The sequence below is a fragment of the Martes martes genome, assembly GCF_963455335.1.
Source record: "Martes martes genome assembly, chromosome: X".
Taxonomy (NCBI): domain Eukaryota; kingdom Metazoa; phylum Chordata; class Mammalia; order Carnivora; family Mustelidae; genus Martes; species Martes martes.
The window spans coordinates 112,209,778-112,353,956 of NC_137897.1; positions in this window are offsets into that span (position 1 = coordinate 112,209,778).

Below are 144,179 nucleotides of genomic sequence, written 5' to 3' on the forward strand. Positions count from 1 at the left end.
AATAATTACAACATGAAGGATGCCCCAAATTTGAATACTCTGAACCCCCCCTCAATTATTTCTTTCCCAGAGAGAAATTAAAGAACAAAAATGAAATCTCCCCAAATTAAAAGTTCAAAGAAATTAAAGTTAAAAATGTTTGCACTTCCAAATTTCTTATTCCTGTAGATCTCAGTCAGAGGGCATCTCTACACATGCATTTCCTTCTTCAGCATCTGTAACTAATCTCCTCTGGAAATGTGTAAGGGCTTGAGTACTACCCCAAAAGCTGAAATAATCCAACTTCCTATCTCTCCTGTGTTTCCCTTTTCCAAAGCATTTCAGTGCCTGGCCACCATCAAGAAAATTTAGGTTATCAGGAATACAAAGCGAGCAGCACATAAGTTCCCTTGAGCAACATTATATTCATAGAACCTGGTATTTTGTATAAGTGCCCATTTTTGTTAGCAGCCAGACAAAAGCAGGCACAATTGCTGTAAAAGAAGACAGAAAAAGCATAAGTGATGAAAAGGTTAATGCAATTATTATTTTAATTTTTGTGCTTTGTTATTTGATTCCTGTTGAAGTTGAATATTTTCTCATTAAGTTAATTCTCTTAAACACTTCTTATGTGACAGTCTGTCCAAGATTTGAAGTACATCATTTACACATACAGTATACTTAGGTTCCTTAGGACAAAGAGAAAACCATAATAACCTTATGAATTGGTTGGCTATTGATTTATAAAATTGTACTAGTTTTCAACATGAAATTATGGGGATACTGAACAATTAGTATACCATAGCCCAGAAACCTTGTTAACCGTATACTGTAAAGGAAGTTGAACACAAACATGCGAAAGCGAAAATGCATACAATGTTCTCCCAAAATTAAAAACGCCCAAATACAAATATGCTTTAAATGTAAAAAAAATCAAGGCCTACTGCTGGAAGCTGTTCACTAGTACTGAAGAAGCAGGTTATCAATTCACTCTACTTCTTTATATCTAGTTAATTTTCTCCTCCGCCTTGCTTGACTTCAACCTACCCTCATATTATTTTATCAGATTGTCTTAGGTGCCTTCTCTAGACATTCTCAGTTGAGGCTCTCCTAAAATCAATCTGTCCATATGGGAAACATCAGAAACCCACACCCAAGTAACAGGTAGAATTTGAAATTTGTTTCATCATTATATGCCATCATCTAATATGCCCAGAGGGGACCCTCAACAATTCTGGGTACACCTAGCGGTAACTTGTACTTATCTGTACCTAGCTAATCTGGTCTCTATTCCTACCTTATTTTCTGACAGTCCAATTCCCCAAGGGTTATAGAAACCCTGAAGACCTTTTCCTTGAGAACCAGATTCTTGATTCCTGTGTGATAGCTGCTAACATTATCTGATGGGATTCTCACAGTTATGCCTAATAATTTGAAACTTCTTGGGTAAAACCACTTCCAAGGAACCACACTTGAGCAGACAATATCCACTTGGGCTCCACAGGTGAGATTTCACAGCCTTAGTCCAGATTTGAGTTTAGTTGCTGCTACTATAGAACATCTCTGCCAATTTATCTCCATTTATGTACTTTTGCTTTGTAAATGGTAGAAGACAGAGAAAGTCTGATGAGAGATTTATGTGACGAGGTATAACCAGAACAGCTTTATTTCAGTGTTTTTACTGACTATAAACTATCCCATCATATGGATGTTTTACACTTTATTTGATCATTCTTCTATTAATGGGCATTTACTTTGTTTTCAGGTGCTTTTTGTGACCAATACTAAAAAGGAACACCCTATTACACCCTATGCCCTTATACAATAGTGGGATTGAGTAAAAGGAGACATATAAATAATATAAATGTAAGTATATATAAAAGCAAGTATAAATGCATTTATAAATATAAATCAACAGAACAGGGCACCTGGGTGGCTCAGTCAGTTGAGTGTCTGCCTTTGGCTCAGGTCATAGTCCCAGAGTCATGGGACTGAACCCCACATCAAGCTCTCTACTCAGTGGGGAATCTGCTTCTCCCTCTGCCCCTCACTCCACTTGTGCACTCTCTTTCTCTCTCTACTAAATAAAATCTTTAAAAAAAATTGAAAATTTGTAATGTTTCATATCTCTACTATCAATGGGTAATCTTTCTAATATTATCCACCTAATGGATACAAAATGACATTTAATTGTTACTTTATTTTTTTAATTGTTACTTTAATTTAGATTTTCTAACTACAAGCAAAATTGATCATCTTTTCATGTACGTGTTGGCCATAGGATTTGTTCTTTTGTGAAGTGTCTGTTAATCATTTTTTAACCCATTTTCCTTTTGTATTCTCTTTTCCATATTACTTTGTATGCTCTCTGTATAGGTTCCTCTCTGTATATTTTAGCTCTTTATATTAAAAGCTCTCTGTATATTTTAGTGCTTTATTTATTTTTCTAAAGATTTATTTATTTGAGAGAGAAAGAAAAAGAACGAGTTGGGGGAGAGGGGGAGAGAGAATCCTCAAGTAGACTCCCTGCTCAGTGTGGAGCCTGACATGGGGCTCAATCTTAGGACCCCGAAATCATGACCTGAGCTGAAATCAAGAGTTGGACATTTAACCGAATGAGCCACACATGGAACCCCTATTATAGTGTTTTATTTATCTATCACTTGTCTATGAATTTTGTTTGTGGCATTTCTGCAACCAGAATTTCTAATTGTATTGTCAAATATGTTTATCTTTCGTTTCATAGCCTTTGGGTTTCCAGTCTTAGTTAAGAAGTTTTCATGTATCCCAAATTATACATGTATCCCAATTATACATGTATCCCAATTTATACATTTATACAATTATTCATTTATACATTTATTTCATAGCCTTTGGGTTTCCAGTCTTAGTTAAGAAGTTTTCATGTATCCCAAATTATACATGTATCCCAATTTATACATTTATATAATTATTCATGTATCCCAAATTATACATTTATTTTCTTACAAGATTTTATGGATTAATTACATATATAACTGGAATTATTTTGGGGTATAAGATGAAAAGCCACTACCATTATCTTCCAGATGGCTTGCCAATTGTACCAGGACTGTTAAACAATTCTTTTCTGACAGAATTGAACTACCTACAACTGTCATATATTAAAATCTCATAGATACTAATATATATCTCTGTACTCTTAGTATATCCTAGTGACATGTTTTTCTATTTCTTTACCAAAACCTATTTCATTATACTCTATATCATGTTCTTCTATGTATTAAGGAAATTATTTTCACCTTTTTATTTTTATTGGCAATTTTAGAGCATACGTAATCATATAAGCTTAAGATCATTCCATAAATTACCCAAAATAAATCTGTTGGGATCCTAATAATAATTGCATTAAATTTACATATTAATTTCAGAAATTAACACCTGATGGTTTTAAATCTTCTACAAGGAGACAGTGACATAAATATTATCCACAGTTGATTACAGTTAAAAAGAATGAAGTAGGTCTATATCTATTTCTCTATCTATATATCATCTACCTATACTTTAACCAGGATAAATACCTTTAAAAATGCACAAAGTAATGTGTATTGTAGGACATTGTTGTACATTTTAAAAATATGAAACAATGATTTGTATTATTTATAAACACTTTACATATGTGGTAAAAATATAAATGTTTCTAATATTTCATTTATTTTAGAGAGAGAGAGAGTGTGAGTGAGTGTGGGGAGGAGCTGAGGTGGAGGGAGATATCTGAAGCAGACTCTGCACTCGGGATGGAGCTCAGCTCAGGGCTTGATCTCACAAGGGCAAGAAAGATGATGACCTGAGCCGCAGCCAAGGGTCAGATGCTTAACCGAATGAGCCACCCAGGTGCCTCAAAACAGTTGTAAAAAATAAATGAAAAGATGGATATCAACTCAGGGGCATCTGGGTGGCTCGGTCAGTCAAACATCTCCCTTTGGCTCAGAGGTCATGATCCCAGGATCCTGGGATCGAGCCTCTCATTGGGCTCCCTGCTTAGCGGGGAGTCTGCTTCTCACTCTCTCTTTGCCTCTCTCCCAGCTTGTGCTGTCTCTCTCTCACTGTCAAATAAATAAAATCTTAAAAAAAAAAAAAAAGAACTACGCTACAATCCAGTAATTGCATTACTAAGTACTTACCCAAAGGATACAAAAATATTGATTCAAAGGGATATATGCACCCTGATGTTTATAGCAGCATTATCTAAAATAGCCAAATTATGGAAACAGCCCATGTATCCATCGACTGATGAATGCATAAAGAAGAGGTGGTGTATATACTCAAAGGAATATTACTTAGCTAACAAAAAGAATGAACACTTGCCATTGCAACAACATGGCAAGAGCTAGAGAGTATAATGCTAAGTGAAATAAGTCAGTTAGAAAAAGACAAATACCGTATGATTTCATTTCATTTCATATGATTTCATTCCATATGCGGAATTTAAGAAACAAAGCAAATGAGCAAAGGGGGGTAGACAGAGAGAGGAAAACCAAGAAACAGGCTCTTAACTCTAGAGAACAAACTGATGATTATCAGAAGACAGGTGGGTGGGGGGTTATATAGGGGATGGGGATGAAGGAGGGCACTTGTCATGATGAGCACCAGGTGGTGTATGGAAGTGTTGAATCACTATATTGTACACCTGAAACTAATATTACAGTATACATTAACTAATTGGAATTGAAACAAAAACTTAACAAAATGAAACAAATGAGCAAAGGGAAAAAAAAGAGAAATAGGTAAACCAACAAAGAGACTCTTAACTATAGAGAACAAACTTCTGGTTACCAGAGGGGAGGTGGGTGAGGGGATGTCTGAAATAGGTGATGGGGACTAAAGAGTACACTTATCATAATGAGCATTGAGTAATGTAAAGAAGTGTTGAATCACTGTATCATACACCTAGAACTAATATAACACTGTATATTAACTATACTGGAACTAAAATTTAAAAAATGTATGTCAGAATGAATCTCCCTCCACGAGGTACCCAGCATAGAACCCAACAATTCATGGACATCTTGTAGATTTCATTCTATGGGAGTCTCCTGAGATGACAATGCTCGACAGGGACATGGAAGGTAGTGTCATCAGTGAATTTCTCTAGGTGGCTTTTCTAGCAGTGGATTAAAAAACAGAAAACAGGGACATCTGAAAAATAGAAAACAGTGGCTTAGTCAGTTAAGCAGTTACCTTCAGCTCAGGTCATGATTCCAGGGTCTCAGGATTGAGCCTCGTGTTGGGCTCCCTGCTCAGTGGGGAGTCCACTTCTCTCTCTCACTCTCCCCTTGTGCTCTCTCACTCTCTCTCTCAAATAAATAAATAAAAACTTTAAAAATATATAAATAAGAAAAATAGGAAGAACAGAAAGAAAGATCAAGGTGGATACTGTGTAGTGAATACAGCGGCCAGACAATCAGGCTTGGTTGTGATGACTTGTGAGAAATCGTTACGTGAAAACCTGTAGAAATAACTGAGGTACATTTTGGATGAGAGGACAAAGATCGCAGTTTGTATATAGGCAATAAATATTTGGGTACCTTAGTAATAATAATAATAACTAACACTTATCAAGTGATTTCTATGTGCCAAGAAATGTGTCAAGTGATTTTCTCTACTTTATTAAATTATTTTTAGCCTCGCACTGTATGAGTTTGTTACTGTTGTACACCCTACTTTACAGGTGAGGCAACTGAGACTAAAAAGGTCAAATGACTAGTCTAATGTCACCAATCTTCAAAACCTGGGTACTTCTAGTCTCTACATTCTATAGTATATACATTAGAACTGTGAACTTCACACAGGGTAAATACTGAGGTCTATCACACTACCTGGTTGTAAATTAATAGGAACTGGCAAGAGTTTTAAAAACACAGAAACATCTCCTAAAAGACACAAGCCAGTTTAGTAGGGGTTAAGTTGTGAACAAGTTGATCAAAGGCTGTCACAATCAAGCTAATTACAGGCCACCTACAGGATCAGATTTGAGTGACGCCTATTAAACGCTGCAAACACTGAAGACACACCCATGTGAAGATTTACTACAGGCTTTTTTGGCTGAAGATGGTGAACTGACCCATGACTTAAATCCAAATTTCATCAGGCAAGCCCTGAATCAGATTTCACTGAAAATAAACTGATGAATTCTCACAGAAAGTGCAGAATGAGGCGGTTGAAACAAAGGTAAATTGAACAAAATACGTGAAACAATATGTTTCCAAAAATGTTTTCATTGTGGAGATTAAAAACAACAACAACTTCACAGGAGATAAAGCTATTCTCTTGATAACTAACTTCATAGGAAAGCTCCTTAGGAAAATTCAGAAGTGCTACTTTGAATGAACTAAGCTACCCAAGTTCTAGGATTCAGATCCTTAAATTCGTCTTAATCCTTTGAACTGTCAGAGGCAAATAACCAATGGCTCTTTGTATTTATATGAAATTATATGTATATATACAAATCTCACGGATCTCAAAACAACCACCAACCTTATTAACTGTAATGTCTATCAAGGAGAAAGAGCGGGAATCAATTCATAAACTCTCCTTTAGAATACACAAAATGGGTTACGAAAAATAGATTTTTTCTTCATGATTAGAGATGCAAGTAATGTTTCAGAAAAGCAACTTTTCACCAGAAACATAAACAAGTAAAATGGATACGTAACCTCAACTCTTCTTCATTATAAGCAAGTTAGTATTTAATAAGTGATATCAGAAAGAGTTATGTACAAAATATTAGTATGTGTTAGGCTGCTTAGTTTGTGTTCAATTTTGTAGTCTTCTATAATAGTCATACAATCACTAAACTATAGAAATAGGAATCTAATATAGATTTCTTGTATTTGCTTAACTACTGAAGACATTAAACTATAATCCACCCATATATTCACCCACTCAACCAATATTTATTGATCTACTACTATGAAATGGGAATAAACAAAACAGACAAAAAGTATCCTTTCTTCCTAACCAACACTGCAAGGATTGTATTTGAAGAAAATAATTTCTCTTTTCCTTATTTAGTGATATTTCCATAGCAGCTTCCTGAGAAAAGTGTTGTTATGAACACATACAGAGCAAATTTCACTAGTCTTGAGCAGGGGTTAGAAACTTTCTCTGTCCAGATAGTAGATATTCTCAGAATTGCAGGCCATATATACTCTGTCACAAATGCTTGACTTTGCCCTTGTAGCATCAAAGCAGCCATAAATAATATGTAAAGGGATGAATACAACTGTATTCCAACATAACTTTTTTTTTTTCTTGGTAACAAAGTCAGCTAGTAGCTGGCTGGTTTGGCCCATGGGTTTCAGTTTTTTGATCCCTGGTCTTGACCATTTTCAGGTTAAGACAAAAAAATTGATTAGAAATGGGTTTTCAGATGAAGCAAGTTAATTTTATAGTGAAATCATATATACGTAGATGGCTTAAATAAATGAAGGTATGTGAACTTGCAATCTATGCATTTATGAATCACAAATGGATTAAATTAATGACAGATAATTGATGGCAGAAAGCTGCAGCAAACCCATGGAAAACCTTCTTTACATCAGGCTCATAGTAGAAGACATTTTTCTCACCAAAAAGATACAAAAATTGCCTCCAGTTGCAAAAATGCAAACAAATTCTGGTCACATAGAAAGCAGTGGAGCCACCAAAAAAGTACAAATATTGTTTACTTAATATTCGGACTTGAAATACAAAGCTGCAGCAGTATACCTCCAGAGATGGAACTAAGTGTTTTATACAATTGATAAAAACACAAATTATAAGATTCTATTCCTAGCCAGTACATAAGTAAAAACATACACTTAGCAATAATATCCTTGGAAACCCTCATTACTAAATATGAGTAGAACAGGAGCAACAGGATACACAGACTAGGTAGGGCCCTTATGAAATCATAACCCTTGGGGTGCCTGGGTGGCTCAGTGTGTTGGGCCTCTGCCTTTGGCTCAGGTCGTGATCTCAGGTTCCTGGGATCGAGCCCTGCATCAGGCTCTCTGCTCAGTGGGGAGCCTGCTTTTCTCTCTCTCTCTCTCTCTCTCTCTCTCTGCCTACTTGTGATCTCTGTCAAATAAATAAATAAAATCTTAAAAAAAAAAAAGAAATCATAACCCTTCCCTTAGTCATACTGATTAAGGTTATCAGCAATTCCTTACTGAGGAAGAATCAGGGAATGAGAATTAGAACCCACTTTATATCCTGTTGTCTCATTCCAGAACAGGGCATTAGCCATTCTCAACTGATACTTTTGGAATCTTCATGGAACTCCTGGGTCAAAAAGTCTCCGTGAGTATAATTCCTCCTTGAGTGCAATTAAATATTGATATCTAAATTTTTCAGACCTTACCTGATTATTAGAGTTAAGACTCTGTTGCCCACAGAAGCCAACTCTAATGGGGTTCTACTGATTTACAGCAGGACAACTTGATTATCGAGAAAGATAAAAAGTGTATTATATTGATAAACATCAAATACATAAATATCTTTGAGTTCATAATACTAAATAATAACTCAATGGACACCATTGGAGACTACAGACAACTCATTACTATACAAATAGATAGATGGAAGGAAGTAAACATTTACCTTACCTGTCTTGTGCAACCTCAGGATATCCAAATAGTTGAAAAAACACATTCATCTTGTACAACAGGATTCTAGCCAATAAAGGCAGAATGAAGGATGGTATTAGGAAAAACACTTCTGCAAGCCTGAATAACATAATGGAGCAGAGCTATTATCATCATTGTTGTTAAGACCATCAGATGATATATTGATGGAAACTTTATTTTGGAGAGATCAGACTGATACACCTGAAGGCATTGATGAATCTTGATACCACTAAAATTGGGATATCCAGATCTTAATTGTCTCATGAGTTCTTGCAAGAGAAAATACACAAAACCACATATGAAGTACTCATATAAGTACAATTTAACCTGAATCTAATCATGCCTCCAGATCTAACTCATAGTTTGCAGAAAACACAAGATAAACACACCACGAAGTAACAGCAAAAACCAGGATATGAGCCATTCTACAGGAAAAAGGACCTAGTCTCTCTAATAAATTAATTGCATGATGAAGAGGTATTTGGGGACTATTTCAGAATAAATGAGATAAGACAAATCAATCAAGTGTAAACCAACTGTAAAGAGACATTTTGAGATAATCATGGCTATCTAAACATGAACTGAATATTACATGATTTCAAGTATTATTTTGTTAGATGTGATAATGACATAATAGGTATGCCAAAAAAAGTCCTTAAAGTTAGCAACCCATATAGAAGTATTTATAAGTTAAATGATATGATGCCTGGAATTTAATCTAAAATACTCTCCCCCCCAAAAGTGGGGAGACTAGATGATACAAGGTAAAATGTTGGTAATGGATTCATGAGAGTTCATTATAGTAATATTATTTACTTTAATTTTCTGTCAGTTTGACAATTTGGGAGATAAAAAGATGCTGGTACCCAGATGGACAAAACCAAATAAGTTATACTCAATATAGAGAGTTAACAAAACGGGACTTGTTTTGAATTGGATAAGCTTATAGGCTATACTCACATACAATCACACATGCTATTTTTTATTTGAAATTACCCAGTATTTTAGCTCAATTTACTAGTCATTAATTACTAAATAGTCAATAAGCTAGACTTGTATTTCATAAAGTCATTTCCTGCTTTCCCATTATAAAGAAAAAGATCTGTGTTTCATTCTCTGTGTGTTAATCAAATTATCAGTATCTGTTCAGATCTCAAATACTAAACATAACATAAATACAAAGAGCTGTTGATTATCAAGAAGTCAGAGACAGGTCAATGCACTGAGAATGTGTTTGTGCAGGCATAGAGTCAATCATTACCAAAACCTAAATATGTAAGAAATGTTAATGGCATTTTAAAACACAGGCATAGCAGAGACAAAACAGTGGTAATATGAGGCCAATATGAATGCAGCTCAAAAGATGAGGAAAAAATACACCAAACATCAGGAGTAGCATCTCAATAGAGTAGCAGGTCTTCATGGTGAAACAATAGATAAATTTTTGTTTTCTTTTTTGACTTCCTTTGCATTTTAAAATTTCTTCAACAAAGATATACAATTTATGAGCTCAAAGTTAATTTTAAGGAAATAAATGCAGAAATAAGTGGGAAGATGGAGGACACCTAGATGATATCCTATGAATGTGAGTTTACTCTATACACATGAAATACAAAGAAAAGGTGATCAAGAACAGAAAAAAGACAAGACTCTCAGGTTTTTAAAGGCTCTATTCTTCAAAAGTATTAAGGAATAAGATAATGTAGCTACAGACAACCTTTCTAGGGGGGAATAAGAAAGCTTTGCTTGTTGAGATTGCATTATGGACAAAGTTACATGCAAGGAACATTTAGTCAGGAACTTTTATGTGTTTTTATTTATTGCCTAATCCCTGGGACTTTAGAGAGTGCCCAGTGCACAGTTGGCACTTATGTATTTGTTAAAGGAAGGAATACATGAAGGTATTTTCTCAGTCTCTGCAAATAATCTTTTGAAATAGGTAATGATAGAGAGATAAGTAACTTGCACAAGATTGCACAGGCAAGAGAGTGGAACCAAAAGTATCTGACTCCAGAAATAGTTGTGCTGTCCACACAAATTCACTGAAACTATGTGTTTTATAATATTATGCACACATTACTAGTAAAGTTAAGGTACAGCAGTGGGTATCATTTGGAATCAACCTACAATGCAACCAATGAATACTATAAAAGTCAGTCTTACTCTTGCAGATTGTAGCATGTCCTAAGACTATACAGAAGTGGAGAAGGTTCAATCTGTGATACTAAATGTAACCAAAGAGAATGGCCAACAAAAGATCTGGAAAAGAAATCTATGTAACATGACTTGAAGGGCTCAAAATTGTACAATGCAAAATTTAAGGCTTGCAAAACTTCAGAGAAGGTAAAGGAGATCCTAAAATGGTGAAGGGACAGACCTCTAAAGTAATAGTGAAGATTATAAAAGGAATTTCAGGATAGGAACAAAATGAGGAAGACTGAAAAGAGAAGACTCAGCTCTACTCTGTCATCTTAGTGAATTCCTGTCCCTCTCTAGACCACATCTAAAGAAGTGGCCATGTTAGTATAGGAGATGCATATGTACCTGCTAAACCATTTCTCAATTCTCGTTTTCCAAAGACTTCCCCATCTTCCTGCCCCTCGCTGCCCTCTCCAGTATGCAAGGTTACAGAGAGAGAAACTGTTTCCACATTATCAGCCCATCTGCTTTTACCACAATTTTTGGTCCCAGGTTTGGGTACCTGAACCAAAAATGAGAACCACCTCTGCCCTCATGAATTTGATAAAGGAGCTATAAACCCTAAGAGCTGTGCACAAGGAATCAAGCAGACAAGCAATATAGCAAAGACAAGCGAAAGAGAAAGACCATTCTTGGTTCTAGAAGATGCCCAATTTTTCTTATAATTAATCCTTCTCCCTTTTCATAAGCCAGTTATAGCAGAACTTAGTTATCGACAACAAAATTCCTGTCTAATAGGACCAGAATCCTTTAAGGTCATTTTTGGGACCTTCACATTCTCAAATTGCATAGGTAATTGTAGCATTTTTATTGAACAGTATGCACATCAAACTGACTCAAGTGTGGTTACAATGCAAGTCCCATGAGAGCAGAGATCTTTTTTTCTTTTGAGAGCAGAGACCTTTATTTTGCTCACTGATTTATCTTAAGTGCCTAGAACAGTGCCTGCCACATAGTGGGTTCTCAATAGGTACTGAATGAAGATAAAGGCTTATGGGAGACCAGTGAACCATCTATTTCCATATGTCCATAAAGCCAGATTATAGATAATTGGAAAGTGTAACTATAGATGTTACCTAGTAAGATTGAGGGAGCCTATGCTGAACCACAAATAGAATAAAAGTTGGGTTTAAGAAAAATATTTCAAAGGATTTCTACTGATTTTGAGATAAATGGAAAAATCCTTAGAATTGACTATAAAAGCCTACATGGACTGGCCCCTCATGACATCAACCACAGAACTTTCAGGATGCTCCTTGTCAAGTCAATGCTTAAGCCACAAAGCTTGTTTGCTTTTTTTTGTTGTTTTTTCAATATGCCAACAGTACTTATACCACAGAGCATCGTATACGCTATTCCCTCTACTTGGAAAAATATTCTTTCCTCAAATTTCCTGAGTAAACCCTACTCATCCTCCAGATTTTGCTTGATTATCACTCCCTGTCGAATGTTTCCCTTGTCATCATCAAGGTTAAAATTGTACCTTTGTTGCTGTGATTTGAAAAAATGAGCATCTACCTTTCCAACTGGACTGTATGAGGCAGAGAATGTCTCTCTTTACTTCACCAGAGGAGCCTCTGTTTCTGCAATAAAACCCAGCATAGACTAGCTGCTCAATAATAACATTCTAATTAATGAGTGAATGAGGAAACACAATTCTGGCAGTCATACTCAAGATTAAATAAATTATATGTATTTATGCAAAGAAAATGAAAACATAAATTCGAGAAGATACATGAACTCCTATGTTTACTGAAGCATTATTTACAATAGCCAAGATATCGAAGCAACCCAAAAGTCCATCAATAGATAAATGGATAAAGATTTGTGTACACACACACACACACAATGGAATATTACTCCGCCACAAAAAAGATGAGCTCTTGCTATTTGCAACAACATGGATGGACCTAGATGGTATTATTAAGCTAAGTGAGGTAAGTCGAACAGAGAAAGAGAAATATGATAAGATTTCACTTACGCATGGAATCTAAAAAACAAAAGGAACAAACAAAAGGGAGAATCAGACCTATAAATACAGAGAACTGATGGATGCCAGAAGGGAGGAGGGTGAGAGGGCGGGCAAAATGGGTGCAGGTAAAGGGGAGATAGAAGCTTCCAGCTACAGAATAAATAATCATAGGAATTAAAGGCACAGCACAGGAATACAGTCAATGATATTGTCATAATGTTGTGTGGTGACAGTTGGGGACTACACTTGTGAGCCCAGCATAATGTATAGAGAAGCTGATCACTATGTTGTACACCTGAAACGAAGATAACATTGTGTGCCAACCATACTCAAAAAAAGAAAAGAAAGAGAAAACTGTAATGGAGACAATACTTATAACTGGTATACGGGTATTAACTTCTAGACTAGGATTATGGCAATAGAAATGGAGAGAAAGATTTAACTACAGGGCTTCTTTTCATTAGTTTTTTTTTTTTTTAATTATAAAACAATAAAGGGCCGCCTGGGTGGCTCAGTCAGTTAGGTGTCTGCCTCTGGCTCAGGTCATGATCTCAGGGTCCTGGGATGGAGCCCTGCATCAGGCTCCCTGTTCAGCAGGGAGTCAGCTTCTCTCTCTCCCTTTGCCCCCCTCCATGCTCTCTCTCTCTCAAAAAATAAAATCTTAAAAAAAATAAGTATTTATTATAAAAATCTCACACAGCCCAGAAACATCTATATGAAGAATAAAAGTCTCCAGTCCTTGTCCCCCAAATTCCATGTTCCCATACCATACAGTCCATTGTTAGCAGTTTTGTTTTCCTCCAGAGCAAAAATGTAAGTATGTTTGTATATAAACACATATGTTTTCTTTTCACTATACACATGGGATTTTTAAAAAATTTATTTTAATAAACATATAATGCATTTTTATCCCCAGGGGTACAGGTCTGTGAATCGCCAGGTTTACACATTTCACAGCACTCATCATAGCACATACCCTCCCCAATGAACACATGGGATTTTATAAGGTATCTCCTTTTGCATCTACATATCTATTTTTTATCCTCCTCCACCCTGATCTTTTCCAAGGCAGACTTAAATGCATGGATGACATCACCCAAGTTCTCTTGCCCTCTCGTCTGGCTTTCTAAAGGCTTCAGCCAACAGGGGGCTCTAGCAGAAGATTAGAGGGAGGCAAGTTACATAGGAACTGTTACCTCCGGGCTCCCTCCTTGCAAGGGCAATTTACCTCTTCTGCGTCTGTCCACAGAAGAAACTTCTCTTAGTACAACCTAACCCACATGACTCACTCTCCTTCCCAATCCTCCTAACTCCTTGCTTCTCTCATCAATATGGCCCCAGGAGTGGAAGTAGCGGTGCCGTTGCTGTGACCCACCCACATCTTCATAATTAACTGCTTCATAAATAAACCCTCTTCACATTATCCTAATTCGGTGGATCATCAGTTTCCTGCTGGGATCTGACTGATATAGGTATCATGCTCTATACGGTGTAGTGTAGTGCCCTTGATCTCTCTATTTGCATCATTTTACTGATTCCAGGAAGCAAATTTCTCATATTTCAACATCTTTGTAATTGGGATGCATTTTATAATTAATATTGCATTATAGCTTAATTCTCAGTGTTTTTTACTTCCTTAGTGATATATGAAATGGTGGTGCCCCCTTAGAATTGATGAAATACAATAATACACCTCGACTTCCATGCCTATCAGTACAAAAAGACTACAGAACATTTGATGGAAGAAAATTCATCGTGGGGGCTTCTGAGAGATAAGACAAACATAACCACATATTCAAGCTCTGATACCCGAGCGAATAGTAGTGTCACTGACAGAATGAGGGTCAGGAGCAGAGGGAGCTGGCTTGCATAGAAGACACTACTGAATTTTCAAAAGTCCATTGGGTACTTGGAGGTAAAAACATTAATGCTTAGATTAGAAAGCATCACTAGGGATCATAACAAACTTTTGAGAAGAAACCAGTGTCCCTGGTGTGGACCTGTCTTAGTCAGCTCTGGTTGTCATTACGAAATACCAGACTTAAAAAACAGACATATTTTCTCTCAGTTCTGGAGGCTGGAAGTCCAAAATCAAGTGCCAAGCATGGTTTGGTTCAGGTGAGAGATGTCATCCTGACTTACAGATGGCTGCCTTCTAACTGTGTGCTCGCGTGGCCTTTCCTTGGTACACAGACAGGGAGAGAGGGAGATGGAGACAGGAAGAGAGAAGCATTCTTTTCTTTCTTTTTTTTTTTTTTTAAAGATTTTATTTATTTATTTGACAGACAGAGATCACAAATAGGCAGAGAGGCAGCAGAGAGAGGAGGAAGCAGGCTCCCCGCTGAGCAGAGAGCCTGATGCGGGGCTCGATCCCAGGACCCTGGGATCATGACCTGAGCCGAAGGCAGAGGCTTTAACCCACTGAGCCACCCAGGCGCCCCAGAGAAGCATTCTTTTCTTACAGAGCCACCAGTCCTATTGTATCCCACTCTCATGATCTCAACTAAAACGAATCACTTCTCCAAATACCATCACATTGGGGGCTAGGGCTTCAACATATGAATTTGGGGGCACACATTCCTGCCCCCCCAAATTCATATCCTTCCCATAGGCAAAATACGTTCATTCCATCCCAGCAGCCCAAAGACCTGTAACTTGTTCAAGCATCAACTGTGAAGTCTAAAGTCTAAAGTCTCATCTAAATATCACCTAAATAAAATATGGGGGAGATTCAAGATACAATTCATCCTGAAACAAACTTCCTCTCCTGCTGTGAATCTGTGAAACAAGACAGGTTTTGTGTTTCAAAAATACAATGGTAGGACAGGCATTGGATAGACATTTCCTTACAAAAGGGAGTATTCAGAAAGAAGAATGACAGGTCCCAATCAAGTCCAAAACCTATCTAAGCAAATGTCTTGAGAATAATACTTTTTGGCTTGATGTCTTGCCTTTTAGACCTGCTGGGATAGCAGCATTAACTCCATGGCTCTAGGTGGGGAGTTTTTTTCTCCATAGCTCTGCTGGGCTGGGTTATTGTTGGAAGGTCCAGTTCCCACAGTGTTACCAAGCTTGTCTCAGTTCTTTTATGTGAAAGTATTTGGAGATAGTCACAAAAAAAAAAAATATATATATATATATATATATTTTTTTTTTTTCTAAATCACCAAATAGTCTGTAAACTAGACAACATCAGCCAGTTTCTAATTTGTATACTATTTCCTGCCTTTACACTAGTGAGAAATAAGGATACACGGAAGTTGGAAATTGATCAAGGAAAAAGACGTAGCAATAGTTAGCAACGTACCAGGGAGAGTCGGGAATATCTGCTGAGCACTTTTTATAGTACTTGAGAGGTGATTTTTATGTGTTGACATTTGGTGTCTGATCAAAATGGTCATAACAAATTAGTAGAATTGTTGTCATTCAATCCTGGCTGACCACGTTAGTCCCTTTTGGCCTAGCTAAAAAAACCTCTCATTCATTCAGTTCATTCAATCATCAATTCAGCAAGTATATTTTGATCAGCGTTTTTGGTGCCAAATAGGTCTGAACTTTTTTTTTTAAGATTTTATTTATTTGGGAGAGAGAGAGCAGGAGTGCAAGCAGAGGGAAGGTGAGGGGTGGGGGGAAGGGACCGAGGGGGATTAATTAATGGTAACCTTGGTCTGGAACAGAGATTGTCAACTGGGAATGATTTTTACCCTCTCCCACCCCCCAGGGGTATCTGGCAACATCTGGAGACATGTTTGGCTATCATAACTGAGTGGGAGGTGCTACAGGCATCTAGTGAGTAGTGGCCAGGAGCTGTTAACAATTCTGCAAGGCACAGGAATGGCCCCCACAAAAAAGAATTATTTGACCCCAAATAGTGCCAAGGCTGAGAAACCCTGGACTAGATCTCACCATGCTCCAAAAGTCACTTGTTACAAGTAATTACGTTATTAATACTAAAATAAATAATTTAATGGCTATCTCCTCTGCTATACTGAAGCTCCATGAAGTCCAAAACTATGTTCTGATCATTGCCCTGTACTCAATGTCTAGCATACGTTTTAGCACATACCGGACATTCACTGATTGACTTAAAGGGAGATTAATAATTGACCAGAGACAGGGGTGGGCAAAAGTTAAACAAATTGTAAGGAGGTGCCAGATCCTGTAGGGTCGGGGACAGATACAAAGAGTGGTTTAGAAGAAGGGGAACCTTTTCCTCAATATATTATTAGCTATCTTCTCAGTCTTTGATATGTAAAGTTGACATTTTCTCAAAATGTTGCAAAGTGCTATGCAAAAGCAATTCTAAGATGAGTTCACTAACTTCTGATTCTGGGCACGTTATCACTGTAACCCCCTCCTAGAACTGCAAAAGCATTTCTTATCTGTAGAGAATTTCTGGAGGTACTACTGCTGTTTCATGAAGTGGCTTAGACTTTTTCATGGGAAGAATGGGCCGTGACCAGACTTTCATTTTAGAACATTAACTCTTGCTGTCACGTTAAAATGGTTTAAGAGGAAAGACTGGGGATGCCTGGGTGGCTCAGTCGATTAAGCGATTAAGCAGCTGTCTTCAGTTCAGGTCATGATCCCAGGCTCCTGGGATAGATGCCTGAGTCAGGCTCCTTGCTCAGCAGGGAGACTGCCTCTCCCTCTGCCTGCTCTGCCTGCCTCCCCCGACCCTCTTGTGTGCTTTCTCTCTGAGAAAAACAAACAAACAAACAAAAAAACAGTAAACAAAAAAAGAGGAAAGGCTGAATGCACAGAGAACAGTTAACAGAGTGCCTTAATGCAGCAGGAGATGGTAGAGGCTGAGATAAAATCAGAGGCAGTGGAGTTGGAAAGAAGCGCATATAATTTTAGATTTAAAGGGGTTAGGAGTAGGTAAAAGAAGTAAAAAATGATCCAAGATTTCCACCCTGGAAAATTAGGTGGATGTGACAGGAGAGAAAATGGAAGAGGAACAGATTTGAAGGTGAAAATGACTTCTGTTCTAAATATGTTGAGATTGGGGCACCAGGGTGGCTCAGTCGTTAAGCAGCTGCCTTCAGGTGAGGTCATGATCCCAGGATAGAGCCCTGCATTGGGCTCCATGCTCAGCGGGAAGCCTGCTTCTCCCTCTGCCACTCCCCCTGCTTGTGTACCCTCTCTCGCTGTGTCTCTCTCTGTCAAATAAATCAATAAAATCTTTAAAAAACAAACAAACAAATAAGTAAATATGTTGAGATGAGGGTATATGAAAAATATTTGAGTAGAGATAGCTGGTGTCCTGTTGCATATGCTACCCTGAAGTTCAGAGGCTGGAAATGTAGCTTTGTAATTTGACAAAACATTGCTGATTTGATCATTGCCAGTGTCTATAAGCACCCAGGCAATAAAAACAAGGAAGAGAGCATACAAGAGAGAGACCACCAAACCAGAAGAGAAGGTACTCACGGAATCCAAGGAAGGAGAGGTTTTGTTTGTTTGTTTGTTTTTCTTAAGATTTACTTATTTAGAGAGACACAGAGCACAGATGCGGGGAGGAGCAGATGAAGAGGGAGAGAGAGTCTTAAGCAGACTCTGCACTGAGTCTCCGGCCTCAATCTCGTGACTCCACCATCATAACCTGAGCCGAAATCAAAAGTTGGATGCTCAAATGACTGTGCCCCCCCAGGTACCCTGAGAGATATTTAGAAATAAGAAAGTAGTTAACTGTGGAAGGTAAGGGCTGATGAATGGGTTTTGAATCTGGTGGTCACGAAAGAAACTATCAAGAACATTTTCAGACAAATAAAGAAGTGGGTTGAGTGGGTTGAGATGTGGGAAAAGGAGTAGGTTGAGACGTGAACGGGAAGAGAGGAAGTTCAAAAAGATGCTCAAACTTTAAGAGGTTTCACTCCAAAGGTGAGGAGGAAGACAGGGCTAAGGTTGGAAGGAAAGTTGGAGTGGAAAGAAACCTTGGAAGGAACCTTGGCATGGAAAGGGGTATTTTTGTAAACGATGAGAGATAACTGAGTATCTAAATAAATGCTAATAAAAGAAGCCAGGAGAGATTCCGTGGAGCTGGAGCATTCACAAGTGGCAAATGAAAATGGACCTCATGAGGCCAGGCCTGGCAGGGACCAGCAACTGGGAGGAACAGCCTCACCAAGAGGCCATCCGCAGCGGCCATTTCCAACATCCTCCACCAGCCTCCAAGCTCCCTCTTCATCACCTTCCCTTTAACTCCCAACAGATGCTGTTCTCTTCTGTTTCTCGGAAAAGAAAGGCATTCGTAAGCATGGCATCTGAGCCAAAAGCCAGAGAGGAAGAGAGCTGGCTACAAAATTATGCCGCAAGTTTGTGTAGAAGGGGTTGGTGGAGCAGATAAGAGCAGAGCCTCCGAGGCAGACAGACCTGGTTTAGCACCATCTCCCCGCCACTTACCAACCAACGGAGCTTGAATGAATTGCATAACCTTGTTTGTCATCTATGAATCTGTGTGTAATAACAGCGCCTACTTACCCCCGGTGTTCCGGTAAGTTTTCGATTAGATAGTAAACGATTTTGCCCAGTGCCTGGTACATAGTAAGCATGCAATCACTGGCAGATGAGAGAGAAGATAAATGTGATATAGAAAATGGGGCAAAGGCCAAAAGAGAAGATGCAATGGCCAGTGCATTCAGGAAAGATTGTTTCAAAGAAACGCTTATGAGGATGTCCATGAGAACTTTTTCTTAGGAGATGGAGAGTGTTTCCAAAAACAATGCTTAGAGTTGGCCAGGGTATGGGGAAACCAGTAATAGTCATACATTTGCTTTTCCTTGGAGCAACAATTAATATCATGTATCTGAACTGATACCAAATATCTGATGGGAAAACTAATGTGATTCCGAAGCCTTTAACTGAGGCCCTTTGACCCACAAATTCCGCTTCTAGGAATTTACCCTAAGGAAAATGTCACCTCCTAATGAGATAATTACACACTATGTATGAAAAATGCCTTTTATCATAATGTTGTTTATTATAGAGGGAAAAAACACAATCAATCAAATACCCTTTAATGGAGGACTATTGAACCAGAGTATATCCCTTCTATAGAATACTCTAGAGCCCTTATAAGTGACGATGCAATACATCATCACTATGGGGAAATGTGTTTATGAGACACTGAAATGTTAAAAAAAAAAAAAGGCAGGTTACTAAAGAGTATGTGTATATCATCATGAGATGATTTTCTCTAAAATTAAAAGTACACTTGTGAGTGTATTCATAGACTTTATAAAGTCTGCAAAGACCAAAACATTAATAGAGGATGGCTCTAGGTGACGGGATTATAAATTTTCTTTATTGTATTTGTTTTTATGACTTTACTGAATCTTCACTGAGAGTATATTAATTTTCTAATTGAAAAATAAGATATTTCTAAAAGCAAGGTATAATCTTATTTATCTGGTGATTTCACCTAGACAATGACCAAGAAATGGACTGACTTTGTCTTTAAGGGAGGTAATGTGTCTTCTTTTTTTTTTTTTTGTTCTACCTATGGATTCAAATGATTGGAACAGTTTAGAATGCCAGGAACATATCATTTTTAGAATTTAACTGTGTCTAGGAGCCGCCTGGGTGGCTCAGTTTTTAAGCACCTGCCTTCGGCTCAGGTCATGATCTCAGGGTCCTGGGATCGAGCCCCCGGATTGGGCTCCCCACTCAGCAGGAAGCCTGCTTCTCCCTCTCCCACTCCCCTGCTTGTGTTCCCTCTCTCGCTCTCTCTGTTATATAAATAAATAAAATCTTTTAAAAAAAAGAATTTAACTGTGTCTAGATTTTAATACCAACTGAAGTTAGTTTTATAATACTCTCTCTCCACACACACACACAGACTAAAGGCACGCCTGTGGTAAAATCACACACAGCCTATGGTAGAGATCTGGGGATGCCTCTAAAGTATGAACAACCGATTCCCAAGAATGGTGCTTCAGGTACTTCCTCGTTGTTACCAGGTTTCTCTTCTTAAAATGCCTCTGCTGTATTGGAGTCTACCTGCCCCCACCACCCTGAAGTTGGCTGAATTTATTTTCAAGGGGCTAAATGCAATCAATGAACTTCTTTATTTGCTTTTAACCAAGAAGTTCACCAGCCATTTTCCACAAGTGAGCGGGACAGCTTAAGAACACCTTGAGTCAGCTTGGGCGGCACTAGGCCAGTTCTTTGTAGAGACCGCTTCTGTGGACCCTTATTTACTCTGGAGACTTGATTCTAGCTCACCGTGAGACCCGGGTAAATTTCATCCTTTCTGGGGCTTCAGTTTCCTTATGTGTTAAATGAAAGTGGCGAGTTAGATGATCTCAGAGGTTTCTTACATCCCTAATACGCTCATTTGATGAACTAATTTGCACTAAAAAACAGATGCATTAAAAGTCTCTCATGTCAAACTTGGGGTAACAGGGATTTTCAAAGAGCTACAATTTCTCTAGTAATTCTGAGTGAAGGGTTTGGAGAAGCCAGGGACCTCTTTTAATTTAACAAGTATCTATGGTCTTTAGTGTGACAAGGGCTTTGTTATGGTTTATCTACTTGACTTGCATTGTCTCCTTTTCAAAATTAATGATAATTAATGTAAAGGCCTACTTAGCCAGAGCAGCCACACCTCAGTAGAACAGCCATTTTGTTTTTTATGCAGTGAACTTAGATTGACCCTGCCCCCCCAGAGGAACTTACTAAGAAACAAGTCTGGGAAACCGGTAAAATATGGCCGACCAGCCCCTTTTGGCCTTTTGGGCGCCTTTTGGGCGCCAATTCTGACCAGAGTGCTAGGCTAGTTCAAATAGCTATTATAGGGCGAATTGTAATTCAACTGGCCACCTGTGTGTGGCCAGGCTCATCCACATGGCCTTTGCTCTATAAAAGTTAGTCTGTAAGGCAGGGAGGGGTCGCCTCTTTGCAAGAGACGGCCCTGGCCGGTCAGTTTGATTCTCGATGCTTGGCGCAAAATAAAGCTTTGCTTGACCTTCGCTTTGTATCAGTCTCGCTCCTTTGACCATGGATCCAACAATTAGTTGTTTCCTGAAGTGTAAACATTAAAGTTTTGGGACAGAGGTATTTCCATATTTGCACTAGCTATCAATGGTTAAATCCACGTGTATGTGTGTGTGTGTGTGTGTGTGTGTGTGTGTGTGTGATGGAAATGTAGCGTATGCTACCTAAAGCAAATGCTTGCGAATTCAGATGCAAACAGACTTGGCTCAGTAATATGTCTGTTTATATGGGTCTTTTTCTTTTTGATGGAGTGTAAAAAGTGCTTTGCTTTACAAAAACCTATGATATGAAAATCCAAACATACAGAGCATGCAAAATAGCAAGTGATTATAGCCATGATAGATTTATTTCCAACTTCTGCAAACATATAACCAAGGTGCTTGATCATACCAAGTCTACTCCATTCTTAGAATACTACACTCAGAGATGAGGGCTTTCTCTCACACATATGATGCATGCCTTCCTTTCTCCCACATATTTAGGGAAGCATGTGTGACGAGGCGGGGGGTGTTTTTGCTGTTATTATTTACTTATTTTCTGAGGTGATTCTGCCTGTCCAGAAACCAGAGAAAAACTTGAAAGACTTTATCACCTATAACTTAGTTATAATGGATGTTCAACAAAACAAAACAAAAAACAAACCCCATCCTGGCCCCCTCTTGTCAAGACAAAGCTCAGCCTTCTAACTCTCTGACTTACCTACAGTTAACACTCCAGGCAGTGTCAGCCAGAAACAGAAAAGCAAGAGGAAATGCGGGGCACTCATTGGTCTTCCTCACCTGGAGATGAGACTTGTCACCAGTGCAAATCACTTTGCCCCAAGTCAGGTTCCTAATTCAATCCATTCACAAAGGAACTAGGATAGTAAAGGCAAACCATAATTCTTCTATCTCGAATCCAGAAAAGTAAATGTATTAGGTTTGTCCTTCCTCTAGAGACTAAATTCTCCCGATGTCTCAGAGATATGGAGAGAAATTAATCAATTAGCTATTACCCTGTCACAAAATCTAAAAGGATCCCCAGATATCCTTTCTGACTAATCAGACCCAATAACTGCCTCAAGCTCAACTGTACATTTTTAGGGAAAGTGTTAGTTGAAACATAGTAATTATTCAACAGATAAATCTCATTCCAATCTAATTAAGTCAAATATAAAAAAGTCATATATGATTATACTACTTTAATCCATTATCATTTTAAGAAATGTTTAATTATTTCATTGGTGTTATCAAGACATTAAGTTGAATTTCAATTAAACTAAAATATCATTTGGTAAGCAATTAAAATATATTTAATTAACCAAGTAAAAATATTTTGTGTAATTTTAAAAATTCAAATATCTTTCTAAAGTTTACATAGTAAAAAAAATCGTTCCTGAAATATTTAGTTACAAGGGAAAAAAACAACAGACAAGACATATGCTGAGCTAAATAGTAAGAAACGATATACAACAGCTACATAATAAATTTAAGATGCATGCCCATAAACCACAATATGCATTTTATTAACCCTCAGGCAAGGGAAAGGATATACATAAAATTCATTAGAATGACTAAGAAAAGGGGAATGAGACCAGGGAGCCGAAATAAAGGAAAAGAGAAGAGTAAATACACAGCAGAGAACTAGGGTCAGTCAGGGCAAGCCACGATTTTTCTACTTCAAATCCAGAAAAACAAATGTGCTAGCTTTGTCCTTCATCTAGCAACTAAAATTCTCCTGATGTCCCAGAGATATGGAGAGAAATTAATCACTTAGCTGTTACTCCATAAAAAAAAAAATCTAAAAGAATCACCAGAAATCCTTTCTGGGAAAGGATATGCATAAAATTCCTTAGAATGACTGAGGAAAGGGGAAGGGGGCCTGGGGAGTGGAAATAAAGTACACAGCACAGAGACCCGAACAATGAACTCAAGGAATGTGATTAACTCAATCCTCTACACTTGATGTTAAAATCCGAGAAAGATCTAGGGAGGTAGTATTTAACATTAGCAAGCCTGGAATGGGGGCGCCTGGGTGGCTCAGTGGGTTAAGCCTCTGCCTTTGGCTCAGGTTATGATCTCAGGGTCCTGGGATCGAGCCCCACATTGGGATCTCTGTTCAGGGGGGAGCCTGCTTCCCCTCTCGCTCTGCCTGCCTCTCTGCCTACTTGTGATCTCTGTCAAATAAATAAATAAAATCTTTAAAAAAAAAAAAGAAAGAATTCCTGGAATGTGGAGGTGATAATAAAAGCAGGACTGGCTGGTACTTGGTTTTACTCTCATCATATAATTTTTGGTAGACGATGCTCCTCCTTGCTGGGACCCTTCCACTGCCCCACCCTTAGGAGGCTACTGTTCTACCCCAAGTTTCTTACTAAGAAAGACCCTAATTAGTGTTGGTAATTATGGCCTGCAAATACCATTATTTTACTGCTTAGGGGATGAGGGAGCAGAAGGCCAGCTGAGGGCAAAGCACAAACTAACAGCCACCACCGCCTCCACCCCCGCCCCCAGGGGGGTTATGTGTGACATTCCTCGGGCCCTCCTGGCTGCCCTAGAACTGACCAAGATCATAGTTCTGTAGGACAGGAGTCTCCCATCAGTTTTCAACTGGTCTAATGATGTACAAGGAAAAAAGCAGTCTTCAGAAACCTATAGACTCAATTTCCTGGTGCCCTAACTTCACCCTCCCCTCCATAGGATAGAAATCTTGTATGATCAGCCACTCCTCACAACCCCGGTGTAGCTCCTTCTGCCCACAGGTCCTGTCCCTGTGCTTTAATAAAACCACATTTTGCACCAAAAATTCTTTTTTTTTTTTTTAAGGATTCCATTTATTTATTTGACAGAGAGACAGCATACGCCGAGGGAGGCAGAGGGAGAAGCAGGCTTCTTGCCGAGCAGAGAGCCCATGGAGAGCTCCATCCCAGGACCCTGGGATCATGACCTGAGCAGAGGCAGATGCTTAACTGAGCAGCCCCCCCTTACCCAGCACCCCTATAGCAAAAACTCTTTCTCGTCCACGAGCTCTAGACCCCAACACTCCAAACCACATCATACCACATCCAAACCCCATCAAACAACATCCCCTGTTGGTGATTTTCTGTAGGATGAGTTTTCAATGTTTTCTTACAGCACAGGATGTCACGCAACAAACACCATGAGCTGTGTGGCCTGGAGGTGATTTGTCTGCCTTTCAGGAGGTATGCCATTGCCACCGCCATCACATCTCAGCCCATCTGGACCAACACCCCTCTCCCCCACATATCTCTCTCACGCGTGCTCTCTCTCTCTCTCTCACACACACACACACACACACACACACACAGCCCACTCCAGGTCATTTTCTCCCCAGAAAATTTCCAGTCTTCAGTACTCAGTTCTCACTTTAACCTCACGCCCTGGTTGGTCTCTGACTGACTGTGGACCTGCAGGTCTGGCCCCTGGCCCTGTGGGATCCCACACGCCTCCCTCCTGACATACTGGCTTCCTCCCCCCTCTGTCTCCTCACCATCCGAGAACTCACAGAAACCCATCTTTTCATATCTTGTTGATTTTATTTTAATCATTGCGATCTGTGTACCCTGTTGGTGTGACATTTGGTCTCTGTGTGGACTCTCTGGAGACTCTGCAGACACTTAGAGGTCCCTGGGCCTCTCTGTACACGGTGCATGACATGGCTCGGCAGAATTCCCCTGGGTCTCTCGGTTCTGCTTCGGCTGAAGCTGTGGCCTCTTGTTTTGATTCACTGTCTTCATCAGCTGCTGGGAACACACAAATGTTGTTGCTCTTGTTTTTCTCTTGTGCTTTAGTGAACAGGTGACAGAGGTTTCAGAGGATCTGTTGGCCGCACGTGCTTACAGGGGCATCTCTACCCTCCTGGCAGTCTTGTGCACTTGGAAGGGGACGGGACAGGCAGAGAGGACACCGGAGTGGGGCAAGAGGATGGAGACTGGCTGGCAAGGGGGCTTCGGAAGTGGGAGGGCAGGCTGAGGAGGGGTTTGTGTGAGGCAAGGCCAGGGTAGAGGTCGGGGGGGGGCGTTGATGAGGAAGAAGAGGAGTACAGGTTGGGTTATGTAACCTTGGCATTGTCCCCGCACTTGCTTTCAGAGAGTGTCATCCTCTCCTGCGTTTCTTCTCTTGGGGTTGCTTGTTCCCCCCTTTTCCTTAGTTGTTCCTAGCTTGTAGTTGGATGTTTCCTGCTTGTGTTCTGCTATTCGGTATCTGCTGTGTATCTGCTATTCGGAGCGTAACAGTGGTCTACTCCAGGGCTCCTACCCTCGTTGTATTTTACCCCTCCCAAGTCAAACATGACCCACACCCTAACCCTTTGGTCATCAAGTTACTGCTCTGGTTAATGGTAGCCCTGGAGTGGCTCCCCGATGAAAGGATTTGAGGCATGGGAGAGACCAAGATGTTCCAGCTGGATGGAGGTATTTCTTTTGCACCCCAAAGCAACTTGCCACCACTTCGTATCTCCCCTGGTTCAATTCTGGTGGCACACGTGGCAGGGAGAGGATATTTCCTCCATGTCTTTCCCCATGGTCACCCCCATTCAGTGGCTCATTTTGTTGTCTACCACTCTTCACCACGACCTAGTGTTTTGGACGTCTTTACTTAAAATCCTTCCAAGGCAGAGTGGCCGTGTTTAAATCTCCATGGAGATGTTAGTCACCCCACTTCCCTTCTACAAATTCCTCTTATGCACCGTGAAGACCTTTCACTTACTGGCCACCACCAGGGAATTTTTCCATCCCACCCCCTTTTCCTACTGTCTACATAGTTCCTCTCAGTTTTTTTTTTCTTTTCTTTTTTAAAGATTTATTTGTCTTCGAGACAGAGCAGGAGCAGGAGGGTCAGAGGTTGAGAGAATCCCAAACAGACCCTGCGCTGAGCACAGAGCCCAAGACGGGGCTCAATCTCACCACCTGAGATCATGACCTGAGCTGAACCCAAAAGTCAGATGCTTAACCGACTGAGCCACCCAGGAGCCCCTCTCCTCAGTTTTCTATTTCCAGACTGAAATCACTGTCTTTAGGTTGCCAAGGTTTCAGTGAATAAATTGCTCTACTGGGTATCCTCCTCTTGTTTCCAATTTAAGGGACTGAGTTTATCGCAGTAGGTATAATATTCAGACTGAGATTTTACCACTGTAGGCAAGGAGGGGCAAATGTGCACATGCTGGAAGTTGGGCTGGGTGTTTTCTTGCAGAAAACTGTAATTTAAGACTTAGGAGTAAACTCAGGGAGGGGACTGTCTTAGGCAGAGGCACGTGTGCCTTGAGTGAAAAGCACTTCTCAATAGGAGTCCTCAGCCACCGGAGATTTTCTCACCTTATTTTTTTTTTTAAGATTTTTATTTATTTATTTGACAGACAGAGATCACAAGTAGGCAGAGAGGCAGGCAGAGAGAGAGGGAAGTAGGGTCCCTGCTGAGCAGAGAGACCGATGTGGGGCTCGATCCCAGGACCCTGAGATCATGAGCCGAGCTGAAGGCAGAGGCTTTAACCCACTGAGCCACCCAGGCGCCCCCTTAAAATACTTTTTAAAGGCACAAATAAACATACCATAAGCTCAGAGAAAACTGACAAAATTGCAAAAATATTTAACACATATCACAGATAAAGGGCTAATATCGTTAAATATATATGAAGACTTTGAGGCACCTGGGTGGCTCTGTCTGTTAAGCATCTGACTCTCATTTTGGCTCAGGTCATGATCTCAGGGTTGTGCGATCAAGCCCTCCGTCAGGCTCTGCACTGGGCATAGAGCCTACTTTCTCCCTCTTCCTCTGCCCCTCCCTGCTCGTGCTCTCTCTCTCTCAATAAATAAATTAATTAAATAATACATGAGAACCTTAAAAGTAATGGGACAATGAACACCAAATCTGATAGAAAAAATGCGGAAAAGGCCCGGAATGAAAATTTATAAGATACAGACTGACTCTTAACAATCTAAAATAATGTTTAACCTAACTAAAGAGGAATTCAAACAACCTTGTGGTATGGAGACTGACTCAGAACTTACACAAATATTTGAGTTACTAAAGACGTTTAAAGTTACTGGGGGCACCTGAGTGGCTCAGTGGGTTAAAGCCTCTGCCTTCAGCGCAGGTCATGATCCCAGGGTCCTGGGATCAAGCCCCGCATCGGGCTCTCTGATCGGGGGCGGAGGAGGGGTGAAGAGCCTGCTTCCCCCCACTCTCTCTGCCTGCCTCTCTGCCTACTTGTGATCTGTCAAATAAATAAATAAAATCTTTAAAAAAAATAATAAATTACTTAAAAAAATAAAGTTACTGTAACTATATTCTGTATGTTCAAAATGTTAAGTATGAACATAAAAGACAAAAAAGGGTGACGTAGAAGTTTTAAGAGAAGAACCCAAAATATTTGAGATGACAAATTCACCAGATGGGATTAATGATTGGACATGAAAGCTAGAAAGGCTTGTGTGTTTGAAGACATAACAAGTGAAGTCATCCAGAATAAGACAGAGAGTGAATTAATATATACAATGGATAATACACCATGACCAACCAGGGTTTCCTCAAGGAATGCAGAGTTGGTTAAATATTCAAATATCACCAATGTAATAAATAAATAAATAAATAAATAAATATGTGTGTATATATATATTTAATGTAATATATATTAACAAATTTTTAAACATAGTAATTGTATGTTCAAACATATAATCAATAAAGGCAGAAGATATATTTGACTAAATCCAAAACTCATGATAAGAACATTCAGCAAGGGGCACCTGGGTGGCTCAGTGGGTCAAAGCCTCTGCCTTTGGCTCAGGTCGTGATCCCAGGGTCCTGGGGTCAAGCCCCGCATCCGGCTCTCTGCTCAGCGGGGAGCCTGCTTCCCTTTCTCTCTCTGCCTGCCTCTCTGCCTACTTGTGATGTCTGTCTGTCAAATAAATTAAAAAAAAAAAAAGAACACTCAGCAAACTAAGAATAGAAAGTAACTTTTCCAACCTGATAAAGGCATCTATGAAAAACCTGTAGCTAAAGTTAGAGTGAAAAGTAAAAGACTGAATTCTTTTCCTCTAATATTAGTATAACAGGAAAAGTATTTCTACTCTCCCCAGTTCTATTCAACATTGTACTGGCAAGTCTAGCCAGTGCAGAAAGACAGGAAAAAGAAATAAGTGACATTTATTTTGGAAAAGATAAACTATCTGCATTCACAGACAACATGATCATCTATATAGAAAATCCAATGGAGGGGTGCCTGGGTGGCTCAGTTGGTTAAGCATCTGCCTTCGGCTCAGGTCATGATCCTAAGGTCCTGGGATTGAGCCCCATATGGGGTTCCCTGCTCAGCAGGGAGTCTGCTTCTCCTTCTCCCCCTACCCTCCACTTGTGCTCTCTCTCTCTAATACATAAATTTAAAAAATCTTAAAAAAAAAAAGAAAAAATCCAATGGAATCACCAAAAAGCTACCAAAACAAGTGAGCTTAGCAAATTTGCAGAATAAAATGTTAATACATAAAAATCAGTTGTATTTCTATATATCAATGAATAGTTGGAAACTGAGTTTTAAAATACAGTACTATTTACCAGAGCATCGAAATGATGAAAATGCCTAATGATAAATCTGACTGACAAAGATGTGAAAGCCTGTACACCAGACTACAGTGCTGGGATTTATTAAAGAAGACCTAAACAAGTGGAGAAAGACGTAAAGAAATGCATGAATGGGATGATTCAATACTGTTAACAATGTCACTTCCTCCCAAATTGATTATAGATCCAATGTGATCACATTCCAGTTCCAACAGGCTTCACCATAGAAATTAAGTTGATTCTATAATTTATATAGAAGTGTAAAGGACCCAGAATAGACGAGACAACTTTGAAAAAGAGGAATAAAGTGGAAAGACTGCCATTATCTGGTTTCAAATGGTATAAAGGCACGTGTTTCAAGATAGTACTGGTGTAAATATAGAAAAATGGATTAATGGAACAGAAGACAGATTCCAGAAACAGACCCATATATATATAGCCTGATGATTTCTGCCTAAGGGGCAAAAGAGATTCATCAGAGATACAAAAGACAGGAGGGGCAAGAAAGAAGAATCACAAAAAGAAAAGGAAACTTTTGTAGGTGATAACTGTGTTTACTCTCTTGATAGTGGTGATCATTTTTATAGGTTTATGCATAAGTTATAACTTACCAAATTATATGATTATAATATATGTGGTTACTTGTACGTCAATTATTCCTCAATGAAAGTTTTTAAGACCACAGGATTTGGGTTTTTTTTATTTTTTACTTTATTTTTAATTTATTATAGGATGAGAGCATGCATGCATGCACGCATGCACACGTGAATGGGGGGAGGGGCAGAGGGAGAAAAAGAATTCTCGAGGAGACTCCCCGCTGAGCACAGAGCCTGATACAGGGCTGGATCCCAGGACCCTGAGATCATGACCTGAGCTGAAATCAAGAGCTGGCTGCTTAACCGACTGAGCCGCCCAGGTGCTCCAAGATCACAGGATTTAAATCTTTACTCACATCTTCTTTTTGTCACTTAACTATGTGCAGGACTCTGGGCAAGTGAAGATCTCTAATCCTCTGTATCTTCATTTCTAAGATGGGGGTGGTAACATTACCTCCTCACAAAGCTCATGGAATTATTAATTAAAATATGCAAATCACATAATGCTCAATAAATGGCAAATAACTTGAGCGTCTACCTCATCTTGTTTAACATTGTATAAAATCACATTGTAGATGTGCATGTCTTTAACCCACCCTGATTATTAGCTTCATATTCTTTAGTATTAAATAAAATACTATAATGACCCATCCTTGCACATTTTTTTGCACACATGCTCAATTATCCCCTTAAGATACATGTCTGCAAATGAAATGTTTAATTCAAAGAGTATGCATGTTTTAAAAGTTTTTTGATACATGTTGCCAGATATACTTCTGGAAAGTTTTGTTTTAATGTGTATTCCCAGCAGCTCTGCATGAGTATATTGCTTTTTTCCCCCTTTCCATATCCTAGCTGTCACTGAGTATTCCTTTTCTTCTTGAATCTTTCTTATCTGATGGGTGAAAAAAGAATGTATCTTTCGACAAATCTTTCACAAAGAGAAAACTGAAGACATGATTAGGAAAATGCAGATGCTATTGGGAAGCCATAAAGATCACTTACTATAAGGATAAGGGCCTGTTAGCTTTAGGTCCTGGTAGGCACTATTTATCATCTACCCAATCTGTTCATCACCTTTTCTTCCTTACTGGTGCAAAGTTACTCTGATTCAGATGGCCCTTTCTACAATGTGGCCATGTGACTAAGGAGTCATCGAACAAAGGAAGGGTATGAGGACAAGTCAACAGAAAACACAAATGTTTTCTTGTTTGTCTTTTAAGATTGTATCTACTTATTTGAAGGAGGGAGAGCACATGCGAGAGAGAGAGAGAGAGCAGCACATGCACAAAGTGGGGAGGAAGGGGCAGAGGGAAAGGAAGAAGCAGACTTCCCACTAAGCAGGGAGCCGAATACCAGGCTCAATCCCAGAATCGTGGGATCATGACGTGAGCCCAAAGCAGATGCTTAACCGACTCAGCCACCCAGGCACCTCCACAATTTTTTTAAAAAAATTTTAATGATCTGTTCTACTCAACTTAGTGAAGGTCCACACAAGGTCAATTTCCCCTCCACAGAAACATTCCAGAGGGAGAGGAGAATAAACATAATCCTGAGAAATTTCACAACCTACCCTCAATTCAGAGTGCGGCTGATGGGGAGAATTCGTAAGCCAACGTGGACAAAGATGCAGAGAGTTCGATTATTTAAAAGGCCCTCTCGTGAACCCCTCCTCCTCTAACTACAGTCCAGAAAAACTGCTAGAATTTGCGATGATTCTCAATTCCCTGCTGAGAGAAGAGTTGAAGCGGAAAAGCAGAAGGTGGGAATATTCCTTAAAAGGAAAAGGGAAAAAAAGGGGAAAATAAATCTGGCGGGGTCTGACACAAGCTAAGGCCTAATACTCCATAATGAACAGAGTAAGCTACCTGACATGGTAAGTTCTCACTCACTGGAAATGTACAGGAAAGGTTACAGGACATTCAACAGGAACTTAGAAGATGAGACAAAGCCCAAGCCGGGCAACCATTTCTACTTAGAGCCCCCACTGATGCCTTCCTTTTCCTGCACTCACTCCAGAGTCTACAGGAAACTCAGCCCTCAAAGAATATCCCCCCCAAAATGGAATGGGAGTCAAGAAAAATGCATTCGAAATACACCAACAGAAATAAATGGACTGGTGAAATCTGTTCATTTCTAGTATAATTAAGATTAAAATAAAGTGGTACAGCATCTACATAAAGATTCTACAGAGGAATAAAAAAATAGCAAGCAAAACAGATAAATATGTTGCGCAAAAGGAAATAATCTACTCAGAAAACGTTTGCTACCATACTGATTAAATAGGATGTCACAATAAATTAAGGGCTCCAAATGAGATAAAACATCAGAATGAAACTTAAAATGAAAAGGAATGGTACGAAGCCAGGGAAACAATCAAGGACTAAAACACCATTATTGAACTAATACACAGTGTAAAAATAACAAGTAGCTGAGCAGTCACAGATGAAAACCAAACATAGCTGTTATCTTTGAAGCAGAATTCCCAACAAACAGAAATAGAAATGTAATAAAAAGCATTTAAAAATTAGAATTTGTGGATGAAAATATCATGCCATACTTAAAAAATGGACACAAAAGGATCAACATTTAGTCATTCTGACTATGTTATTTAATCCCAAGGACTAAGGGATAATTGTTTAGTTATCCAGGCAGAAAAAGTAAGGGAGTGGGAGACCAGACAGATCTCAAAGTTCCCCATAGCAATATTCATCTGACAAGAGAGCAAGGTCTAAAAAATGTTTGATCAAAAAAGTATAACCTCAAAGAATTCAATTAACAACAGCAAACACTGCAAGATTTTCATGTGTATCTATTCTCCCCTTCTTACATAGTAATAGAAGTTTTACTTGTGCATATAAGCATAAAACTAAATTGTACCTTACTGATCTTTCTTCTTAGAGACCGCAACTCTAAACTAAGATTAAGTACTGGTCAATGGGATAACAAGCAAAAGTGTTATGTTTCATTCTAGATTACACATTTCAAGGTATGGAACATGCCCTCTCTTTATACCTTTTCCCCTTCTTATTGGCTCAAATGTGGTCATGACATTTGGATTCACTGTGGGTTGAAACATGTTTCTCTTAAAACATGGGTTCTTGGGGTACCTGGGGGACTCAGTCGGTGAAGGATCCAACTTGATTTTGGCTCAGGTCACAATCTCAGGTTCGTGAGACTGAGCCCCTGTGGGTCTACTTGAGATTCTCTCTCTCCCTCTCCCTCTGCTTCTCCCCACCAGTAAATAAACAAATCCTAAAGAAAAAAAAAAAGAAAGAAAGAAAAAAAGGATGTTCGTAGGAGAAAACCTAGGGGTAAATCTTCACAATTTTGGATTTGGCAATGGAGTCCTAAAAATGACACAAAAATCATGAGCAATATAAGAAAAAACAAACTGTATGTCATCAATATGAAAAACTTGCTCATCAAAGGACATTATCAACAAATGAAAATATAGCCTATGGAACAAGAAAATATTTGCAAATCATAGATCTGATAAAGCTCCTAGTATCCATAACCTACAAAGAACTTACAGCACAACAACAGAAAGACCAAAAAAAAAAAAAAAACCATCTAATTTTTTAAACGGGCGAAGGATCTAAATAGACATTTATCCATAGAAGACATACACGCTGCCAGGAGATATGTGAAAAGGTGCTCAGCATCACTACTCATCAGAGAATCAGAAATCATAACAACAATGAGGTTCCACTTCACATCCATTAGCGTGCTTGTAATTTAAAAGCAAACAATACCAAAATGTAAGTGTTGACAAGGATGTGGAAAAACTGGAGCCCTAGTTTATTGCTGGTGGGAAGGTAAAATGGTTCAGGGGCTGTGGAAAACAGTTTGACAATTCCTCAAAAAGTCAAACATAGAATATACCATATGACCTTGCAACCCACTCAAATGAATTGAAAACAGGAACTCAAGTATATGTACACACATGGGCACGGCAGCACTATTCATAACAGCTAAGAGGTGCAAACAGCTTAAATGTCCATCAACAGATGAATGGAGAAACAGAAAGAAGCACAGTATACAATGGATATTATTCAGCCAGAAAAATGATGTATTGATACGTGCCGTAATGTGAACTTTAAAAATACCGTGCTAAGTGAAAGAAGCCAAATGCAAGAAATCACATGCTGTATGATTCCATCTATGTAAAATATCCAGAACAGATCCTTTACCTCTTTGGTTAGGTTTATTCCCAGGTATCTTATGGTTCTTGGTGCTATAGTAAATGGAATCGATTCTCTAATTTCCCTTTCTGTATTTTCATTGTTAGTGTATAAGAAAGCCACTGATGTCTGTACATTGACTTTGTATCCTGCCACGTTCTGAATTGCTGTATGAGTTCTAGTAGTTTGGGGGTAGAGTCTTTTGGGTTTTCCATATAAAGGATCTGTACTCGAGGAACTACAGAACACTCATGAGAGAAATTGAAGAAGACACAAAAAGATGGAAGACCATTCCATGCTCTTGGATTGGAAGAATAAATATTGTCAAAATGTCTATACTGCCTAGAGCAATCTATACTTTTAATGCCATTCCGATCAAAATTCCACAGGTATTTTTCAAAGAGCTGGAGCAAATAATCCTAAAATTTGTATGGAATCAGAAGAGACCCTGAATCGCAAAGGAATTGTTGAAAAACAAAAATAAAACTGGCGGCATCACGTTACCTGATTTCAAGCTTTACTACAAAGCTGTGATCACCAAGACAGCATGGTACTGGCATAAAAACAGACACATAGACCAGTGGAACAGAGTAGAGAGCCCAGATATGGACCCTCAACTCTATGGTCAAATAATCTTTGACAAAACAGGAAAAAATATCCAGTGGAAAAAAGAGTCTCTTCAATAAATGGTGCTGGGAAAACTGGACAGCTATATGTAGAAGAATGAAACTCGACCATTCTCTTACACCGTACACAAAGATAAACACGAAATGGATAAAAGACCTCAACGTGACAGGAATCCATCAGAATCCTAGAGGAGAACATGGGCAGTAACCTCTTCGATGTCAGCCATAGTAACTTCTTTCAAGATATGTCTCCAAAGGCAAAGGACACAAAAGCGAAAATGAACTTTTGGGACTTCATCAAGATCAAAAGCTTCTGCACAACAAAGGAAACAGTCAACAAAACAAAGAGGCAACCCACGGAATGGGAGAAGATATTTGCAAATGAGAGTACAGACAAAAGGTTGATACCCAGGATCTATAAAGAACTCCTCAAACTCAACACACACAAAACAGACAATCATATCAAAAAATGGGCAGAAGATATGAACAGATACTTCTCCAATGAAGACATACAAATGGCTATCAGACACATGAAAAAATGTTCATCATCACTAGCCATCAGGGAGATTCAAATTAAAACGACATTGAGATACCACCTTACACCAGTTAGAATGGCCAAAATTAGCAAGACAGGAAAAAATGTGTGTTGGAGAGGATGTGGAGAAAGGGGAACCCTCTTACACTGTTGGTGGGAATGCAAGTTGGTGCAGCCACTTTGGAGAACAGTGTGGAGGAGATTCCTCAAGAAATTAAAAATAGAGATTCCCTATGACCCTGCAATTGCACTACTGGGTATTTACCCCAAAGATACAGATGTAGTGAAAAGAAGGGCCATTTGTACCCCAATGTTTACAGCAGCAATGGCCACAGTCGCCAAACTGTGGAAAGAACCAAGATGCCCTTCAACGGACGAATAGATAAGGAAGATGTGGTCCATATACACTATGGAGTATTATGCCTCCATCATAAAGGATGAATACCCAACTTTTGTATCGACATGGACGGGACTGGAAGAGATTATGCTGAGTGAAATAAGTCAAGCAGAGAGAGTCAATTATCATATGGTTTCACTTATTTGTGGAGCATAACAAATAACATGGAGGACATAGGGAGATGGAGAGGAGAAGGGAGTCGAGGGAAATTGGAAGGGGAGGTGAACCATGAGAGACTGTGGACTCTGAAAAACAACCTGAGGGTTTTGAAGGGGCGGGGGGTGGGAGGTTGGGGGAACCAGGTGGTGGGTATTAGGGAGGGCACGTATTGCATGGAGCACAGGGTGTGGTGCAAAAACAATGAATACTGTTACGCTGAAAAAAAAAATATCCGGAACAGATATATCCCTAGCCACAGAAAGCAGATTGGTTGTTGCCAGGGGTTGGGTAAGGGGGACTTGGGAGAAACCGCTTAATAGGTAAGGGGCTTTACTTTGGAGTAATGGAAACGTCTTTGAACAAGATAGAAGTGGTGGTTACACATCATTAATGTACCAAATGCTGCTAAATTATACACTTCAAACTGGTTAGTTTTATATTGTGTGAAACTTGCCCCAGGAAAATATAGTTTTTTAATTGAACAAAAGAACTATTTAAGTTCGAACCCTTGGAAGTGTGACTTTCTTTAGAAATAAGACCTTTCCAGATGCAATGAAGTTAAAATGAGGTCACGCTGGGTTGGGTGAGCCTGTTCCAGCGCCTGGTGTCCTTATAAGGAAGAAGGCCGAGTTACTACAGAGGCAGAGACTGGAGTGGATACACCCGCAAGCCAAGGAACGACAAGGAAGCTAGAAAAAGGCGAGAAGGATTCTTCCCTAGAGCCTTCAGAAGGAACACAGCATTGCAGACACCTTGATTCCACACTTCTAGCCTCTGGGACTGTGAGAAGGTAAATTTTCGTTGTTTAAGCCGCCTAGTTTGTGCTAATTTATCATGGCATCCCTAGGAGGTGAATGTCGCCTAGAGCAGTGGCCATGATAGACCACAGGTACAAGCCTCACGTTGAGAATGGAAAAATAATAAACTGTAAGAGGCCTGGGCATAAGCATTTACTATACAAATAAAGTCTATCCACGTTGAAAGAAGATGCCTTAAGACATCATGAGAAACAAACCACTGCAAGATATATGTCTGGCATACAGAGAAGATACATGTTGGAAAATTTGGTGAACTGGAAAAAGGGACTGCAATTTAAACTTTTTGGTTGTTTTTTTTTTAAGATTTTATTTTGAAGTAATCTCTACACCCAATAGGGGGCTCGAACCCATAACCCCAAGATCAAGAGTCACACGCTCTGCCAACTGAGACAGTCAGGCTCCCCTAAACTTTCATAACACAACTAAAATAAATAATGCCACTGTGAAATGTTAAGTGAAAAACATTAAATCACAGATGTCAAAATGTACAGATGGCAAGTTTACAATGAGCGCCTATCAAGCATAACGGAAATTGTGTCTTGAACAAAAATAAGCTGTTACAAATTTCAGTTTCACCAGTAACTCTGCTGCTGAGCGTGTTAAATGCACAACTGAGAACTTACAGGAAAGGTATGAGAAATGTTAAATTATTTGTTGTGTCTTCTATTTCCAGATATAAGTGTGGACATAAGGTTAAATTTTTAAAAATTGTCTAATTTCAAACTTCATGAAAAGGAATTTCTATTGTTTGTTGTAATATTTCTAATTTATATTGATAGTATGAATCAATAGATACATATATAAGTTTTCAAAGTGCATTATAATACTCTCCTGGAAATCAGAGAGATGAAGGCAAGAATTCTGCAAATATCTTTGGAATAGTAACCCAAAATAAAAAAAAATTAAAAAGCTTTAAAAAGCGAAGATTTTATTCCCAGGTGGAAAAACTTACACTTGTAAAAGGATGAGCTCGATGTCATTAAGCTGCCATGTGTCTGCCTTCCCCTGAGAAAGTTAACCTAGGCCTTTAGGCTACCCTCGATGGGCTCCAAGGTTGACTCCTTTCCCACCTCTTCCTTCATGTAACCTCGATGCAATGCCTTCTGTTAGAGCAGGTGTTCTTATAGCACGTGTTTATAAACTTAGGAACATTTCCATGTTGGTTTCCACTAAACTTCAACTGAGATTCCACCTTTCTTTCCATTATGAATGGAGGCCAGCTAGATCAGGAGTGGCTGTGACTTTGTCACCAAGAGTAATAAACATGTAAGATCACATTACAGTTGTTAAAGATGGTTTTAAATGTTGTTCAGATTTAGACCAACTGCTAGATCTTGTTATGTAGTTCGATGAAAAAACCCAGAATATTCTATCAAGCATTTGTTTTCTTTTAGATCGTTCATGGCTGGTACCCCATAAATTCCTCAGTAGCTATTACACACGCCATGAAAATGAAAAAGAAAAAAAAACAAAAACAAAAACAAAAAATATCTGTTTGTATCCAAATATCATTTTTCCACCTATTTCATAAAATTTCCCATTACCTTGGATATAGCAGATTAGTATCAATAATACGGTCATCATTATGTAAGAGACAGTGCAGAATAAAACAACTTTTCCTGTGAAAAATGACACTGCTTGAACAAATTTCCTTCACAGCTATTCAATCTGTAAAACTGGGATGTCTTGCAGGCTTGCTGTGATAATTAAAGAGGATAACAGACACCCAGGATGGTATCTGGTATACAGTACAAGCATGGTTTATTATTAAAAGTATTGTTATATCATGCATGTGTTGCAAATTAAATTAACAGTGATTCATGACTTCTCCTTAGATTTATAGAATCATGTTTCTTTAAATTCACCATTCCAGACTGAATCTCTAACACATGAAAGGCTGTGTCTCTAATATTTCAATTGAGTTCATAATTAAACTGCCAACATTTTGGAAGCAAAAGTACCAAAAGGTTTTATAAGGACAATATTGGGAGAGAAAGACATTTTAGTTTGTAATAATTAAAATTCTGGGCCTTCAAAATTTGGATTTTGAATTACTCTCTAGTTGAAGAAATGCCCATGGTCTTGTTTTAGAAAGAAAAATTGTTTTGAGACCTTCAAGTACATTTTCAGAATTCCCATATATACAGTTTGGAGGGGGGGGTGTAAGAAATTATAAGTGAAGCTAGAAAACTAAGAGTTTGGTCATGGCAGTTGTGAAAAATAAATTCTGGCTTTCATAAGCAATATTGGGGAGGAATTTATTTAATCTTTCATAAGACCCAGGTCCCCGTTGGCAAGGATCCAATTTATTAGTCTTTGTATTCTCAGCATCTAGAATGATGTATGGCGCAGAGCAGTTACTTAATAAATGTGCACTGAAGAAACAGTGTTGATTGCTGGAAAAGGGGGGAAATTGTGAACTCCCTCAAGAAAATAATCGGTAAAGTACACAGATACAGGAAGATGGTAGAGAAAAATTTAGACGCCCGGAGGGCTCACCAAAGGAAATTGTATTTCAGTTCAGATAATCATACTTTGTTGCAATCGCTCTCCACAACAGCCTAAGACTGAAGAGGCAGAAAACTTAACGGTAAGCTCTGCTAGGTAGGAAGTGAACTGAGAGGCAGAGGAGTAAGAGAAAGCTAGCTCAGAATTTGGAGGTCCTTTTTTTCAGGAGGCGCTACAGCGTGGATGTCTTAAGGACTCTTTCAACAATTCCCCTTCTTCAAGCTGTCACGAGAAAGGAAAGGGATGGAGGGAGGAAATCTGGAAATGCCAAAATGGCACAATGTATATACTCTTTATTCCTCCCTGCACTAGAACCAAGAAAAAAATGGTGAGGTGGCCCAAGTGGGCAACAGAAGCTCTGTGGTCCATTGTTTCCCGTTTTCTGCCATCTCATAGTGCTTGATCCCCCCACAATTCCAACAGTGAAAAAGTAAAAGTCTAGTAAATGGAAGCAAATATTTACCTTTAAATCTACCACCCCCATTATTCTGACAGTCACAGGACTGTCTGAATAATTTTTAAAATTTTTTCATAGGCATGGGGCACCTGGGTGGCTCAGTGGGTTAAAGCCTCTGCCTTTGGCTCAGGTCATGATCTCAGGATCCTGGGATCGAGCCCCACATCGGGCTCTCCGCTCAGCAGGGAGCCTGCTTCCCCCTCTCTCTCTGCCTGTCTCTCTGCCTACTTGTGATCTCTGTCTGTCAAATAAATAAATAAAATCTTTAAAAAATTTTTCATAGGCGTTAGTTTTAGGGTAGTTTTAGGATTACAGCAGTATTGATAAGGTACAGAAATTTTCCATATACTATCCATTCCCACACATCATAGCCTTCCCCACTATCAGCGTCTCACACCAGAGTGGTACATTTGTTACAACTGATCAACCGACATTCACACATCATGACCACCTAAAGTCTGTAGTTTACATTAGCATTCACTCTTGGTGTTACATATTCTATGGGTTTGGACATAGACAGAAGGCTGCGTATCCACCATTATAGTAGCATACAGAGTTGTCCCACTGCCCTAAAGATCTTCTGTGTTCTACTTTTTCATTCATTATTCATTCTCCTCTCACCCCAGGAAACCACTAAACACTTTACTGTCTACAGAGTTGTCTTTTCCAGAAATTCATATTGTTGGAATCACACAGTATGGACCCTTTTTAAACTGGCTTCTTTCACTTGGTAATATGCATTTAAAGTTTGTCCATGTCCTTTCTTGGCTTGATTGCTCACTTCTTTTTCAGCATTGAATAGTATTCCATCGTCTGAATGTACCAGAGTTTATTTACCCATCCACCAACCAAGATGAGGGACATCTTGGCTGTCTCCATGTTTGGACAATTATGAATAAAGCTGCTATAAACATTCCTATACAGGGTTTTCTGTGGAGGTAAGCTCTCAACTCCTTTGGGTAGATACCATGGAGCATTACTGCTGGATTCTCTGGCAAGAGAATGTTTCGTTCTGTGAAAAACCACTAAAATGTCTTTCAAACTAGCTGGACCATTTTGCATTTCCATCAGCAACGAATGAGCGTTCCTACTGCTCCACATTCTTGCCAGTGTTTAGTGTTGTCAGTGTTCCGGATTTTGGCCACTCTCAGGCATGTAGTGGTAGTTCATTGTTATAACTTGTATTTCCCTGATGACGGAGGATGTCGAACACCTTTTCATATGTTTATATGCCATCTGCATATTTTCTTTGGTGAGGTATCAGTTAGGTCTTTTGTCCACTTTTAAAGGAATGGTTATTTCCTCATGGTTGAGTTTTAAAAGTGTTTCTATATCTTATTTTATTTTTTTAAAAAAGATTTTATTTATTTATTTGATAGACAGAGATCACAAGTAGGCAGAGACGCAGGCAGAGAGAGAGAGAGAAAGGGAAGCAGGCTCCCCGTGGAGCAGAGAGCCTGATGCGGGGCTCGATCCCAGGACCCTGGGATCATGACCCGAGCCAAAGGCAGAGGCTTTAACCCACTGAGCCACCCAGGCGCCCAAAAAGTGTTTCTCTATTTTAGATAATAGTCCCTTATCGGATATGCAAATATTTTCTTCCAGTCTGTGGTTTGTCTTTTCATTTTCTTGACAGTGTCTTTCATAGAGAAGAAGATTTTAATTTTAATAAAGTCCAGTTTATCAATTCTATCTCTCATGGATTGAGACTTTGCCATTGGGTCTAAAGAATCATTGCCAAGCCCAAAGTCATCTATACTTTCTCTTATGCAATTTATCAGGAGTTTTGTAGGTTTTGAGTTTTACATTTAGGTCTGTGATCCATTTTGTGTTAATTTTTATGAAGGGTATGAGGTCTGTGTATAGATTATTTTTCTTTCTGCATCTGGATGTCCACTTGGTCCAGCATCATTTGTTGAAAGGACTATCTTTGCTCTATTGTATTTTTTTTGCTCCTTTGTCAACTATTTAAACCAGTCTGTTTCTGGGCTCTCGATCCTGTTGCATGATCTATTTGTCTATTCTTCTGCCAACACCATACTGTCTTAGTATAAAGCTACAGTAATCAAGTCTTGAAGTTGGGTAGTATTCGTCTTCTAACTGGGTATTTGTCTTTCCATATAAACCTTACAGTAAGGGGGCACCTGGGTGGCTCAGTGGGTTAAGGCCGCTGCCTTCGGCTTAGGTCGTGATCCTAGCGTCCTGGGATCGAGCCCCGCATCGGGCTCTCTGCTCAACAGGGAGCCTGCTTCCTCCCTTCTCTCTCTGCCTGCCTCTCTGCCTACTTGTGATCTGTCTGTCAAATAAATAAATTTAAAAAAAAAACAAAAACAAAAAACCTTACAGTAAGTTTGCCAACATCGGCAAAATAACTTGCTGGGATTTTGACTGAGATTGCACTAAATCTATAGATCAAATTGGAAAGAACTGACATCTTGATAATATTGAGTCTTCCTATCCATGGGCATGGAATATCTTTCCACTAACTTAGGTTTTTTATTTTCTTTCATCAAAATGTTGTAGTTTCTCTCATATAGATACACACATATAGATTTAGTTAGTTAGATTTATACCTATGTATTTCATTTTTTGTATGTGTACTAATATAAGTGGTATTATGATTTTAACTTCAAATTCTACTTGTTCACTGCCAGTATACAGGGAAGTGACTGCCTTTTGTATATTAACCTTATATACTGCAACCTCTCAATCCCTTTCTGCCTCAAATAGCAACCCTCTATACTGTACCAAAAACCAATAAAATATTTTGACTCCCTTGCCCACAATTTTCTACCCAACTCTTAGTTTTTCATGAAAGGGTAGAACCTGCTTGCTTTAGAAATATCTCCTTGTTCTACTCAAGGTACTTTTTGTAGGACCCAGAACTTGAACCATGACATTTTCCACCATCTCCCACTCGGGTAGCAGGGTGAGAAGGCCCTTGCCTTGGCAAAGCTGGTCTGTTTCTCAGCTCATCTCCTGTTGTGTAATGACATGTGATTTTTTTCAACACTTCTCCCTAGAAAAAATGGTTATATCCTTTTTTATAGCATTTTCCAGCCCCAGCCATCTCTGGAAAACCAAGGGGAGTTTCTCCTTCCTGATACATTCAGCTAGGAAATGACTGTCTTACAACAATCTCTAAATAGTGAACCACAGAGTATACTCTGAGTCCCTAAGCTGTGATAAGGAGCAGTAATAAAGTGATAAAGGCTGATAAAGAGCTGTGACTGGTATCATCTATACAACTCAATCTTTGTGGCTTAATTATTTGGATTCTGCTTTAGCTGCTGGATTCTTGGTTAAAGTGACAGCTACATTTCTGTTTCCTTTTCATGTTTCACCCCCCATATACTGCCATTCCCCCAGAAACCAGAAGGTGTTCCCTCAGAAGTTACTGCTATCCTGAAACACACCCACATATACAGAGAACAAACTGATGGTTGCCAAAGAGGATGGGGTGGGGGAATGAGCAAAATGGGTGAAAGGGATTAAAAGGCACAAACTTTCTACTTATAAAATAAATAAGTCACAGAGATAAAAAGGACAGCATAGGGTATATATAGTCAATGGTATTGTAATGGCCTTGCATGGTGACAAATGGTAGCTACACTGTGAGCATAGCATAACAGACAGACTTGTCCAATCACTATGTGTACACCTGAAATTAAAGTAACATTGTGTGTTAACTAATGTAACATTGTATGTCAACTATAACTCAATTAAAAAAATAAACTTTTTAAACTGTAAAATTAAAAACAATACCTTAAGTACCATTTTCCTCCCCATTATTCTAAATCTTCATGAATAAATCACAGTAACTCTTTGGGTAAAAAAACAAACAAAAAAAAGTTACTACTATCCTGCTTATTCCTGCCCTGATAATTTTTATGTGTCAACATGGGGGGGGGTCACAGGATGCCCAAGTGGTTTAACATTATTTCTGGGTTTGTCTATAAGGGTAGTTTTTTGGATGAGGTTAACATTTAAATTGGTAAACTAAGTAGACTTCCCTCTCTAATGCGGGTGGGCCTCATCCAGTTAGCTGAAGGCCTGAATAGAATAAAAAGGCTCACCCTCCACTGAGTAAAAAATTCCTCCTGTTCCTCTGAACCGGGATATCTACTTTCTCCTGCTTTGGGCATAGAACTGAAACATTGGCTCCTCGTAGTTTTCAAGTGTGCCAGCCTTCTGACAGGTCCTACGCTATCGGCTCTCCTGGTTCTTAGGTGTTTGGACTTGGACTGGATCTACATTATCGGCTCTCTTGGGTCTCCAGCTTGCTGACCTGCTCTGCAGATCTCAGAATTTGTTAGCCTCCATAATTCAGGTGAGCCATGATAAATCACTCTCTCTTGCCCTTGGTTAGTTTCTCTGGAAAACTGTAACACACCTGTCTTCCCCATACTTTGAGGTAAGAGTAGGTGCGGTGCCTACAAATACCCTGGCCCTTCCTTCTGGTATCTTCAGATTATTAAGATCTCTACTTCCCCCATTCCTGAAGGCCTTCAATGCCAGGAACGTGACATGGAGTGTCTGAGTATAAATAGTAGCATCTCAGTGTAAATAAATCTTGCATGCCCTTACTTATTTCAATAAAACTAGGTTTTTCAATTTCTTTGTCGCCACCATTTTTCTGCACGAGACCTGAAACAGTAGGAGTCACATTATTATACGAAAAATTAGAATTTAATGTCAATGCATCACATAAGCAAAAATAATATTGAAAAGGTTAAGTCACAAATCTTTATGTATTTGGACATGATTGTACCAAGACACGTAAGGTTAAATTATGTCAAAAATACAAGAAGAGAGATGCCTAGGTGGCTCAGTCGGTTAAGCAACTGTCTTCAGCTCAGGTCATGATCCCAAGGTCCTGGGATCAAGTCCCACACAGGGCTCCTTGCTCAGTGGGGAGCCTGCTTCTCCCTCTGCCTGCTGCTTGCCCTGCCTGTGCTCACTCTCTCTCTGACAAATAAGTAAAATATTTTTAAAAATATAAGAAGAAATCGACAAAACATAATTCATGTAAGATTTTAACATATCTATTTCAGGCATTTCAGACCAATTAGGCAAAAAATTAAAATTATGGAAAATATAAGTAATAACATTAATAAGGTTAATTTAATAGCTGCATAGCATACTATATGACAAATAAATAGAAAATACAGCTTTTTGCCCAAATCCATATGGAACATTTTATAAAAACAGATCAATACTGAGCTAGGAAAATACCTCACTTCTAATTTCGGAAATTGTACAGCCATATTATCTGACCACGGTGTAACAGAAGTAAAAATTAACAGATTCACCAACAAACAACAAAATAAAACTGCTTGGATTTGAAAAATACTGTTCTGAAAATAAATTATGTCAAAAAGTTAATAAAAGTCATAATTATGTAATATTTAAAAATAATATATAAAATATTCTATATTAAAATTGATGGGATTTAATACTTTTCTTATTAGCTAAGAGAAACTAAGTGAAAACAACCATTTAACTGAGGTTAGAAAAAGAGAAACTTTTTCCAAGATGAGAATGAATAAATAATAAGATAAAAAGCCAAAATTAGTAGATATGAAAATAGAAAATTGATGAATAAATAAGGGAAAACACAACAAATAAATGTGGGAAACCACAACAGTGGAACAGAATAATTTCTAGCTAGTCTAAATGTAAAGGCGGAAAAAGTACAGATAGCTGCTCTTAAATCTTATCTTTGTGAGGCATTTATGTTGCTTTGCTTGGGTTTAATGAGATGTGTTTTTTAAATGCACATAAACACATACTTATGGTATCTTATAAAAAAGGTTGCATTCTTGACAAAATGCATGTGAACTAGAAACATGTGTGTCAAAGCAATTTTCCCTTATGAAATAACTGTAAAGAGGGTCATCACCTCCTTTCCAGAAAGCTCGCTGCTGCAGGCTAGGGTGAACTTCATACTCTGGCATTCACATAGGCAACTGCTGGGGCCTGTCCTGTTCTGCCTCACCGGTGAGAAGGAGTAACTGTGGAGAAGAAACCAAATGCCCCTGCTTGTCACCTTTCACCGAACTGAAGAAAAGGCAATGAAAAACCACCCACATTACCACCCCCAAGTGAAGTGGCCAAAGGAGGTTTAAAATCAGGGATGTTTAAGTATACCATTTTAGGTTGTCTGCTTTGTTCCAATAAACACATCCTATGACTTCCCCAGGCAACCTGGAAAACCTGCTAAACACACAAAAGCTTTACGTGGAAATTACACGGCTGAATTCCACATCTGGAATGTTCCAGTGTACATCACAGACAGCACAAGGTGTGAGGAGATGATCTTGAAGCAGAACCAAGTCAACAAGAAAGGATACAAAGTCAGAGGGAGCCATGTAAAAGGAAACCACGTAAATCTTGAGGAAACCATGGGTCTTTTCACTAGGTATAGACTGTGGTTCAAGCCTGTTCTGAGATGATGGGAAGGAGCAGAGGGAGCCCGCTAATTCTTGGGATGGCTATCTATGTATGCATGCATGCATGTATGTATGTATGTATGTATGTATCTATGTATCATTCATTTATTTCCATCCTATATTCCAAGTTGTGTATCACAGATAGGCGTGTACCCAAAGTGCTTCAGGAAGATTAATCTTAGCATTCCATGTACTCAAAGAACTTATACTGGGTAGACAATATCCCAGATATATTTCTCAAAAACTATTGGTATTAGATGAAAAGAGTGCCTTAGTTCTACTACAAATTAAGTCAGGTGTTTCCAAGCTGTTTTTAGTATCAATTCAAATCCAAGCCTGCAACTTCCCTGAACTATAAATGAGAGTATGCATTTCCCTCTGAGCTGTGTGGCTCATACTGACGATATTTTACCACTATTTTGAATAATGTCAAGACTGATCGTACTTCTGTATTTCCCACCAGTTTCTCCAACAGTTTTCTGTTAGCACACTTTCATGACATTCAAATGCCTGAGATTATTTATTCATTCATCCATCCATCCACGGATCCATTCTTTATTTTAGAATTTTATTTGAAGATCCCAATCACAACTACCTTAATGTCTTTCAGTGGAATACCGACCTACCTTCTTATGCAGCACTTTCAGGTTACATTAATCTTTCCCATTAAATTTTTTTTAAAGATTTTATTTATTTATTTGATAGACAGAGATCACAAGTAGGCAGAGAAGCAGGTCGAGAGAGAGAGAGGAGGAAGCAGGCTCCCTGCTGAGCAGAGAGCCTGATGCGGGACTCGATCCCAGGACCCTGGGATCATGACCTGAGCCGAAAGCAGAAGCTTTAATCCACTGAGCCACCCAGGTTCCCTCCCATTAAATTTATCCACTCAGAAATTGACAATGCAAGTCTTCTATAAGCTTTATCTTGCCTAAATTGTCACCACTGTCTTACAGCCTAGAGTATGTGCATCACTACTACGATATTGCTAGTGGCTTCGATTCTAAGTCATATTTAAGTGTTTGACCTAACTTTCAGTATCTAAGAGCTATGGGCTTAAAATTATATTCCAAATCATTTTCAGTTTCTTAAAAAGAAAATTAGGTAGTTCTATACTTTTTAAACTTATACACGGTTCGCTCTGACAATAAAACATCACCTGGAGACAAGCTGTAAGAGATGAAAAAGAATAAATACTTGTTCTTTGGTCAGAGCTAGTTCAAAATTCATATTAGCAATAGCATACAAAATATATTTCAGTGATTTTTAAAATAGATTTTATTTATTTATTTGATAGAGAGAGAGCAGAAGTAGGCAGAGCAGCAGGCAGAGGAAAAGGGAGAAGCAGGCTTTCCGCTGAGCAGGGAGCCCGATGCAGGGCTCGATCCCAGGACCCTGAGATTATGACCCAAGCCCAAGGCAGCCGGTTAACCAGCTGAGCCACTCAGGCGCCCCTTCAGTGAATTATTTAATAGCTTAAACATATTCAGCATTCAGTATTTCCATGACACACAGGTGGCGGTGATTTATCAGAATCTTTTGGATGATCAATTTGTAACAACCAAATAGGTTGTCTTTGTTTGCCTATTGCAGTAGCACTACATTACTTTCCACATGGAGCTGAGAGGCCATGTGAAATAAAGTTCAAAGAACTATTTCCTTCCATACAAGTGTGAATTACCTATATTTACCAGCATTACCAGGGTAATGCGTTTGCAAGGAAAGTGGTTCACTATTTGAATAGGATTCTCAAAATAATCCAATCATCCTACCAAGCACTCTTAGATGTTTCAAAGTCTTTTGATATGGGGTACTACCCAAAAGAAGAACAAACAAATATTTGAACTGGGTGAAAAATGAGGGGCAATCATAGCTAATGCATTATGTCAAGTTTTCATCACTACATGTGTGCCATTTACATCCCAAACAGATTATGAAAAGAGTGCCAGGTCCCCACTTCTTGGTGTTTAGTATTTATCGAAAATTCAGAAAGTGAATGGATAAGAGTAGAAGAGACAAACTGCTAGAGATGATTACAAAATGTTAAATAAATAACTTTGCTTCAGAGATCCGATGTTATTGGAATTCTTAATGTCATAAAGCAGAAACTGAAGTGAGACAAGATACAAAGCCCTATTTTCCATGAATATGATTAAGACAACACATTTATGGCAAGGGGGATTTTAGAGTTCTAGTCTTAGCCTTGTGCCAACAGCCCACACATGAGAGCACACACACACACACACACACACACACACACACACACACACTTTTCTGTGTTGTTTGGTTATTATTGAGGATAGAAAAAAAAATGGGGTCTCAAAGGGCTAAAGTAAGTTAGATGAAGAGCACATATATCTTTATTCCCTGTCAAGTGCCCTTTCCTTTTGCTGCCTTTAGACAACCAAAGTTACATGTGGACTTGATTCCAAGCACTACCATTTTATCATTGTTTATTACAGATACAGTAAATACTGACGGGTTTAAATAGCACAGAGTAGCCTCCAAAACAGAAAATTTTATGCATTCACCATTTTCTGAGGAAATAAGTGTATTAATAGGAAGAAATAAAATAATATGTTTTCCAGAGTGATAAGGGTAAAAGTGAAATTTCACTTAAACCAACATCAACCTAGTAGTTAGCCTTGATTCCCTAGTTTTCGTTTCCTCCACATCTAAGTCATCAGCAAGTCTTGCCCATTCTATCTTTATTTATTTTGAGGGAGAGAGTGCACACACATGCACGTGGGTGAGCAGAGTGGGAGGGGCAGAGGAAGAAAGAGCATCTTAAGAAGCTTCCACACCAGAGCAGTGCCTGATGTGGGATTGGTCTCATGAACCTGACCGAGATCATGACCCTGAGCTGAAACCAAGAGGTGGACATTTAACTGACCAAGCCACCCAAATGCCCTGCACATTCTATCTTTAAAAAATCTCTCTCCTTCCATCAACTTTTTCCAGCCTCTATCACCACTATTCTAGTCTTAAGCACCACCATCTCCCAGTTGAGCTCCTTTAACATCTCCTCTTGTTTTGTCATTAACCCATTCCCGTGCCATATCCTCTGTACTGGAGAGAGATTCTAAAATGAAAATCTTTACAATCAAGTCACTTCCCTGCTTAAAACCTATTCGCAATCTTCCATTTCCCCTAAGGATGAAAGCAAAACTCCTTAACATGGTTTCAAAAGACCTTTTTGACCTAATCCTTAGGGACCTCCCCAACCTCATCTCCTACTTCTCCCTCTATATGCATTCTGCACTTCAATTAAACCAATCCACTTGCTGTTTTAGAGACAGGCCTTGTCTGTCTCTTGTCTCTAATTTTTTTTTTTTTTTTTAACCTCTGCACCTTTTTTGGTTTCCTCTGCTTGGTTTCCCTGCCTAGCATGGGTCGCCGGGAGAACACTGCAAGACGAAACTGAAGCCTCTGCCCCTATTACTGTGTCCTCCATCTGTGAATGACACCACTATCCACTCATCTCAAAAACCAGAAGTTAATGACTCATCCTAAAGTTCCCCCACTTTCAAAAGGTTTCCATATCCTGTGGATTTTAACCATTTAGAATAGATCATATCTGCCCCCTTGTTTTCATGTCCATTTTCGCTGCCCGACTTGAAGTGCTCATCAAATGTCACACCTGGATCCAGCAACAGCCACTTAACTGGCCCCATGAACTCCCCACTCCTTCTAGCACTGCCCATATCCTACCCACAGGGAACTGTGGATTGCTTCACTTCAGAGCAGCCTGGCAGGATCAGCTACAGAGGAGCTGGGATCAAAGCAGTTGTGCTTCAAAGTCTTATACTTCATCAGCTGCAATGGCAACCAAGGAACAAAACAGAAACCTTTCTCACACCTTCATTACGATGGAGTGTGCCCTACCCACCACGGGTAGGCTGCAAATACACATGTCTTGGTAGCATTGTGATTTGATTGCATCCTTTAGCAGTTGGAATTGTCACAAAAGGACGAGAGATCAACAAAGTATAATACATCATCACGAAAACACAGAACGGCTTCCTGATGTGTGATGGACTACAGAAGACGAAGGCCAGGTGTGAGGGGCACCCAGGTAGCTCAGGCAGGTGAGTGCCCAGTTCTTGATTTTGGCTCAGGTCATGATCTCAGGGTCATGAGATCAAGCCCCATGTTGGGTTCTGTGTTCAATGTGGAGTCTGCCTGGGACTCTTTCTCTGTCCGTCCCCCTGCTCACATGCACTCTCTCTCTCTCTCAATAAAATCTTTTAAAAAACTAAATTAAAAAAAAAAAGGCCAAAGGTGGTAAGAGGACACGGGAAAAGTCACTGGGCCAGCAGAAATTCAACCTGCTAAGTGTGCGTGCGTGCCGGGGGGTGGTCGAACATAACTATTACTATTGCTTAATTTTCCCTGCCTGCTCCGCCACGAACTGGCCATATGTCCTTGGGAAAGTAACTCAACCCCTCTGAGCCTATTTCCTTTTTCATAAAATCAGGGAAATACTAAAATCTATCTTAAAGGATATCTGGGTCTTAAATGAAGTGACAGGAGTAACTCCCTTAACTTGGCCTATAGTCTGTGTTCAATAAAGCCTTCCTCAGTATTCGTTAAGTCCCTTGCCACAACTCTTTCTAGGTTTAGTTCTTATTTTGATTCTCCTTCTCTAGCAAATTACAGTCAACAGTGAGAGATGACCAGGCCATCAGACACAATATGCTTCTAATCTGTGCTTTGCTGAAACCGTGGTAATGCATCAATCTATCAGCTGGAAAACTAGTTTAATTAATTGACTTCCCTGAGCTGTACCTTCTGGACTAGATATGAGCACTTCTTAGGACACCAATATCTATGGGTAAGTAATCAAGCACTTTGTCCACATTGGGCACGGAGCTGCTTCTGCTGTCATGAGGGGACAGGCATATGCTTTAGTCACATCTTAGAGACTTCCAGGAGCCCTTCATGTCATTCTTTGAACCTCCCCGCATGCCTGCAGATTGTTACCAAATCTCTGGTTTCCTCAAAATCATCTAGGGGATGGAAGGTCTGTGGTGAACAACATGTGGGGTGAAGAGCTTGGTGTCACTCTCACTGTGCTATATCCAGTGGCCACGAGGTTCCTCCCAGCTCGATTTGTAAAATGATTTCCATGATTAATGAGTGGTTACGACAAGATAGCCGCAAGGAGAAGTGGGGAAGAAAAAAAGAGAGGTACTGGAGTGGAAACTCCCAAGAGGTGTGTGGAGAGAAGTGGTAAATTTAAAGTGAAAGGCTGTAGGGAATAGTAAATCGACTGTGAAAGGAGAATGAAGGGCTGCCTTTCAAAACAGAAACACAAAAACATCAGCCAGTTTTCCTACGGAGCTGCTCCTCTCCCATTAGTCAGAAGAAATGTCAGAAGTTACGATGAGGTTCTCCATGGAATTTCTAAAATAAGCAGAGATCTCTTTTTTCCAAGACCCCATTTTGTACAGGGGGCAAGGTTTATCAGGGTTCTCCAGAGAAACGGAACCAATAACCAGTAAGATTTTATCCTAGATTTTCTACTGTATGTATTATATGATAGGATTTGCATTCAGGAATTGGCTCGTGCATTTGTGGGTGCTGGCAAGTCCAGAATCTGTAGGGCAGGCTAGAAACCCATGCAAAACTTGTTGTCCAAATCTTGAGTCTGAATTCTATAGGGTCGGCAAGCAGGATGGACAGTGAGGCAGAATTTCTCCCCCCACCCTCCTGCCACCTGCCAAACCCAAGGTAGAATTTCTATGTCATAGTCTTAATTCAGGAAGTCTTAATTCCAGGAAGCCTCAATTTGTGCTCTTAATGCCTTCAACTGATTAGATGATGTCCACCTATGTCATTGATGATAATGTCCTTAAATCAAAGTTAACTGATGGTAAATTTAAGCATGCCTTCAAACTATCTTCACAGTAATATCTGGGCTAGTATTTAACCAACCTACTGGCCACCATAACCTAGCCAAGTTGATACATAAAATTTAACCATCACACAAAGGAAAAGTTATCAAGAAGTTTTTAAAAAGGGGTGCCTGTTTAGCTCAGTCATTGAGCATCTGCCTTCAGCTCATGTCGTGATCCCAGGGTCCTAGGATCAAGCTCCACACAACGACCCCTACTCAGCGGGAGGCCTGCTCTCCCTCTCCTTCTCCCCCTGCTTGTATCCCCTCTCTCGTTCTCTCTCTCTCTCTCTCTGTCAAATAAATAAATAAAATCTTTTAAAAAAAGAAATAAAAAAAATAGCTAACAGAAGGACAGTCTACCCAAGGTAAATGAAGGTGATGGACATGAAGTCCAAGCTTAGAGATCAATGAGGGAAAAAAAAGAAGCAAAAAACCCTGAAGGTATACTAGAAGACAGGCTCTAAATAACAAGTCACCTTAAGATCACAATAGCTATGTGTAGTTAGTGCCCAACTAAGCTGTTTGCTCACATAAAATACATCACTTACTCCTCACAACTCAGTGAGATAGCTGCAAAAAGGATCCTCTTTTACAGAAGAGGAAATCAAGATTTGGAGCACTGAGTGCTTTTCCCAATGTCGCTCAATTCCTAGGTGACAAACAGTCTAGAACTCACTTCTGCCTGACTATGGAACTTGCGTTTTAGTCATTGCAAGGATTCTGAGAACAAGAAATTGAAAACACTCACACTTCAGAGTTAAAAACAATTCATCTCTAAGGGCTAATATTTCAAACTTAGTCTATATTCCAGGACTGTTTCAAGAGCTTTACATATATTAACTCCTTAGATCCTAGCAACAACCCTACAATAGACGTGCTGGTATGCCCATTTTGCAGATACTACAAGGCAAGTAGCAAAAATATTCAGGGAAAAATTATAAAATAGGAAAAGGTTTCTTTTTTTCTTTTTTTTTAAGATTTTATTTTTTTGAGAGAGAGAGAGAGAAAGAGAACACGCAGGGTGGAGGGACAGAGGGAGAGTGAGAAGCAGACGCCCCACTGAGCAGGGAGCCCATTGCCTTGAGGCTCAATCCCTGGACCCCAGGATCATGACCTGATCCGAAGGCAGACACTTAACTGACTGAGCCATCCAGGCGCCCTGGGAAATATTTCTTTTACTGTCTAAACATGTATAAATGGCCCTAATGCCCAGTACCTTGTGAGTAGGTTCAGCCAGCTGGAAAACCCCATCCTGGTCTGCCCTTTAGGGCCCTAATGCTAGGAGAGTAAGACTGAACATCAAAAGTCCTCAGCACTAGCCTCTGTTCCACCATGAAATAACCTCTCGCTAGGCCCCAATTTCCCAATCCTTAAATCATAGGTATTGACTGTACATCATTCTGGGTTCCAAAGCATTTTGTCCCTGAGGAGCTGATGGTTAAGGCCAAGGACAGGATGGTAACTATTACAGATAAACAAGATGAGAAACAGTATGAGCGGAGCTTTGTCTCTAGGGACCTCACCAGAAAATATGTGCTGAATAAATTTCTGTAGGTTTGAATCTTAATATATCAGTCAGAATTGGGTTTAGCTGTAAGAGAGACTAGACTATAGTAACTTAAGGAAACAGTGATTTTTTTTTTTTTTTTTTTAGATTTTATTTATTTATTTGGCAGAGAGAGACACAGCAAGAGAGGGAATACAAGCAGGGGGAGTAGGAGAGGGAGAAGCAGGCTCCCCGCAGAGCAGGGAGCCCGATGTGGGGCTCGATCCCAGGACCCTGAGATCATGACCTGAGCCGAAGGCAGAGGCTTAACCCACTGAGCCACCCAGGCGCCCCCAGTGATTTTTTTTTTTTTTTTTAATGCAACTAAGTCAGGAAATTCATCGTCCAGGCTGATAAGGCTTTTTCACAAAGGTTCCTTCCAGCTCTCATCTCTACCTCTGCCATCTTTAGCATTTGGCTTTTTCCTTTCTGATATCATATTTATCATTTTTCTCTCCAACACAGGCACCACCTCTAGGTATTATTTCCATAGCACAGCCTGAGGAAGGACATATGTAAACTGAGCCTGGCCCTTTTTATTAAGATAGCTAGCTGTAGTGGAAAACCCACTTGGCATATTTCTGGTTATTGGACAGAAGTATGTCTCATATGCAGTAACCAAAACTTCAAGGCACCCCCAGAGAGCTGAATTTGTAACTGACCGCAATTCTACACCGGGGGAAAATGATTCTTCAGTAAGGAAGTGAAGGAGAATGTCTTTTGAGTAGACAAGTAGCAGTTTCTGCGATACCCAATTTCATTGCCAAACAGCTCTGCAATCTTGAACAGGTTAGGGCACTTCTATGATCACAGGCACGACGCCAGCCAGCTCTGGCTCAACCATGCCTAGTTTTGTGAACCCAGACAAATTCCTGCTAATCTTTGCATGTATAATAATTACAAGATAGAGAACCCATCATTATCCTTATTTTACGGATGACAAAATGGAGGTTCAGAGGAAGTAGGAAACTTGTCCAGGATCCCAAAGTTCATCAATAGAGGAAGCAAGACCCAAACCAAGGTCATTACTTCAAAGGCTTTGCTTGAAAGTACTGCTTATGTTGCACCCATCCCAGATCACAAAGGAAGGGCACCCAGAAGGCATAATGGCCCCTTTCCCTGTCCCCTGTAGCCTTTGCAAAGTAAACAGACCAGTTGAACTGGTAAGGTAGACTGGCCCCACCAGCACATGATTTATCAACCACATGGACATGACCAGAGTCAGTGGGAGAAGAAATAGGTCTAAAGTATCCCCGAAGGACTCACACATAGTGATTCAACGCCTTCTTGTCCTTTTTGTTTCGATTCCACCCCGGCTCCCAGGGCAGTGAGTGTCACTCTCGGGGCAGAGCCATGGTGCTGCTTCCTCGACAAATTAGGCCCGTACAGGTTCCCCCTTAGGCCATTAGGCCATAACACTACAGGCTGTGGTCGAACATTCTAGAGTCACCTTGTTCAAGACTCTGCTGCAGTCCTTCCTGAGTGACAACCTCGTGCTAGTTGTTTTTCTTCCAAGGGAGTGCTGCAAACCCTACTTCATTTCTGTGAGCAAAACTATGCAAATGACCAGTTTGTTTGTTTGTTTGTTTGTTCTCCTTCTACCTTATAGACACCACTTGGGGTTAAATTGACTGATTTTTTCCATTGCCATTCTACTTTTAATTCTGACTTTTGGTGTAAGCCTGTATTTTCTCTGATTGTTGTACACAATGATATAGTTCATTATCATTTTTCTCTCCAACACAGGCAAGTAAAGTGGTTCACTCAAGCTCACACAGCTTATTAGTGGGTGAATGGAAACCAGAAACCATTCCTCATATTCTCAGTGCTTCTTGGAGTAAAACCCAATTAATATTTATAGTTAATTTATTGACCATTTATATATATATATATATATATATATATCTTCATATAAGCACCTCTCTCATACCAATACCTTGAAAATTCTATAATGTCCTCTGCATTTTAATGCTACCATATTAAAAATTAGCAAGAAACCTCAAATATAAGATCATTAACATCACTTGCCTTAGATTGAAATCTTACATAAACAACAGTTTTCTAGGTATATTCACCAGAAATAGAGCCTTTGTGCAACTTAGAACAAGTTCCCAGTTTAGAAAAGTAAAAGGAGTATACCCAGCACTAAGGTTTCTCCAAGTGTCCACCAAAGTGGACCAAACCAGATGAATTAACAACTTCCAGTGTGTTTAGATAAAAAGATGCTCACAGGATGGAGAACTTGGCCTTCTTGATTTGGTCTCCTATCTCCAACCTGGTAACTTGTTTCATTAGCCTAAGAAGCAAATGAAAGGTTTTTTCCTTCAGCAATAGATCCAAAAGACTAGGCAAATCACATAAGATTTCAATTTTGCATTAAGATGGGCACAATGTTGACAACTTTTTAATGCAATCACATTTGTTCAAACTATACCCATGTATATTTAATATATAGTGAATATTTTTTACTGCTAAGACTCAGTTGTGCTATTACTACACCCTAATTTACCTCTGGAGGGAATATTTTCAGCAATTTATGACTGAATTGAAAATGAAAATAAAATATTTCTTAGCGATGACAAGTGGAATTCAGTCAAATTCAAGTCCAAAAGAAAAATGGCACTGCACCACACCATAAACTTTTAGAGAAAGACAATTTCCAACAATGTGATTTATGGTCTGAACATTCTAGAATTCTGTCTTTTCCAACAAAGCTTTGCAATCAGTTGAGAATGGCAGGCCTGGAATGCACATTATTCTCTAAACATGGCATTGCCCACCTGAATGCCACTGTAAATAAAAGAGCCACCGTACTGCCTGACATGTGGGGTGCCAGAGGGCAAGTTACCTCAAAATTAACTTCTGTCTAATATGATTAGCAGTCAGCAGCTGCAGGTGCCTCAATGCCTCTGGCACTCCAGGAAGAACTAATTGCTTCTCTTCAAGAATAATATGCAGAGGCGTTGAGCATGAAGTTGGTTTTTGGACCCTTAAGATTTCTGAATCTCTCCATTCTTTTAAAGAGAATAATTTAACAAAATCAATCTCATTACAATAAGTTGGCCATAGGGGGGTGCAGATAGAATGTTAACTGGAAACAAAAAGCACGATATTAAATTGCATATACAGTATAATCTCAAATAGCTAGGATACACATGCATAACCGAAGCATTGGTCATAGCTTATCTTTAGGCGGTGAAATTATGGGAAATGTTCATTTTCTTCTTTGCATCTTTCTGGGTATTCAAAGCTCTTTTTTAGTTTTAGTAATGTGCTACATTTGTAAGGGAAAAAAAAAAAGATCACTGTTGTAAATGATCAATTGGGAACATTTCTCCGGAACTGGTGGTCTTTATTTCCAATGGTTGGTTGTAGGTTAAAATTCTCATTTATTCAGTTTAACAAAAAAAGAGAGAAATTTCCTTCTTTATAATTTTCCTGATTTGAAGAGGCCACAGTGAACTCCTCTGAGAAGTTCTTCCTGCATTTGATGGTTCTATGGCCAGTCTACTCAATAAAGAATTCCTAAAATGTGTTTGTGTATTTTATCTTAGATTACCTTGACCTCTGGATACTTTCATGATGAGAAATGCATTCAAATAATGGAAATGATACCTTTCACCTTTGCTCTCTCTCTTACTTAGGAATGAGATTTGGTTTAATTAATTAAGGCATGTTATGTTATTATTGTATATCTCCTATGCGGTATGACCCACAGAGTCACCTGGGATCCATCTCTGACTCAGAATCTCTAGAGACTGGACCCAGGAATATGCAACTATGAACACGTGTCCCAGGCCATTCTATATATACACTAAAGTTGACAACTGTTAAAACAGTAATTCAAGAAATTTTAGCTGTTTTTATCACTGTAGCAACGTGGGTGAGATCTCCATTCACGATCACAGACACAGCTAGGAAGATACAGAGGCTTACTCTGGAGTCATCATTTATTGCTATTCCTTTTCTAGATTTATGATCATTGGGCCAAGTAATACAGAAGATCATTTACTCTCATTAGCTCAGGGAAGATAAGTAGAGATCATTTTTCTTCCCCATACCCTAGCTGGGTGGCTCTTGCTTCCTAACGCTCTGATCATGAAGCAGTATGTTATAGTTTCCATTTATCCATGCAAGAAAACAATTTCAGCACTTATGTGCTTGTGCTTGCTTGGTACTTTAGTTAGAAAAATAGCAGTGACTAAGAGGTGGTACCTTACCTCTTTTAGTTTCTTATTGCTTCAATTACCACAAACTCGGGCAGCCTAAAACACAAATGTATTATCTTATGGAACTGAGAAGTCCAAAATGGGTCTCACTGGGCTAAAATCAAGTTGTCAATAGGGCTGTGTTCCTTTCTGGTAGCTCTACAGGAAAATCTATGCCCTTGCCTTTTTCAGCTTTTGGAGGGAGTCTGCATTTATTTCTTGGCCCCTGGCCCATTTTATCTATCTTCAAGGTCAGCGAAGTTGAAGATTTCTAACCCTTCTTCTACCATTGTCATGTCATCTCTCTCTGACCACAGCCAGGAAGGATTCTTCAATTGTAAGGACTCAAGTCAGTAGACTGGGCCCATCTGGATAATCCAGGATAATTCCTCTATTTTAAGGTCCTTACCCTTAATCACATCTGCAAAGTATCTTTTGCCATATAAGGTAACACACTCACAGTTTACAGGGATTAGGATAAGAGCATCTTTGTGGGGGTCATTATTCTGCCTACCACACTATTTTAAGAATTTTAGTTCTGGCAGAGAGAAAAACATAACCATTATAGAGCAATGTGCTGCATCCCATAATAACAACATGTTCAAACATCCATGGCAGCATAAAAGAGTGAGGAATAAATTTGCCTTTGGATAGGGAGTAGTCTGGGTAGGTTTCCCAAAGAAGGTGATGCTTGAGCTGGATTGTGCAGGGTACTGAGGAGAGAGAATATAACATGGAGTGAGACACACTAGATTTATCCTCTAGCTCCACCTCCCATGAGCTGTAGGAACATGGGCAAATTTCTTAACTATTCTGAGCCCAGTGTCCTTGGTTGTATTTACAGAGTAAGCAATTTACTTCTCAAAGTTTGTTGTGGATGTTAAATAAGTTAAAAGTGGTAGAAGTGCTATGCAAGCTGTAATGTCCAGTAAATGAAGTTATTACATTTATTAATGTGGCTTCTAATAAGGGAAGGTTCTAGAGACTGCAATCAAAAACATAAGGCAATCAATAAAGTTTGAATTTTAAATAAAAAATGAATTTTTTTGGTGTAAGTATGTTCCATGCAACATTTGGGATATATTACACTAAAAAGATATTCGTTCTATATCTGAAATTCAAATATAACTAGGCATCCCATATTTTGTCTGGCAACTCTCTAACTTTTTTTTAAAAGATATTTCATTTATTTGACACAGAGAGAGAGAGAGTGCGTGAGCGCACAAGCAGGGGGAGTGGTAGGCAGAGGAAGAGGAGAGGGAGAAGCAGGCTCCCCACTGAGCAGGGAGCAGGATGTGGGACTCCATCCCAGGACTCCGGGATCATGACCTGTGCTGAAGGCAGTCTCTTTTTTATTTATTTATTTATTTATTTAGTAACATATAATGTATTATTTGTTTCAGGGTTACAGGTCTGTGATCCATCAGCATATTGGTGGTTGCCAGGGGTTGGGTAAGGGGGACTTGGGAGAAACGGCTTAAAAGGTAAGGGGTTTTACTTTGGAGTAATGGAAACGTCTTTGAACGAGATAGAAGTGGTCTCTTAACTGACTGAGCCACCCAGGCACCCTGAATTTTTTCATTTTTTAAAAAAGACTTTGTTTATTTTATTTATTTTAGAGGGAGGGAGAGCACTTACAAGCGGGGGTCAGGGGAGAAACAGAGGAGGAGGGAGAGGGAGGGATGAAAAGAATCTGAAGCAGACTCCACGCTGAGCACACGGCCCCATGCAGGCTCGACCTTACAACCCTGAGACCACGACCTGGGATGAAACCGAGAGTCGGACACTTAACTGACAGAACCACCCAGGTGCCCTTTTAAGTGGGGTTGTAATCACTTCGCGCTACTAAGGGGGCAGCTGCCAGATAGACTTTGTTCTCTTTGAAAAAGATCTAAGAAAGCCTCTTTGTTATGCAAGAGAAGTCATTTAAATTGATGCAGTGAAGAATTCAGAAGGAGCACTGGCTTTAGAGTCAAAAGGTCATGAATGCATCCCAGAGTCCCAGGAAATCCTACTTTGCTCAGGGGAGATGGTACAGTGGAGAACGGGTCACGGGCTTTGGAATGAGACATCCCTGGGTTTCAAACACAGTTTATCCCTTTAGAAACTTAATGAGCTTGGCTAATCGACTTAATCTGAGCCTTAATTTCCCCATCTATAAAATTGTGATAATCACACAATCTACTTCAAGAGCTATTTTAAGGATTAAATGAAGTCATTCAGGTAAAGAGACTTAGCACAGTGTCTGAACATAACAGTGCATAAAAATATCAGTATAACAATAAGTCCTAGAAAGCTTTATATTCTTATGACAGAATCTGGACTGTAATTAACTTTCATTTTATCAGCAATAATGTCCCTAATATATCTGTGAGATGTAAAGACCTCATGATTCTTCCATGACATCAATGCTCATTGGGTCAGGCATTCGGATGGGTCCAGAGGTGAAATAATAGGAAACCAGAGTCCACTCTCACGAGCTCACAGTTTTGATAGGAAGCCAGATAAAAGAATGGTTGTGGTGAATACTAGAACTACGCACCATTCTCACCCCCTTCTCTACTGGTCCCTAGCAGGGACTAGAAGACTAGAAACTACATTTCCCAAACTCCCTTGCCAGAAGGGTTCAAGGTACAGCTTAGGTTCTGCCAATATGAACCATAATTTGACATCTGTAAGGCAAAAGAGAAGCGGAAGCCACACTACCCTTTCTCTGGAGCAGCAGGCCTATGCCTGGCTTTAAAAGATTCTGGAGCAGCCTGGAGGCATTTCCACAGGGGTTCCCCACCTCAGTGCTGCATGGCGCTTGTCGCCATGTTCGCCAGTTCCCTGCTGTCCTTTCCTGACCTGAGAGAAGGGGTGAACGGGATGAGAGGAAGCAAGCAGCCACCCCTTAATTCCTCAAAGCTAGAGCTGAACCCAAATCTAGCGCTAGCCTCCTTGACCACCTTTTGTCCAGCTCTTCCGGTTGAATCATAAGCACCTAATTTCCTGTGTTGAATCTCTGTGTTAAAATACATGCCATGGTGTCTGTTTTCCTGTCCAGCTCTGACTGCTATAATAAGAAACTGCAACATAATAGCGTATCATAAGCACAAGGGCGTCTGGATACATGTAATGTGGACACCTAATAGTATCTTTAAGGCACAGGGAAGGATCTTTGGAAGCAAAATACAGCTTATGAAAGGAACATTAAGGATTTCAGTCTGGCTGAATTCAGAGGCAAAGGAGAAGAGCGGTGAAAGATAAGGCTAGAGAAATGGCGGGGTTGGGGGGGTTGGGGAAAGTGGACAGCGGTGAGATTTCAGAGGGCCTTTTAAGACTACAGACCCCTGGATGGCAGTAGGGTAAGTGGGACCAAAAGAGTTTAAGCAGAGGAATGACAAGACGAGATTTGAGAAAAATCATTTGGCTACTGGTGTATGGAGAACAGTCTGTATGGCCTAACAACAGAAACAAGGAACCAGTGAAGTGGCGAATGGGGAAAGAGAACACAGTGACTTGTACTACAGACATAGAAAGAAAGATGAGGGAAGCAGAGAATTTCAAGACATGGTTTTCCTTTAGAATTGGCAAGATTTGCTGATAGATTAAATGTAGTTGGGGAGAGAGAGAAAGGAGTCTAGCATAACAGCACTTTCTGGCTTTAGGAACACGATAGAGGTGTCATATAACGAAAGGGTCAAGTTTAAGGAAGCACTCAGTTTACAGGGGGGGAAACCAGACTTGAGTATTGAACACGATAGAGCAGAAGTGATTTTGAAGCATCCAACTGGATATAGTGAACCAGCAGTTGGCGATAGAGGCCTAGAATTCTAAGACAGGCATCAAAGAGGGTAGGCATCTCAATTCAGGAGTCATCAGTACTTAGACGGTAAATGAAATGCACTGCATATATGAAATAGCCTAGAGAGGATGGGAAAAGTGAGAATAAAATGTTAGCTCAGTACGGATGTTTAAGGAACTTCTTCAAAAAGAATATGATAAACTGAGTTTAAAGCTATAGAGACATCAAGTATAATAAGGTCTAAAAGAAATCCACTGGCTTTATCAACACGTCTGCCATTGATAATCTTTTTTTTTTTTTAAAGATTTTATTTATTTATTTGTCAGAGATCACAAGTAGGCAGAGAGGCAGGCAGAGAGAGAGGAAGGGAAGCAGGCTCCCTGCTGAGCAGAGAGCCCGATGCGATGCGGGGCTCGATCCCAGGACCCTGGGATCGTGACCTGAGCCGAAGGCAGAGGCTTTAACCCACTGAGCCACCCAGGCGCCCCTGCCACTGATAATCTTAATATTGCCTCTTCTTGGCAAAGTTATGGGAGCAGAAGACAGACTGCAGCAAGCAGAAGAACACAGAGGAAGGGAATGAACAGAGTCAGTGAGCAGAGAAAACTGGAGAATTCTAGCTCAGAAAAATCATATAAAGAGGACTATAGCTGGAGGGGGTCATGGAGTGAAGGGAGATTTTTGCACATCTGAGTTGCAATGCTAATGAGCGGCAGCCAGTAGTGAGGTTGAAGACAGAGAAGAGAGAGGGGATGACTGAGTAAGTATGCCGAGAAATGAGGAGGGAGTAGAACCTACAATACTGATGCGAGATTGGCCTCACATTGGACGAGAGCTTTAAGAAAGGATGCATGCAATTATAGATGTCTCTTGGTGAGGTGACAAAATATTGGAGAAATTACTACTAATAGCTTCTGCTTTTATTGAGAAGAAGCAGGCCACTGAATCTTTTGAGAGAAGGAAAGAGGCAGCAGACTTTTGAGGAGAGTAGTTTCAATTAGCCACACTTTAGAATTTGTCGAAAGGGATAATCAGGAAAACAAAAGGACTGATGGGAAGTGGTCAAGGCCTAGGCCAGAAGCCAAATCCCAGGGCTTCCTCTGATGAACATGTGATTGCTAGCATGCTAGCCGACTTGTATGAGGCTCCATTTCTTTATCTGTAAAAGTAATAATAATATCCATTTCATAGTGCTGCCACACATATTAAATTCGATTGGATTAATAAATGATATAATAGGTATCTGTGCTTGTACCCTCCTAACATCCCCTTTTTCCTTCTTATAACAGAAAGAACCCTTCTTTCCTGCTGAAGTGCATTTCATTTAATTTGAGACGGACTTAACCTGCCTACCTGTGGACATGCCTGGCCAATAAGAATACTGACCTCCCTACCACAGTGATTGGTTCAGATATCTACCTCTATGTTTAGCCATAATCCAAACAGACCCAACTTTTTTTTTTTTTTTGAGATTCCCATTTATAAGGCACTATACAGAGATACACATGTGATGTTTCTAGTGGCCATCTTTGCCACATTTTCCAATAAAAAGGTGTAACTTCCCTAATACTGAAAGTAATAAAGTAGAAAACTTACCTGGGAAATAAAGAAAGGCACAGATTGATTTCTTTCATTTGAGCCATATAGTTAGAGCCATGCCTATAGAAAGATCAACTTGGGGACCTCTCAACCCCATGAGCCAGCAAATTCTTTTTTTTAACTTATTCTAATTAAGGTTAGTTTTCTGTCACAAACTAAAGAACCCCAACTACACATAACGTGCTTAGAAGTTGTGTCTGGCACATGGGTTGGATGAACTACAGGTATTATAGTTACTGTAGTAATAATAATATTGGTAGAAAAAACATAATATTTTTTTCTTACTTTTTTTTTTATCATATTGCCACATAGAAAAGAGACAAAGAGGCTAGAACTTCCTTGGGAGAGTGGGACAATGCAAAAAAGGCACAGAGAAAGAAGTCAAGATGTCTCCATGCTGCTCTAGCCAGATTTCAGTGACACTGGAAGATGTGAATAGTCTTGCTAGTGGGAAGGATATAATGATATAATACTATTTATGGAAAAAGAAATCCCTTTCAAGCTACGATGATCTTTAATGAACTAATATAACAGATGTACTAACAAATTTAGGAAGGATGTAGTGATTTGATATGATCAGACAAATGTCAAGGTTAAAAAGGATAACTGAAGCAGACTATGTCCTGTGAGTAAATATAAAACCCAACCAGTGCTGGTAAAGGTTGATTGGCACAATATGAATTATCCTAGAGAGAGACTAAATGCAGTAGTAAAATGGAGCAGCAGGAGTGCCAAGAGCTCTGAATAGGAAGGAAATAGGTCTACCTGGAAGACAGTATCAAAAAGAAATGACTGATGGAGCAGCGGGTCTATGTGTGCTCACTATTTAATCAACATGGGTCTTGGCAGGATCCAGGTGCAAGCTGAGTCAGATAATAAAAGTCTAATAGTTATCTGAAGCTCACTCAAAACATTATAGAGATCACACTGTTAGCTCCCTTCCATTGGATGGTTGTTATTGCAATGATTTTTATACAGCAGTATAATGTAAACAAATAAAATTGGACAAATATAACTGAGAAATATGAGAGTTAGGAAGAACAATGTATGATACAGATAAGTGTTTAATGAATGTTAGCTATTATTATGATCACATGGGTGAAGTAGAATTTCATGTGTTTTTTTTTTCAATATGAGCCTTAGGGAATTTACTGGTTGATATATGTTTTTGAAAAATAGTAATGCAGAGAAAAATAAGCATTTTCCAAATCTCCAAAGCAAAAAGTCCAAAGAAACATGGTCCAGGAAAACAAAATGAAGAGAAGTATACAAACATAATGCCTAAGTCATACAAATCAAGTAGACCAATGGATGGTTTGTGGTGGGTAGCTTGAGCATTTCTCCCTTCATTTAGTCTCCAAAGCCAGGCCTAATTCATAACCACAATTGCAATAGTAAAAACAATTATTGACTTGATTTCATCTAATTTCACATAAAGTGTCAACAAATATCTTTAGAAAACTTTGACTTTTATTGATCAGTAAATAATTAAAAACCATGTCTTACTATGTATACACAACTTCAAGATAAGTTTGCTAACCTTTCTTACAACTCAATACTATATTTGGGGCTTAGAACCTATCTATACTGAAATTCTGGAATAATTAAATCATTAAGTTACATTAAAATTCAAATGCCCTCATATTTAGGTAAAATATAGAATTTAACACTATCATTAAAAAAAAAAACTAATCCAAAAGAAGACATTTTTCAGATAAAAGTTACCAGCAAACACAAAGATAACAAGAGCAAGCATAACAATGTTAACTGAAAACTAAGTAAATTTCAAGTCAAAGGAGAACTGGGAATAAAAATTTTTTTTACCAACTTTTACCAATAAAAGAGAGGAATTTGCCTTTAAATATAGCTTTCATGATTCCCAGAGAACTTGATATGACGGCTGAATGTAAGATTAGTCTGTTGACACAAGAATTATTTAGGTATATGTCCTTTTACATGTCCATAGGTTTTTGATACTGTTTAAATTTGTATCAATTTTTGTTTGATTGTTACTACAGCTAGAAAATGTCTTTGTCCACATTCTGCATTTTAAAAAAAAGATTTATTTATTGGGGTAGGGGCAGAAGGGGAGAGAGAGAGAATCCCAAGCTGACTCTGTGTTGAGTGTGGAGCTGGTCACAGGCCTCGATCCCATGACCCATGAGATCATGACCAAGAGTCAGACCCTTAACCAACTGAGCCACTGAGGCGCCTCCACATTCTTCATTTCTGAAGTTACCAATCGAATTACCTCACAAACAGATTAATACAAGTAACCTTATGTAACTACTTGTAATAGCTGTTTACTGTGTAAGGTTACTTGTATTATCTATAGAGTGCAGTATGATATTTCTCCATTCCCTCAATCCCATTAGCTACATAATTCAGATTTTCTGTGTTTGACTATTTGATCAGTCAAAAACCGAGAAAGGCATAGTCAAGTTCCCCAAGACTTTGTCAGATTTTCTTTTTGTTTCTTTTTTTTTAATTTAAATTCAATTACTTAACATATAATGTATGTAAGTATTATATACTTAACATATAATGTATTATTCAATTACTTAACCTATAATGTATTATTTGTTTGATGTGATTCATCAGTCTTATATAATACCCAGTGCTCATTATGATTTTGTTTTTTTTTTTTTAAAGATTTTATTTACTTATTTGACAGACAGAGATCACAAGTAGGCAGAGAGGCAGGCAGAGAGAGGAGGAAGCAGGCTCTCCAGTGAGCAGAGAGCCCAATGCGGGTCTCGATCCCAGAACCCTGGGATCATGACCTGAGCCGAAGGCAGAGGCTTTAACCCACTGAGCCACCCAGGCGCCCCTGTTTTGTTTTGTTTTTAAGATTTATTTATTATTTTGGGAGAGAGAGAAAGAGAGAGAGACCGACCCTGGGCAGGGAGGGGCAGAGGAAGAAGGTAAGCGGGAATCTCAAGCAGACTCCCCCACTGAGCCTGAGGTGGGGCTCAATCCCATGACCCTATGGATCACAACCTGACTTGCAATCAAGAGTGGGGACACTTAACCAGCTGAGCCACCCAGGCACCCCAGATTTTCCCTCTGTTTCTAAGAGTCTCTTCCTTGTTCGGTTTCTGGCTGTGGTGAGGTTTGCTTTCTGTAAATACGAATCCTTAGATGTTATTTCTCCACGATTCACGCACAAAGAGCATGAGGTCTGGAAAAGTACTCAGAGGGGAGCTGGGCCATGACCTATGCCGGCAGAGAGCACCAGAAAGATCTGGACAGAAGGAACACCAATGTGTGCAGCTGTCCAGAAAAATCTTTTGAAGGCATCTGCCAGCCACCGTTGTGTGGAGAAGCGGCAGTTCTGCAAAGAGCAGACGTCAGGGAGTTCTGGCTGCAGGTAGCAGGAAGGGGTAGAAAGGACTGTGGAAAATAAGTACAGGGCCCTGTGACAGAAGAAATGGAGTTCGGGAGGGGCTACTGTCATGGCTTTTAATTCACTTTAAAATACGTCAACATAAATAGTGGCATATGTATTTGTTTTTTAGGTTACACTTTGGCAGCAGTCGGGAATCCTAACTAAAAATTCACACCCCAGATATTTGCCAACTGATACTCTAATCAGAAAGCCCATGCTCCACAGGTGACGACTACAGCACTTTTGGGGTATCTTTATCCAGGAGCGGCAGCAGAGGCTTGGCTAATTAGCATATCAGCGATTAGAAATGGGCTCTCACTGCTGAAATGAGTTGTATTCAGGATTTGCGGACTGGATACACTATTTTGCAGACAATGCGTACATATACATGAGAAGGGTTTAAGAATTGAATGGGGTCTATACTTTCCCCGAGTGACTCTCTGGTCCTGACTCCACGTCCCACCGGTAACACCATCTCATCCATGCAGCCCAGGAGGTTAAAGATATTTTCCTTGTATTAATGCCTGGGTTGCCGCACTACCCTGTTTGGCCTCTCAGCTATCCTGTCAGCTGTGCAACCAAATTTCCACATTAAAGTGCCTCAGTTTTAACTAATTACAATCGGTCCTCATTAGATCATTGCTCTGGAATAAAGCTGCATCTGCTTCCAGTGAACTTTTGGGGAAGATGTGGGCAGAGCATACAAAAACCCAGGTAAGTAAGACTTTGCTGAGCTCACAAAACAGATTGTATGAACGGATCTGTGCTCGTTTGTTAGCAGATGTTCAACAAATATTGATGTATTGGCAGAATTTGGTCCAAGAAAAGCTTCCCTTATAATCTGGAAGGAAGGCTTTGGGGTGGTAGTTAACCTTCACTTACTTCAAAATATTGCTCTCTATTGTTATCTATCAGAAAGAACCTAAGAGCTGTACATGAACAAACAGGCTTGTGTCACTTTGAAAACATTACAGCGACACTGGAACAAGATACTGGCCTGGGACTCTGAATTTTCACTGAAGAGGAACAGAGCCTGGGATGATACTAAGTCTGAAAATGGGACCAAATTCCTTCAGCTGTGGGGTACAGAAGAAGTCGGGCATGTATCAGGATGTCATCGTATCTGCAAATTCAGTCTAACTCAACACTGCGGTCTGCTGCCACAAGACTGATAGGAATTTACTTTCCAGAATAGGGAAGACAGTAGTCACACTTGAGTGTGCCAAGCTGAGGTAGGTTACTTTCTGTGCATTGTGCTCAGTTACAGGTGTATGGACTGAAAAGGACAGAGAAAGACAGGACTTAACAAAAAAACCAGAGTATCCAGATGATGGAGCACATGTGAAATCCCGTTGTCTGTAGGACTTCCTACATAATTAAGGGGTCAGTGTGAAATAAAAGCAAAATTAAGGGGGCACCTGGGTGGCTCAGTGGGTTAAAGCCTCTGCCTTTGGCTCAGGTCATGATCCCGGGGTCCTGGGATCGAGCCCCACATCGGGTTCTCTGCTCTGCAGGGAGCCTGCTTCCTCCTCTCTCTCTGCCTGCCTCTCTGCCTACTTGTGATCTCTGTCTGTCAAATAAATAAATAAAATCTTTAAAAAAAAAAAAGCAAAATTAAGAACTTCGAGGTACTGAGAGCAAAACCTTAAATCAAGTATGAGGTCTTTCTGAGTGTGGATTCCTACGGGATTGGTTCAAGCTACAAGACCGTGAAGTCAGCCATTGCTGTAGGAGAAACACTAAAATAAGAAAAGAACATTCTTTAAATTAAAGCCCATCAACCATGGGTTACTTGTGAGAGCAGCAGGCACTCTACCGCGTGTTCTTGGCCCTGGCTTTGCACAGGGAATGCCATAGAGAATTTGTTTAAAAGAAAACACATTATCAGTCCAGAACCAGATTAAAATGTCATGATCCCAAAGTATCCCAAATATCCCAAAATATCAGTCTGTAAGGGATACAGTTCAGTGTTAGAACATCACAGAGAATGTAAGGAGACAGAGTTTCGTTTACTGGAACTGAGACAGGCTACTTTGTACGGTCGAAACAAATATTTTGGAATGCCTCTCATAGGAGATGAGTAGGTGAGTATGCACGAACATCTTCAAATGTCAATATTTGGTCACTCAAGCTTGGTCACTCAAGCTTTTGTCACTCAAGCTTTCTAAATAGTTGCAGAACTTCCTTTAAGATGAGAAGGATACATGCCTTGGGATCATGACAGTCTTTCTTGGGATGATAATCATCACACATTTTTTATCCTTTCCCATGCTCCACTAAATAAATGCTGAAAACATAAAATACCAGTTTTAGGGGTAAAAAAATGTATTAGCCCACAAAGGGTCCCACTTGTGTCTCTCTGGCTTTACCTAGGCCCCACCCTAAAAGACCATTTCAGTGGATCTGCAATATTTGATAGGACCATACGATTTCTAACAAGCTCACCAGGGTTTATGACAGACAGCAGTGCTGGAAATCATTGGTATTAGTATTCGTACAGACCCTGGAGTACTTCTCTGGGACTTGGTAGAATGGTTCTAACTTGGTAGTTTGTTGGAATAGAGAAGGGTTTCACAATTCCTTCCAAATTGAACGTTCACTGTTTTCACTAATCCACTATCAATTAATTGAAAGAAAACATCTGCTTCCGGCAGATTGGTGCTATTTCCCAGATATGTTATGTGCATTTCTACCTCCATGATTTTTTTTTTCTTTTTTTGGTCATTCCCCACCCCTCCATTCCCCCCCCACCCATTCCTTTTCCTTTCACCCTCTATCAAGTCTAACAGCAACTTCCCCCTTGCCTTCTAAACCACCCCAGTTCTCACTGGCTTCTGCCAAGGGATGTTATGTGGTGTTCATTATCTACAAAATATGTAGAAACCATAGCCTACGTTAGCTCATACCATTACGCCTTTATTTATATCCATGGCTCATTATACCAACTGTTTGGTGACCCTACTGGGAGCAAGTAGTACTTCTGACAGTGCCCGAGGAGGTTAAGTGCTTGAGTGTTACTTGCCATACTGACTTTTATTGGAAAAGGCCTCTGCCTCCTCATCTGCTAAGTGCAGGTAACAATATCCACCTGAGACTTATTGTGGTACTGATACGAGAAAGTGTATGTAGAAAACCAATGCTTCATAAAGAGTAGCTGACCGACAAATGGAAGGTCCTTTCCTTCATTTTTTTAAAGGGTTTTTTACAGCTCTTGGAAGCTCTTGGATGGCCATGTCAGAGCACAGAGGGACAAACACTCCAGAAGTTACTTGACATTAACAGACATTCATGGTTGATCTACAGTTTGCTCAGGCTTGTTCTCTGGGAACATTTGGAATAACAACTGGGGAACCTAATTCTCAATAACATTGAATCATCTTTAACTTGCCCAGAGAGGCCTTTAAGACTTAGGTAAGCTTCTTTTTTGGAGTCTCATCTATTGAAAGCTCATTTCAAACCACTGTAAAATTGTTGTTTTTTTTTATGGTGAACATCAGTGGATTTCACCCATATTCCTTATCATCTGATCAGGACTCTATTTCTTTCTGTGCTATGCTCTCAAGAGGCTGGCAGCGCGGTCAGAGGATCTACTATTCTATCAGTCAGGATGGGCTAGGTTATGCAGCAGTGCAAAAGGGCCTATAAACCTCAGTGGCTAAAAGAACAAAGGCGTATTTCTGGCTTACTCTCCAGGTCCATCTTAAATTGGCCAGGGGTGGGGATGTAGAGCACATCTGCTCTACAGTATCCTCACATAGCACCACAGGCTAAAGAAGGTTCCATCTCCTTCCTTCTATAGTGAAAAAAGGAAATGTAGTGAAACACGGAAGAGCTCATAGGGATGCTGTGTGGGAGCTCATATTTCACTGACTAAAGCAGGTCACTTAGCTGTGCCTATCTTCAAAAGGGATGGAGAAGTGCAGCCCAACCATGAGCCTAGAAGGAAGAAAAATGAAATCTTTATGAAGTGCTTTAATGACTGTTATAGAGAGGAATTTTATTCTGCATGACTAATGTGTATATTAGTTCCCAACCGGCCTGATTTTTTTTTTTTTTTTTTTTTAAGACCTGGAATATGTACTACCATGACTTTGGAAATCTCCCTCAATAGTTAAGCAAGCACTCGATCTTTTCCCCATCTGAAATCGGCTTCCTATCTGTGATGCCAATACTTTCAGAACAGGTGGGCCACGTAGTGAAAGATACATATTTTAGGGGTGCCTGGGTGGCTCAGTGGGTTAAGCCTCTGCCTTCGGCTCAGGTCATGATCCCAAGGTCCTGGGATCGAGCCCCACATCGGGCTCTCTGCTCAGCAGGGAGCCTGCTTCCTCTTCTCTCCCTCTCTGCCTGACTCTCTGCCTACTTGTGATCTCTGTCAAATAAATAAATAAAATCTTTAAAAAAAAAAGAAAAATATCTTAAATGAACCACTGATGAGTTGTGGATCTCCCATTTTCTTGTAGACATAGAAAATTTTATCTAATTAAAACCTTTAGCTATTACATTCTTACTATGTGCCAAAATTTATATTGGAGATAAAATTATGACTGACATTTCTGACTGACACATTCTTTAATACTAAGTATCACTGGACATTATACAACAACATATTTATAAAATATTTGCAAGACTCAAGATAATGTTTCCCTCTAATTTACAAAGTAGGACTTTAAATCTGATTCAGAGTCTCTGAGTTCAAAAATTCCTACTTAAAAAAAAAAACACCGGGCGCCTGGGTGGCTCAGTAGGTGAAGAGTCTGTCTTCAGCTCAGGTCATGATCCCAAGGGTCCTAGTATGGAGCTTTCCCTCTGCCCTTCCCCCACTTGTGACTCTGTGTGCACGTGTGTGTGTGTGTTCTCTCTGTCTCTCACACTGTCTCTCCCTTTCAAATAAAACAAATCTTTTAGGGCGCCTGGGTGGCTCAGTTGGTTAGGCAACTGCCTTCGGCTCAGGTCACGGTCCCGGAGTCCCGGGATTGAGTCCCGCATCGGGCTCCCAGCTCCATGGGGCGTCTGCTTCTCCCTCTGACCTTCTCACCTCTCATGCTCTCTCTCACTGTCTCTCTCTCAAATAAATAAATAAAATCTTTAAAAAAAGTGATTCCATTGGGGATGCCTGAGTGGCTCAGTGTTTAGGTTAAAGCCTCTGCCTTCGGCTCAGGTCATGATTCCAGGGTCCTGGAATTGAGCCCCGCGTCAGGCTCTCTGCTCAGCAGGGAGCCTGCTTCCTCCTCTCTCTCTGCCTGCCTCTCTGCCTACTTGTGAACTCTGTCTGCCAAATAAATAAATAAAATCTTAAAAAAAAAAAAAAGATTCCATTGTAAGTATATGTCAAGCTCTACCTTTTTAAACTTAACTATCAGCCCAATTTTATGTATGTATGTGCATATATATGTTTATTTGTAGATATCTTCCCAGTAGATACTTGATACAGACCCTTGGAAGTGGAAAAGTGAATCAATACAATGTCATGGAGAATCAAAGAAAATACCTGGATTCCCCATTTTAATCTTGCTATGTTTTTGTGTTTGTGTAAGTAACTGCTCTTGAATCCTAAACCATGGAAAAGTGAAAGTTTCACAGGATAAAAAACAGCAATTTCTACTTAGATGCCATGGTTATATGATATTCACTGGTGAGCTACTGTATCTAAAAACATCAAGAAGCCAGATGTAAAGACTGGGACACCATTAAATACCATGGATAAACGTAACGAAATAGTCTAATAATCATAGAATAAAAGTTTTGGAAGGGAACTTAAAGGTCTTAGAAGAGAATATCACAGGATGCTATATTTGTCAGAGTCTTTTTTGGGGGGGAGCAGATGTTTTTTCCTACAAATGTTTCTAGAGCAACAGCTGTGTACCAGCCACTTGCTAAAGGCTAGGAATATCATAGACCTTCACCTCAAAAATTTCATCATTTTGTCAAACAGGAATAAAAGAAAAAAAGACAACTATAAATTGATTGTATTCTAATAGAACTGGCTATAAAGTGTTTTGGGAAAATAGAAGAATGATTGGTGGCCTGTGGGCATGGGAAATGCTGTGCTGAGTAGATGTACCTTGAACAAGGAGCTTGCTCTGGAGAAAGGAGGATACAGGGAACAGAGAAGCAAGCTTAAATTCTGGAATCCCAAAAGAACATGCTAAAATAAGGAAATGGCAAGAAGTTTGGTATACCTAGAGCAAAGCAATGGTGGGAGGGGCACAAAGAATGATTCAAATAAAAATTGGATCCAGGTCTTAGATGGAATTACATTTGAGGCTACAAGGTTTCAATGGCAGATCATGGAGGGATTATCAACGGGAGAATAATATGAAGGGATCTGTATTTTAGAAAGGACAATGTCAGTTTTTATTTTATGTTTATTTTTAAGATTTTATTTGAGAGAGAGAGAAAGAGAGCACAAGGTGGGGAGGGACAGAGGGAAAAGCATTTTCCCCACTGAGCAGGGAGCCCGATGTGGGGCTTAATTTCAAGACCCTGGGATCATGACCTGAGCTGAAGGCAGACGCTTAACCAACTGAGCCACCCAGATGCCCTCTCAGTTTTGTTTTGTTTTGTTTTTAAATCAGGTTACTAAAGAAAAATCACCCTGATCATGAATTTTTTATAAAATTTGTAAAGTTGCGATCTTTCCCCTAATTATTCCAAACAGGGAAATTACCCGCAATAATGTAGATGTATTTCATTTAATGAGTAGAAGGTATTAAGAAGAAAAACTTCTTCCCAGAGAAGAAATTCTGCCTCAAGACGGCAGCATCAACTCCTACCTGAGTTTTGAGCCCACTGCCCATGTATGGATTTCAAAATTGCCACACCGCACCACACCATCACACGAACCAAATTCTTAAAATAAATTGTGTGTGCATGCATACACACACACACACACACACACACACACACACACCATACATGGTTGTTGGTTCATAACCTCCTCAAGAGCTTCCTTGTTGTAATGTGAAACTGGAGGGCACAGAGAAGAAAAAGAAAGGAGGGGGCACCTGGGTGACTCAGCAGGTTAAGTGTCTGTCATCTGCTCGGGTCATGATCCTGGGGTCCTGGGATCAAGCCTCATGTCCTCAGGCTGCCTGCTCGGTGGGGAGCCTGCTTCTCCCTCTCCCCCTGCTGCTCCCTCTGCTTATGCTGTCAAATAAATAATATCTTAAAAAACGAACAAAAAACGGAAGAGGCTGGCCACTCTAGGGGTAGGAAGCTTCTCTTGGGTGGCAGCAAGATGAACAGATCGCCACACCTGCCCGCCAAATCGTAGAAGTTTATATAGAGAAAAGCCTTAACTGGATTCTGTCAACTATACTGTGTAGGTGTTCTCAATACCCCATCACTATCTCAAGGGTACATCCTTGAAGTAGCCTCAGGGAGATGGAAAGGCAAGCAAAAACCTGCATTCCAAGGACACGGGAGGCGATGAAAAACCTCTGATCACCCGCACCCAGCAGACAGGTCAACAGGTGGTGAGGTCTTCTCGATGGACTTTCCCAACATTGACATGTTCTGGTTAGCTAATTTTTGTCTTCTCATTACACAATTTGGTGTAACTTCTTCTCTAATCTCTTTAATTATAGTCCAACCAAAAGCAAAAGTGACCTTTTTTTTTTTTTTAAAGATGCTATTTATTTATTTGACAGAGAGATCACAAGTAGGCAGAGAGGCAGGCAGAGGCGGGGGGGGGGAGCGGGGGGAAGCAGGCTCCCCGCAGAGCAGAGAGCCCCATGCGGGGCTCAATCCCATGACCTGGAATCATGACCCAAGCCGAAGGCAGAGGCTTTAACCCACTGAGCCACCCAGGCGCCCCAAAACTGACCTTTTAACTTAAACCCTTTTTCTCTTATTCTATTAGAATTGGAATTGTTCTTCATCTGTAGGAAGGCAAGAAAATTCATGGTCTTTCAGACTCAGGTTACTTAGAGCTTGGTAGGAAACCCTCTTTGCTAATTAGTAGTACTGGTCCTATGGGCCAACTTTCTAGAAGGAAAATCATCCATCCCTCTCCCATTATTTTGTTGCTTTTTAAATTTTTAAAATTTTAATTCTAGTATAATTAACAGTGTTATAATAGTTTCAGATGTACAATATACAATTGTATACAATTCCATACATTACTCAGTGCTCATCACAGTGTCATCTTAACCCCCTTCACCTGTTTCACCCATCCCCCCACCTATCTACCCTCTGGTTACCATCAATTTGTCCCTCCTCCCTTCTTCTTCCTCTCCTTTTAAAAAGAGGTTTTACTTATTTATCTGAGAAGGATAACACAATGGGGGAGAGGGGCAAAGGGAGAAGCAGACTCCCCAGTGAGCAGGGAGCCTGATGGCAGGGTCCAATCCCAGAACCCCGGGATCATGACCTGAGCCAAAGGTAGAACTACACATAACTGAGCCACCTAGACACCCATGTTTTTCGTCTTTTTCTTTGTTAGTTTGGTTCTTAAATTCACATAAGAGTGAAATCATATGGTATGTGTCTTTCTCTGACTTATTTCACTTAGCATTATACCCTCTAGATCCATCCATGTTGCAAATGGCAAGATTTCATTCATTTTTATAGCTGAGTAATATTTCACTACACACACACACACACACACACACACACACAACATTTTTTTTTTTTTTATCCACCTATCAGTGGACACATGGGATGCTTCCATGCCTTGGCTATTGTAAATAATGCCGCAATAAACATAAGGGCGCATGTATCTTTTCAAATTCGTGTCTTCATATTCTTTGGGTAAACCCAGTAGTAGAATTCCTGGATCACATGGTAGTTCTATTTTTAATTTTTTGAGGAACTTCCATCCTGTTTTCCACAGTGGCTGTACCAGTTTGCATTACAACCTACCGTGCATGAATGCCTTTTTCCACATCCTCACCAATGCTTGTTGTTCCTTCTGTTTTAGATTTTAGCCATTCTGATAGGTGGGAAGTGATATCTCATTGTGGTTAGGATTTGCATTTCCCTGATGATGAGTGATGTTGAGTTTCTTTTCATGTGTCTCTTGGCCACCTGGATGTCTTCTTTGAAGAAATAGCTATTCAGGTCCTCTGCCTATTTTTTAATTTGATTATTTGGTTTTTGGTGTTGAGTAACATAATTTCTTTATATATTTTAGATACTAACCTTTTATTGAATATGCCATTTGCAAATATCTTCTCCCATTTTGTAGGTTGTCACTTAGTTTTGTTGATTGTTTTCTTTGCTATGCAGAAGATTTTTATTTAGATTTTATTTTTATTTTTATTTAGTATTTTATTTTTATTTTTATTTAGTATTTTATTTTTGTTTTGTTTTCCCCCTTGCCTCAGCAGACATAGCTAGAAAAATGGTGCTATGGCTGATGTTAGAGAAATTACTGCCTGTGCTCTCTTTTAGGATTTTTATGGTTTCAGGTCTCACATTTAGGTCTTTAAACCATTTTGAGTTCATTTTTATGTATGGTGTAAGAAAGTGATTCAGTTTCATTCTCTGGCATGTAGCTGTCCAGTTTCCCCAACATACTTTGTTGAAGAGACTTTATTCACTGAATATTCTTGCCCCCTTTGTTGAAGATTAATTGACCATATAATCGTGGGTTTATTTCTGGGCTCTCTATTCCGTTCTATTGATCTAGGTGTCTATTTTTGTGCCAGTATCATACTGTTTTGATTACTACAGCTTTGTAGTATAACTTCAAATCTGGGATTGTGATACCTCCAGTCTTGTTCTTTTTCAAGATTGCTTTGGCTATTTGGGGTATTTTGTGGTTTCATACAAATTTTAGGATTATTTGTTCTATTTCTGTGAAAAGTGCCATTGTTATTTTGATAGGGATTGCATTAAATGTGTAGGTTGCTTCGGGTAGTATGGACATTTTAACAATATTTTTCTTCCAATCCATGAGTGTGGAATGTCTTTCCATTTCTTTGCATCTTCCTCAATTTCTTTCATCAGTGGTTCATAGTTTTCAGAGTACAGGTCTCTCACCTCTTTGGTTAAGTTCGTTCCTAGGTATTTTATTATTTTGGGTACAATTCTAAATAAGACAGTTTTCTTATTTTTTTTTCCTGCTATTTCATTGTTAGTGTATAGAAACAGAATGGATTTCTGTATATTGATTTTGTATACTGCAACCTTACTGAATTCATTTGTCAGTTCTTGCACATTTTTGGTGGACTCTTTAGGATTTTTTTATATTGAATATCATGTCATCTGTAAATAGTGAAAGTTTCACTTCTTTCTTACCAATTTGAATGCTTTTTATTTCTTTTTCTTTTCTGACTGCTGCAGCTAAGACATTCAGTAATATGTTAAATAAAGGTGGTGAGAGTGGACATCTTTGTCTCTTTCCTGATCTTAGGGGAAAAATTCTCAGATTTTTCCCATTGAGTATGTTAGCTGTGGGTTTTTTGTATATGGCCTTTACTATATGTTGAGGTATGTTCCCTCTAAACCTACTTTGGTGAGGGTTTTTATCATGAATCGATGTTGTACTTTGTCAAATGCTTTTTCTGCATCTGTTGAAATGATCATATGGTTTTAATCCTTTCTCTTGTTGATGTATCATGTTGATTATTTTACAAATACTGAACTACCCTACCCTTGCATCCCAGGGATAAATTCCACTTGACTGTGGTGAATGATTTTTTAAAATGTATTATTGGATTCAGTTTGCCAATATTTTGTTGAGAATTTTTTGCCTCTGTGTTCATCAGAGATAATGGCCTGCAGTTCTCTGTTTTTTGTAGTGTCTTTATCTGGTTTTGGTATCAGGGTAATGCTGGATTCAGAATAAACTTGGCAGTTTTCCTGCCTCTTTTATTTTTTAAGTTTTTAAGTTAAAGAAAAATAGGTATTGACTTTTTAAAATGTTCATTGGGAGTTTTTTGATTACTGACTCAATTTCATTACTGGTAATTGGTTTGTTCAAATTTTCTATGTCATCCTGAACCAGTTTTGGAGGTTATATGTTTCTAGGAATTTACCTATTTCTTCTGGTTGTCTAATCATACCTCTCCCGTTATTGAGGTGTTATTATAAGGAATATTTTCCTTGATTTCTCCATTACCAAAGGCTAGGATATGATACAGTAACAAACAATTCAAAATCTTCTTGGCTTAATATAAAATTTAAAAATATACATATATCTTGCTCTTCCTCTTTGACCATTACAGGTTGGCAAGGGGTTCTCTTCATTGTACTCATTCACGGAACCAGTGTGATAGAGCATCTAGAACCTCAAAAGTTACCAAATACCTTGCTAGAGGGAAAAGAGATCAGAGGGTGTGGCCCCAGCAATTAAATTCCTCAGCAAGGGAGGCACATTTCCACCCAACCACATGAGGGCCAGGACGTACAATCTTACTATGTATACCAAAGATAGAAAATTGGTGAACAGTACTAACGACAACCTTACCTTGTAAAAAATATTCTTCCCTCCAATCACCTTATCCAGGGAAGAGAGCAATTCAGAGACTCTGAAGTAAAAGCATGGCAGTGGTTGTATTTCACTGATGGGTGGCCAGGTAAAGGTATTAACTTGAAAATATGGTTTCTGGTCTGGGTCATTTTTCTTCTTCTTTAGAATCTTGTGTACAGTATGAAACAGTAGATCCACCAACATTCCACAACATATAATTCTAAATTTCTAAGACTGTTCCTAATTTGAGATAGTTTATTCTCATTATAAGCAGGTAGCTCATTATCTGTATTTGCAGCACTGGATTCCCTACTATTAGATCATTGTTTTGATTTGTTGCCCAATTTGGGTTGCTCGGTCTTTCTTTTTTTCAAACCCCATTTCTATAATCTTAAAAAATAATGTCTTTTATAGTGTTGAGGTATCAGACTAACTGTTCTAAAGTATAACAGGGCTGATTGTCAAGCCCTTGCAATGGAGTGTTGATTTCTCAGGATGGAATAGACATGGCTGTAGTGACCTTAGAGCATTGAAGATCCTAGGATTGTTAATTTGTAGATTTTGAGCTATTTAGCTTGTAAGCCTGTTTAACTGTGACTACCAGCAAACGCCTGTCCATCTACACTGTTATTTGGCTTTCTGATCTGAGTAGAGATTGTCCGTCTATGGCCATACCACCCTGAACGTGCCCGATCTCGTCTGAGTAGAGATTGTCCCTGGCATTAAGCAGAATTGTTGACTCTGTAGTTTACCTTTCCAATGGCATCCTCAGCCACAGAGGAGCAGCACAGAGTAACCAATGGCAGTACCGCTGCACTTTGAGCACAGATGGACACAGTTAAGCCCTGAATATGGAAGCATGCAGACTTTCTCCAACTTTGGTACCTACCCAGTGTCAGAATACAGTTCAGCTTCTCCATTCCAGTGTGTCTCAAACTTTCATGTGCATATGAATATCCTGGGGATCTGGTTACAATACAGATTCTGACTTATTAAGTCTGGGGTGGGATCTAATAGACTGCATTATTAAGAAGCCCCCAGGTGATGCTGGTGCTATTGATCCATAGACCACATTTAGGGTGGCAAAGATCTCACCCCCCTCAATGTCTCCTTTTTTTTTTTTTTTTTTTTAAGTAACGCTATGCCTGAACTCTGCAGAGGTCTCCAAATTTCCCAGGTAGATCAAGTTTTATAAGGGGTTCATTTCTCAACAATTTGCCTTCTGAGTATAGCCTGCATGATGCCCAGTAGCCACCTTTAAGTGTCTCATAAATGGCTGCTTAAAATTTATTTAAGCACTTATTTGTGCCAGTGGTAAATGTGTTACATACAATTTCCTATTTAATGTTCCACCTTTTACGAGAAAGAAGAATAATTTCATGGAGGTGAAATGACTTGCCTAGACACCAACAATTAGCAAATGCACTAAGGCCCGGGCCTTAAAATTTTGTCCTGTATTATCTCAGAGCCTAGGTTCTTCCTCCTGGGACACATTGTCTCTAAATGGGAATTTCATTTTCCTATCTGCTGAAACCCCCTAACAAACCATCCTTTCAGGTCTGCAAAGTCACTGTGGGAGAAAAGGAGAGATGCCAGTAGCCTATTAGAAAAAGTTACTCACTCCTCAAACAAAATATTCATGTTAAATAATGATAATATAAACTATTTCTTGCACAGGCATCCCAATGTTTATAGCAGCAATGTCCACAATAGCCAAACTATAGAAAGAGCTCAGATATCCATCGGATGGATAAAGAAGACATGATACACACACACACACACACACACACATTACACACAAACTATGGAATATTACTTGGCCATCAAAAAATGAAATCTTGCCATTTCCAACGATGTGGATAGAACTAGAGAGTATTATGTTAAGCAAAATAAGCCCATCAGAGAAAGACAAATACCATATGATTTCACTCATGTGTAGAATTTAAGAAACAAAACTGATGAACACAGGGGAAGGAAAGGAAAATTTCAATAATATAACATAATATAATATAATATAATAAAAAATTTTAAAAAATAAAGTAGGATAAAAACAGAAAGGGAGTTAAACCATAAGGGACTATTAACTCTATGAAACAAACTGAGGGTTGCTGGAGGGGGGTGGGATGGTGTAACTGAGTGATGGGCATTAAAGAGGACTCTTGATGGAATGAGCACTGGGTGTTATAGACAACTTAAAAATCACTAAATTCTACCCTGAAATTATTAATATACTATATGTTAAATAACTTGAAATTAAATAAAACAAAATTTAAAAAACCCCAAACCCCCACTATTTCTTGTTCCCAAGTCTCATTTTTAATAGAAATGGTCAATAGTGATATTATGTTTCTTATGACCTCATAGACCTTGAGTTGTTTTTAGTAAATTTAAATTTTGAGGGACTACCTTCTCTTCTGTCTACTAATATTAGCAAAGTTAAATATATCCAGAGGAGTTTAAGTGTTTGGAAATACACCTGGTAAATTATCACTGCAAAAATGTGATATGTTAGTAGGAGCAATTCTGGATTTTAGAAAACAACTTGAAGTTTTCATTTACTCTTACATCAATGTCCAATCAGTGCTCCATTCTTATTGTGCACAGCAATTTTAATAAATTTTTACAAAGTTGCAGAGATTGTCATCTTCTTCAAATTACATATGTCATTTATAGCACTGAAAAAGCTATTATTCTCTAGTTATCATAAACCTCTTTTAAAGATTATTGTATCTAATATGGAAAAATAAATTGATTTTTATATTTAATTTAGACTATAGATGGACCAATTGTGAAATTGACAATCAAGTTAACTTTATTCTTTCATTTTCTAGAATTTTCTATAATGGAAAAGTTGGTATTGATATCAAACGACTCTATCAATTCTTAGCATCAGTAATGTATTTCCATCAACATCATAAGCTATGTTTTCTTCAAATAACTTTTAAAATCTTGAAAGTAACTTTTAAAACCATGAAAATTATGTATGTAGATTTTTGGTTCCTGCATAATTGTCCTTATAAGATTAACTTTATAGAACACCATAACAAATTAGTACTGAATAAATACACTTAAAACTAGATATTTTCAAAAGTATACTTTTGGCTTGTGATCTGAAAAGTGTATCAGTATTAACAGAATCAAAAGTGTCTAAAAAAGTAGCAGTCCCTGGGCGGTACAGTCGGCTAAGCATCCAACTTTTGGTTTCAGCTCAGGTCATGATCTCAGGGTCTTGAGATCAAGCCCCGTGTCGGCTCTAAGCTCAGCAAGGAGTCTGCTGGGATTTCTCTCTCCCTCTCCCCCTGCCCCTCCCTGTGCTCTCTCTAAAATAAGTAGATAAATCTTTTTTAAAAAGTATCTAAAAAAGCACTGCACATAGCCTCTAATTGAAGTTTTAGTGGCATGATGGCATCACCTTTATTTTCTCATTGAATATTTGGCAAAGGCTTCAAATTTAAGTGGGATAAAAGTTTTTCAGTGTGTTCCCACATCTCACTGATAACAAGAAGTGTTGTTTAGTTTCTGGATATTTTAAAAATTGGTGGTGTCAGAAGGAATTAGATGTATTATTCACTCCAAGTAAAAAGTGCATAACAGGGAGTACAGAATACTTTATAATCTAGATATTTTTCCAAGCATAATTTATTAAAATCCATTGTTTTCTATATATAATTGAGAATTTATTATATCCTTAGTCCCTCAAATAGTGTTTACCTAGATTTAGTCTTTGTAGGTAGTCCTAAAACATGTGTATTATCTTTCTCCAGCTATGTTATGCCCTGGACAAAAAAAATTACAAAAATATACACATGAAAATATTTGCTATTGGGAAATCCACAAATTTAACAAAAAATATTATCTGCTCAATAGGGATTACAATAAGGTATTATAAAGAAAATAATTAGATACCTAACTTTTATAACATTATTCAAAATTATTTCATTCATCTCATCTTCTATTATTTTTTACTATTTCATTTGGTATCTAAACTTCCAAGTAATACATAGTATTATAAGGCACTGATGTTTGCACTTTGTATAAATGTTTTGCCTAATATTATAAAATGTCACCATGGTTTCCTCCAAATGAAGAAAATTCACTAGATCATCCGAGTGTCATTTGAATGGTAGATTTTGCCTAAATAGTTGAACCAGCAACCAATAACAAAAAGAAGCCTCTGAATACAAGGAGAATCAGTATCTAGAATCACTACAAGCTATTACCTAAAGATCCAGTTTTTGAAAACAAATTAAAAGACATGCAAAGAAATGAGTGTGATTCATATACAGAGAAAAAAAAAACAGGCAATAGAAAATGTATTTCAGAGGGCCTAGATGTCAAATTGAACAAAGAGTTAAAAGTAGTCATTACAATTATGTTTAAAGAACGAAAGGAAAACATGTTTAAAGAAGTCAAGGAAGGAATGGTGCACCTGTGTGGCTCAGTTGGTTAGGCATCCACCGTTTGATTTCAGTTCAGGTCATGATCTCAGGGCTGTGAGATCAAGCCCCGCATTGGGCTTCCCAGTCAGGGGGGAGTCTGTTTGAGATTCTCTCCATCTCCCTCTGCCCCTCTCCATGCCTGCATGCACATTCTCCAAGATAAATAAATTAAAAAAAAAAAAAAAGTCAAGGAAGGAGGGTGAATGGTAACATCAGCATCGTGGTGGTGTTCTATGTTCCTCCTTTTCGTCTGTCCCTCTTAAACAGTGAATTAGACATTTAACCATGAACATAAGTGCTTTTGTGGGAGCTGTGGGATTCAGCAAATTATGACAAGGGACCCAGGTGGAGTCTTAGCAACGCATGTATCCACGTATAAATAGGCAAATAGACATGGAAATGGGCTGGGCAACCAGCACAGCCAGCAAAGCTGCCCCAACCTGTCACTTCAGCTGGGGAAAAAACCTAGAGTACACAGACTTGGGAAATATTCACAAATGAGAGAGGATTTGCAGAAGCTTTCCTGCCTTCCAGTCTTTCCAAAGGAAAATTCCAGCATGCTACTGGAGCAAAAAAATACAAGTTTGGTGCAAAAGAGACAGTACGAGGAACTTGGCCAACACCATCCCTCCAGCAACTCTACATAGCACGGTTATGAACTACCTAGCAGAGGAGACCTCCCCCACTGGGGAAAAGGAAAGCAGTGAGTGAGTTCCAGGACTATCCCAGCTCTGTAGGACAAGACTGGGGAAAACTCTTACCTCCAGCAACACCCAGATTACTAAGGAGAAACCTCCATGACTGGGAGCTGGAAAAAGATGAGGAAAAAGGCAGATAATAATATCAAAGAGTATTAAAGGAACACAGTTCCTGCTGATTGTACTCAGGACTTCAGCAGGAAGTCCATCCATGAGCCTCTGGGAGTGCCTCATCTGAAATTCTCCCTACAAATTCTATGGGAAACCTCAATACCTTCAGGGCTAAACCCACACCTTCATCCACTCTGCAGCATTATTCATAACAACCAAGATAGAGAAACAGCGTTAAGTGCTGTCAACAGATGAATGGATAAAGAAGTTGTTGTGTATACATGCAATGGAATATTATTCAGCCACAAGAAAGAAGGAAATCCTGACATTTGAAGACTATGGATGAATCTTGAGGGCATTATGTTAAGTGAGAGAAGTCATACAGAGAAAGACAAATACTGCATGGTGTCACTTATATGTAGAATCGAAAAATGCTGAACTCATAAAAATAGAGAGTAGAATGGTGGCTACCAGATCCTAGGGGATGGAGTGTTTGGGGATATGCTGTTAGAGGGTACACACTTGCAACCAGTAGATAAATTAGTCTTGGAGCTCTAATGCACAGCATAGTGATTTTAGACAATAATACTGTACTATAAATTTCAAAGTTGCCGTTAAAAGAAAGGAGAGAGAGAGACTCTCCAACAGACTCTGGTCTGAGCACTGAGCCCAATGTGAGGCTTGAACTCACTACCCTGAGATCATCACCTAACCTGAAATCAAGAGTAGGACACTTAACTGACTGAGCCACCCAGGTGTCCCACAAAAGGGGTTTTGGGAACAAAGTTGTATTACAGTAAGGAAGCTACACCAGACAGTAACCTGAATTCACAAAAACAAGTGAAGAGAATCAACAATCATAAATAAGAGTACATAACAAATTTTATAAATATATACTTGTTCTCCTTTCTGTTTTTCAGCTTTTTACTAGGTTAAAAATATATATATATAAATAATTATATGATTATTGTAACAATGTATTGTTGGGTTTGTAACATATATGAATGTAATATGTGTAAGAATAATAGTACAAAAAATGAGGAAGCATGAATAGAGCTATAAAGGAATGTTTATATATGTCACTGGAGTTAGTGACCACTAAGAAAATGACTAAAAGTAAAACAATTATTTAAAAGAATTAAAATATTACACTAGAAAATATTCACTTAGTCCAAAAGAAAGTAGGAAAGAGGAATATAGGGAAAAATATTTGAGATCTATACAAAACATAAAAGTAGAATGGTAGATTTGTAGCCAGGCATATCAATAACAATATTAATGTGAATATATTAAACCACCCAATCGAAAGGCAGATATTATAAGGCAGCAACAAACCAAACCAAAAAAATAGATGCAACTATGTACTATCCACAGGGATTGCATTTTAGTTTCAACAATACAAACAGGTTGAAATCGATTGTTTCTTAATCTTTAAATTTTATAGGCAGCAAAATATACTGACTATCTTCAATTGTCAAGTGTTCCCACACTAAAATCATCCTATTCAGATGGAAAAAAAGAAAAGGGAATGAATGTAATGCACCATTTTAACAGAATAAAGAACAAAAAATAATTGATCATCTCAATGGACACAGAAAAACAGCTTGACAAAATTCACAAAACTAGGGAAAGAAATAGAAGAAAATTTCCTCAAACTGATTTTTTAAAAAAAGCATATACTAAAAAGCCACAACAAACATCATACCTTTCTCTCTCAGTTTAGGAAGAAGAGAGGATGCCCACTTTTGCTCCTTCTATTCAATATTCTACTAGAGGTTTTAGGTAGGGTAAACGAGTCAAGAAAAAAATAAAAGAGTACCCGGATTTGAAAGAAAGAAATAAAAGTATCTTTATTTACAGGTGACATGGTACTGTACATAGAAAATCCTAAGGAATACAACACACACACACACACACACACACACATATCTATACACACATATACAAACAGATGAACACACATAAATTCTTAGAGGTAATAAATGAGTCAACAAGGCTACAAGACACACGATCGACATATAAAAGTTGTATGTAGATGAAATTAAGAAAACAATTCCATGTCTAAAGCATCAGAAAGAAAAGAATATTCAGGGAAAAAAATTTTAAGTGTATCAAAACTTAGACACTGAAAACTCCAAAATATCATTGAAGAAAACTGATGATGATCTAAGTAAATGGAAAAACACCCCATATTCAAAAATTGGAAGACTTAATATTGTTAAGATGGCAGTACTCCTCAATCTACAATTTCAATGCAATCCTTATCAAAATCCCAGTTGCCTTTTTGGCAGAAATTGACAAGCTGATACCTAAATTTATACAGATAAACAAAGGAACCAAAATAGCCAAAATAATATTGGGAAAAAAGGGAATCAAGTTTGAGGGATGACACTTCCTTATTTTAAAACTTACTATAAAATTATACCAATCAAAACTGTGGTACTGGCCTAAGGAGAGACATGTAGATTAATGGAATAGAACAGAATATCCAGAAATAAACCTATATGTTTCTAGTAAGTTGATTTTCAATAAACGTGCCAAGACCATTAAATGGGGGAAATGGTCTCTTCAATAAATGGTGTTGTGACAACTGGATATCCATTCAAAGAATGTATTTGGATTCCTCATACTATATACAAGAATTAACTCCAAGCAGGTCAAATACCTACATTTAAATGCCAAAAGTATAAAATTCTTCAAAGAAAACAAAGGTACAAATCTTTGTGACTTCAGATTAAGCAATTAGTTTTACTTTCGCAGTAAAGCATAATAAGGGGAATAAAAACATAAATTTCACATCAATAACTTTTGTGTTTCAAAGCACACCATCATACAAAATAAAAACACTGCACACAGAATGAGAGAAGTATTTTCCAAAATATAAGAGATTTGTATCTAGAAAATATAAAGAAATCATGTCACTCAATAACAAAAAGATAAATAACCCAATGAAAAAATAGGCAAAGGATCTGAATTGACATTTCTCTAAAAAATAAGTCAAATAGCCAGAATCACATTAAAAGATTCTCAATGTCATTATCAATGCCATTTAAAATCGTAATGAGATACCATTTCACACATACCAGGATAACTGCAATTAAAAAGCCAGATAGTAACAACTGTTGGTGAGCATATGGAGAATTTGGAGCCTCCCTATACTGATGGTAGGAATGTAATATGGTGTTAACATTGTGGAAAGTAGTCTGTGGTTTCTCAAGTATTAATTACAGAGTTACCATACAATGTAACAATTTCATTGGTAGGTGGACCCAAAAGAAATGCAAACAAACATCCACACACACAAAAACATACATGAATATTCATACATACATTACTCATAATAGCCAAAAAGTTGTAACAACCTGAAAGTCCATCAAGTGATGAATGAATAAAATGTAGTATATTCACCCAATGTAATATTCAGCAATAAAAACAATAAGGTACTAATATGTACAAATCTGGATGAATCTTGAAAACATGCTAAGTGAAAGAAGCCAGTCACAAAAAACCATATATTGCACAATTCCATTTATATAAAATGTACAAAACAGACAAACCCATTCAGACAAAATATAAATTAATGGTTGTTATGGATTCAGTGTTTGTGTTCCTCCAAAGTTCATGTTATAGCCCACACACCCAGTGTGACTATATTTAGAGAAGGGGCCTCTCTGTAGGAGGTCAAATGGAGCCATAAGGGTGTCTTGATCTGTCAAAATATGTATCTTAATACAGGAGACCAGAACACTCACCATCTTTCTCTGCACTCTTACACCAAGGAAAGGACAAGGGAGGACACAGTGAAAAGGTGACATCTTAAAGACAGGAAGAGGGGCGCCTGGGTGGCTCAGTGGGTCAGGCCTCTGCCTTCGGCTCGGCTTGTGATTTTGGGGTTCTGGGATGGAGTCCTGTGTTGGGCTTTCTGCTCAGCAGGGAGCCTGTTTCCCCCTCTCTCTCTGTGCCTCCCTCTCTGCCTACTTGTGATCTCTGTCTGTCAAATAAATAAAATCTTAAAAAAAAAGACAGGAAAAGAGTCCTCATTAGAAACCAAATTGTCTGGAACCTTGGACTTCTAGTCTGCAGAACTGTGAGAAAGTAAATTTCTACTATTTCGGCTATTCAGTCTATGGTACTTAGTTATGGAACCTCAAGCGGATGGATACAGATTTTGTTTGGTACTGAAGGTGGGCTGCTGCTGCAACAAACACTTAAAAATGCGGAAGCGGCTTTAGAACCGAGTAATGCATAGAGGCTGTAGGAATCTTGAAGCGCAAGCTAATAAAAGCCAATATTGCCATGAAGGGACTATTGGTAGAAATACAGATGTTACAGGTAATTCTGGTGGAAATTCAGAAAGAAAAGAGGTGGAGAGAAAGCATCTATCTTCTTAGAGTATATATGTATCTTCATATTATCATACTGGTAGAAGTATGGATGCAAAAGACCATTCTGATGAGGTCTCAGACAGAAATGAGAAATAGCTTACTAGAAGCTGGAGGAAAGATGATCCGTATTACAAAGCAGCAAAGAACTTTGCTGAATTGTGTTCTAGGGTTTTGTGGAAGGTATAACGTGTAAGAGATGAAATTGGGTATTTAACTGAGGAGATTTCTAATCAAAATGTTAAAGGTATGGCTTGGTTTTTCCTTACCACTTAGAGTAAAACACCAGAAGAGAGACAAATTGAAGAAACTGTTAAGCAAAAAGAAACCAGAATTTAAGATTTGGAAAATTTGTAGTCTGTCCATATTACAAGGAAAAAAAAGAAGCAGGTTTCAGTGGAACTCTAAGGGTGTGGCTGAACAACTATTTGATAAGGAGATTAATATGGGTATGAATCACACATTTAATTAGCCATCTTGCCAGAAGTCAGGGATGGAGAAGAGATTATACCAGGAAATACACTGTTTGTTTGGACCAAGGGGAATAGGACAGGATAACAGTTACTCAGTTAAGAACATCCTTTATTCTTAAATAGGGAAGAAGGAAGAATGACTGTGAAGGTGATCCAGAAATCATCAGAAAGCTTCTCCTCTCATCATAGGCTCAGGAGGCAAAACTGTTCCCTCAATCTCAGAAATTTCAGAAGGTGGGACCTTCTCAGTTTCAAAGAACAAGGTGACCCCCACCTAGTGGCTTGTGGGGCCAACCCACAGAGCTGAAGGGGAATAGTTACACTGCAGGGCTTTGGGGGCAATTCTGCCACCAGAATGGATCTGGAGGGCAGAAAATGGAACCAGAGAGGATTATTCTATAGCCTGAAAGTCTAATGGAGTAGACCTTGTTAAATTTTTTAGTGCTTGTGATCTGTCACCCCTTTCTCTCCCTTTTAAAATGGGAATGTCCAACATATGACCGTCCCACAATTTTATCTTGGAATCACAAAACTTGTCTGGCTTCACAGGTTCACAGTTGGAGAGAAATTTTGTCTTGGTATGAATTATACCTTGAGTCTTAACATATCTGATCTAGATGATATTTAGATGAGACTTTGGACTTTAGAGTTGGTGCTGGAATGAGTTAAAATCTGGAAGGCTGGAGATGGAAAGAATGTATTTTGCATGAGACATGCATGAGTTCTGGTTCAAGATGGCAACATAGAAAGACTGTGAACTCATCTTCTCCATGGAACACACCAAATTATACTTTTTTAAAAAAATGTTTTATTTATTTATTTGACACAGAGAGAGAGAGAGCACAAGCAGGGGAAGTGGCAGAGAGAGAGGGAGAAGCAGGCTCCCCACTCAGCAGGAATCCTGATGTGGGGCTCGACCCAAGGACCCTGGAACCATGACCTAAGCCAAAGGCAGATGCTTAACTGACTGAGCCAACCAGGCATGCCCAAATTATACTTAATAGAACAATTTCCCCTGAAGAAGAACTGAGGGCTGACAGAACAACCACTGAACAACCAAATATAGAACAGCAAGAAAAAAAGAGACATGCCACAGTTTAAAAGCATAGCTAGCATAAACAGCCACAGCTCCAGCCAGCCAGCAAAAGTAAATAAGCACACACAGTCTGCAGAGGGGACACAAGACACAAGACCACTCCTTCAACTTTGGGAGAAGTAGCTGTTTTGCCTAATCCACAGAAACAAACACAGAAAGTCAAGCAAAATGGGGAGAGAAGGGAATATGCTCCAAAAGAAAGAATAAAAAAAAAAAACCCACCTCAGAAAAAGAACTAATGAAACAGAGATAAGCAATATGTCTGATAAATAAGGTAATGATCATAAACTCAGTGGGCTGGAGAAAAGAATGGAAGAACTCAGTGAGCCCTTCAATAAAGAGAAGATATTAAAAATAATCAGTCAGAACTGAAGAATACAATAAATGAAATAAAAAAGACATCAGAGGAATCAACAGTAGATTAGAGGATGCAAAAGAGTGTATCAGTGCTCCGGAAGAGAGGGTGATGAAAAGCACAGAAGGTGAACAGCGAAGACAGAAAAGAATTTTTAAAGATGAGGATAGAGTAAGAGATCTCTCGGATAATATCGAGTGAACAAACATTTGCATTTGCATTATAGGGGGTCCCAGAAGAAGAGAGACAGGTGTAGAAAACTTCACTGAAGAAATAATAACTGAAAATATCCCTAATTTAAGAGGGGAAATGGATATCCAAGTACAGGAAGCACAGAGAGTTCCATATAAGATGAACCCAAGGAGGTTCACACATGGCACAGAATAATTAAAATGTCAAAGGTTAAAGAGAGAATCTTAAAAGCAGTAAAAGAGAAATGAAAAATTACCCACAAGGGACAACCCATACGGTTATCAGCTGATTTTTCATCATAAACTTTGCTAGCCAGAAAAGAGTGGCATGATATATTCAAAGTGCTGAAAGGAAAAAATCTACAACCAAGAATCCCCAGCACGCTTCAGACTCTAAGGAGTTTCCCAAACGAGATAAAGGAAGTTTATCACCACTAAACCAGCCTTACAGTAACTGTTAAGGGGACTACTAAAGTGGAAAAGAAATGGCCATAATCAGACATAAGAAAAATATGAATAAAAAGATGTAAAATATAACAACATATACATAAAATGTGGAGAAGGAAATAAAAAGGGAAGAGAAGGGGAAAAGAATAGGTTTCTTTTTTTCTGTTTTTGTTTTAAGAATGTATTTTGACTTAAATGACCATCAGATTAATATGGACTGATATTTACTAAGGAGGTTATAGATGAACCTCATGGTAGCAACAAACCCAAAATCTATGGTAGATAAAAAATAAAGAGAAAAAATAAATAAAGAGAAAGAAAGCCAAACAAAACACTAAAGATAAATAGATACTCACTGGGGTGCATGGGTGGCTCAGTGGGTTAAAGCCTCTACCTTCGGCTCAGGTCATGATCCCAGCGTCCTGGGATCGAGCCCCGCATCGGACTCTATGCTCAGCAGGGAGCCTGCTTCCTCCCTTCTCTCTCTGGCTGCCTCTCTGCCTACCTGTGATCTGTCTGTCAAATAAATAAATAAAATCTTTAAAAAAAAAAAAAAAGAAAGAAACTGATGGTAATAGAATAATAGTAGATATTTTTTAAAAAGATTTTATTTATTTATTTGACACAGAGTGAGAGATCACAAGTAGGCAGAGAGACAGGCAGAGGGAGAGGGGGAAGCAGGTTTGCTGCTGAGCAGAGAGCCCGACTCAGGGCTCGATCCCAGGACCCTGAGATCATGACCTGAACCAAAGGCAGGGGCTTAACCCACTGAGACACCCAGGTGCCCCAACAGTAGGAGAATTTAACACTCCACTTATATCAATGGATTTATCATCCAGACAGAAAATCAATAAGGTTGGGGGCGCCTGGGTGGCTCAGTGGGTTGAGTCGCTGCCTTTGGCTCAGGTCATGATCTCGGGGTCCTGGGATCGAGTCCCGTATCAGGCTCTCTGCTCAGCGGGGAGCCTGCTTTCCTCTCTCTCTCTGCCTGCCTCTCTGTCTACTTGTGAACTCTCTCTGTCAAATAAATAAATAAAAATCTTTAAAAAAAAAAAAGAAAATCAATAAGGCAACAGTGTCTTTGAATGACACATTGGATCAGATGGACATAACAGATATATACAAGAACATTCTATCCAAAAACAACAATACATGTTCTTCCTTTCAAGTGCACATGAAACATTCTCTAGGATACATCACATATTAGGCCACAAAACAGGCCTAGTTAAATTTTTTAAGATTTATTTTTTTAAAGATTTTATTCATTTATTTTAGAGGGAGAGAGAGCGAGCAAGTGGGGGAGGGAGAGGGATAAGCAGACTCTGCACTGAACATAGAGCCCAATGTGGGGCTGGATCCCATGACTCCAAGATCTTGACCTGAGCTGAAACCAAGAGTCAGCTGCTCAACCAACTGAGTCATCCAGGAACCCCAAGTCTTGATAAATTTGAAAAGATTGAAATCATACCATGCAAATTTTCCTACCACAACCATATAAAACTAGAAATAAATAAGAGTGAAACTGGAAAAAAAAATCACAAACACATGGAGGCTATACAGAATGATACTAAAAAACCAATGGGTCACTGAAGCAATCAAAGAAGAAATAAAATACATGAAAATACAATGGTCCAAAATCTCTGTGACACATGAAAGCAGTGCTAAAAGGGAAATATATAACAATACAGGCCTACCTCAAGAAACAAGAAAGAACTCAATTTCACCTTATGCCTAAAGGAACTAGGAAAAGAAGAAAAAACAAAGCCCAAGGTGAGTTTCTAAGGAAATAATAAAGATCAGAGCAGAAATAAATGATATGGCGACTAAAAGAACAATAGAAAAATAATCAGTGACACCAAGAGCTGGTTCTCTGAAAAGATAAAACTGACAAACTCTGAGCCAGACTCATCAGAAAAAAAGAGAAAGGACCTAAGTAAATAAGACCAGAAACAAGAGAGGAAAAGTAACAACCTATACCACAGAAATATGAAGGATTATGAGAATACTACGAAAAGTTATATGCCAACAAACTAGACAACCTAGAGGAAATGTATAGATTTCTAGAAACAAACAATCTTCTAAAGCTAAACTAAGAAAAAATAGAAAATCTGAACAGATTGATTACAAGTAATAAAATTTGAAATGGTAACCAAAAAACTACCAAAAAATAAAAGCCCATAACCAGACCGCTTCAAAAATGAATTCTACTAGACATTTAAAGAAGAGTTACTATCTATTCTCCTCAAACTACTCCCAAAAATAAGAGGAAAGATTCCAAATACATTCTACAAGATCCACATTACACTAATACCAGAACCAGACAAACACACCACCAAAAACAAAACAAAACAAAACCCCCCACAACTCCAGGCCAACACCCTGACAGACAAAGATACAAAGATCTTCAACAAAATATTAGCAGACCACATATAGCAATATATTAAAAAGTTATTCGCCACAATATTTATTCCTGGGATGTATGGATGGTTCAATATTCAGAAATCAATCAACATCATACAAAGGATAAAAATTATAGGATCATTACAATAGATGCAGAAAAAGAATTTAACAATATTCAACACCCATTCATAAAAAATACCCTCAACAAAATGGAGTTGGAGGGAGCATACCTCAACATAATAAAGGCCATATATGAAAACCCACAGCTAAAATTATCTTCAATGATGAAAAACTGAGAGCTTTCTCTCTAAGGTCAGGAAGAAAACAAGATTGTTCACTCGCTCCACTTTTACTCAACATAATACTTGAAGTCCTAGCCACAGCAAACAAATATGAAAAAGAAATGAGAGGCATCTATATTGGTTAAAAAAAAAAGTTAAACTGTCACTATTTGCAGATGACATGATACTATATATAGAAAATCCTAAAAACTCTACCAAAAAACTACTAGAATAAGTGAATTCAGTAAAGTGGCTGGATACAAAATTAATATGCAGAAATCAGTAGCATTTCTATACACTAATATCGAAGTAGCAGAAAGAGAAATTTTTAAAAAAACAGTGTTTACAATTGCACCAAAAAGAATAAAATACCTAGGAATAAACTTAACCAAAGAGGTGAACATCCTGTACTCTGAAAGTATAAAACAGTGATGAAAGAAATTGAAGATAAAACAAGTGGAAAGATACTCCATGCTCATGGATCAGAAAAATTAATATTGTCAAATGTCCATATTAAGCAATCTATAGATGCAATGTGGTACAATCTATAAATTCAATGTGATGCCAATCAAAATACCAACAGCATTTTTCACAGAACTAGAACGAATAATACTAAAATTTGTATAGAACTATAGAAGATCCCAAATAGCCAAAGCAATCCTAAGAAAGAACAAAGTCGGAAGCATCACAATTCCAGACTTCAAGGTATATAATCAAGCTATAGTAATCAAAACAGTATGTTACTGGCACAAAAATAGACCCATAGGTCAACAGAACAGGATAGAGAACCCAGATATAAACCCATGATTATATGATCCATTAATCTAGGACAAAAAAGGCAAGAGGAGGGAAGAGACAATCTTTTCAATAAATAGTGCTGGAAAAACTGGAGAGCTACATGTAAAGGAATGAGCTTGGACTATTTCCTGACACCATATACAAAAATAAACTCAAAATAGATTAAAACCCTAAACATTAAAAGCCCTGAAAGCATAAAAATCCTATAAGAGAACCGAGTAATTTCTCTGATATCAGCCAGAGCAACATTTTCTAGATCAGTCTCCTGAGGCAAGGGAAGCAAAAGCAAAAATAAACTATTAGGACTACATCATAATAAAAAGCTTCTGCACAGCAAAGGAAATCATCAAGAAAACAAACAAAAAAACCTACTGAATGGGAGAAGATGTATACGAATGACTTATCCAACAATGGGTTAATATCCAAAATATATAAAGAACTTATACAACTGAACACCTAAGAGCAATCCAATTTAAAAAAACGGGCAGAGGACCTGAATAGAATTTCTCTCCAAAGACATCCAGATGGCCAACAGACACGTGAAAAGACACTCAACATCACTGATCACTAAGGAAACGCATATCAAAACCACAATAAGATGTTATCTCACACTTGTCAGAATGGCTAAAATAAAAAACACAAGAAACACCAAGTGTTGATGAGGATGTGGAGAAAAAGGAACCCTCATATACTACTGCTGGGAGTGTAAATTGGTACAGCCACTGTGGAAAAAACTATGGAAGTTCCTCAAAAAATTAAAAATAGAAATACTGTATGATCCAATGGTTCCACTATTGGGTATTCACCCTGGGAAATAAAAAATTCTAACTCCAAAAGATAAATGCACCCCCCTTGTGTTTATTGCAGCATTATTTACAATAGCCAACATAAAAGCAAGTGTCCATCAATAGAAGAATGGATAAGGAAAATGTAGGTATATAGACAATGGAATATCATGTAGCCATAAAAGGATGAGTCTCATTTATGAGCATCAACATGGATGGACCTAGAGGGTATCATGCTACTGAAATAACTCAGACTAAGAAAAACAACTACTATACAATTCCACTCATAAATGGAATCTAAAAAAAAAAAAAACAGAATTAACAAATGAAAAGCAGAATCAGAACTATAAATACAGAGAACAAACTGATAGTTGCCAGGGAGAAGGGGAATGTGGGATTGGGCAAAATGGGTGGAGGGGAGAGGGAGATACAGCCCTCTGGTTATAGAATGAGTAAATCATGGGAATAAAAAGCAGAGCATAAAGACAGTCAATGGTATCCTAAGAGTGATATGACGGAACAGATGGTAGCTATACCTGTTAACATAACATAATGAAAAACTTGTCAAATCACTAAACTCTACACCTGAAACTAACGTAACATTGTATGTTAACTATGCATTAATTAATTAATAAAGACATGCATTCCGAGGGGCCAGGGCATAATGTCGCGGACTGAATAACAAATATTTGGTGGCAACACAAACACCTAAGCACGAGTGTGGCTGTATTTGGAGGTGGGGTCTCTAAGGAAATAATCAAGGTCAAACGAGGTCGTACGGGTGGGCCCTTATCTGTCAGAATTCCTTATCCTTAGAAGTTCTCCTCTGTCCCCAGCTCTCTTCCTCCTCCATGCTCACACATCAAGGAAAAGCCTTGTGAAGACAAAGTGAGGAGAAGGCTTCGGCAAGACAGGAAGGGAAGGCTCGCCAGAAGCTCAAACAGCCAGAGCCTTGACTTCTAGCCTCCAGAAATGTGAGAAAAAAAGTTTCTATCATTGAAGCCACCTGGTTGCCCGCATTTTGTTATGGCATCCCAAGCAGACTAACACAGCTGCTTATGTCAGGGAGATGGGAATTGTGGGAAATAGTGAGTATGGATTTCTTTTTTGGAGTGATAAAAAATGTTCTAAAATGGACTGTGCAGTGGTGGCACCCTGTGAATATACTAAAAAACAATTACATAATTTAAATGGGCGAGTCTGTGGCATGTGAATTATTTCAATAAAGCTGTCAGTGAAGAAAGGTTAAATCATGACTATTATATTCTTAAATTATGCTGAGTTTTCCCTCACAAGTTGGCTCTGTTCTGTAGCCAACTTCAATTCTGAATACTGAAGCCCACTATTGATGTGCAGTTTATTTTGTTCATTTTCTAAAAATATGCACCCAATTATCTTCAATTGATTTTTTTCAATCCACAGAGTGTGAAATAGAGGAAAAAAATATTAAATCCTTCAAAGTAGAATAAATTAACCAGGATCTATTGATGTCTTGCCCTGCATCATTTGGAAGAATTCATGTAAATATGTTTTTGGCAACTTCCTACCCTTTTAAAGTTAAACCTTCTATCTGAGGTGGATAATTTTCCACAAGAGTGTCCCAACATTAAATAATGAAATTACATAGCCATGTTCCTGAATAGGCAGAAACTGCATTTCTTGAAAAATAAATTACTGGGGTTTATCTTGTCCATTTTTTTTTCTTAAAATTCAATAGGTATGTTTTATGTGTATGTAGAAGGAATCTTATTACACTACTCCATCGGGGATTTATCTATTCTGTATTCTACTGCAAGTTGTAGTTCTGAATTAATTTCCTAGTTATTTCCCTGGCATTTTATCTGTTTTCCCCAACTTTTTATTCATTGCTCCAAATAATTTTCTTTCATACCTTTCTCAATGCCTTTTTGATTTCTGCTCTCTGATCCTGATATATACTTTAAAAAATTTCTTTCTAATTTATGTAATTTCAACAAATAAAACAGCCACAATATAGTTATTGGATTATTAAAAAGAATTTCTAATCTATGTCTGTGTAGTATAGTTTATTAAGAGTAATGCACGTTATTTATTAAATAGTAATTGATGTCATAATGTAGGTACTTTATTTAAATTGGGGACACAGCAATATCATCTGGTTGATGATCAGTTGGCTGCTGATATGAATGGGGACATGAGTTCTGACTCAATATTAGCGAAGCCCAGGAACTTGTATTTTTACACACGTTGGAGGCCATTCTTATACGCAGCCAGAGTTAAGTACCACTCAATCAGGTTGGTGATGTTAAATGTTCCTATCTGTTCTGGATCTACAGGCCTTTTCCAAATGAAAATCAGTATACATGGTGGTCTACGAAGCTCTCGGTTTCAGTGGCACACAGACCAGGCATCTTATTTTGTATTTTGGAGACAGTCTATACTTTTATTCTCGAGCTCATGACATGGCTGAATGGTTAACAGTGGACCAGGGAAGACGACAAAGGGCTGGCCTACAGAACCAGGAGATCCTGCCAGAGGTGTTAGGAATGAGGGGGAGGCTGTTAGTAGAGTCAAACAGTTAAGCTATCTGCTATGTGCAAGGCACTAGGTACTTACAGGAAATGCACTGGACACGGAATTAGAAGTCCCGTGTTCAAATCTAATTACCTATACTGACTTGCTATGAAATAGTGTGGTGATTAAAAGAGAACATGCAATGATGTGGAAGGAAGTAGAGAGGACTCTGCTAAGCGAAATAAGTCAGGCAGAGAAAAACAAATACCATATGATTTCACTCGTAGGTGGAATTTAAGAAACAGAACAAACAAAAAAAGAGAAATATGACAGAGAGGCAAACCAAGAAACAGACTCTTAACTCTAGAGAACACACTTCTGGTTACCAGAAGGGAGGTGGGGGGCGGGGGATGGGGGAAACAAGGGATGGGGAGTAAGGAGTGCACTTATCCTCATGAGCACCGGGTGAGGTACGGACCCGTTAAATCACTATATTGTACATCTGAAACTAATACAACACTGTATATTAACTAACTGGAATTTAAATAAAAACTTGGAGAAGAAAAAAATTATTTTAAAAGAGAAGGAGCTGGGGGCGCCTGGGTGGCTCAGTGGGTTAAGCCTCTGCCTTCAGCTCAGGTCATGATCCCAGGGTCCTGGGATCGAGCCCCACATCGGGCTCTCTGCTTGGCGGGGAGCCTGCTTCCCCCCTTTTCTCTCTGCCTGCCTCTCTGCCTACTTGTGATCTCTGTCTGTCAAATAAATAAATAAAATCTTTTAAAAAAATAAAAAAAATTAAAAGAGAAGGAGCTGGATCAGACTTCTTAAAGTTCAAATGCTGGCTCTATAAATTACTACTTTCACAAGCTGCAAAACTATTACGCACTTCAACTGCCCTGTCTGTAAAATAAGTTTGATGATAACAATTGTATAAAATAGGTACTATTATAAAGATTTAATGAGATGACACGCATAAAACACATCAATCAATGTTTGGTACATTTTGATCAGAGTTAGCCGTAGTTACTATTGCCCTTTATTTAAAATGAAAATAATACCTTCCCCATTCTTAGGTTTTTGGTGTTAAATGTTATTTATACATTCATTTGTCAACATCCATTATGTATATGCTATACGGTAGCATATACCCTGAAGCCCACAGTATTTCTGTATCAAGAAGTTTATCATCGGGGATGGGAGACAAAATACGTACATAATATCAACTGGAGGCAGGCATGGTAGAAAGCCACCACGCGCTAAAACAGGTCCAGATGCCACGACTTCCAGAGCTCTGGCAAAGGAATGATCACTTGTCACTGGAGCGATCAACAGGGCTTTGAGAAATGTGCTAACATTTACTTCGGGGAAGGGCCTCAGGATTTGGAGAAGAAAAATTGGGAGGGAAGAACAGAGCCATTCCTGGTGGTCAGGCAGGATGAGAAAAGTGCGAAGGTGGTTAAAAGTAACCATGTCCATAAAAGGATCATAAACTGTCAATTGCTCATCGCGGCATTTCAAGTCTTGAACCTCTTGGCTCGCACACAGAAACATTCAGAAACACGATTGCTTTCTAAGACAAATAGGAAACCAGGGTACTGCACAATGCTTTTTGCAAGAGAGCTTCGGCTTGCTGTTCATGAAGCATACTCAGATAGTAGCAGTATGTCGTCAACCCAGACCTAACCCAGTTTGCCTTTGTTAACTGGGCCAATTCCCACAGTGGAGAGCGGGATGAGAATCTGCTGACCTGCGAGCTACCCGTCGCCCACTCAGGCACGTGAGAGGACGGGCATCCACTGCCGGTATTCCTAGCTGAGCTGCGGCTCACATTAGAGAGGAGAGAAAACTGCAGCCGCTGTATTTCTGAGCAAGATCTGCTGACTCTGTACTCACTATATCTGCAGACATTTCCCAGCTGGGGAAGTAGACTCCCTCCCCAATTTTCCCCCTTTTGAATGTTTACTTAAATTAGCCCCTCCACCATCCCTGCTTCATAAAAAAAGATAATTTTGTTGAATTAGTATTTTTAAAATACATTCATACTTGTATTTTTAAAATTCTACATTTGTTCCAATTGTTCTTAACTGTTAATCATAAACTATCTGCTTTTCCTTTGGAGATAAAACAAGGCTTCCATGTATTAGTCTCTGAATCTACTCATCAAATCAGCTTTTTTTAATTAAAGAAAAAGAATATGAGCCCACGACATCATTAATGCATTAATAAATAATAATGCACTAATAAATGCATTCTGGAAACACTGACGTTTTGTAACTATCTAGGGAGATTTTAGAGAGCAGGTATGATATTTTCTTCATTCAGAAAACACTCTGAGGCCCTGTTCTAAGCATTCTGCCTATATTAAGCTCCTTAATCACTAAAGCAGCCTTATGAGGTGGGCCCTATTTTTCTCATGTTGCAGTTGAGGAAACTGAGGCACAGAGAGATTTTTAATAACTTGCCTAAGGTCACTCAGCCAGAGTGTAGAGCAGAGGTGGGAGTCACACCCAGACAGTCTGTGTCCAGGGGCCAAGCTCTTCGCCTCCATACTATGCTACTTCTCTGTACAAATGACGATTTTAAGAACGGATACATTTTCACATCTGAAAAAAGCAACATCTAATTCCAAATGGGACTACAATCTCCTGTTTCCTACTTATTTTCTCCTGTCCTAATTCATGACCATTGGCCTTTCTGTTTAGTGATAATCTCATGTCCCACAGGAGAGAGATGAAATGGCCTGGCCTGCATGCGACAGTACTCTTAACACACTCTAGGATAACGTCAGCCTCCAAACTCACAACAGTATTGTAGCTAAGGATGGAGTTGTTGCACAGATTCAATGAGATAACACAAGTGTTAGTTCTGATCATAAAGAAGGCAATTAGTTTACATTAGCTAAATTGAAAGCGATGGCAATACATGGTTTTCATGGTCTCTTCCACCAAAAATATTCATTAGTTGCAAAACAAACAAACCCACACACCTTCATTAACCCAAACATTTATACTTGGATGAAAAATGTTTAAGGTCCTTTTTAATGAGAATGACAGATCCTGGGTACATCAAGCTTATAAATCTATATATATTTTGTTGATCAGTGAGAATTTTTATTATTACGGCATAGAGAAGAAATATAATGTAGTATTAAGAGCATGAACTCAAGAATTCAATGGCCTGGGTTCAAATCCAACTGTACATACTGACTGTGTGATCTAACATGAGTTAGCTGTCTGTGCCTCAGTTTCCTTGACTGTAAAATGGGGCTGATAACAGAACCTAGTTCATTGGTTTGTCATGAGGGTTAAATGCATGGATTCATGTGGAATACTTAGGTCATTGCCCAGCACACAGTAATTGCAACCTTCAGTGAAGTCCAACACCCATACTCTGTGCGTGTATGTGTGCGTGCACGCGCATGCACGCACATGCATTTCATTTTGAGGAAATCATGGAAAGGGCTGAATCCCACATCTAGAATGATTTGTCATGGAATGCGGACAAAGCACATAGGACAATGAAGCAATCCCTGGCTTGCATTCATTCAGTAGAAACAAGATATCAAAGCCATAGTTGACCAAGAAAGGTCCCATGAGTTTGTAGAAACAGCAGGAGGGTATTTTGGACTTTCTACAATCGGGGAAATGTATTCTACTCACTCCTCTAACAACCCTTGGTGTGATGAATTTTATTTTATAGATGAAGATGCAGATGTAAAGAGACGCTAAATAATGTGCCCGATTTTATTTAGTTTATCAGTAAGACTCTTTATAGTTGAGGAAGATGAGAGCTAGAGAAATTCAAACAACGAGTGTGTGTGTTAGCTGAGATAGTAAACTAGAAGTTAGTTTGACTTCTAATTCCAAACACCTGCCACTGCGCCATACTTTATCTTCCTGAGCAAAAGACATGTGATTACTCGTGGGGAGGGGTCAATACTGAACACTATAAAATGTGTGAGACTGGTAGTAGGCTGCTTAGAACAGACAAGAGAAAAAAGGGAGGGAAGGGAAACAACCTTCATTTCTAGCCCAGGGAACTTTCCAAAAAGCATAGCTGGCTGAAAGAGACAGAAGTTCAAAAATAAGTAAAATATACATTTATTTCTTTACTTTGTCAAGAACAGAAGATCATACAACCAAAAGTGTCCAAAATAACCAGCCAGCCAGACAACATTGCACTTTTACTTATTTTTGCCTAGAAAGATACAGACACACACAGTTGTTTGCTAAAACTCAAGCAAGTGCTATGTTGTTGGATACAACAAAATAAAAAATTGCCTGCTGGGTTTCCATATGAGAAATTGCGCCTCATTAGCTCACCTCAGAGATTCCTTCATGATTTATGATGACATATTTCTTGGGGTATTAGAGCAATAAAGCCATTGCTTACAGATGAATTATACAGTATGGACCGGTCAATCTCCTGTTTCACAACATTCTTTAATTGCAGATACTAGGTCAGAAAGAAGGAATTTCTTGACCATATATAGTCAGGCCCTGAGTATATTTTTATTGCCTGCCTGAATGAATGAGCCAATGAATCTTACACATCTTGCATGCAGAATCTTGAAGGAAATATTGTCTATTATTTTAGATACATATATTAAATATTTAGAGGCCTTGATTCAGAAATACGACTCAAGAACTAACATGAATGTGAATTCTGCAATAGCTTCAAGAAACATTTGGCAATTTCCCATTGTAAGAACTTCTTATCTTCGGTTTATATCTTGAGAATTAAAAATGTCTCCAAGTAGTTTATGAAGTCCAACAGTCTTTTAGGAACTGATATATAATAAAGCAATGACACTGCAACACGTTTTACCACATCTTCACTTTGGGGATAGCTATCATTAAATCACTCCAAAAGAACAGCAAATCACTTAGATCAGGTCACAGAGTTAAAACTTAGAAGATTGAAATGGTAGTTGACAAATCCGGCTAGGATAGCCAACCAATTTAGATAAGTCTAGAGCTAAATGTGGCTTTTGCTCTGAATTTATGAAACCAGGCTAGGTCAATACAAACTCCATGGAGATCAATTTATTAAGTAATAAATCAGGCAAATCGGATGTTTGGTTGAAATACTAAAATGTGTCAATATATGAGTTCCATGGAGACACAGGCCACATACTATAACAAAAAAAAAAAAAAAAAAAAAAAAAAAGCACTGTCATTGAAGCCAAATAGGAGGTAATGTCCTGGTTCTACCACCTACTGGCTGCCTGACCTCAGGTCAGCAGTTTAACCCTTTCTACCCCATTTCTTTCATCAGAAAAACTGGGACTGTTTCACAAATATATCCCAGGTGTTATTATCATGCTTCCATCATGCTCTGGTTTATCATTTGACAATGTGAAGAAAATAGTAAGGAGTACCAAATTTGGAAACTTCCAGAAACTGGGTTTGTACTCCCAATTCAAGGCATGATGAGTCTATTACTGCAAAGAATATGTAAGCATGCAAATATTATTTGAGAAAGGGGTCAGTGGGTTACTACAGGAAATGAGCCTTAAATAGGTTTTTTTTTTTTTAAGATTTTGTTTGTTTGTTTGTTTGACAGAGAGACGGCGAGAGAGAGAACACAAGCAGGGGGGAGTGGGAGAGGGAGAAGCAGGCTTCCCGCTGAGCAGGGAGCCCTATGTGGGACTCCATCCAAGAACTCTGGGATCATGACCCGAGCCAAAGGCAGACACTTAACTACTAAGCCACCCAGGCGCCCTATGTTAATTTTACGTGTGAATATTCTTGATTAAAAAATATCACTATTACTTTTTTCCTTTACCATCCAGAAGCAGTAAAACAATTTTGATTCTATGCCCATATGACTTACCTCTGAGGCATTAAGGACAGGGTCACCTGAATCTGCTAACAACTAGTGAAAGGCAGACATTAGCCAAAGAGTTTATTTTAGCCATATGAGGTAAATAGTATAAACACTAAAGAAACTGCTGAAATTCATAGCGCATCATTTTCTAAACTCCACCTTGTTCATCTCTTCACGTTTTGTTTTGTTTTCTTAATTAAAAAAAACATTCCTTACACACTACAGTTGGAAATAAGTATAAATCAGCTGCAGGAACTGTGTAAAAATTAGATTTCTTATATATTCGTTTCTCTCATTCAGCTTCAACATTGGGTGTCACTATGTGGAATGCTTTTAATGTTTTTAATTTTGATGATTTTTCTATTCATTTTCCAATTAATCAGATGCCATAATATGAAATGATACAATAATTATGTAATTAGGTAGCATATAAGTTGTGGACCTTATATGTGGATGTATCTAATTTAAGGCCTCTGGTTTCTAACAAGGATACCAGATGCTCTAAGTCTCTTCTTGGCCATCTGGCTCTCCAAGAAAATCAAATTTTTTTTTCACTTCTCTCAGAATGCAACTCATATAACTAAAACCATTCTTATATATTAACTACAAAAACTGATACCTCCTAGCTTTGCTAACTCATACAAGACACCACCATGGCAAAGTTACCAAGTAAAAATGCTAATGTAATATTTGTATATACACCGAGGAATAGTGTACAAAATATACCCATATTCCTTCTCTTAATGACAATTCTATTATAATTCACAACAAAACCTTGTCCATATTTAAATATTCCATTACGATGACAGCAGAGGAGAGACCCTGGAAGATGTATTCCAACCCCTTCGTTTTACTAGTCCATAAAGTATGGCCTGAAAATAAAATCAACCATGGCCTAAAGCTACAACTGGTCTTCTATTTTTCAGTGTACCCTCTATTGCTTTTTGCACAATGCATTATAAAGAAAAATACTCAACAAGGAATTGGTATAATAAGGACTTCTCAATGAAACATTATTAAATTTCAAATACAAGAAAAAAGGAACACTCACTAAAATGAGAGGTTCCCTCCATTTTCCTAAGTCCCTGTTGGGGGCCCTCCTTTCTCATGCCCCACCATGTCCCACCAAGAATGTTGGTTCAGGGAAGTAGAAAGAGCTGGGAACAAATCAGTTCTTCTGCTGAAACTTATGAAACAGTGAGAGAGAGAAAGAGAGAGAGAGAGATATCTACACTGTGCAAGTGATTCATAGATGTGATCCCCAGAAGTCAAATCCATGCTGTTCTGAAAAGAGTAGGCAAACATTCCCCTCCAGCTTTTCTGCCTCAGCTGCACTCATACAAACTCCACACCAGTGTCCCAGAGCACTAGTTTCATAGTAAAAGAAAAGCTGCGGCTGACAGTGCATCAGTGTACATCAACAAAAGAGAGATCAACATAGAAGATCATACAGATAAGAAATTTAGAGGTTAGGGGAAATTCCACTGAGGGAATATCAGGTCTAAAACTAATTGTTTAGCCCTAAACTGTTGGCAGCACTCTTCGGTTCTGTTCAGTTCAGTAAATTTTATCTGCATTTGGCAGAATCAGGGCTGCTAACCTGTTGATGATTATAGTTGCTGTGCGTGATGTTAGCCCGTCACCACCATAACAGCTGTGCAGCTGCCTGAGTGCGCCGGCATTTTATTGACAGATCTTTCATAACAAAGCAAGTAAGAAAACCTAGATTTGGTCTATTCAGCTTCTGGTAAGGAAAGACTATCATTCCCCAGAGGGCCGAGAACAGAGCAACCAACACAGAGGCAACTGCAGTACCTCCGCCCAGAAACATGACAATCCGTCTGAGTAGGAGAATGATGGTTCGCCAGGCTTGAGGCACACTCATAACAGCGGAAGGAAATACATTGCCATTTTGTGTCAGGAAGCATAGTTGTTGATCTTACCTGGGAGTCTGGAGTTCACGGATAGCAAGAAACTAGCAACACGGATCAGTGCAAGGTACTGTAGTTTGGCTGGGCGGTTGGTTGGTTTTTATTTTACCCTTGAGAAGACTGTGATCCTGTAAAGAAATAATAAATACTGAAAAGTAACCGAAGTTAAATTTCCAGTGAGGCAAACAAGAGAACAGTTTCTAAAGGTTAGGTTAGTCAGGGAAAATCTCTTCAAGGACCTGCTACTTCAAGCACAAGTAGGATCTTCACAGGCATGGCAGAACAGGGACGATTTCACGGCAGGGAAAGTAACATAAGCAGAGGCAGTAAAGATGAACAGACATTGAGTGTTTGCAGTACAGTGAATAGGCCTGTTTATCAGGAGTGAATAGTGGAAACCAGGTGGGAGTAGAAGCTTCATGATCAGTTTCATTTAGATTAAGATATTGTCCAAATACGTATTATTTTAAAGATTTTAAATAATCTTTATACCCAAGGTGGGGCTCGAATTTACAACCCCAAGATCAAGAGCTGCATGCTCTATGGACTCGTTAGTCAGGTGTCCCTCCGATATATGTATTTTACGTCTAGGGGGTTCTGTATGCTTAGGATGTGTTTAGGTCAGTCTGGCTTGAAAAATGGGTTAGACTTGAAGACAAAATAGAATACCTGTAAATGCAGGTGTTATATTTGTTTTATACAGAAAGGTTCTTAACTTTGAAAATGACATTAGCCTAAATGATGATCACGATACTTAGAATTATAAACATCTATCTGTTTGTATATATCACTATATAAATACATGTGTACTTGTTATATTGGATAGGGCTCTGACCTATTGGATACAAATTTATATAAATATAAAATACAAATATAATAATGTAATATAAATATACAAATATAAAATTTATATAAATATAAAATACATATAATATAAATGTACAATATATAAATATAAATAAATAAATATATATATTCTATAACTATATGATATATAATATATAAATAAATATAAATATATAAATATATAATATATATTTATACAATATATAAGTATACAATAATATAAATATATAAATATAAAATTTATATAAATATAAGATACAAATATATAATATGTAAATATAAACTATGTACACTTGAAAATTAATATGGTAAATTTTTTTCTTCAAATATTTTAATGAAGTGTCACTGAATTCCAGAAACCAAGTAAAACAAAAACTGAAGGGAAAGTTCATATGCTTTGGTTAGTATTCTAAATAAAACCCTAAAACTTCTTTAGCTGGGCCTACCTAGTAAGAAAACAACCAGAAATTGGAAAGTCAGTTATTTAAATAATAGCTGGGTGGCAGTGGGGAGGTTGGCGCCTGGGTGACTCAGTGGGTTGGCATCTGACTTTGGTTTTGGCTGGGGTCACGATCTCATATGAGATCAAGCCCTGTGACAGGCTCCACACTCAGTGAAGGTCTGCTTGGGATTCTCTCTCTCCATTCCTTTCCCCCTCCCTTTTGCCCCTTCCTCTCCCTGACCCCATGCTCTCATGCGCTCTTTAATAAATAAATAAAATCTTAAAAAATAAATAAGCAAATAGGGGCACCTGAGCGACCAGTCCGTTAAGCATCCGACCCTTGGTTTCAGCTTGGCTCATGATCTCAAGGTTGTGGGATTGAGCTTCCCATCATGCTCCACGCACAGCATGGAGTCTGCTTGAGATTCCCTCTCACTCTGCCACTCTGTACTGCGCTCTCTCTAACAAACAAATCTTTAATAAGCAAATAAATAAATAACAGCTTGGGAAACTATTTGGCAGAATGGAAATGTCTGGGATGTTAATTCACATGAAAATGCAGCATAGAAAATGCACCCACACACACACACACCCGCACACACCCCTATGTTAAATATTGACCTATGGACAAGTACTAGCAAGAAATGTGCACATCACCGTTTAAAACTATAGGATATCACTTATAATTCTTTCTATAGTTTCAAATGGTAAATCAAGACAAATGTATTTATAATTTCAACCGTCAGGTTAGAAAACGGACAATGGACCAAGACTAGCTTAGAGTCTAGGCACTGGATGAAGAAAACATAGTGACATGGCAGTTATCTAGCCTGCATACCACCACTCCTAAGCCTGTGCCCATGACAGACATCACTAATCAAACTTGGCCTTCTTTCCTCATCTACCCAAAACTCCCAGAAGGCATTATTAATAACTCGGAATCTTCTCACCAGATGAAACCTCCGTGAAGCCAATAAATAGCTCTCTGCAGCAGATACTCAATGGAGAAAATCTTCCACAAAAAACTAAAACCAAAAGATACCAAAATTCCTCTTCTCTCTGAACCCACAGCTTCGTATCTTTTAGGCCAAGATGTGTCCAGACAGATTTATCAAATTCTTATCTGGGCATAAAATTAAGCTGAGCAAGATCTTGGCAAGCACAAGTCTATTTTGATTCTAAGCATTTTGGAGAAAATTTAAAGAAAACATGGAAAACACAATAATGACTTGATAAATTCTAGGTTTTATTTGCTTTGTCTATATAGCTTCCACTACTTCAGTCAACAAATTCATTCAGATAAAATATGCATTTGCAGCTACCATTGGCAGGATATTTAAGGAGCATGTGAAAAATGCTTCCAGAGTGGAAATATCTGCTAATGGACTTTCCCTCAATGTTGGGCTAGAGAAAATGCTCTTTTGTTGTTGTTTTTAGCCTTAAATACAACCGTAGTACATAGAACGTTTTCTTTAAGTCTCTTGAGTTGGCTTGCTGTTCCTGGGCTGAAAATCTCATTAGGATGACAAGAGGGTAAAGTGTGTCGTGGCCAGGACATGCCTTTGAGAAAAACACCTTGATTCTGCCCTGGTTATTGCCACCTCTACACCCACATCCACCCCACTGCTCAGATAGTGTCCTCTCTGTCCATGTTTCAGCAGTATATCTAGAGGTTCTAGCCAACAATAATAAGCATAAATGCAAGGTCAGCATACAGATTAAGGGAGAAGACAAGACTGGGCAGCAATGCTTTGTTAACTTAAGTCTCTTTTTCACAATAGGGGAGTAATACCGCAACAACCATATACAGCCAGCATTGAACTACAGCAACTCTTTAAAACATTATCCTGCCTTCATACCTGTAGATATGCTCCTCACAGGGCCTGAGTTGACTGGCCACTCTTAGTGTTAGATCAACACCTTACCTATCTTTCGGGACTCAGCATCCTTGTTGTATCTTCTATACTACTTGCCAAGACACAGTTAATTTTTCTTCTTTTCTTCCCTTTTAAGTTCTCTACCTCTCAGTGTTTGCCTCCAGTATAACACTTTCTCAATGAATTAATCACTAGTATTTAAATTCCTTGAAGGTAGAGAGTATGTTTCAGTAGTTGCTGTAATCCCAACTGAGTACACAATGCTGTGCATATAGCAGACACTTTAACTTCTGCATATTGATTAAGGAATTATAGGTCTGGGTCACATATTAAGGTTGGAGGGGTCCTCTAACGGGATATAGGACCCCAGATACATCATGTAGTGTTCTTCAAAATGTTTGTACTCGGGTGAAAGCAGAAGGCAACTTGGGTAGTACATTTTTTTGAAAAGAAGTGTTCAAATAAGCATTTGGCCAGCTGGAGGTATGGGAAAGAGAAGGGAATGATCTCTGTGAGAAGCTGAGATCATATCAGAATTACAGTAAGTGAGGTACCCCCATTCCCACGATGTGCTACCTCTCTGTCTGGTTCCTACAGATTTTGTGTGTATGTGTGTGTACGCATGCACAAGTGCTTGTAACATTGAGGATGAAGAGAGAACTTAGATATCAGCCTAAGGAACTCAGACTTAATTTCATAGGCAACGAAGAGGTTGTGAAAACTTTTGAGCTGGAGAATAAGCAGCCCAGAGTGTACTTTAGAACAGTGGTTCTTAACCAAGGATGATTTTGCTCCCCTCACCTCAGGGACATTTAGCAATATCTGGAGACATTTTGTTGTCACAAATGGGAGTGCTGGTGCCATTGGGATCTGCTAGGTAGAGGCCAAAGGGCTGCTAAATCTCCTACAATGAGCAGGACAGGCCCCTGTTGTAAACAATTATCTGGCCCAAAATGTCTTTAATGCCAAGGTTGAGAAACCTTACTTTATTTTTTTTAATTTAATTTATTATTATTATTTTTTTTAGTGTTCCAGGATTCATTGTTGAGAAACCCTACTTTGGAGCAATGTTTCGTAGAAACTGTTTCAAAAACACTGCTTCCCTGAGCTGTAACTTGATAAAATGTTTTGACTTTTACATAAAAATGGAAAATGCCATTTGTAATATACATTTTATTCTTTTATTCAAATTATATATATTGAGCACTTGCTATTTGATGGGCATCATATGACTATTCTGGAAATATATCAATGAAAGAGGCAAACAAACTCTTGCCCCCATGGGACTACATGTTATACTGAAGATTTGTTATGTAAATTAACATGCTAAAGGCTCTGGAAAGTGCTGTCATAAACACTTTACTTTAATTCAGCTTTTCCTAATAACATTTGACAACGCCCTTTTCAAAAACAACATACTCCCTATTAACATTCCTCAAAATTATCATTATTTGAAACAGTTTGAGAAACACGGCTTTTAGCTGATGAAGTAAACGCCAGTGGACAGGATTATCAGACAGCGTGAAGTCTGGATTCAGAGAGGCTAGCGAGATTATTGTAATAATCATAAAATAATAATGGCAATAGCCTGAAATACAGAATTACTGATAGAAATGGAGAGAAGATGGATGGAAAGATATTTCAGAGGTAGAAGCAACAGAATAGAACAGGGTGGGTGGCAAAGTAGGGGGATGAATAAAAGATGACTGACACTTTTAGCCTGGAAAGATGAACTCTGTTTTCAACGTTTCAAGATCAAAAAATATGCAGGCAGTGAAAAATATAGGCTTGGATATTGAGACTGGAGATTTGGAAAATAAAACACAAGCCTTGGCTTTAAATCTGATTTTCAAGGGTAATCAGGGAGAGGGTTAGGGACAAGAGAAGCATGGTCAGAACTTTGAGAGACAGCACCACTGAGGCAGTGGGTAAATAAAAAGAAAAATCATTAAGGAGGTGGAGAAGTAGAGACCAAGGAAGAGATCCAGGGAATGACTACGCTATAGGAGTCAAAGAAGCCTGCCAGGAGATTCTGTCCCTTAGTTCAACCAAGATGACAAAAACAGAAGTAAGGTTCATATCTCTGATACCGTCAATTATACAAAATGGACCATCTTTAGGGCCTGTCCCGTCCTCCATAGTTCTTCACCATGGTATCTGTCTAGGTCTTAGATTTTGGACCTCAGCATGCATTGCCCTCAGCATTTCTTAGGCCTAGAATAAATACAGGCCCAGGCAATCAGCAGTTTCCCTCACTGTACTACTCTTTTCTTTGCCACTCTTTTTTTTTTTTTTTTAAGATTTCATTTATTTATTTGACAGACAGAGATCACAAGTAGGCAGAAAGGCAGGCAGAGAGAGAGAAGGAAGCAGGCTCCCTGCCGAGCAGAGAGCCCAATGCAGGGCTCGATCTCAGGACCCTGAGATCACAACCTGAGCCGAAGGCAGAGGCTTTAACCCACTGAGTCACACAGGCGCCCCTTCTTTGCTATTCTTACTGCACTCTGGAGGTCTTCACTGTCTGACATTCGGTTTCGCTCTACTCGGTTCCCCTCAAAAGGGACACTCTCTGGCTTATCAACTTAATGCACATTCTGTCTTCTTAGCCTAAGCCTAGGGGGAAAAAATTAAGCACAATTGTTAGCTTTGGTCCTCCCCAAAAAGGTTATAATTATCTAGGCCTTGCTGGAACTCTCAAAGCTGCTAATTTGATTTTTTTTTTAAAATGTTGGTAATTCTCTTCACCACTTAGGTCCCAAGTCACACCCACTCTTCTCTTAAATTAGGTTGTTGTTGTTGCTACTGCTTTTTAAAATATCAAATCTAAATTTGTATTTGACAATCTAGGAACTCCAATGATCTCATCTATAAAATGCAGATTGGGGTTTGACGCTAGTACCTACTTCCAAGGGTTGTGGAAAGGATCAAATGAAATGATATATGAGAGTGTGCTTTGCAAGCATCATCATTATCACCATCATTCTCTATTTATCTTGTCTGGTGTCAGTTGCATACTGTTTAGAGCCACATAGTTTTGCAATGGGAAGGACTTCAGAAAGTTCACTCCACACCTAGTACACACCCATGATTCAGAAACCTTGATTCCTGGATTCACTCGCAGCTTCCCAAATTTGCCCAATATCTGTATTTAAAAACAAAAATCAGTGTTGTAAGTACTGACCTGCTCCTCCACAGCCAGAAACTGCTAGGTATCTACAAACTAATAGTGGATTCCTTGGACACTTAGAGGGGATATTTTCTTTCCTCTCAATCTATGCATTTGTGATCTTCTCAAATACAAAGGTAGCTTGTTTCCTCATTTGTACCATGAGCATGGTGACAATACCTACCTCACTGGGTCACTGGGGATATCAGAAAGATTCTCTATCAAGTATATAGCACAATTTCTGCCCAGTATAGGCATTTTATATTTTGTAATATCAATGGTTATCATTTTAAAAAATATATTTGACTACAGACCCTCTTCTTTTATCTGTACAAACAAAATACAAAATGTGGCTTCATTTTTTATCTGCCACATTACCTTTTCCTTTACTCCTACAACTTAGCAACTCCTCCCAAGCTCAGTCCCCCATCATTACACACTAGACTTTATACACAGATCTACATATGCTTAACGCATGCCTGGCCCAAAGCATGTCTCCCCATCTTGATATAAGTGTGCCACAATTCTTGGGTAAGAATTTGGTCTTTAATATGCAACTTTTCCAAATAGCTTGCTTCTGGTTAAAATTATTTCTCTTCTCCATACTCTCAGCAATGTATTGGTGCCCACCATGGAAAGGGCATGTTTTACAAAAGGGCATATACCAAAGGCAACTTCAATATTGAAAGAGGACCTATATTCGTCCACTAAGTTTGTAAGTATTATCACATGAGACCAGTTAGTAACACTATTTTTTTTTTCAGTTAGTAACACTTTTATTTAGGAAGTGTCACTGTAAGAACTAGAAGTACTTTTTACACCTTCAGAAAGACAGCCATTGGAAACTGCAGGGGGTGTGTCCAAGAGGAGAATTTCCATGTGTTTTAAATGCTCTCTTGAGGTTTGAGAGAGAAAGATTCCTCTTGGATTTAGTTTTTATATAAAGGGATATATAGCCAAAGATACAGAATTTACCTTACAGAAAAGTCAAATGTTAAATTAAGAAAAGAGAAACTAACAATGGATAAAATACTGAAGTATATCATTGCAAGACAGCCAACCATGAAATTCTAATGTTTTTCCAAAATCAGAAAAAGGACTTAAGACTACAGAATATCATTTCTGTATTCTATGGACTTCTCTGAATTATTAGTGGTAAGCTCAGTACTAAAGTCAAGTTTATTTCTCTATTCAATGAGTTTAAGTCACCAGTTACATATCGATGTCATTTTATAACTAGGGATAATAGTTTTTAAGATTTGCATATTTGAATGTGTCAACAAGCCATGATATAATACAGTGGATGACTGACTATTTTAAAGGACATGAAGGTGGGAAGTACACTGCATGGATACCTCTATATGAAATAGTATCCAGTTATGGAAGCAAAATATAATACACAAGTACTATATACATGATCCAAAATATATTCACATTACTAAAGACTAGAAGAGGATCTGGAGAAAGTTTTCCATTTGACTACTGCTTAATTGCACGATTTATAAATGAAAAACAATTTGCGATCTTCGCATAAAATTGAAAAAAAACATGGGTTTTAAAAGAACCTTCAAGGTCAGTTAGTCAAATATTCCCTTATCTACCTCAAGGCATTGTCCATCAGCTTTAATACCTTAATGATAGAAGTGATATTTGTACATAAGCACTGAGACACACATACACACACACACACACACACACACACACTATAGAAAAAAATATTTCAGGTCCCATTACAAAAGAAAGAAACTTCCCTTCTCTTTCCCATACCTCCAGAAAGAGAATATGCTGCCCTCAGGAAGAAAGAGATACAGGTCCATTTGAAGAAAAATATAGGAAAAAAAAAATAGAATCCGTAACACCGTGAACATTGAGTGGTTGTAGGAATTTACTTAAGAGAAAAGATCAAAGAAAAGATAATAGGTACATTTGACTAAACAATGACTAAGGAGTTGCTGTCTGCAGGTGTTTAAAAATCCTAATAAAAGATGGAAATTATAGAGATGACTTGAAGGGTATAATTAAAAATAATGGGATTAAATTGAGAAAAGGAACTTGTACCTGGAATAGAAAAGCCTCCAACTGCCAATGGATGAGATCTATTAGACTGGGAAGTACTCTTCTAAGGAAGGCAGCAAAATCTTTCAATGCTCAGCACACAGTGGCATCATACAGGTCAAAGCCTGATAACAGAAGCACAGAAGCACTGCCCAGCTCCAAGCGTGGACACAATAGCCTGGAACATGCTTGCTTTCCCTTTTCTTGGATTCTTTCCTGTGTAATTTCGTTTGTCCAAACTGACGGCTATCTTTTTATCTTGGCTTTCATTTCTCAATCTAGCAAGGGCTAATGCCCTTCTGCAAAAAAAAAAAAAAAAAAAACCAATAGAAAACAGAGGAGTAAAGAAGCCACAGAAATCAAAAGAAAATTTAACTAAAGCTTTTTATTTTCGCTAAATCTGATTGATACCTACTCTGCTTTGTGTCATTTTTTCCCCATGTTATCTGAAAAAAGGATAGATCTTTACCATATAGACTACATTTACATATTGTTATTACATTATTAATAGAAACACATAGAAATAACCACGCAAATACAGAAAGGTACAAAATTAAAGGTATGGTTTTTCTGACTCCTCCTTTTCCTCAGAGACCAACACACTTACATTATTTGTAGTTTTAGATTATCTTTGGTTGCCTTCAAAACTCTAATTTGCTTATAGCTATATTTATTTATAAAAATTAAACAGAATACCAATGGCTACTGACTATACCCCATATCCATTCTCCTCTTTACGGTAAAAGCATCTTTTTAGCTGGGTGCATATCTGTCCCATTAAAGAAAGTATGTTTCAGTTTTTCTTATATGTAGATGTGGTCATGTAACTAGCTCTGTGACTAACAGAATGTTAGAAGAGAAGGCGTAAATATTTCCATGCCATGCCCTTAAAGTGAAGAAATTGGTCTTCCCTTTCTGGTTTTCCTTATTTCAAGACCTGGAACGTAGTTATGAAGGCTGAGCTAGAGCACTCACATGGACGGCAAAATGAAGGCCATGTGTTTAGGATAGCATAGCAATGTGAGAAGAATCTAGATCCCAGATCCTACCAAACCAACGTACCAGTTGGCATTTCTTTGCTGCAACAGCATAGTTTACATTCTGAACAATAAAAAAGTACCTATTTTGGAGTGCCTGGATGGCTCAGTTGGTTAAGCCTCCAACTTTTTTTCTTTTCTTTTTTTTTTTAAAGATTTTATTTACTATTTGAGAGAGAGAGAGAGCTTGAGAGGGGAGAAGGTCAGAGGGAGAAGCAGACTCCCCATGGAGCTGGGAGCCCGATGTGGGACTTGATGCTGGGACTCCAGAACCATGACCTGTGCAGAAGGCAGTCGCTTAACCAACCAAGCCACCCAGGCGCCCCAAGCCTCCAACTCTTGATTTCAGCTCAGGTCATAATCTCAGGGTTGTGAGACTGAGCCTAACATCAGGCTCTTGCTCAGCAGGGAGGCTGCTTGAGATTCTCTCCCTCTCCTTCTGCCCCTCCCCTGTGCTGCATGCTCATGCTTTTGCTCTTTCTCGCTCTCTCAAATAACTAAATAAATCTTTGAAAAGAACCTATTTTGTATCTGCTATGAAAGATAAGAGATTTAAACACTCCTACTACCCGAAACTCTCCCTCTTCCAATTTTTGTAGATTATATATTTTGAGCTATTCTCCTTCCTGACATTATAACAAAAAATACACTTGTTCTTTAAAAAAAGATTTTATTTATTAGAGCAAGAGCAAGACCACAAGCAGGGGAAGCGGGAGAGAGAGTAGTAGGCTCTCTGCTGAGCAGGGAGGCCATTGCGGGGCTCATCCCAGGACCCTGGGATCATGACCTGAGCTGAAGGCGGACTCTTAACTGACTGAGCCATGCAGGCACCCCACAAATAATACATTTAATAAGTGTTTCTCGAACCTTCAAATCTAGATAGTATCTCTTGACTTCCCACTACATAAGATATGTTAACACCTTTATACTTCCCTTACCTTCCTATTGTTAAGTCGTATTGTATTTATAGTCTTTTTCAATTGAGTCTTCTGTGCTTTGTTTATAGATGGATTCCAAAAACTGAAAACCAAGAACACTACAGACCAATAGCCCTCATGAACACAGATGCAAATAACCTCAAAACCATATTAGCAAATTGAATCCAACAGTGGATTCAATTCAAGATAATGGAATCAAAACAAGATAATACAACTAGGATTTATCCAAAATAGGCAAGGTTGGTTCAACATTCAAAAATCAAATAATGTAAAAAAAAAAAAAAAAGCTACATCACATTAACAGGCTAAAAAAGGAAAAAAAAGTCACATGATTATATCAATAAATGATGACAAATAATTTGACAAATTCCAACACCCATTCATGATAAAAGAAAAAAAAAACACCTTTCAGTAACTAGGAAGAGAGGGGAACTTCCTCAACTTGATAAAGGAGATGTACAAAGAACCTACAGCTAACATCATACTTAATAGTGGGAAGATCAAAGCTCTCCTACTAAGATCAGGAATAGGCAAAGAATAGGCAAGAATGTCCCCTCTCAACACTCCTTTTCAACATCCTAACAGGAGTCCTTGCTAGTACAAAGGTACTCACATTGGAAAATAAGAAACAAAGCTATCTTTGTTCACAGATGACATGATTGTCTAACGTAGAGAATTCTCACGAAACAATAAAAATATTCCTAGAACTAAGAACCAATTATAGGAAAGCTGCATGATGCAAGATTAATATATAAAAGTCGATCATTTTCCTATACACCAGCAATGAACAAGTGGAATCTGAAATTAAAAACACTATTTACATTAACACCATCCAAAATGAAATATATGGGTATAAATCTCACATTATATACAAGATCTATATGAGGGAAACTACAAAACTGATGAATAAAATTAAAGAACTAAATAAACGGAGAGAGATTCCATGCTCATGGATGAGAAAACTCAATATTATCAAGATGTCAGTTCTTCCCAGGGTGATCTATAGGTTCAATCCAATACCACTCAAAAATCCCAAGAAATTATTTTGTGAATATCTATAAGCTGATTCTGACATTTATATGGAGATGCAAAAGATTCAGAAGAGCCAATGAAATACTGAAGGAGAAGAACAAAGTTGGAAGACTGACACTATCTGACTTTAAGACTTACTATAAAGCTATAGTACTCAAGACACTGTGTGGTATTAGGAAAAGGATAAATAGGTAAATGTAACAGAAGAGTGAGCCCGGAAATAGACCCACATAAATATATTTAACTGGTTTTTCCACAAAGGAGCAAACACAACACAATGGAATATGGGCTTTGCAACAAATGGTGCTGGAAAACTTAACATCTGCATTAAAACAACAACAACAACAGCGACAACAACAACAACAAAACAATCTATACAGACCTTACATACTTCATGAAAATTAACTCAAAATGGATCACAGACCTAAATGTAAAAGGTAAAACTACAAAACTCATGAAAGATAACAAATGAGAAAAACCTGCATGAGCTTGGGTATGGTAGTTACTTTTCAGATACAACACTAAAGACACAATTCATGAAAGAAATAATTGATAAGACAGGACTTCATTAAAATGAAAAACTTGTCTTTTGTGAAAGACATCAACAGAATGAGAAGGCTAGCAAAAGACACATCTAATAAGTGACTGTTATTCAAAATATACAAATTACTCTTAAAACTCAATGAAAAGGAAGCAAAAAACCCAATTAAAGAATGGGCCAGGGGTGCCTGGGTGGCTCAGTGGGTTAAAGCCTCTGCTTTCGGCTCAGGTCGTGATCTCAAGGTCCAGGGATCGAGCCCCGCATCGGGCTCTCTGCTCAGCAGGGAGCCTGCCTCCCCTTCTCTGCCTGCCGGCCTCTCTGCCTACTTGTGATCTCTGTCTGTCAAATAAATAAATAAAAATCTAAAAAAAAAAATGGGCCAAAGACCTGACACCTCACCAAAGAAGATATACAGATGGCTAATAGGCATATGAAAAGATGTTCCATGTCTTCTTTCATCAGAAAAATGCAAATTAAAACCACAAGATACCAACCCATATCTATTAGAATGGCCAAAATCTGAAACATTGTCACCAAATGCTGGCAAGGATATGTAGCAACATTTACTCATTGATGATGGGAATGCAAAATGGTCACTTTGGAACACATTTTGGCCATTTCTTATAAAACTAAATATACTCTCAGTCATATGAACCAGCAATCATGCTTCTTGGTATTTACCCACATGAATGAAAAACTTATGTTCAAATGTAGATCTGTACACAGATGTTTACAGTAGCTTTATACATCATTGCCAGAACTCAAAAACAAGCAGATGTACTTCAGTAGATGAATGGATAAACTGTGGTACATCCCACCAATGGAATATTATTTAGTGCCTAAAGGAAATGGGTTACCAAGCCATGAAAAGTCATGGAGGCATATTACTCTGAAAGAGGCCAATCTGCAAAGGTTCCATACTGTAGGATTTCAACTATGTGACATTTTGGGAAAAAAGCATGGGGTTAATTAAAAGATGATTTTTTTTGCCAGGAGTCTGGGGTAGGGGGAGAGGGAGGCATAAGGGATAAAAAGGCAGAGCCCAGGGGTACCCAGGTGGCTCAGTCAGTTGAGCATCCAACTCTTGGTTTCAACTCAGGTCATGGTCTTGTGGTTGTGGGATGGAACCCCGTGTGGGACTTGGCGCTCAGTATGGAGTCTGTTTCAGATTCTTTCTCCCTCTCCCTCCCCGACCCCTGTATGCCTCTCTTCTCCCTAATAAATATATAAAATCTTTAAAAATAAAAAATAAAAAAAGGCAGAGCACAGATAATTTTTAGGGCAGAGAAACTACTCTGTATGATACTATAATGGTGGACACCTGTGATTATGCATTTATCTAAGACCATAGAACATACAACACCAAGAATTAATTGTAAATAATGGGATTTAGGTGATTATCATGTGTCAAGGTAGGTACATCAGTGATAACAAATTTATCACTTTGGTAGAAGATATTTATAATGAGGAGGCTACACATGTGTAGAGGCAGGGGGTATATGGGAAAAATCTGTACCTTTCCCCCAATTTTGCTGTGAACTGAAACTGCTTTAAGAAATTAAGTCCTAAAAAAAACCCCTGAAAATCAATATATAATAATGTCATAAATATTATTAGCTTGTACAATCAGGCTCAGATCCACAGAAAGATAGATGGCATTCTACGTCACTAAAATGCCTGAAATAATGGCACAATCTTCAAGTTACTTCATTTTGTTTTTTGGCCATGACTCTCTTGTATATAATTTTATTCTTCCTGAAATTGCTAAAGGTCTTTGGATATCTTATTATATAATGAATATATGCCTTCTTCACCATGAAATATCATTGAGTATCACAGCCATACTATTTGTTGAATGTAATAAAATGCTTTCAGGTCATGTCAGAGATTGCCAGCGGCACACCCCAAAATCTACTCTCCCCCTGATCCTAACTGAGAACAATCTCCCTTGCAACTAGGTTTGCCCAGTGGCACTTAAGAAAAAAGTTGGTTTTGGCCCTTCCGCTACCTCCCTGTTTCATCCCAGAATGCTTATGTGATGGCTAGAAATGCAATAGCCATTTGGAAATTGTGAAGTTGCACTGTTGATACAATGCCAGCAAGCAACTACCTCAGCATTATTCATAAGAAAAAGAAGTGTGTGTGTGTGTGTGTGTGTGTGTGTGTGTTTTAAGATTCTATTTATTTACTTACTTAGAGAACACAAGCAGGGGGAGGGGCAGAGGGAGAGAGAGAATCTCAAGCAGACTCCACACTGACATGGAGGACTTGATCCCACAACCCTGAGATCACGACCTGGGCAGAAATCAAGAGTTGGACACTTAACCAACTGAGCCACCCAGGTGTCCCATATTTTTGTGTTTCAATCATTACAGTTAGGACTATCACCAACAGCCAAACACAATTTCTAAGCATTCTACTAGGGCTACTACACAGTAACCATCCTGGGAATTATTTCTATTGTATTCAGTTCCACATATCTTAGATGCTATTTATCCTTTTTTCATCTTATTGGTGCCTAACCACAAGAACCTTCTTTTCTTTTTTTCTTAAAGATTTATTTGAGAGAGAGAGAGAGAGAGAGAGAGAGAGAGAACACAAGCAGGAGGGAGAGGTAGAGGGAGAGTGAGAGGGAGAAGCAGACTCCCCACTGAGCAGGGAGCCTAATGTGGGACTCAATCCCAGGACCTGAGGTGAAGGCAGCAGTTTAACTGACTGAGCCACCCAGACACCCCACAAGAAATTTTAATCTTTTTAAAGGAAAATAATTCATGACTAAGACTTTGCAGGGTTGTTTTTTTTTTTTTAACTTTGTTCTTACTTTTGTTAATTTGGCTGTGTACTGACTTCTAAACCCCAAATCATCACCCCTCAGAACTTTAAGGTATAGGCCACTGTCTTCTAGAATCTTACGGCACTACCTAGAAGTCTCATGCCAATCTTTTTGTCATTTCTTTACAGATAATTCACTGTGTTGATTTTTTCTCTTCTCAAGATACCTTTGGATCTTCTCTTAATTCTTGGTATAACAGCATCTTGTAAGAGTTTGTATAGTTGTCTATTTCATTTCACCCATCATGCTCAGCAGTCCGTGGGTCCTTTCTATCTGTAGAGCTTCATCTTTCTTCAAAATAGAAGAGGAAATTTCCTTTTATTTCTTTGCTATTTCCTGCTCTCCCCCCCCCCCCACCTTCTTTGTTCTTTCTGGAACTCCTAATTAGAAGGTTGGTTATTTTTGTAGATTGGTCCTTAATGTCTTCTAATTTTCCTAGTGTACATTTTAATTTTACTTCATCTTTTTTCTCTGTGTTCTAAAAGTATTTGTCAAACCTTAATTTTCCAACCCTTATAATGAATTTCTAATTTTGGTTATCTTAATTTTAATTTCCCAAACTCTTGTCTCCGATTGTTCCTTTCACCTAGAAGACTGATCTTATTTTACAGATGCATGTCTTATCAAATCCCTCTGAAAGAATAGATTAGTTCTTATTTTTTAAATTTCTCCACCCAGAAAATATATGCTTCTTCAGGAATCAGATGTTGTATGCTTAATTTGGTTCTGCTCTTCTGATAGTTTTCCTAAAATTTTGGGGGGGGGGGTTAATTCTTGGTTTTCTGTTTATAATTTTTAAAATACTACCTGACTAAATTAGATAGTTGATAATTCCCTCCACCATTATAATATCCCCTATTATGAATGAGTAGACCAAATTACAAGTCTTTCTACAGGGAGTTCTTTAATCAAAACCCTTATATTCCCTTTCTCATTTATACTCTCTATACCTGCTGATTATGGAGAATTACACTGGGAAGGAGAGTTCTCTCCTGTACTGGAAACTTCTTTTGTGAGTGCTCAGGATCATCTGTTAATATGATCCCCTGACCTTTTGATCCTCCCAAAATTCAAGACAATCTTTGTCCACTAATTCCTCACAGCTGTCCAAATAACCACCATGTTTCCATTACTTTTTTCTTTTCCATTCTTTTGCTTTTAAAATGTCATTTCAGTCAATTAATTGTCATCTGAAACTCTTTTATTGTTAGATTATAATAATAAACACTAATAGTTATCTTTGTATCATACAATATATTTTTGTGTGTTTTATATCCTATCATTTAAATATTTCATTCTCACATCAATCTTTTGAAATAGCTTTCTTAGAGCAAACGAGTTCTCTACATAGCAGCCTACACTAAATCTCCAGAACAGCAGCACAAGCTAAAAATGAGACCAAACAATATAATTGACAGAGGCATTTTCTCTAACATTTACCTCATTAACTCTCAACTTCAATGAGGAATAAATCAATCTGGAAACCTCAGTATATAGCTATTAAAGTAGCTTCTCTAGACACATTAATTGGTAAGGTTAGACCTCTGAACTGAAATGTCAAATAGAAAAAAGGAATTTTTAAAATGTAACTACCATATATTTGGTGAAGGAGGGGACAGGTAATTTGTTTTCTGTGTTTCCTGGACTTCGGTAAGACAGAGGAGTAAAACTAGCCCATTCTTTCACACTTGAAATAAAGAATTCCCTCAAATGACAGGTGATTTTTTAAAAATCCTGGTTGAATTCAGTGAAGTGCCCATGTGTGCTTTTATGATGCCATGTATACCACCTTTACCCTGAGTGATGATTATAATACCTTGTATAGGTTAAGTTTAGTTCCTGGCCTAAAAGACAATTATCTGGAGAATGATGCTTTAATAATGTGCATATTAAGAAGGAAGCAAGACATCAAATCCCATAAATCAACCAAAATTACCAAAATATGACTTCTACTTTAAAGTGTTTAGTGGAGGATGGAAGATGGATCTTTGAAAATGTCATAGTTCAGGTGAATATGGTTAAATTCTAAGAATAGTAAGAGTGATACTGAAGCACTTGGAAAGTACAGAGAAAGAGCTGAAATATGAACATCTCAAGGAGTAATTTTAAGCACATCTTGGGTGTGCTACAAGCGTTCTATTCTTATCTAACAAATGGGGAGGGAACCTAAAAATTAGCTATATTAACCTCTGCTGCCAGCAACCTTACTTGCTTTGATTTGTATCTCACTATGATTATTTCCTGGCTATGGGAGATGGTTTTAAAGTCTTAACATCTTGGTTATACCTACAGGAAGAGGATATTGTTTTTAGTCATTTATTTCTCATAAACGTGTAGCAATTACCAGTAAAGTGAATCAATTCATCACACTCTTACGTTTAATTAATTAGACACTATAAGACTACAGATTTATTCCCATTATTGAAAGAAAATCTAATTTTATCAGATATATTCCAATCATATTCTCTTTGGGGGTCTACTAAGTAATACCTAGTGAGACAGCAATTATCCTTAATGTTAATAGCCAAAACACTTCCAATAGCCACTCAAGGTAGCAATGCATCAACATATATGGTATGGAGAAAATTTCTTGCTAAAGATTATTATAGCTTCATTAATCACCCACTATGTAAATAAGGTTGATGAGAAAAAGCAAAGGGGGACTTATTTAGCCTAGGCAAACAGCTCTGTGAGAAGGCAGCAAGTATTAAATATCAGCTCTCAGGTGCAGGAAAGGATTCCAGTAGTAGAATCACATTTTCCTTTCATTGCACATGAAACAAAATGCAAAGTGATGAAAGATAAGAAATTTAGGTGGGATGTAATTCAGTTCCATTGGTATTTAGTAAGGCCTATGTAGGAGAGAGAGAAGATAAACCACAAATCACCTTGACGATAGAGTTAAGTGTGGAAGAAAACAAAATGCCATTGATACAGTTAAGTAACAAAAGAAAGTTTTGTGGGTGTGTGTGGGTGTGTCTGTGTGCATATTTACTAAGGAGTTGTCAGAAAAAGATAAGTTAGCTGTACACACGGAATGAGAAGAATTTATACTAGTGAAGACGAAGAAAATAAACAATCCAGGAAAAATGAACATAACTAAGAGAAAAGGTAGAGACATAGGATTGATGACAATCTAAATGGGGCTATTTCCTGGGGTGTGATGGAAAAGATGAGATTTGTAATAAAACCCCCTATAATTATTAAGGATCTTTACCATGTATGGAAAAGTGAGATTTTATATATATATATATATATACACACACACACACACACACACACACACACACATATATGTGTGTATATATATATATGAATATTATGAATATATATATGAATATTATCTTATTACTAGAATTATTATGCTTACTTGGTAAGTGAGGAAAAGACATTTGAGAGAAGATAATTGTTTGGCTAAGGCCTCATGCTTAGAAGTGGCAGAACTAACACTGAACCTTACTCTTCTTTAATAGGATATGCCCTTATTATGGAAGCTTTGAAAGCTAGGGAAAGGAATTTGATCTGACAATCATGGAGGTTTTGTCACAAATATAAGATATTAGGTTAAAAAACGAAGATCTTACTGATAGTAACTGCACCGCCTCTCCTTGCCTGAAAATATTTAAGCATTAGACAACTTTCTTAACTGCCTTAACTTTTGGAAGTCAGGTTATTGAAAACTACACCTTTTAGGAGTTGAATTTGTTATTTTTCCCCTAAAATTGTATTCTTTCTATTTAATTCAATCCAATCCAATCCCTAATACCACTATCTTGTTGGTCATTCAGATACCCAGAGTCACTCTTATATTCCCTTTTCTTTACCCAATTCTTATTGCCCACCACATCAGAATTCATACAAATCTTTCTATCTTAATATCTATAGCTTCTACAGTAGTCCAGGCTCTCGCAAATGGGTGTTGGGAAGATTCTACTGGTTCCTAGTTCTTTTTTACTTTATCTGTCTTTTCTTCAGCTGTTATATAGTGGGAATGAAAGCTTCCCTACACAATAATTAAATCCTCTAATTGCTGCTGTGTTATATTAAATAGTAGTAATAATGATAACAATAGAAGCCCATAACTCAACACTAGTTTTATATTTCCAGTGGAGAAACAGTTTATTATGGTGGTTAATGGCGTGGTTCTAGAGTCAAAATACCTGTGATAAAGTCTTGGCACTATCTTTTACTAGGTATATAATCTTGGGAAAGTTACTTAAGTCTTCTGAAACACATCTTTATCATTAATGAAATTAAAGTATTAATATTTTACATGCTGGATTGCTGAGTGTATTAACTGAGATAATGAAAGTAGAGCACCTACCCCAATGTTATTGTATTGAACTTAATTTCAAAGACACCAAGAAATTAATCTGATCCTCACAAAACTATAAAACAGGCTGCTTAGAATCACCATATCAGTTTGACAGATGAAGAACATGAAAGGAAGAGATGCTTAGAGTCTTGCCAAAAGTCATTTTGAAAGCCTTCAATAACGAGCTACGACTAAAAAGCAGTCTTTTGTGAAAAAACCATAAGATGTCTGAATGGAGAAGAAAAACTGTCCCCATCCTCACTGAGTAACTCACTGAACATTCAGTATATGGCAGGTATGGTTTTAAGAGTTCCATAAGCGTGTACCATTCAATTCCCTCAACGACTCTAGGTTTGGGGACCTAGATGGATGAGAAACTGAGTAACGTTGGCCAATGGCACCCAAGTATTACTTGGCAGAAGGGAGACTTGACCCCAGGATTGTCTTAGCTACACACCATTAACATGTACCAAAGAAGGAAGTATATATATATATTTTTTACACTGTGTTGCCACATGCTTGGAACATAAATCTCACATACAGAATTGTTTTTTCAAAGGTGCCTCGACTTGCTGAGACAGATAATCCAAGATAAGAATATACTAATAAACCGTAGCTATAAACATTTATGAAGGTACCCTTGGAAGAAGTTTTTTATATCCAAAGTACTCTCATATAAGAAGGCAAAGACCCACAAATCAAAAATTCTTCTTCCCTCAATTATTCCTGAACATATGGAAAAAAGACAAACTAATAAGGTGTTGGCCGCATACCACCATTACACACTTAAAGAATTTCAAATACATAATTATTTAAGTGATGCTGTTTCACGCAAAGACAAAAACATCAAGGAGTCATCTGCTATTCTCCAAAATTCCACTAACATGTGAACAAAGATCTCCCCAAATATAATGTTTCTCCCTATGCTACTGTTACAGTCTTACAGACCCACACAGAGAGGTACAGTCTTCATAGTCCTGAAGTACCCTTCCTTATTAGAACAAAGAACCTTAATTAAAAAGCGACCCCACTTAATTGTCCTTACACACTTGGAAAGGGACCATCAAATAAGTAGTTTATTCCTTATGTATCTCTGCATGTATGACTTCATAAAAGTTGTTTCTATAGTAACTGTTCCTACGTTCTTGGACGAATCTTTCAAAAATAAGCTATTATTGGGGCGCCTGGGTGGCTCAGTCAGTTAAGCGTCTGACTTGATTTTGGCTTGGATCATGATCACAGGGTTATGAGATCAAGCCCTCCGTCAGGCTTCTCCATGCTAGGCAGGGAGTCTGCTTGAGAGTCTTCCCTTGAGAATTTGCCCTTTCCCCCACTGGCCCTTGTGCTCTTGCTCTAAAATAGGTGGATAAATCTCAAAAGAAAAAAAAAAAAGGTGTTATTTGTCACCAAAGGTCCCCAATGACTTGGATAAATAACCCCATTTCAAGGGGTGTTTGTCTCCCCACAATGTCACTATAAAGAATTACAAGCAAGAAACAGGGCAATTTGTTCCCAGACTGTATCTATCCATAGGCTAGGAGTTGAAATCCTGAATAAAGACTTACATGCCCTCACACTCTTTGTGTAACTTGGTACAACAACCTCAAATAAACCCCAGATTGCTCTCATTTTAGCTTAATCCTTGGAAAACCACTTGAGATCTAGAGTTGTGAGACTCAATCATGTGGCCATAATCTGCTACAAATACCACCATGTCCGGCCACATTTCCCCCTAGGACATCCTTATTCAAATGGGAAAAAAAAAAAAACAGTGTAAATAAGGATATATGTCTTCTGTATCAGTAAACTCTCAGCCAATTAATACCAAACAAGGGTTTCTCTGTTCACAATCAGTACCCACCTACACAGAGATTTAAAAATAAAGAAATATTTGTCCTCAAAACATCACCATCTAAGTAAAAGGCCAGCGAACTATGTAGGAGAAATATTTTATTTCCTAAGTTTGCCTGCAAATATAGGGAAAGAGGCTTAGGAGTTATGGGATTATAGCTTGTCAATGATTGCTGAGTAAGCAAAGCCCCGATTTAGGTTTACTTTTCTTCTTCTTCTTCTTCTTCGTCTTCTTCTTCTTTTTTGATTTTATTTACCCATTTGAGACCGAGAGAGAGAGAGAGAGAGAGAGAGCGCGAGAGCACAAGCAGAGGGGAGGGGTAGAGGGAGAAGCAGGCTTCCCACCTAGCACGGAGCCCAGTGGGGGACTAGATCCCAGGACCCTGGGATCTTGACCTTTGCCAAAGGCAGACACTCAACCGACTGAGCCACTCAGACATCCAGGTTTACTCATTCTTAAATGTCCCTGAACATACAGAAAAACATTAACTGGTAAGGCTTTTCTTGAAGGGAACAGGTGTTCAAACTATCCTTGTACACTCAGGCAATGAACCCTAAGTAAAAAGTTATCTGTCCCCCCAAAATCCCTGTGTTTAAAGAACTGCCAAAGAATTCATTTTTCACAAAAGATGACAATAAGATCCAAAATAAAACCCACATAGATTCTTGTATCCAAACCAACCTTGTGTTGATTGACAAACACCCACACATTTGTTTTCCCTGCCAATATAAAGATTTGCTCTTCTTGTATGCCAAAATGCTACTCTTCCCCACAGTTTCCAGGCATCTATCTACAGAACCTATTTCAATCCTTTAAAGTCAGATATTTGCTCTTTTTTTTTTAATTATGTTCATTTAGCAACTGTATAGTATATCATTAATTTGTGATGTAGTGTTCAACGATTCATTACTTGCATATAACACCCGGTGCTCATCCCCCCATGTGCCCTCCTCAAAACCCATCACCTGGCTACCCCATCCCCCCCCCCAAACCCTGAGAGACTATGGACTCTGAGATATTTGCTCCTAAAGCCAGAGTAGAGGATCAAGATCCTCTCTCCAAATGTTCACAATAAATCTGCCCTCAGCAGATTATCATTAGTAACATCTCTTCATTTGATTGATCTGATTTCTTTGAGTCTCTTGAGAAACAAGAGCCTACCTTACTGGCTCCCCCAAAATAATGTTATGTGATCTACCCACATAATATGCAATGATGAAGAAGGCCATCTCCTTAAACCCAAATCAGAAGTCATCCAGATTAACAGAACATCTGCTATCAACTAACTGAAACTGCTTCCCTCCAACAGTCCCACTGCAACGAGCAAAACAATAACTAAGAGAAATATGCATCATTGCCGCAAAACGTTGCCCAAGTGCAACTAGGTTGAAGGAAGGGCTACATCCAAAGCAAACACCTGCCGGGGAATAAGTGGAAGAAAATCCTAGCAAATGCCCACCAACACCTCCAAATTCTGACTAGTGAGTACGGGAGCCGGATGGAAGATGAGAGCAGCTGTTGCAGGATGATCTTCAAACCATAAGCATCTCAGGATATGTGTATGGACTGGTGCTGAGAGAGGCCAGCCCCAAAGCTCACTTACATCTTGGAACCTGAATTACAGCCGGGGACACAGTCGCGGCTGGCTTATAAGTAGGACAATGTTGCAAGGACAGAAGGGAGTGAAAAAAGCTGAAAGTGAATTAGACAGAAAGGAGAATCTGTCATCACCTCTCTTTTCCACCCCAGTACCTCATTTACTTCCCACAAAAGGGTAGAGAAGAATGTGCAGTCTAATGAGGAGTCAGAACTGTGGAATATACTAGTTTAAAATTTCTGTGTAACAAATTACCTCAAACTTAGAGGTGTAAAAGAACACCGATTTATCAACTCACAGTTTCCATGGGTCATGGGTCCAGAATTTGTTAGCTGGATTCTCTGCACAGGGTTTCGGGAGTCTGACCTCCTCTGGAGGCTTGACTGGGGGAAAGTTCTGCTTCTAAACTCCCTCAAGTTGTTGGCAGAATTCATTTTCAGCATAGCTATAGGATGAAGGTCCTGGAATTTTGGCGGCTGTTAAGATGGGAAGTGCCCTCATCTCCTGGGACACTCTCAGGTCCCTCTCACATGGCCCTCTCACACTTCAAATCTCTCTCACCAGGAAGAGCCCAGAACCTTTGCAGGAGGCTTGTGATTAGATCAGGTTCCCCTGAGCAATCTCCCTTATTCTAAGTCGCGATTTAGGACTTAAATCACATCTGTAAATCCCCTTAAAGCAGCACCTGTCTGATTAAATAAGTAGGAGAAGGTGTGTTTATAACAGGAGTGAGACTCTTGGAGGCCATCTCAGAATTCTTCTGACCACACTGGAGTGAAAACCATGCTGATGAAAAGAGTGGCTCCAACTAAGGCACCTCTCTTTTCTTTTTGCTTTTTGCTTGTTTAGATGTAATCCAACACTAAAGAAAAGTTTTAAATATAGATTCCTTCGAAAAGGTTGTGCATATTCACTGGAGAAATTCTAGAATAAAAAAGATAAAAATCACCTATAATCCCACTACCTAGAATTAATCATTCTTAATGTTTTGTAATATTACATTCCAATCTATTATCTATATGTATGTAATAAAGATGGGATCACACTGTATATAGGGAAGGCACCTCTCCTTTCATTAGTGGTTGGGCACTCCTCATTTCATTTGGACTATACATTCTCAATAGAAGCAGTATCATCCCCAAAGGAGTGAAAACTGGTTTGGATACAGGGGAGAAGTCTTAGATATTACAATGGTTTGGGGACCTCTAAAGCTCTACTTGACAAAATTTTATTCACTAGTATTTAATTTCTCTCATTAGGGAAAAATTAAATTAAATTAAAATTAATTCATTCGTTGGATTAATTAATGAATTAAATTGATTGATTTATATTGCATTTAAATTTAATTTATTTTTTTTCCTTAGAGGGCCAATAATAAAAGAAAGGTTGAGTAACTCAGCTTTTAAGGATGCTCCTGGGCCTATATCTTAGACAACTCTCCATTCTGATTTCTGAAATTGTCACAGTTGCCTCTGTAGCTTTTTTTCTTTTACAATGAGAGAAAATTCACTTGCTGCTAACAGTATAAAGAGTAGGTGTCATGCTAACTTAAACTCACTTAAATGTTGGTTAGCTGTCTCATGACTTAAAATGTTAAATTACATCCCTAGTAGAAGAGTCCAAGAACACATATCAATTATCTCCAGAAGCCAAAGGAACCTAATCTTTCAATAGTCCATAAAGCAAGAAGAAATATCGCCTTAACCTTTAAATAATAAATCCGTTTGGCCAGAGATGCTAAAATTGAGGTGCTTTCTACATATGTGTCAAGAGATTTAAAACTGGCCATATTTTTGACCCAGAAATTTAAATTCTAGCAATCTAGTTTAAGAAAATTTCAGAGATAGGGACAAAAATTGGTGAAGTATCTTTATTTAAAGATTATTTACAATAGTAAAATATGCATCAATAGGGAAATAAATTATAGTATATCAGGGCAATATATTAATCTAACATTTAAAGTGATGTGTAGAAAAATATAAAGATGTGGGGAAATGCTTAGGATATAATGCTACAAAAACAATGAAGATAACAATGAAGATGTAAATATGTAAGTCCTGTTTTATCTTCATGTTATATATGTATATATACACAAAAATGCCAATAGCAATGGGATTACAGGTAATTTTATTTCTTATGTATATTTGTATTTTCCAAATTTTCTATAATGTAAATGTATTGCTTTAACAGTTATAATAAGAAAACCTTAAAAAATAAGAAGTCCTAATTGACAAATAATACAATTTCAGCATGCTCGTTGAATACATAGACTCACGTTATCCAGTCAAACACCTTCTTCTGCTCCTCATTGCTGTCATCCACCAACACCTACTTGTTCACGGAAACTGTGTAGCTCTTGGATCACTGTCTTCCTCCTCGCTCCAACACTTAGCATGTCAATGACATTCAATATCCAAGATGATAACCCACGCAAGAGCTACGACTCAGTCAGGTCGTCTCCTCCTTGGTTCCAATTACCTCTACTTCCAATCTACCACAGACACCCACTCCAACAATCACACTCTGGGTCTTGTTATCTCTGGTAATTGTACTACTTTTGAAACTGCAGTCTCTAGCATTCCCCTTCCTAACCTCCTGTACTTCCCGCACGCTCTCTAGGACCCCAATCTGACAACAATTTTACCTCACTGAAACCTCCACATTATTGATGCCCACACACATTTGCTCATACCCTATTAATGGAAAAAGCCAAAACTGACATACAAATGGCTAAGAAGTGCATGAAAAGGTGCTCAACATCACTAATCACTGGGGAAACGTAAATGAAAATCACGAGATACCACCTCACACCTGTTAGGATGGCTATGGTCAAAAAGACAAAGGTAAGTGTTAGCAAGGGTGTAGAAAGAAGGGAATAAGGATTCCTTATTCCTTATTCCTTCCTTAAACTGTGGGTGAGAATGTCAACTGGTAAAGCCATTATGAAAAACAGAATGGCAGCGCCTTAAAAAATTAAAAATAGAACCACTATATGATCTAGCAACTCCACTTCTGAGTATATAGTCAAAGGAAATGAAATCAGTATCTCCAAGAGATATCTACACTCCCGTGTTCATTGCAACATTATTCGCAATAGCCAAGACAAGGAATTAGCCTAAGTGTCCACCAATAGGTGAGTAAGAAAATGTTGTATTCTCTGTTACATATGTTCCAAAATAGTACACAAATATACACAATGGAATATATAATATTTTGGAACATAAGGGATACAATTTTAAGAGTATAAAGCAAAGAGTTTGAGAACTATTGATTTAGACTAATGAGCACAGGAGCACTTGCCAAAATAAAATCAAAGCGGGAGCCCTGTTTGCTAGGAGGAAGGGGAAGAATTACTGCTGAATAAGCAAGCAATAGTGTCTGCATCTCCTAGGCCTCTCCAGAAACCCCCAATAACCATTCTCTCCATGTCCACTCTTCTTTAGTCTCCATTCCCACCCCTATGCTATGTGGAGACATAGCAACTAGAAATGCATCCCTAAAACATACCTTAGCATGTACTTCTTTCCTTTTTTTTTTTTTTTAAGATTTTATCTATTTAGTTGAGAGAGAGAAAGAGAGAGAACATGAAAGCGGGAAGAGTCAGAGGGAGAAGCAGACTCCCTGCTGAGCAGGGAGCCCAATGTGGGACTCAATCCTAGGACTCCAGGATCATGACCTAAGCCAAAGGCAGTCACTTAACCAACTGAGCCACCCAGGCGTCCTGTATTTCTAAGAACTGTTTAATGGGTATCCATTACAAGTACAATCCAGTTCAACCCCTTTTTAGCTGCCCACAAAAACCTGTATAATCTGACCATTGCCTGTGAAGCCGTATTGTGTTCTGGCTTAGAGCATGTGCTCCAATGTCAACTAGATAGTTTTGAGCCCCAATGCCACTCTTTACCAGCTGTGTAACCATTTGCAAGTTACTCAAACTCTTCATGTATTCTTTTCCTCATCAGTAAAATTGAGCTGATAATAATAAAACCAAATGCCACTCTCCTCTTTACTTGCTAGTTTCTAACCTCACTTAAGCATTCCAAGTTTTTTCCTGTCTCAGAAATTCTTTACATGCTTCCCCCTCCTGACTATAAAATCCTTCCCACTGCTCTACACATAGGTAGCGTCTTCTAGTTTGGAGTGAGGATTACATGTCAGTTATTAGGGAGGTTTTCACAGACCATGATTTCTTTTTCTTTTCTCATCCCCACCCCATCTCTGACTGCTACTCTATATTTCAACAACCTGTTTCTCCCTGGCACCCATCACGATTTTAAATATTTATTGTTCACTCATTTTCTATCTCTACTATTGAACTGTAAGCTCTATGATAGGAAGGAATGTACCTGTGTTCAGCCTGTATCTTCATGCCTTGATGAAAGTACTCAATAAACATTTCTTGCATGAATACATGAATGAATGGATGGCCACAAGGCAGTTTGCAGCCATGATTAGCTGAACTTAACTGGTTCCAAGGGTCCAATAAATTGAGGGGAAATCTAATCAACATACAACCAACAAAAATTACATATAAAGTCTAAATGCCACTTAGTGCCCATGATATGAAATAATGAAAATAAAAGCAGAACTATGTTTTCTCTTTCACAGTAGAATCAAATGTCATCTTTATATGTGTACCTAAAAGTATTGATCCTTTTCACCCCTTGTTTAAATGGCAAGATATACCATGTTCAAATGTCTTGAAAATCTAAAATCTAAAAATCCTAGGTGTACCTGGGTGGCTCAGTCAGTTATCCGTGTGAGTCTTGATTTCAGCTCAGGTCATGATCTCAGGGTCATAAGACTGAGCCCCACACTGGGTTCTGCACTGGGTGTGGAGTCTGCTTAAGATTCTCTCTTTCTCCCAGGAAGCCTGGGTGGCTCAGTTGTTTAAGCGTCTGCCTTCGGCTCAGATCATGATCCCAGGGTCCCGGGACTGAGTCCCATATCAGGATCCTTGCTTGGTGGAAAGTCTGTCTCTCCCTCTGCCTGCTGTTCCCCCTGCTTGTGTTCACTCTTTCTTTCTCACTTTCTCTCTCTCTGACAAATAAATAAATAAAATCTTCTTTTTAAAAAAAAAAAAAGATTCTCTCCCTCTGCCCACCCCCTAAATAAATAAATAAATAAGATCCTAGAATCTTGGATCTGAATGGAACTCTTAAGCTCATCCAGCCCAATACCTTCGCTTTGCAGGAAAGAGAGTATCAAGTCCTGAAGAGGTCAAGTAACCTGTGCAAAAATACTACAAATGGAACTGGAATCCAGTCTTCCTGAACCCTAAGCCAGTTTTAGAAAATTTCTCAACAGTATCCCTGGGTAAACGCAAAGTAAGTTTCCTTTTTATAATGCTCATTAAAAACCATTATCAAGAAGACATATTTACATTGAACCAATGCATTCTGGAATAGATCCTGAAACAGAGACACAATTCATGAATTTGATCATTGAATAGCCCTGCTGTTCCAGATCAAGGGAAAGCTAAGGATTAGTCTGGTGGTATGAAATCTGAGCAACTTGTTAGAGGTATAGTTTCATGGAGTAAACGGGTTTTAAGTTCTCACTTCTTTTCAAAGGCAAATGATCTGGCAATAACTTAAGTCGAAGTCTTTGAGGAGTAAGATGCAACATTAGCTTTGTACTAGAATTTGTGCGTCAAATCAATAGATATTTTGTAGATAAACAGGGTCTTCAGGATAATTTCATGAATCTAAGAAGAAGGGGGAATTCTAATAAGAAGGGGGAAATAAGTTGTGTCTTCTTTCTCAATAGGTCAGTTTCTCAATACTTAAAGGCTACACCAGCGTTGATTGTTGAAAACTAGAAAAGATTAGCATCCCGTGAACCTGTGAGCTAATCTGTTAGTGAAAGGCGCTTCTTTTTATGTAAATTGACTTCATATATTTTAGTCTGGTGCCAGTTCTTAGTTCTGTATGTGTCTACAGGTTTTCACTCCTTTACCTTTGAGAGTCATTATAATGAAGAAAGCGTATGAATAAAGATTACATTAAAAACACTGGAACTTACTTACAAGTTCAAGAAGAACTACAGCATTACTTGTACTGTGAATGCTAATGTTTTTTGTTCTTGTCTATTTTATTATTCTGATTCTACTCTTTTATTTTATGTCATTTTTTTGTCCTTTGTGGAAAATGCTATGATTGTTAAATCATAATTCCATACTGTGGGTGGGCAACCCTTGACTTTTGAAGTCTCAGTTTTTTCATCTGAAAGATATGCTAATGATAATATAGCTTACATTTAAGAGGGCTTTTAGAAAGATGTGATGAGATGATAGACATAAAGCACTGAACACAGTGCCCAGCATGTAGAAAGAATCCAATCAATGTTAACGGTTACCACTGCTTATAGCGGTAGGGGTGGTGATGGTGGTGGTCGTAGTCGTAGACCGGTGTCAACTCTTTAGTCACTGTGCACTTCTCCCGGTGCAGGCTGAGCGCAGCTCTGTGTATTCAAGTACAGAAAACTAGGCAAGGAAAAGCTACTTGTGCTCTGTTCATTGAGCAGGTATATGGAACGCAGAAGATAATCAGATTTTGACTGTTCCAAGATAGGTTGAAGCCAAATTTTTTTCTTTATAATGAATCATTAGAACCAAATTCATTAAAAAGTTAATGTGATAAGAGGATACCAGCTTCTCCTACTAATTCATTTTCACTTCATCTTTCATCTGGAAGGCTGAAGCTAAAAATTATATTGTGGGTTTGGTATCTGGGCAAAGCTAATGCTGAGTGAGCACAATGGCTGGTCTTCTGCCAGATTTCCAGGGTGGGTATCAAATGAGGAGAAAAGTACCTCCCTCCTGTGACCAACGAAAATTATTTTTAAAAGGATGAAGGTGAGAAATTCTCAAAGCTACTGCTGTGTCTCAAGTTTTTGATGCTGAGAGCCTTGAATTAATACAGTAAGATGTAGGATGTGAACAGCTTTATCAAACACATCCCATTGAGCTATGTCTACATAGTACTAAATCAAACTCCAAGTCTTTTTTCAAGTAATAAAGTATTAGGTGTGTGCAAGATCTACTAAAGATTTCAGGTGCAAGCCGCAGGGAGGAGGGAAGGGAAACGAAGTTGGCTTATGGACTGTGTTGAGGACGTAAGAGGAAAAGTTTCCTATTGGACAGCCAGGGTATTGGTGAATGACCGGGAAAGGGAAAGGATGTGGAGGCACAGAGGGAAAGAGGATGAGAAGCCTAACAGGGCTATCTTTTTCCATTCCAGGATGAAAAAATACTGGGGGTGGGGGAGATGTCACTTAATAGCTCTTCCTACAAAAATACAACATTTTATCAAATCTTTGAGTTTACCCACTATAATAAGAGGCAAACTGAGGGAGTAAGGATGATGTCAACTAGGCAAATAGGGGTGTTGCTGAAGGGGTTCTGGTGGGCCAGCAATTCTGTTCTTCTAATATTCTTCAGTTCTGGAAAAGGTCAGCTGTAGTCTGGGTCCTGCTTTGGACTTGGAGGGATCTGAGTAACACAGGAATGTATGTGTTCCAGGAGGACAATGGAAAGATTTTTCTTTTTTTAAAGAAAATCAGTCCATCTGTACCCCAATGTTCATAGCAGCAATGGCCACAATCACCAAACTGTGGAAAGACCCAAGATGCCCTTCAACAGACGGATGGATAAAGAAAATGTGGTCCATATACACAATGGAGTATTATGCCTCCACCAGAAGGGATGAATACCCAACTTTTGTATCAACATGGACAGGACTGGAAGAGATGATGCTGAGTGAAATAAGGTTTCACTTACTTGTGGAGCATAAGGAATAACATGGAGGACATTAGGAGAAAAAAAGGAAAAGTGAATTGGGAGAAATCGGAGGGGGAGATGAACCACGAGAAACTGTGGACTCTGAGAAACAAACTGAGGGTTTTGGAGGGGAGGGGGGTGGTGGGTTGGGTGAGCCTGGTGGGAGGTACTAAGAAGGGCACGCATTGCATGGAACACTGGGTGTGGTGCATAAACAATGAATCTTGGAACATTGAAAAAAAAATTATATTAAAAAAAATTTATCACCACAAAAAAAAAGAAAAGAGAAAAAAAGAAAATCAGTAATCTGTAACTTGACACCACATAAGACTTCAAAAAGCTCTTTGCTTTCTTGAATTACTCTATCGAAAATTAACTCAACCAGTTTGTAGGAAGGTAAACCTTATTCCAGGAGAGTTCTATATCAATTCCATATAATATTGTAAACATACAGACTAACAAAGGATAAAAGATAGCATCTTCTTTGGTGTTATATTTCTTTCAGTGATTTTCCATGTGATTCATTAAAGATATTTTTAACTTTTTTCCCTCGGTTGAAAAATTACATATATAAATCCTGACTTTAGAATTGCACAAACATGCACAGCTGCTGGTTTAAAGCTTATAAAAACACCAAACAAAACAAAACACAACTTGGCATAGAGCCATGGTTGAACCTTTTGTAACTGAATTTGAGGGGAATGTAGGTAGAAATACATTCCACACAGAAATAATTTAATTCTAGTTATACAGAGAAGACTCCATAATAATAAAAATTATTTTCCATGTCATACCAGGAGAGCACATTATTCTTTTTTTTTTAAGATTTTATTTATTTATTTGACAGACAGAGATTACAAGTAGGCAGAGAGGCAGAGAGAGAGAGGGGGAAGCAGGCTCCCGGCTGAGCAGAGAGCCCAACGCAAGGCTCGATCCCAGGACCCTGAGATCATGACCTAAGCTGAAGGCAGAGGCTTTAACCCACTGAGCCACCCGTGCGCCCCGAGCACAATATTCTTAATCTCTTACAACAAGAAGGAAGCTTGATACATTTGACAGCACTTTGACTCGATGTAGGTATTTACCATTCATAAGAAATTACAGTCATATCCTCGTTTAGTGACAATTTGGGAGGCCTTTTGTGCAAGTTTTGTATTGCGGAACAGTTCCTAATTTATTTCTATTAATTGGCTTTTTGTTAATTTCTGTAGTAACTGGGAAAGAATCAGTCTTCTCATAAAAGGCCTACTGGATAGGCTGAACTTTGGAAAGAGAAAGAAAAAAGTTTGCCTAAGGTTCTAGGTGTAGAGAAGTGGTAACATCAAGTTTCTGATCAGCAACCAGTTTTCTTTTTCTTTTTTTTTTTTTAAGATTTTATTTATTTACTTGTCAGAGAAAGAGCATAAGCAGTGGGAGCAGCGGGCAGAGGGAGAGGGAGAAGTAGGCTCCCTGCTGAGCAGGGAGCCTGATGCAGGGCTGAATCCCAGGACCTCAGGATCATAACCTGAGTTGAAGGCAGACACTTGACCGATGGAGCCGCCTAGGTGCCCCTCCAGCTTTCTTTTCAATTAGATTTGTTGAAGCAATCCAGCTTCTTGAACCCATCCACCAAGCTGCAATGTCCATAATCCAATGTCCTAAACATATCTCAATAAAGAGGACCAGAGTTTGCTTTTGTGTGGAGTGGGGGTGGACAGAGGAAGTATGAGGGAGAGGAACATGATGGATAAAAAATCGAGTGGTATGATCATGGTCAAATTCTCTTGCATTTATTCTAGAGCTCTTCATAATAAGGCAGCCACCCTTTATCAAAAGTCTAGCAGGTACCGCCCAGTCACATAAAGAAAGGAAATGTTAGAGATGTGAAGTTAAAGCCCCCTACCTACTTCCAAACCCTTTGCCCAAAGAAAGGAGGATGGAGGTTGGGGGTTTGGAACTTTCCCCCAAGTAAATCTGCATTTAAAATAACAAAGGCAAATAGGTGTGCCAAACCTGAAGCCCGTGAACCTACCAATAATTACTAGATTCAGCTACGTAGCCTCACCTCAGTTACTGACAGAAGTCTCGCATCACTGATCTAGAAAGACCAGATGGCAGCCACTCCTCCCAGGCACTTTGACCGCTCTTTATTTCCACACATTCCTAAATACCCACTAGGTGGGCAGTACAGCCTTAATTTGGGACACACTGGGCACAGGGTCCACTGTTTCCTTCCTGAGAAGTTCACCGGTTGTGCCATTTCTCTCCCCTGGAATGTTTCTCCAGCTCTCTTTAGTCTACGTCTTAGTATCCACATTAAACTCCCAGAAGCTGGTTCACAGTGACCCATCATCACTCCCATCATCCCTAAACTCTTCCTTTTACCACCGGTTTGGCACTTCGTCTGTACCACTGTATGGTATTTTTCCTTGCAAGTGAGTGTCCTACCTTCTCTAAAACTGACAGCCACTTAAAGGCAGGGCTGCGTCCTAACCGCCAGCAAGTAGCACTGTAGCATGTTCTAGTTTCCCTCCTGTGGCACAGGTCGAGCTTTTTCCCAGCCAGCAGCCTTTTCTTACATTGCTACTCCTCCCTGGAAGTAGTAGCAATATCCTTGCCTCCCATTTTCTACCTTCAAAATCCCTCTCATTCTTAGCTGTCACCTTGTTTGGGAAGCTTCCCCTGGCCCTAACCCTGTGACAGGGGCCCCTGTGTGTTTTCTCATGACCCTCTGCACGCCCCTCCACCTTAGCACCTACCCCAGAGTCGTACACTTGCCTGGCTGGGTAACTCTGTCTCCCTAACTCTATTGGGAACTCCCTGAGGCTAAGTTTTATTTTAATTTGCTCTCCAGTCTCTACCGCAGCACCTGTCACAGACGCTGCTGCTATCGGCTTTGGAATCTTCCACTATGTTGGCTTTGTAGGCAATAGAACTCATTTGTTTTCAGCTTTGAAAATGCACTAAGGATCCTTTTACCAATGTTAAGAGGATGATTCTCACGCCCAAAAGTAAGGTAATTTTTTTTATCCCTCCCCATGAAAGTTTTGGTGGTGAGGGGGAGCAGAGAAGTGTAAGGTGTTGAATAAAACTCATGTTTCAAGATTATCTAACATGAGCCAGGTATTACTAGTTTTACACTTTATGACAGCACACGCGCACACACACACACACACAAACACATACATACAAGCAAAACAACAAAAAATTAAAAAATTAAAAATGTGTCTTATTATCCCTTTATCAGAGGTGAGAGAGAGACAGACCTGGAGAGAGATTTTAACGTACTGGCCCACGCAACTGTGGAGGCTGGCAGGTCTGAAATGTGCAGGGGTGACTCCTAAGCTAGAGAACCAGTTAAGAGTTGATGTTGCAACTCAAGTACAAAGGGAGTCTGCAGGCGGGGAACTCGGTCTTTTTCCCTTAAGGCCTTCAACTGATTGGACAAGGCTCACCCACATTAAGGGGGGTAATTTGCTTTAATGATTTAAATGTCAAGCTTATCCAAAAAAATACTTCGCAGCAACATCTAGACTGATGTTTAACCAAATATGTGGGCAATGTAGCCTACCCAATTTGACACATAAAATTAACTATCACACTGGGTAATACCAAAGAGTAAATCCTAGCAACTTCATTTTTTATAGGACCTCCTCTTCTAGACACCAGTTTTATTTTTTTACCTTAAAAAAAAAGTTTTGTGAAATGAGCCTACAAATTCTGAATCTTCACCTGGGCTGAGGTAGGGAGTCTCTCACCCAGGCAAGGAAGAGGGAGAGAGATGTGAGATGGGACCTCTGTGGGTTGGAGCAGGACAAAGCATGGAAGAAACACTCTTCACCTCCCCTGTCCCCACATGAATTCCTAGAAATTCGCCCGTTCTGAACCTCTTCCTCTTCCATTTCCTCTTCCTGCCCCAGGTGCATCTGTAATTCAGTGGCCCAGTAGGGCACGTTTCGAATGTACCTAATGCCCAGAGTGAGTTGCTGTGAGTTGCCGAATAGCCACATAATCTCTCCTAGTCATCCCCAAACCTTTAAAACTATGGGCACTTTTTCTTCTTCCTATCGGAATCCTTGTTTCTCTTCTGCTCCTTCCAGAATGTATGCTTAAAGAAAGCAAGAACATTCCTAAGGAACATAAAGAGATCCCCACTTGACCTTTCTCCCTCTAGTGATTAGTCCAAGGAAGGGGCAGAAGCCTCAGCATTTAGTCACTGAGAATGTCTTAATTGAAGATTAGAGAAAGAAGCCCAGTTTCACCTCTGACAAAGTACGTAAGACTGTAAACCCAGAAGCTAATATGGACAGGGTTTCAACCATAAAATGATGGACAGCCTGAATAAACAAAGCTATTGCTAGAGACTAGCAAAGGCATGAGATGGCCAGAGAGGCTGAGAAAATCATGAAAGTAAGCAAATCCCTGTTCTAGCTCAATCTCATCCTCCTACTGCTTAGTTTACTGAGCCCTTAGTTACTTGGTTACTTTGTACCTAAACCAGAAACCAAAGGAGAGAGTTTTTTGAGGAAAAAAAAGTTTCTTATTGATTATCTACATACTATCCTAAGCAACTGACGATAAATCCCTTAAAATTTATTAATTGGTTGAAATTACATATACGCAGGCAGAGCATTTGCCTCCAGAAATAGTTTCAGCAGAGCTAGATTATTTTACCCTTTCCTATTCAATATGCTGAAATGTTCATAATAATGTCAATTTCTTTGTAGGAAAATGTTTTAACTATATGGGCAACTTTTTAATAAAAACTAAATTTATTTTATAAAGCACCAAAGTATTTAGTTAATATATTATTACTTTTTTGAATAGCAAATTCTGAAGGGAAGCATGTAAATGGTAATGTGACACAGGAGACTTAAATAAAGTTTATTTTTTCTTTTAGTGAATTTCTTTGGTATAATTAATGCAATGGTCGTGTGTAATAACAGAAGCCCGAGGTCGTTGGATAACTGGTGACTGGAGGGAATGACTAATAGTGTGACGTCAGAAATAACTATTGATGACTGAAAAAAAATGGAGGAGATTTTTCAGGTGGTATTCTAACTGGGCATTTGTTTTTATTTTAATAAAATATCATCAAAAGTAGTTAACGCCTTCTGCCACCACCACTACCGTTATATTACTGAGCTGAGAGGAGAAGTAGAGAGAAAACACAAACAAGTATAGAGAAAGAAGCTCTATGGGATGTTTCATAGAAACTGCATCGCTGAAGAGTACATCCCTCTGTGTGATGGTATTTTACATATGTTAAAAGTAGTAACTAAAGCTATAGAAATATAGCTGAACAACTGAAGAAAGAGATGAAGAATCTTTGCAAAATCATCTCTGACACATGGACGTTCACAGCAATACTGACCAGCATGGGACACGGAATAGCACGCAACCCGGAAGAGCATCAGCAGACAACACAAACATAAGTCAACTCTATACACTATATATAGTTCTCCTTCGAAAAATCATCCTCTATGAACACCTTTGTTGTTGGTATAGAGTTCCAATTTGAAGAGACTCTTTAAAAAAAAAAAAAAGATTTTATTTATTTATTTGACAGAGAGAGAGAGAGAGAGAGGGAGAGAGCTCAAGCAGGGGGAGTGGAAAGCAGAGGGTGACGGAGAAGCAGGCTTCCCGCTGAGCAGGGAGCCCAATGTGGGGCTTGATCCCGGGACCCCAAGATCATGACCTGAGCCGAAGGCAGACGCTTAACTGACTGAGCCACCCAGGTGCCCCTAAAGAGACTCTTAACCCTAGGAACCCTAGGGTGGCTGGAGGGGAGGTGGGTAGGGAGATGGGGTAATTGGGAGATGGGCACTAAGGAGGGCACATGATGTGGTGAGCCCTGGGTGTTATATGCAAAGTGACAAATCACTAAATTCTACACTGGAAACTAATAGTGTACTCTATGTTGGCTAATTGAATTTAAATTTAAAAACTAGGGGCACCTGGGTGGCTCAGTAGGTTAAAGCCTCTGCCTTCGGCTCAGGTCATGATCCTAGGGTCCTGGGATCGAGCCCCGCATCGGGCTCTCTGCTCAGTGGGGAGCCTGCTTCCTCCTCTCTCTCTCTCTCTGCCTGCCTCTCCACCTACTTGTGATCTCTCTCTCTCTCTGTCAAATAAATAAATAAAATCTTTAAAAAAAAAAAAACTAAAGAAATCATCCAGGTAATATTAAAGACAGGGACACGGATTAGGTTGATACTAACTAAAAATAAGAGTTAAGATTTGGGACACTAGGTGGCTTAGTCAGTTAAGCATCAGTCTTTGGCTCAGGTCATGATTCCAGGGTCCTAGGAACAAGTCTCATATCCGGCTCCCCACTCAGTGTGGAGTCTGCTTCTCCCTCTGCCCCTCACCTCTGCCCTGTTCATTCTCTCTCAAATAAATAAATAAATATATAAAATCTTAAAAAAAAAGTTAAGACTTTCATATCTAGGGAGGGCAGACCAGGTACCAAACTAGGCAGTACTGAATACTGGTGCCTACATTCAGCATATCCCAATCTGCATGTTCTGGATGTCACCATTCATAATATAGTAAGAACAATGCTTTATTTTAAGGTTGGAATTAAATCTTCATTTAATAAATTTATTCTTTTTACCAGTTTTCCAATCAGTTCCAAGTTACTAGTTATTTGTAAGGCCTTCCCATAGTATAGGGGCTAAATACAATGTAGTATTTACTGGTATGCTAGGCTTATGGGAAGTAAGGAAAATATTTAAATAACCAGGAAAAGTAAACAACAAAAACAACAAAATGTAAACTGAAATCTAATCAGAGAGCAATGAACAAACATAAAAGATCTTGGGTGATCAGTAAGGGAAGTGGGGAAGGATAAATGAACCTGAGGCTCCTTGATTAAATCAGGGAACTTAGTATGGTCCTAGAGTGGTGCCAGTTTTTTAGTTGCATGATGGCAGAAACAATGCTAATAGTGTCTGGAGGAAAGTTTCTTCAACAATGATGGAAGAAAACAAAGATCTAAATTAATGGAAAGTCATACCACAATCATAGTAAAGTACTTATAATATTCATGGTAATACTCATAGTATTGAAGACTCAAAATTTGAAGACACTGATTCTCCTAAAATTGATACACAGGTTTAATCATATTCCTTTCAATGTCCCAGCAACATCTGTAGATTTAAACAAGTTTATTGTATAATTCATATGGAAAAATCAAAGGAACTAGAATAATGAAAGCAATCTTGAAAAAGAAGAATAAAGTGTTAATTTTGGCCATTCTAACTGGTGTAACGTGGTATCTCAATGTGGTTTTGATTTGAATCTCCCTGATGGCTAGTGATGATGAACATTTTTTCATCTGTCTGATAGCCATTTGTATGTCTTCATTGGAGAAGTGTCTGTTAAATATTCTGCCCATTTTTTGATATGATTATCTGTTTTGTGTGTGTTGAGTTTGAGGAGTTCTTTATAGATCCTGGATATCAACCTTTTGTCTGTACTCTCATTTGCAAATATCTTCTCCCATTCCGTGGGTTGCCTCTTTGTTTTGTTGACTGTTTCCTTTGCTGTGCAGAAGCTTTTGATCTTGACAAAGTCCCAAAAGTTCATTTTCGCTTTTGTTTCCTTTGCCTTTGGAGACATATCTTGAAAGAAGTTGCTGTGGGTGATATCAAAGAGGTTACTGCCTATTTTCTCCTCTAGGATTCTGATGGATTCCTGTCTCATGTTGAGGTCTTTTATCCATTTCGAGTTTATCTTTGTGTATGGTGTAAGAGAATGGTCGAGCTTCATTCTTCTACATATAGCTGTCCAGTTTTCCCAGCACCATTTATTGAAGAGACTGTCTTTTTTCCACTGGATATTTTTTCCTGCTTTGTCGAAGATTATTTGACCATAGAGTTGAGGGTCCATATCTGGGCTCTCTACTCTGTTCCACTGGTCTATGTGTCTGGTTTTATGCCAGTACCATGCTGTCTTGGTGATCACAGCTTTGTAGTAATGCTTGAAATCAGGTAACGTGATGCCGCCAGTCTTATTTTTGTTTTTCAACATTTCCTTAGCGATTCGGGGTCTCTTCTGATTCCATACAAATTTTAGGATTATTTGCTCCAGCCCTTTGAAAAATACCGGTGGAATTTTGATTGGAATGGCATTAAAAGTATAGATTGCTCTAGGCAGTATAGACATTTTCACAATGTTTATTCTTCCGATCCAAGAGCATGCAATGGTCTTCCGTCTTTTTGTGTCTTCTTCAATTTCTTTCATGAGTGTTCTGTAGTTCCTCGAGTACAGATCCTTTACCTCTTTGGTTAGGTTTATTCCCAGGTATCTTATGGTTCTTGGTGCTATAGTAAATGGAATCGATTCTCTAATTTCCCTTTCTGTATTTTCATTGTTAGTGTATAAGAAAGCCACTGATTTCTGTACACTGACTTTGTATCCTGCCACGTTACTGAATTGTTGTATGAGTTCTAGTAGTTTGGGGGTGAAGTCTTTTGGATTTTCCATATAAAGAATCATGTCATCTGCGAAGAGAGAGAGTTTGACTTCTTCCTTGCCAATTTGGATACCTTTTATTTCTCTTTGTTGTCTGATTGCTGTTACTAGGACTTCTAATACTATTTTGAACAAGAGTGGTGAGAGTGGGCATCCTTGTCGTGTTCCTGATATCAACGGGAAGGCTGGGAGCTTTTTCCCATTGAGGATGATATTTGCTGTGGCCAAAATTAGCAAGACAGGAAACAACATGTGTTGGAGAGGATGTGGAGAAAAGGGAACCCTCTTACACTGTTGGTGGGAATGCAAGTTGGTGCAGCCACTTTGGAGAACAGTGTGGAGATTCCTCAAGAAATTAAAAATAGAGCTTCCCTATGACCCTGCAATTGCACTACTGGGTATTTACCCCAAAGATACAGATATAGTGAAAAGAAGGGCCATCTGTACCCCAATGTTTATAGCAGCAATGGCCACGGTCGCCAAACTGTGGAAAGAACCAAGATGCCCTTCAACGGACGAATGGATAAGGAAGATGTGGTCCATATACACAATGGAGTATTATGCCTCCATCAGAGAGGATGAATACCCAACTTTTGTAGCAACATGGACGGGACTGGAAGAGATTATGCTGAGTGAAATAAGTCAAGCAGAGAGAGTCAAGTATCATATGGTTTCACTTATTTGTGGAGCATAACAAATAACATGGAGGACAAGGGTAGATGGAGAGGAGAAGGGAGTTGAGGGAAATTGGAAAGGGAGGTGAACCATGAGAGACTAGGGACTCT